Source organism: Phaenicophaeus curvirostris, chromosome 28 (assembly GCF_032191515.1).
Source record: "Phaenicophaeus curvirostris isolate KB17595 chromosome 28, BPBGC_Pcur_1.0, whole genome shotgun sequence".
In the NCBI taxonomy this organism is placed as follows: Eukaryota; Metazoa; Chordata; class Aves; order Cuculiformes; family Cuculidae; genus Phaenicophaeus; species Phaenicophaeus curvirostris.
This window is the reverse complement of record NC_091419.1, coordinates 3,171,893-3,273,778: the sequence shown is the minus strand read 5'-3', so window position 1 is coordinate 3,273,778 and position 101,886 is coordinate 3,171,893. Positions and strand designations below refer to the sequence as shown.

The following is a 101,886-nucleotide window of genomic DNA, read 5'->3' as shown; positions in this document are numbered from 1 at the left end:
CTGTCCCGTGCCTCAGTTTCCCTTGGGGTGGCAGCAGGAGGTGCCTGTGTCCCCTGCGTGATCCCTGGGACTGTGAGGAGATGCCTGGGCCGTATCCTGGCTCTGAGCAAACCGCAGATTCCAGCTCTTCTTGCCTTCATCCCAGAGCTGTGGCGAGAGCCCAGGAGCGCCGGTGCCCACCTCGGCGTCCTCCAACCGCCTGGCCAGGCTCCCCAGAGCCCGTATCAATCTCACAAATGGGGCAGGAATTAAAGTGCCAAGCAAAGGAGCTGATTCAACACGGAGGAAGAGGTGAAGGTAAAAAGTTCAAATACAAAAATAATAGGCTATTAGATGACCTCACTGGCAATGTGTTTTATTTAACGTGCCGGTTGATGTCTTGGCGATGGCAGCGCTTACTGAGGATGCTATAAAAGTCACAGCTGACCTGTCTTCTCAGCCGCCTCCGTGGGTCTGGGAGGTGCTGGGTGTGCCGAGCTCCGGCATGAACTTCCTGGGATGTCTCTGGGATGCTTGGCTCCTCTCCTCCTGTGTGTCCCCATCCTGGAGGTCACCCGTGTGTTGGGACATGCCAGAAAGGGACCAAGCTGTTATTTAGCCTGGAGGAGAACGAGGGGAGACCTCATTGCTCTCTCCAGCTACCTGAAAGGTTGTGGAGAGGAGGGAGCTGGGCTCTTCTCCCAGGTGACAGGGGACAGGATGAGAGGGAATGGCCTCAAGCTCCACCAGGGGAGGTTTAGGCTGATCATTAGGAAAAAGTTTTTCAGGGAAAGGGCCATTGGGCACTGGCAGAGGCTGCCCAGGGATGGGGGTTGAGTCACCTTCCCTGGAAGGGTTTAAGGGACTGGTGGACGAGGTGCTGAGGGACATGGGTTAGTGATTGATGGGAATGGTTGGACTCAATGATCCAGTGGGTCTTTTCCAACCTGGTGATTCTAAGGTGACACCAGCTGCTGGGGAACCACTGTAGTGCTCAAAGGGTTCACTTTGCTGCTTTTTCAGAGCCTGGAGGGTGGAAGGGGGGGACTCTCCGTGTCCCTGCGGGGGATAGGACAAGTGGGAATGCTTCTCTGTGAGGGTGGGGAGGCAGTGGCCCAGGTTGCCCAGAGCAGTGGTGGCTGCCCCATCCCTGGAGGTGTTGAAGACCAGGTTGGATGGGGCTTGGAGCATCTCCAGTGGGAGGTGTCCCTGGTTGGAACTGGGCTTTAAAATCCCTTCCAACCCAAACTATTCTGTGGTTCTATAAAAGGCTCCGTTTCCACTGCTGCTCAGAGATGCTGGGCTGTTACAAATCTCCCCCTTTGCCTCCCCTCGCTGGGCTCTGGCCCCATCTCTGCACTCTCCGCTCGCATCGATCAGCGGAAACAGCCTCTGGCTCCCGTCCTGGTGGTTGGAGCTCTTTGCCAGTGAATCGGTGCCACTGGGCTGGCCGTGTCCTCGGAGCTGTCACGGATGCCGTGCCCTGCTGGGTCCCTGACAGTGCTGCCAGAGCTCATTTCAGCCCCACACAGGGGCAATGAGGTTGGGGGGGGGGGCGCCTCCCTCTGCTCTGCTTTGCTTTCTCAAGCAGGGAGAGAATTTCCGAACCCACCCTCAACCCCAAACCTGCTTTTTGCAAAGAAGGGAGGGGGTTTGTGCAGCCTGGGGCTCGGTGGGGCACGTGGTGGTCATTCCATGTCCCTTTTCCGTAGCTGAGACCGGGCAGCTCATCACATGCAACTCTGCTGGGATCCATCTCATCCTGCAGCATCATCTCCCGTGGAGGGGCAGCCATGGGGTGTCTGCGTGTCCCCCCCTGCCACCGATCCACCCTACGTGGGTCAGAGGTGGCCACGGTCATCGATCCTCCCTTTAAAAAGCTTTTCACCATGGTTGGTCCAGGTCTTCCAGGCAGAGGAAGGCTGAGGGGGAGGATCCATCATACACCGAGGATCTCCTGGCCCGTGCGTGAGGGCAGGAAAGTTCTTAGGGTGGTGACATGGGTGCAGCAAGACCTTCTCTGCAGGGTTTGATGGGGACAGGGACCTCGTGGGAGCATCCTTTGTGCTCCTTCCTGAAGTTGCTCCTCAGCTGCAGCGCTGAGCTCGGGCACGTTGGCCACGCTGCCCCGTGCCTCAGTTTCCCCCAGGGAGGCAGCAGGAGGTGCCTGTGTCCCCGTCATGGTCCCAGACACCCCAAATACCCCACAGAGCAGGGGTATGTGGGGCTCCCAGACATGGGGGTCTCTGTTCCCAGCCCTGAACCTGCAGCGGGGTGAGGTGGGTGACAACGGTGCCACCGCAGGGACCTGCCCCCTCCAACCACCAGGGAGAGAAGGGAACTGGCCAGACTGGGGAGCAGGAGCTGGGAGTGGGTGAGAAACTGGGTCACCACCAGGAAGGACACGGAGCTGTTGGAGCGAGGCCAGAGGAGGCCACGGAGATGATCTGAGGGCTGGAGAACCTCCTGTACGAGGCCAGGCTGAGAGAGTTGGGGTTGTTCAGCCTGGAGAAGTGAGGGCTCCAAGGAGACCTTAGAGCAGCTTCCAGCACTGAAAGGGGCTCCAGGAAAGCTGGGGAGGGGCTCTTGATCAGGGAGTGCAGGGATAGGAAAAGGGGAACGGTTTTGAGCTGAAAGAGGGGAGATTGAGATGAGATTTTAGGGAGAAATGTTTTGCTGTGAGGGTGGGGAGGTCCTGGCCCAGGTTACCCAGGAAAGTTGTGGCTGCTCCATCCCTGGAGGGGTTCAAGGCCAGGTTGGATGGGGCTTGGAGCCCCTGATGCAGTGGGAGGTGTCCCTGCCCATGGCAGGGGTGGAACTGGATGGGCTTTGAGGTCCCTTCTAACTCAAACCAACCCATGACTCTCTGGCCAGCGCTGTCCCCCAGCCCGGGGTGGTTGCGGGGTGACCAGGAGCAGAGGAGGAGGAGGCGGCTGCGGGTGCAGGCAGGAAGGAGACCAGCTGCCCACTGGTTGTGCAGGTTTGGGAAGGGGATGAGTTTTTGCGTTTGGAGGGGGGGTGCTGGGTGCCAAGGGCATCGCTCGCTCCTTCCACTGCCCCCCCCAACAGTTCTGGCCTCAGGGTGTGCGGAGGCAGCTCCATCATCCACCTCCCATTGCACCTTGACGGCTCCATGGTGGCAGCTGAGCCAGGAGCAAAGTTTGGAGCATTGACAGGAGCCTGTGGAGATGCCACTTTGAGGCTGGGGACTGCGTGGGGTTCCTCCTAATCTGAGACACAAGTCCTGTCCTGCAGGGAAACGCTTCTAAATAATAATAATAATAATAATAATAATAATAATAATAATAATAATAATAATAATAATAATAATAATAATTATTATTATTATTATTTTATTTATTATTATTATTTTTTTTCTCCAAAACCCCAGGGCTTTGTAGCCGCTTGGCCACTTGGAAGAGGGCACCTGGAGCTGCTTGGTCCACGAGGGAAGGTAAAAACCAAGCTCAAAGGTTTAACTCTTCCCTGCAAACGTGGGAGGCTGTGCGCAGGCTCCACTGTGGTGGGGCTGCATCACCAGGGGCTTCTGTGCCTGGTGAAGGTGATGCGCCGGGATGGTCACCATGGTGCTTGAAGCAGCATCCTCCCTCCTGGCACTGGGATGTGCGTGGCATCCCATTGCTTGCTTAATTACACTGGGTGGGGGGTGTCAGCTAATTGCAAGAGGCGATTGATCGGTAAAAATGTCATCATCACCAGCCGCGGTTGCCAGGGTGACCTCAGCCGCTCTCCACCAGCGCCATCGCTTCCTGGGTGCCCAAAGCCACCCGTTGGGTGATGCCGAGGTGGGATGTGGAAATCTCTTTCCTTCCTCCGGCTCCAGCCCCCACTGCCCGCAGAAGTGGAACCAGCCACAAAATCTGGGCTCTTGTGGAGGTTGTGGGACTGGGGTTTGGCTTCCTCCATGCCCAAGTGGCCACTGGTCCTTCCTGGTGCTGCCTTTGTCTGAGGGTCTTTGCGGGCTGAAAGTCTCTCTAAGACTTGCCCAGGTGGCCAAGAAGGCCAATGGCATCTTGGCTTGGATCAGACACGGCGTGGCCAGCAGGGCCAGGGAGGTTCTTCTCCCTCTGGACTCGGCACTGGGGAGACCGCTCCTCGAATCCTGTGTTCAGTTCTGGGCCCCTCACCACAAGAAGGATGTTGAGGCTCTGGAGCGAGTCCAGAGAAGAGCAACGAAGCTGGTGAGGGGGCTGGAGAGCAAGAGGAGCGGCTGAGAGAGCTGGGGGTGTTTAGCCTGGAGAAGAGGAGGCTGAGGGGAGACCTCATTGCTCTCTCCAACTCCCTGAAAGGAGGTTGTGGAGAGGAGGGAGCTGGGCTCTTCTCCCAAGTGACAGGGGACAGGACGAGAGGGAATGGCCTCAAGCTCCACCAGGGGAGATTCAGGCTGGATATTAGGAAAAAATTTTTCCCGGAAAGAGTCATTGGGCACTGGAACAGGCTGCCCAGGGAGGGGGACATGGATGTGGGGACATGGAGACATGGATATCTAGGGACACAGGGACTTGAGGATATGGGGACATGGAGACAGGGGTATACAGGGACACAGGGATGTGGAGATACAAGGATAGGGGGACATAGTGATGTGGGGACATGGATATATAGGGACATGGATATATAGGGAAACTGGGGCACAAGGATATGGGGACATGATGTGGCCACATGCTTTATGGACCTCAAGCGAGTTCTTCCTGACTGCGCAGTAAATGCTTTATGGACTGTCGGGCCAGCACTTGGTTAATTGCCTCCGGGTTTCTGTGGTTAATTGCAGGGAGCAATTAATCTAGCGATGGCTAAAGCAGGACCACTGTGATGGAGCCTCGCTGTGGGATGCTTGTGGGATGGGATGGAGGACTGGGAGATCCTGGGCTGGCTCTTGTCTCGTTAGCTGCCATTGCTAACGAGGTGGCCTCTGTCCCAGGGTGGGTTTGGGGTCCCAGCGCTGTTACCTCAGGGCTGCTCAGAGGCAGTGACGTTCGTTTGTGCCTTCAGCCTCCTCTTCCTCGGCTGATTCCTGCTTCCATCTCCCTTGATCTTCAAGGATTGAGCCCTTCCCAGCTGCTGCCAGACCCTGGGTGCTCTCAGGGGCACTGAGCGCTCCCCAGTAAAACCAGTTCAGCCCTGGAACTGCTCAAATCTACCTGCTCTCTGCCTGAGAGAGCTGGGGGTGTTTAGCCTGGAGAAGAGGAGGCTGAGGGGAGACCTCATTGCTCTCTCCAACTCCCTGAAAGGAGGTTGTGGAGAGGAGGGAGCTGGGCTCTTCTCCCAAGGGACAGGGGACAGGACGAGAGGGAATGGCCTCAAGCTCCACCAGGGGAGGCTCAGACTGAACATCAGGAAAAAAAATTTTCAGGTAAAGGGTCATTTGGGCACTGGCAGAGGCTGCCCAGGGAGGGGGTTGAGTCCCCTTCCCTGGAGGGGTTTAAGGGACGGGTGGACGAGGTGCTGAGGGACATGGTTTAGTGATTGATGGGAATGGTTGGACTCGATGATCTGGTGGGTCTTTTCCAACCTGGTGATTCTATGATTCTAAACCCCACCCTGGAGATGCTCATGCCCACCCACCGCCTTGGACCCAGTGTGGGAGCACCTCCTTCTCCCCAGGGATGCCCCCAGCCTTGACTCCGCATCCCCATCCCCTGGCAGATCCCGCGGGAACCGCTCCTGCAGCAGCAGCTCGGGGTTGTTTTGAGCCAAACCTCACCGAGAGGATAAACCAGGGCAGGTTTCGAGCGTGGCGCGGGAGCCTGGGGGTGCCCAGCGAGGGAGCTGTGGCAGCGGGCAGGGCTGGAGGTGCGGTGTGGGCTGTCCCCACGGTTCCTTGCGTGGAGCAGGATGGGTGGCACCAGTCTTGCTCGGTGGCAGGAGCTGGGAGGTCACCTGGAGCTGCGGGCAGGATCGGTGCAGGTACGGGGAGCCAGGGAAGAGAGCATCCCCTCCAACCTCAGAGCAGCAAGAGCTGCCGTCCTCCTCCTCCTGCTTCCTTTGGGGCACCCATGGGTGCTGAGGGGGGACCTGAGTGGGTCTTGGGGGGGGTGGGTGTCATTGCTGATGGGCACTTCAGGGCTTTCCTGGGAGCTGCATTGCTCCCCGAGGACTCTGGGGAGAGGCAGGGAGCACCCCCCAATAGCTGGATTGGATGATGGGCATGGAGGAGCATTTTGGGGCTGGAGGAGCTGCCTTTTCATAGAATCATAGAATCACCAGGTTGGAAAAGACCCATCAGATCATCGAGTCCAACCATTCACCTGGACTCGGAGCAAAACTAGGGCGAGCAGAGGGAAACTTGTGGCTCCGGCACGTCCTTATAGCTGGGGAAAAAAAAAAGCCCTGAGAGGCTTTAATGAGCTGTGATCCACCCATCTAGGGTGCGGGGGTGTTTTCCGGCGTGCCGAGGGCAGGAGGAGGCATGAACCAGCTCCTGCTGCACCCACCCACCCACCCGCTCGTATCCCGTCCTCGGGCTGGCATCACCCATGGGTTGGAATCGATGGGGCTGAGCCTGGGGTGACGGGGGCTCCCTAGGGTGATGGGGGGTCCCCAGGGTCATGGGAGGGTCCCCAGGGTGATGGGAGCTTCCCCAGGGTGATGTGGGATCTCTAGGGTGGTGGTGGGTCCTCAGGGTGATGTGGGATCTCTAGGATGGTGAGAGGGTCCCCAGGGTGATGTGGGATCTTGAGAGTGGTTGGAAGGTCCCTAGGGTGGTGGTGGGTCCCCAGAGGGGTGGTAGGAGAGTCCCCAGGGTGATGTGGGATCCCAAGGGTGATGTGGGGTCCCCAGGGTCGTGGGAGGGTCCCTAGGATGGTGGGAAGGGTCCCCAAGGTGATGTGAGATCTCCAGGGTGGTGGTGGGTCCCCAGGGTGATGTGGGGTCCCTAGGGTGGTGGAGGGTCTTGAGAGTGGTTGGAGGGTCCCTGGGGTGGTGGTGGGTCCTCAGGGTGATGTGGGATCCCAACGGTGATGGGGGGTCCCCAGGGTCGTGGGAGGGTCCCTAGGGTGGTGGTGGGTCCCAGAGGGGTGGTTGGAGGATCCCTAGGGGGGTGGTGGGTCCCTAGGGTGCTGTGGGGTCTCGAGGGTGGTTGGTGGGTCCCCAGGGTGGTGGTGGGTCCCAAAGGTAGTAGGGGGTCCCCAGGGTGATGTGGGGTCTGGAGGATGGTTGGAGGGTCCCTAGGGTTGTGATGGGTCCCCAGAGGGATGGTTGGAGGGTCCCTGGGGTGGTGGTGGGTCCCCAGGGTGATGTGGGGTCCCTAGGGTGGTGGGAGCGTCCCCAAGGTGATGTGGGATCTCCAGGGTGGTGGGAGGGTCCCCAGGGTGATGTGGGATCCCAAGGGTGATGTGGGGTCCCCAGGGTCGTGAGAGGGCCCCTAGGGTGGTGGGAGTGTCCCCAAGGTGATGTGGGATCTCCAGGGTGATGTGGGATCTCTAGGGTGGTGGGAGGGTCCCCAGCGTGATGTGGGGTCCCGAGAGTGGTGGGAGGGTCCCCATGGGGGTGGTGGGTCCCTAGGGGGGTGGCACACAGCTGGGGTCCCACAGAGGTGCTGCGAGCAAGTGAAAACCAGCAGCACAAACAAGGCTGGTTACGGCAATACCCACCAGCTCCAGGCTAGGAACCAGGGATCGAGGTGGCCCCATCCCCATCTTCTTTTAGGTCTAGAATGGAGCAGAAAGGCCTCCAGAACCCCCAGCCGCGGGCGCTGGCTGTGCAGGGTCTGCTGGGAGCTCACGCTAATCCTTGTATTGAGCAAACAACTCCACATTTTTCTGGAGATTTCAGGAACAAAACCACTACAGAAACTCCACGGCGTAAATTCCTGCCTGCTCCGCCAACCCGGGCCAAACCCTTGTGGCGCAGTGCCCGCTCCTCCTTAAACCTCATTTATTTGTGTTCAGCCACGCAAACCTCTGTTCCACCTAAAACTATTGTTTTTTTTGAATGAGAAAGGCTCGCTTTGGGTCTTTACAGCCCTCAGGGACAGGACGGGACATTCCCTGCTGGATGGACCAGGCAGTTCATCCCAGGCATTGAGCTGGAGGAACATTCTGTGTGTTAAAAAATTATTGTGGGTCTAAACGAGGTGTGGAGCAACAGTCAGAGCATCTTGTGTGCATCTTGTGCGCAGCTGGGACTGGCAGGAAGCCCTGGCATCCACGTGCAGCCTCTTCTCACCTGCTCAAAGTGGTGATGAGGAGGCCCTGGCCCAGGTTGCCCAGAGCAGGGGTGGCTGCCCCATCCCTGGAGGGGTTCAAGGCCAGGTTGGATGGGGGGCTTGGAGCCCCTGATCCAGCGGGAGGTGTCCCTACCCATGGCACGGGTGGAACTGGATGGGCTTTGAGGTCCCTTCCAACCCAAACCATTCTGTGATTCGATGAAAGTGCAATTTTGACTTCTAATTATTGTGGCGATTAGTGGAGTTTGTTGAGATGTTTCTTCATAGAATCATAGAATCACCAGGCTGGAAAAGACCCACTGGATCATCGAGTCCAACCATTCCCATCAATCACTAACCCATGTCCCTCAGCACCTCATCCACCCGTCCCTTAAACCCCTCCAGGGAAGGTGACTCAACCCCCTCCCTGGGCAGCCTCTGCCAGGGACCAATGACCCTTTATGTGAAATATTTTTTCCTGATGTCCATCCTGACCCTCCCCTGGTGGAGCTTGAGGCCATTCCCTCTCGTCCTGTCCCCTGTCCCTTGGGAGAAGAGCCCAGCTCCCTCCTCTTGGAACGGAGGTTTTTTGGATACCTCCTTAAACCACTAGCACTTTGAATGAGTTTCCTCCACCCTTTGTTTTCCCTTTCCCACTGCTCCTGGGCTCCTTTCCCATGTTTTGCTTGCCAAGCTCCACAGAGGGTCCCACGTCTGCCAGCTGCAGGTGTTTAATCGGCTGTTCTTTCATCTGGCATCGCCTGGAAGCAGGGGAGCTTAGGAGCAGATCAGCGGGTAATGGGATCGCGACAGGGGACAACGGGGCTCGGAGATGCCAAGTGCAGTGGGGACAGGATATGGAGCCAAGTTCAAGCCTGATCCTGAGCACAAGAGGGACCTTCTGAAAGGGAACCACAGACAAAAGTGAGGTCTGGCTGTTTAGTGTAGAGAAGTGGATGCTGAGGGGAGACCTCATTGCTCTCTGCAGCTCCATAAAAAGAGGTTGGGGCCAGGTGGGTGCTGAGCTCGTCTCCCAAGTAACAGGGGAGTTATGGCTCACCCTGCAAAAGGTAGAACATCAGATATCAAAGGGAGGAAGACATCTTCTGGTGTCTCCACTGTGTGATGTTCACATGGCCACAGAGGACTGCGTGTCAATGTAGGGTTTTACATCTCTGGCATCACAGAATTCTGGAATGGTTTGGGTTGGACGGGACCTCAAAGCCCACCCAGTTCCACCTCCTGCCATGGGCAGGGACACCGCCCACTGGATCAGGGGCTCCAAGCCCCATCCAACCTGGCCTTGAACCCCTCCAGGGATGGGGCAGCCATCACTGCTCTGGGCAACCTGGGCCAGGGCCTCCCCACCCTCACAGCAAAACATTTCTTCCTAAGATCTCATCTCAATCTCCCCTCTTTCAGCTCAAAACCATCCTCCCTCATCCTATCCCTGCACCCCCTGAGCACAAGCCCCTCCCCAGCTTTCCTGGAGCCCCTTTCAGGACTGGAAGCTGCTCTAAGGTCTCCCTGGCACCTTCTCTTCTCCAGGCTGAACAAGCCTGTGCTCATATGGGATATTAAAAAGGTCTCTTTGCTGCTCCAGGTAAGACCTCCATCCGCAGCTGGGCTCAGAAAGCATTTCTTCTGCATGATGTCCTGCCCCGGCGAGGTGGAGGGTCCAGCTTTGGGATGTTGGAGCATCCTGGTGGGATCACGCTGTTGTTGCTCAGTGCTGCAAATATCTTTGGTTGTCCTTGTTCCCAGATCCTGGTGGCTGTGCCATCATGACTGTGCAAGACCCAGCCTCGGGCTTCCTGCATGGAAAGAAGCAGCTGCCAGGTTGGTGTGCAAAAAGTCATTTTTTTTTTAGACAGTATATGAGAAAGTTGGGTGTGGGACAGGGTTGAGAGATGGGGAGGAAGCAGATTTGGGGTGAAATGGTCTGGAAGAACTGGCTGTCATCTGAGTTGAAGGAGTTGGGGAACATGTTTGGATGTCCCTTGCTCGGTGGAATCTGCACTGGGATAGCAAAAATGAAATCAGGAGAGGAACAACCAGCCTCTAGAGTAGGAAAGGCTGTGTTTGGAGGAGTCATCTCCTTCACCTGGCTTCATTATACTCATATCAAAACCTGAGCCCAGATGGTTGGCCTGAGAATCAGAGGAGAAGTGTGTGCAGCAGTCCTGTATCTCTGGAAGCTTCTGGCCTCCTGCTCCCTCTGTCCTCTCTGACCTAGGGGACCTCAAAGAGCCAACTCTATCCCAGCTGCTCTCAAGGTGTAGGTACACTATGGAAAACCCATCTGGCCAGCAGTGGGTCACCATGTGTCTGGTGTCACCATCATCGCTCTCTACAACTACCTGAAAGGAGGTTGGAGTGAGGTGGGAGCTGCTCTTCTCCCAAGTAACAAGGGATAGGATGAGAGGAAACGGCCTCAAGCTGTGCCAGAGGAGGTTTGGATTGGATATTAGGAAAAATTTCTTCATGGAAAGGGCTGTTAAGCATGGGCAGAGGCTGCCCAGGGCAGTGGTAGAGTCTCCATACCTAGAGGAGTTAAAAACACTTTGTAAATGTGTCACTTTGGGACATGGTTTAGTAGGGACGGCGGCGTTGGGCTGACAGTTGGACTGGATGAGTTTAGAGGTCTTTTCCAACCCTAATGATTCTATGATCACTGGTCCTTGTGTCCTTGGAGACCAGAGGCTGATGGCCAGGGCATCCTGATGACAGATGGTGGATATCCACTTGCTTTTCCAGCTTTCACCTGGGAGGTGAGGGCCAACGACCGAAACTACCACATGCGGTTCAAGAAGAAATTTGCTTTCTGTCTGACCAAGAAAAAATATGCGGTGAGTTGGCCCAGGACATCCTGGACATGCTTAGCTGGTGGTGGTTAGGTGTGATAGGACAGGGGTGCTGCAGAGTGGTCTCCAGTAGGATGGAGAATGACCTACGTAATCCTCAATGAAAAGGAAGGTCCCTGCCTGGTGCCCCAAGTGTCCTCCGAAGCTTTCAGACCAGGAGCAGAACTGCATGAAGGGTGTTTTTAAGTCTGAGGGTCAAATCAAAAGGAAGAAAGAAAGAAAGTTTTGACTGAACAAATTCTTTTCTCCCAGCTGGATAATGACCATCTGAGTTGGGTTCAACTGGGCATGCTTTAGATGATCAGAAGCAACATATTTTGTCTGAATTTTAAATCATATTTTTGTTTTAAGTCATAATTTGTTTAGACTTTTGCTCTAAACAAATCTTCTTGACGTGGCACCATTTAGTAGAGATGGTGGTGTTGAGCTGATGGTTGGACTGGATGAGCTTAGAGGTCTTTGCCAACCTTAATGATTCCACGATTCTTTTTCTTTATAGTTTTTATAAATTTTAAAGGCATCTCATGCCACAAAACATTGAGAAGTCCTAAAAACACCAGAAGGTTCTTGGCATTTTGGAAACACATCCTTGGTTTCAGGCGGCTGAAATCCCACTGTGGCTTTGACCTGCCTTTCTTCTGCAGGGCAACACCATTAAGACAGCCAAGTACAACATCTTCACCTTCCTGCCACTGAACCTCTACGAGCAGTTCCACCGAATGGCCAATGTCTACTTTGTCTTTGTCATCCTTTTACAGGTGAGGTGGACAGCAAGGTAAGAGCGAGTGTGTGCGAGACTGCTGAGCAAAAGAGGATGACCTGGTCTAAAATGGTAAATGGTGTCAAAGATGCTGCTTTTTGGTGGTCATCATCATAGAATCACAGAATCGTGGAATAATTGTGGTTGGAAAGCACCTCAAAGTTCATCCAGTTCCACCCCTGCCATGGGCAGGGACACCTCCCACTGGATCAGGGGCTCCAAGCCCCATCCAACCTGGCCTGGAACACCTCCAGGGATGGGCAGCCACAATTTCCCTGGGCAACCTGGGCCAGGGCCTCCCCACCCTCAGAGCAAAACATTTCTTCCTAAGATCTCATATCAATCTCCCCTCTTTCAGCTGAAAACTGTTACCCCTTGTCCTATCCCTGCATTTCCCTGATGAAGAGCCCCTCCCCAGCTTTCCTGCAGCCCCTTTCAGCATTGGAAGCTGCTCTAAGGTCTCCCCAGAGCCTTCTCTTCTCCAGGCTGAACAACCCCAACTCTCTCAGCCTGGCCTTAAACAAGAGGTTCTCCAGCCCTCGGATCATCTCCGTGGCCTCCTCTGGACTCGCTCCAACAGCTCCATGTCCTTCCTGTGCTGAGGACTCCAGAACTGAATGCAGAGCTCCTACCCTCCAAATTCAGTGACCCCCACACATTTCACACATCCAGTTTAAAAAGAGGTGGAAATTCCACAAACTGTTCTCTGTAGACAGAGATGTTGGTTTGATTCTTCTTAGATGGATTCCTGTCATCCTCAGGCACTGGCTGGGGAGGGGAGCTGGGAGCGAGGGGAGATACTCAGTCACCTAAAGTGTCCCAATGTGGGATGAAAGTTGTGTCATTGGTGTAAAATTCTCCTGCTCTAGACCGTCCCTCAGATCTCCACGCTGCCCTGGTACACACTGCTCTTCCCCCTGAGCTGCCTCCTCACCATCCGGGGTCTACGAGACCTGATTGATGACATTGTGAGTATGGGTTGGAGTGAAAGGCTGTGTTAGGTGGGGGCTGGACAGCAGAAATTACCCCTTCGCTGTGGAATCATAGAATCACCAGGTTAGAAAAGACCCACTGGATCATTGAGTCCAACCATTCCCATCAATCACTAACCCATGTCCCTCAGCACCTCATCCACCCGTCCCTTAAACCCCTCCAGGGAAGGGGACTCAACCCCCTCCCTGGGCAGCCTCGGACAGGGACCAATGACCCTTTCCATGACAAATTTTTTCCTAATGTCCAGCCTGGCCCTCCCCTGGTGGAGCTTGAGGCCATTCCCTCTCGTCCTGTCCCCTGTCCCTTGGGAGAAGAGCCCAGCTCCCTCCTCTCCACAACCTCCTTTCAGGGAGTTGGAGAGAGCAATAAACAACTGAAAAGCTTTGGAGCTCATGTTATTCGTTGTTCCTGAGGTACCATCACCTCTACCATGTCCAAAACACTTTGTATTTTCCCTTGGGAAGGATGTTACTGCCTTGTTGCTTTCCTTGAGGTCTAGACCCCTGTCTTAATATCTTAACCAATGGCTGGTTGGTCCCCAGAAGTACCTGGGGGAATTTTGCCTCTTTATTCATCAGGATACGCCTTCTGATTCCTTCAGAAAGAAGATTGTAGCATTAAGAGGGTTGTTTTCCTGTGTTAAGGAAGTCTGGCACGCATCATCCTTTTCTTTTGGCCTCTTTTTTTCTCTCCTCTGTGCAGGGCCGCCACCAAAGTGACAGGAATGTCAACAGCAGACCATGTGAAATCCTGTCTGGGAAGAGGTGAGGAGCTTGGGAAGCTGTATCCTTCCTTTCCAGGCCTGTGTGGAATGATGGATCACCAAGTGCTGAGTATCCTCGAGCACAGCAGCTCAACAGAGTTTTGTTGGGAACGTCCCTGACTCTGCAAACTTCCCATCACCTCCCAAAATCTGCTGCAAGTCCAGTTGTTCCCCTGAAGGAACAATCCTACCCCAGGCACAGACAACAGGTCTATGGTTGGACTCGATGATCCGGTGGGTCTCTTCCAACCTGGTTATTCTATGATTCTATGATTCTAAGGAAGCCCTGATAGGCTGCGATATGTTGGGAGGAGGCCATCCTGGCCACAAAAGTGCCTCTCAGTCTTATTATCTAACCCACAGAGTCATATTCTGGCTAAATAGTTGTCCAGGGAAGGACCAACACTTCCCACCTGTGTCCAGGGGCTGAAAGTCGCTGCCAACCACAGGGAGAGGACATGGGGTTGGAGATCCTTTCATCTGAGGCCAGGCTGAGAGAGTTGGGGTTGCTCAGCCAGGAGAAGAGAAGGTCCCAGGGAGACCTTAGAGCAGCTTCCAGGACTGAAAGGGGCTCCAGGAAAGCTGGGGAGGGGCTCGTGATCAGAGGGTGCAGGGAGAGGATAAGGGGGAGCGGTTGTGAGCTGGAAGAGCTTCAGTCGTGTGGATAGCACCATGGTGGCAGAGGAACCAAAATCCAGAGACTCCGTTCATGCAAGAAGCTGGCACAGATGGAAGCTGGTCCAGAGGACAGAAACAGCCACCGTTGCCATTCCTACGGCTCTGCAAGGATTAAACTTTCCTTCCTGATCCCCCTGCAGCTTCTGCTGGCAGAAATGGCGCGACATCTGCGTTGGGGACATCGTCCGCCTGCAGAAGGAGAGCTTTGTCCCGGTGAGTGGGGCCCCAGAGCCGGCTTCACGCCAAGGGCAGCAGGGGGAGGTTGTGGTGAGCAGGAGCTCATCCAGGTGCTCTCTCCTCCTTTTTGCTCTCCAAGGCCGACATGCTCTTGCTGTGCAGCTCGGAGCCCAACAGCCTGTGCTACGTGGAGACTGCTGACATTGATGGGTGAGGAGCGGGGTAGAAGATGCTATTGCCATGGGGGGAGAGGGGCAGAGACATCCCAGCCAACGGCTGGAGCCTCCAGTCTCGGGGAACCCCCAGCAACTGGGGAGACAGGCACACTGGGAGGGCTGCAAATCCAGCAGCAACCACAGGATGTGGGGGATCCTCCAAAAGCTAAACCTACAGACACCCCAGAAATGGAATTTGAGCCCCAAATGTTGAAAAATGGGGAGACAAACCCACCTTTGAGGCTTCCACAGAGCAGCTGGTGACCTCGGGCATCTCCATCTCAGCTCCTTCCTGCCTCTGCCTGCAGGATGATTTAATAGCCAGGTCGCCGGGACAAAGCTTCCTCCCTGCATGAATGCTCAATGTCGGGCATGACAGGTCCCTACCTCACTTTTCATTGCCATCACGCATGTAATCACCCAACAATTAATGGCCATCTCTGTCCCATGGGTCTGACAGCAGAATTAAAGGATCTGTCACCCTGCAGCCTTGTTTTATTTTTCCCTCCCTGGCTCTTCTTCACAGGGAAACAAACCTGAAGTTCAGACAAGCCCTTCTGGTCACCCACCAGGAGCTGGTGAGTGAGGAGAGCATGGCCAACTTTGACGGTGAGTTTCCTGGACGGCTGAAGATGCAGCTGTCCCACTGTGATGAGATTGATTCAGACTTGGGATGTCTCTGTTCCGTTGGGTACCAAGTCCCATCGGCCTAACCGGAGATTGCCTGTGAGGCTGGAGGGTCGTTCGTGCCAAAAGACCTTGGGTAGATGTTCTTCCCAGCTCCATCAGGGTTGTGCCCCTCAATCCTGCCCTGGATCTTGGTTTTCCCACTGGTATTAAGTGCTTGGCTCCCATATCTGAGCTCAGATCCTGGATTTTTTCCCTTTTAGTCCTCTATAGGATGGAGACTCCCCTCTCAAAGGCTCTGGGGATGAAGGGGGTTGTCTTTGTGCCTTGTCCAGTTGTGTGGCTCCTGGACAGAGCACCCTCCCAGCACTGCAGGGTGGCTGCCCAGCTTAGTCTGACCTTAATTTGAGCCATTTATATCCCAAGTGCATCTGCAGGCGCCCTGGCAAATCTGAATCTCCCCTGAGAAGCCCCCAGCCCCCTTCTTTGGAGGGAGCAAGCATGGTGGTGGTGGTTGGGGAGAAGGACCTCTCGTTTCCTCAAAGGCCATTACCTGAATCGTGCCCTCTGCTCAAGGGAGAGTGACCTGTGAGGAGCCCAACAGCCACTTGCACAGCTTCACCGGGACACTGGAGTGGAGAGGAGAGACTTACTCACTGGATAGCGAAAAGATCTTGCTGCGAGGCTGTAAGATTCGCAACACCGACGTTTGCTACGGCTTGGTCATCTACGCAGGTGAGTGTCCAGGCCCAGAAAGGGCAGAAAATAACCAGGTCCCTGGGGTTTATTTAGATGTCCAAATGTTTCCAGCATTAGCAGGTCCAAGTCTCACCTGATGCAGAGTGGAAAGACCTGCGGCTCTACCCAAGCTCCCAATAGTCTGTTCCAAACTTTGCTGTGTTGGGCTTGCTGGCAAGTAGATGATGTGGTGGCACCAAACATCTTCACTCAGAGAGTGGTGGAGCACTGGAACAGCTCCCAGGGAAGCGGTCACAGCCTGACAATATTCCAGAAGCCTTTGGCCAACACCCTCAGCCACACCGTGTGGATGTTGGGGTGTCCTGTGCAGGGACAGGAGCTGGACTCAATGATCCTGGTGGGTTCTTTCCAACTCAGGACATTCTAGGATTCTATGATGTGCTTATCCCAGGTTGTATTTCAACTGCACCATGTCCCAGATCCCTTTCACCTCCTGCACGGATGGCTCAGTGCAGCCGAGAGCTTGGCCATGAGCAGCTGTGGGTGGAAGGGTGGGATAAGATCTGTTGTGGGCAAGGTCTGGTGCAAGCAGCAGTTCTCTGAGTGTGCAGCCGTGGCTTAATTAATCACTGACAAAGGGCTGCAGTCTCCAGTGGTGGGGAGACGTTGTTCTGGAGGAAACCAGCATCACTTCCCTGCACGTAAACCTTCTGGGGGCCGTGGGCTTGCGTTTTTACTTCTAAAACATTTCTCATCCAGGCTTTGATTCCAAAATTATGAGGAACTGTGGAAAGATCAAGCGGAAGAAAACCAAGCTGGACCGCGTGATGGACCGGCTGGTGATCATAGTGAGTGATGCAAACACCTCTTGCGCTGGCCACCGCTCTCCTGGGGTTGCTTACAAGTCTTCTCATGAGAGGCTACTTGCTCGGGGGGTGCTGAGTGCTTAAGCTTGTAATATTTCGCTCAGAGTATCTGGGTTCCACATCTTACGGGCAAATACAAAGTGATGTTCCTACAAAGTGGCCCTTGGTGGGTCTGGAGCAGCCTTCGTGGTGGTTGTGCTCCTTAAATGAATCTGATGGCTCTCATTCTGGTTTCTGGTGGTTGGGTGTCATCACTTCTCAGGATGGCCACTAGCATTCCTGTGTTTGCTGCTAACTCCAGCAGGAAGGCTGCAGGGCGCCCCTGGCCCAAGGAGGTGGTGACTGAGGTGATTGGGAGGGTGGGATAGCTGCAGTTTGCTCTCTGTGTGTTGTGTTCGTGTCAAGCTGAAACACATGCTGTGATCCTTCATCTCTGGCCAGGATGAGCTCTGAGAAGGAGCTTCAGGCATGAGGAAACCTCTCTGCAGGTTTACAGCTAAGTGAGACAAACAGTTTGGAAAAAGCAATGGTTGGCCCTAGAAAAGGTCTGGTGGGCTCTGTGTGATGGGACATTCTCATCCTGGCTTCCCATCTCAGATCTTCCTGGTGCTGTTGGTCACTTCGTTGTGCCTCGCTGTTGCCTCTGGGTTCTGGGCCAGGACGTTCCAGGAGAAGCACAGCTACCTCTCTGCTCTCTACAAGCACACGACCCCCACCCAGCAGGCCTTCTTCAACTTCTGGGGCTTCACCATCCTCCTGAGCATCATCATACCCATGTCCATGTATATAACGTAAGGACAACAGAGCTTGCGAGGGATCAGTACTCCACTCCCTGCCCTTGGCCATCATCTCACACCTTGGTTTGCAGCCACAAAATGGGGTTGCACACAAGATCCAACTGTGGCACTAAGCAAGTCATTCTCGTATGTTCCCTTAGCCATAGGAAGGTAAGGATGGATGGGTGGTTGATGATGATGTACCTTGAGATCTCAGAGGAAAGCCAGAGAAGAGGTGCAAAGGAATGACACGTCTTCATGTTGGAAATTGTGGACAGGCTGAGGATGATGAAGATGGTGCTTCCCAACTGAGCAGCAGCAGGGCTGGGGAAGAGATGGACATGACCACTGTGCTTTCCAGGACCTGAAGGGGGCTTACAAGAAACCTGGGGAGGGACATTTTCCAAGGGCAGAGAGTGAAGGGGGACGGCTTTAAACTGGAAGGGGAAAGATTTAGATCAGACAGTAGGAAGAAATTCTTCATGATGAGGGTGGGGAGGCCCTGGTCCAGGTTGCCCAGAGCAGTGGTGGCTGCCCCATCCCTGGAGGGGTTCAAGGCCAGGCTGGATGGGGCTTGGAGCCCCTGATCCAGTGGGAGATGTCCCTGTCCGTGGCAGGGGTGGAACTGGATAATCTTCAAGATCCTTTCCAACGCAAACCATTCCATCGTTCTGTGGTTGTGAGCAGGCAATAATGACAATTTGGGCTGGAAGAAGCAGTTTCCGAACTTTTTGGCCCCTCACTTCATCTCCAGATCTAGGAATTTTGTCCTCAAGGGCCAGATTTCCAGTGGGGAGCCCAGTTACCTGGGACCCAGTGGGCTCTCAGTCCAGTGTGACGAGCCTTCTGGAATCCTAGCTGTGAACCATGAAAGCTCCCTTGCTTCCCCAAAGCTCAGAGCAATAGGATCCAGATGGGGAGTTCCCCTCTGCCCTTTCCTCCTGTGTCAGCTCCACAAGTGCCCCTGGGTTGTGAGTAACAACCCACTGTTAAGTCTTCTTCTACTTGACCCCTAGGTTGGAATTCATCTATCTGGTGAACAGCTTTTTTATCAACTGGGATCTGGAAATGTATTACACTGCCAAGGACATTCCAGCAAAAGCCAGAAGCACCAGCCTCAATGACCAGCTTGGCCAGATTGAGTACATCTTCTCAGACAAGACGGGCACCTTGACACAAAACGTCATGACCTTCAAGAAATGCTGCATCAACGGGACCATCTATGGTAACTTTGGATGGAATCACAGAATCATAGAATCACCAGGTTGGAAAAGACCCACCAACCTGGTGATTCTGTGATTCTAGGATGTGAGTTTGTAGGGACTCATGAGTTAGGGAAACCTTGAATTGGTTCCTTCCACTCCTCCTGGCTTGCTAGGAAGCTTGGGGCATGTGGATTGATCTTGGTGGTCCAGCGTGTAGACAGAAGATGTTGTGGGAATTCAGCTTGTTCTCATCTCCGCACTATCAGTGCTCTGCAGGGGCTGCTGTGCCTGTGCTTGCACTTGTCTCATCTTCCCATGGGTTCCTACCTTTCTGGAGATGTATCATGCCCCAAACTCAACTGAGACCAGCTAGGTTTGCCCTGAGAAAAAGGGAGCCTGGGGTTAGGAGTCCAGCAAACACATAGTCCAAGTGAGGTGTATCCCACCTGGAATAATAAACTGATGCTGGCCCAGGTGGCAGGCAGAGGAGCCACAGGGTGATGGGTCAGAGAAACTCATGGATTTCTGTTTTCTATGAAGGTCCTGGTGAATCTCTCCCTTGGTTTCCAAATCTAGGCTCTTTGAGGCTTTCAGGTGACCTGTGGAGGAGGCAAAGGAATGATTGTTCCCCTTACTCTGCTATTTTATGGTGAATGCCTGTAAATGCTCATTGCTGGGGTTTTTTTCATGATTCTGCTTTTTTTCCCCTTAGAAAATGGGGGAAAAAATTGTAAATTCCATCTGCTTCTTATTCCTATTCTCACTTGAGCATTTGGCTGGGTTCTAGGAGCTCCCTCAGTGCCTCGTTAGGGGAAATCAGTGAGCAGGGCAGGGCTTTAGCACAGAGCTCCTTTTCTCCAAGATAAGTATCAGGCACTTGAGACAAATGGACTCAGGAAAAAAAAAAATCTAGCAGAGTTTTTAAGCACAAATATCCCCAATTTTCCCCTGCCTGATGTATCAAGTTGCACCTCTGTGACAGCACCTTCTCCATAATGTCCCCAGGAAACGAGAGTGAACACTAGACTGAAACTTTTGGCATTAAATACGTGTTGACAGTCTGAAGGGTCCAAGAGCCAAGTAACCCAGACACCCTAACGAGCTGACACTGAGCAGATGCTGAAAACCAAACCCTATCCCCTTCTGCCAGGCTTTTGGCCAGCAGACCCAGCAGTTCCTGCAAGACAAACTCCTTGAAGCCTCTGTTGATGATGCTCCCTGTCAGCTCACTATTTCCTGGAGGTGTATAAGGGACGGGTGGACGAGGTGCTGAGGGACATGGTTTAGTGATTGATGGGAATGGTTGGACTCAATGATCCCGTGGATCTCTTCCAACCTGTTGATTCTATGATTCTATTAATGGAGCTGGTTTTGTTTTGGCAGGTACGGGCACGGGGCATGAGAAGAAACGGCCATCGGTGCGTAACTCCCCTCTCCTGCATAAAACAAGGCCAGATGCTGCTCCTCACCGGGGCCAAAGCCGTAGCACTTATGGATTACACCAGAGCAGGCACAGCTTGTTTACAGACATAGAATCATGGAATGGTTTGGGTTAGAAGTTATTTTAAAGCCCATCCAGTTCCAACCCTGCCATGGACAGGGACACCTCCCACTGGATCAGGGGCTCCAAGCCCCATCCAACCTGGCCTTGAACCCCTCCAGGGATGGGGCAGCCACCACTGCTCTGGGCAACCTGGGCCAGGGCCTCCCCACCCTCACACGGAAACATTTCTTCACGAGATCTCATCTCAATCTCCCCTCTTTCATCTAAAAACTATGGGGTCCCATGCTGTAAAACAGCTGTGTGTGTTTCCTTGGGCTGGTGAGTTTTCAGGTCCTCAGCTGCCAGTGAAGGACGGGGGAATTGAGTTTATAAATGCTGTTCTGATTTTTACTTTTTTTTTTTATTCCCAATCTTTTTGTACTCACCCTTTTGGATGTGGTAGAGTCCCCATCCTTGGAGACGTTCAGAAAATGTGCAGATGTGGCACTTCGGGACATGGTTTAGTAGGCTTGGGGATGTTGGGCTAGTGGTTGGACTGGATGATCTTGAAGGTCATAGAATCATAGAATCACCAGGTTGGAAAAGACCCACCGGATCATCAAGTCCATCCATTCCTATCAAACATTAAACCATGTCCCTCAGCACCTCGTCCACCTGTCCCTTAAACCCCTCCAGGGAAGGGGACTCAACCCCCTCCCTGTTCCAGTGCCCAATGACCCTTTCTGTGAAAATTTTTTCCTGATGTTCAGCCTGACGCTCCCCTGGTGGAGCTTGAGCCCATTCCCTCTCGTCCTGTCCCCTGTCCCTTGGGAGAAGAGCCCAGCTCCCTCATCTCCACAACCTCCTTTCAGGGAGTTGGAGAGAGCAATGAGCTCTCCCCTCAGCCTCCTCTTCTCCAGGCTAAACACCCCCAGCTCTCTCAGCTGCTCCTCTTGTTCTCCAGCCCCCTCACCAGCTTCGTTGCTCTTCTCTGGACTCGCTCCAGAGCCTCAACATCCTTCTGGTGGTGAGGGACCCAGAAATGAACACAGAACTCAAGGAGCGGTCTTTTCCAACCTTAATGATTCCATGATTTTATGATTGGTGTAAGCAATGCAGAGCTTGGCTTACAGACAATGATCTGAATCGGACCCTGTGCTGCAGCCCAGCAGCATCCATCCCTGTTGCCAAGCCACGTGCTCAGGTGCCTGCCGTCTGCCTGTGCCTCTTGCAGGGGTCGGGGCTGACCTGGAACCACCACGGGGAGAAGAAGTTGGACTTCTGCGACACGAAGCTGCTGGAAGCCGCCTGGAGGGACAGCGATCCTGTGCTGAGGGAGTTCCTCAGGCTGCTGGCCCTGTGCCACACCGTCATGGTGGAGGAGAAGGGCGGTGGGTTGGCCACAGTGGATGATGTGCTCGGAGCAGGGTTCAGCTGCTGTTCAAGGCCCTGAGTCTCTGACAGCTCTTCCATTGCCCAGCCCGGAGGGAATGATTTGGGCCACTGTCATAGCGTCATGGACTTATACATTTGGGGTTCTTTAAAAACTAATGGTGGATCTGATGAAGGGTCGGGAGGTTCCAAAGGGATCTGAACAGGCTGGACCACTGGGCTGAGACCAATGGGATGAGGGTTAACAAGGCCAAATGCCGGGTCCTGCACTTGGGGCACAACAACCCTTTGCAGCTACAGACTAGGAGAAGTCTGGCTGGAAAGCTGCCTGGAGGAGAAGGACCTGGGGGTGTTGGTTGACAGCGACTGAACATGATCCAGCTGTGGCCCAGGTGGCCAAGAAGGCCAATGGCATCTTGGCTTGGATCAGAAACAGCGTGGCCAGCAGGGCCAGGGAGGTTCTTCTCCCTCTGGACTCGGCACTGGTGAGACCGCTCCTCAAATCCTGGGGTCAGTTCTGGGCCCCTCACCTCAAGAAGGATGTTGAGGCTCTGGAACGAGTCCAGAGAAGAGCAACGAAGCTGGTGAGGGGGCTGGAGAACAAGAGGAGCGGCTGAGAGAGCTGGGGGTGTTTATCCTGGAGAAGAGGAGGCTGAGGGGAGACCTCATCGCTCTCTCCAACTCCCTGAAAGGAGGTTGTGGAGAGGAGGGAGCTGGGCTTTTCTCCCAAGGGACAGGGGACAGGACGAGAGGGAATGGCCTCAAGCTCCAACAGGGGAGGGTCAGGCTGGACATCAGGAAAAAGTTTTTCACGGCAAGGGTCATTGGGCACTGGCAGAGGCTGCCCAGGGAGGGGGTTGAGCCCCCTTCCCTGGAGGGGTTTAAGGGACAGGTGGACAAGGTGCTGAGGGACATGGTTTAGTGTTTGATAGGAATGGTTGGACTTGATGATCTGGTGGGTCTTTTCCATCCTGGTGATTCTATGATTCTTTGATTAATTAATTGGAACAGAAGCACAGGGGAGATAACCCATCCCTGTCTGGGGCAATGAGCAGAAGAGACAACTACAACTGAGTTTCCCTGGCCTGTTGGCTCGGACTTCAAGTTCTCCATAGATAATGTTGGTGCTGGGCTAGAGCAGGGTGTTTCAGGTGTACAAGAGCTGCATGGCCGGGAGTCTCCTTGTCTAACCCCTATTCCTCTTCTGCAGACCAGCTGGTTTATCAGGCAGCTTCGCCGGATGAAGAAGCGCTGGTGTTGGCTGCGAGGAACTTGGGGTACGTCTTTCTGGCCAGGACACAAGACACCATCACCATCAGCGAGTTGGGGATGAAGAGGACGTACAAAGTGCTGGCCATGCTGGACTTCAACAGCGATCGCAAGAGGATGTCTGTCCTGGGTGAGTGGGATAGGGTGTCTCAAGGGCCCTTCCAGGAACACGGCGGGTCCCTTCCGTACTCAACCCTTCGAGAGATGGCACTGGGATGGGTGTGATTTTCACAAGGGCTCCTAAGGTTCGTCCTTGTCATCCTTGCAGTTTTGCTCACCCTGATATCTTGGTGAAGGTAGCTGGGAAGGGCTTGAGCAACCAAGAGGGGTTCAGAGGAGTTGTATGAGGAACAGACAGTCTTTGAGGCCTGATCCTGCCACGTGTTGGTTTGGATCTGGGGAGATGCCTGTGCTTCCTACGACCACAGGCAGACAAGCCCCCGCATCCCCTGTGGTGCCCTCTGCATCACGGCCAAGCGATGGGTGGGAGACATCTCTCTGGCTACCTAACCTGTCCTTCCCCACCCCCCTAGTGCGAGACCCCCAGGGCACGATCCGGCTCTACACCAAGGGGGCAGACACGGTTATCCTGGAGAGACTTCAGAGGCGAGGGCCCATTGAGACCTTCACCGAGATGGCACTGGATGTGAGTCCCACACCAACCTGGGGCACGAAGGGCTGGTCTCTCGATTGTTGGCTTTGGGCTGGGTGTCCTGGAGTCCCTTTCTGCTCTTTGTGGCTTCAGGATTTTGGTCCTCCTTTCTTTCTTCTGCTCTAGGAGCCTCAGCTGCATATGGAACATGGTCTAAGGTGGCATCAAATCCACCTTTGGTGTCTGTATGGACATCCATGGGGGCTGGAGAACAAGACTTATAAGAAGCAGCTGAGAGAGCTGGGGGTGTTTAGCCTGGAGAAGAGGAGGCTGAGGGGAGACCTCATTGCTCTCTCCAACTCCCTGAAAGGAGGTTGTGAAGAGGAGGGAGCTGGGCTCTTCTCCCAAGGGACAGGGGACAGGACGAGAGGGAATGGCCTCAAGCTCCACCAGGGGAGGGTCAGGCTGGACATCAAAAAAAAAAATTACACAGAAAGGGTGATTGGTCCCTGGCAGAGGCTGCCCAGGGAGGGGGTTGAGTCCCCTTCCCTGGAGGGGTTTAAGGGACAGGTGGATGAGGTGCTGAGGGACATGGTTTAGTGATTGATGGGAATGGTTGGACTCAATGACCCGATGGGTCTTTTCCAACCTCATGATTCTATGATTCTATGATTTGCTTGCATTGCAAGGATGCTCATGGGGATGCTGTGGGATGAGGGAGAGAGTCAGTGCCCAGAGGAGACCCTCAGATCCTGGAAGGTCTCTGGCTCTGCCCATCGTGGCTCACAGTCTGGTCCACCATGAGAGTCATCGTGGCTGAGGGAAGGGAGACCTGATGTTTCATCTCCACAGCGCTTTGCAGAGGAGACACTGAGGACTTTGTGCCTGGCCACCAAGGAAGTGAGCGAGGCTGAGTACGGCACATGGAGCAAGAGGCACCACGAGGCCAGCATCCTGCTGCAGGACCGCAGGCAGGAGCTGGACAAGCTGTATGAGGAGATGGAGCAGAACCTGCAGGTGAGATGAGGCCAGGGTTTAGGGAGAACTAGTGGCACTGATCCCACAGTAGGCAGGAAAGTGGGGTTCGTCTGTTGGGATGAGGGGGTGAAGTGTCCAACCCAACACTCATCCCATGGAAGGGAGGGCAGGTGATGTTCCTGCTCAGAGCACATTGTAACTTGCCAGTAGACACTGGATTAGATATCTGTCAGGTCCTGTCTACCCTTGAGCAAGGAGCCTTGGCTGGATCTACAGACAATTCCCACCTCCGTATCTTGCCTTCCCCATGTCATGACACCTGCTCACGTCCTTCCAGCTGCTTGGGGCCACGGCCATTGAGGACAAGTTGCAAGATGGAGTTCCTGAGACCATCCAGCTGCTGAAGCTGGGCAACATCAAAGTGTGGGTGCTGACGGGTGACAAACAAGGTCAGTGGAGGCAACCCCAGACCCCAGCAGCTTCTCCCCTGAACAGGACCAGGGAATCATAGAATTATAGAATCACTAGGTTGGAAAAGACCCACTGGATCATCAAGTCCAACCATTCCCATCAATCACTAAACCATGTCCCTCAGCACCTCGTCCACCCGTCCCTTAAACCCCTCCAGGGAAGGAGACTCAACCCCCTCCCTGGGCAGCCTCTGCCAGCGCCCAATCACCCTTTCCATGAAAATTTTTTTCCTAATGTATGTGCAGTCTGACCCTCCCCTGGTGGAGCTTGAGCCCATTCCCTCTCGTCCTGTCCCCTGTCCCCTGGGAGAAGAGCCCAGCTCCCTCCTCTCCACAACCTCCTTTCAGGGAGTTGGAGAGAGCCATAAGGTCTCCCCTCAGCCTCCTCTTCTCCAGGATAAACACCCCCAGCTCTCTCAGTCGCTCCTCTTGTTCTCCAGCCCCCTCACCAGCTTCATTGCTCTTCTCTGGACTCGCTCCAGAGCCTCAACATCCTTCTTGTGGTGAGGGGCCCAGAACTGAACACAGAAGAGACATAAGACCCTGGGAGTGGGCAACACCAGATTCTGCTCTTCCCTTTAATATAAAACCCCCCACAGATCATGTTTCCCATGGGGAAACTGAGGCAGAGGAAGCCATCTGTGCAATGGCTCAGAGCTGCAGCTGCTGCCCATCAAGGGCTATTGGACCTGGGGGCTGCACTGGGGGTGGTGGGCAGCACAACACGGGCATCAGATGTTGACACCCGTGTCTTGCAGAGACTGCAATTAACATCGGCTACGCGTGCAAGCTGCTCACAGACGACATGCAGATCCTGGAAGAGAAGGAGATCAGGTGAGGAATCATGATCTCCTCGGCATTGTTGTCCCTGCTGAAAACACCCATGGGCATAGGAACCTGGGAAGAGTGGGTAGAGTTCTGTTAGTCTTCCAGAGATACTTCTACTTCCCTGTCCCAGCCTGGATGTCCATGATCCTCATCTGCTGATGCTTTTCCAAGCCTCCCCATCATTTTATGTTCCTGCAAAGTTCTCCTTCTTGGCTGACTTTGACCAGAAAGTGCTTAAGCTGTCTCTCCAGCTTCTGAAGCACAGGGATGGAGATTGACTTTTGATATCAGTGAGCCCTTGGGGCTTCCTCTCTGTCCCCTCCTGTCCCACGACTGGATATCAGCCCCATCTCCCTGCAGCTGGGTTTGAGATGGAGGTCTCAGTCGAAGCCAGGCAGCACATCCAGTGCCCCCAGCTCAGCTCTAACCACCTCTTCCTCACCCAGCGAGATCCTCCAAGCTTACTGCGTGAGTACCGACCACCTCGGTGGCAGCGGGGATGCCCTGTGCAGCGGGTGCCTCTCCCAGCAGCGTCCAGAGGCTTTGCGCCGCAAGAAGAGAGCTCTCATCATCAGCGGGGACGTCCTGGTAAGGTGGCAGTAGGATGGTCTTTTCTGCTCCTTGCCTAAGCTGGCAGATCATTGTTTCTGCCCTGGTGCTGTCAAAGTCCTGGGAGGCAGTAGCACGTGGATGAGGTGATGTTGCTCCTGCCCTCTGGGTTGGAAAAGCACATTTTTGGGCTGGGGAATGAAGAGTGGAGAAGGGGACAACTTTGTGCCAGTCGTTTGGTGTTGGGAGGCTTTGACCACACCTGCCTTGACCAGTCTTTTCATCCAGTCTGGTTGGACTTAGAATCATAGAATCATAGAATCACCAGGTTGGAAGAGACCCATCGGTTCATCGAGTCCAACCATTCCCATCAATCACTAAACCATGTCCCTCAGCACCTCGTCCACCCGTCCCTTAAACCCCTCCAGGGAACTCAACCCCCTCCCTGGGCAGCCTCTGCCAGGGACCAATCACCCTTTCCGTGAAAAATTTTTTCCTAATGTTCAGCCTGAACCTCCCCTGGTGCAGCTTGAGACCATTCCCTCTCGTCCTGTCCCCTGTCACTTGGGACAAGAGCCCAGCTCCCTCCTCTCCACAACCTCCTTTCAGGGAGTTGGAGAGAGCAATGAGGTCTCCCCTCAGCCTCCTCTTCTCCAGGATAAACACCCCCAGCTCTCTCAGCCGCTCCTCTTCTTCTCCAGCCCCCTCACCAGCTTCGTTGCTCTTCTCTGGACTCGCTCCAGAGCCTCAACATCCTTCTTGTGGTGAGGGGCCCAGACTGAACACAATTTTTTTTGTAGCACCTGCAAGAGTTAAGAGGTGAGGTCCCAACTGCATGTGTTCTCCCCTAAGGACAAAATCCTTCGCTCGGGAGAGGTCCTGCAGGAGAAGAAGGGGCAGCTGTGGTGGTGGCTGGTTTCCTACAGGGCTACGGGCTTGCAGGAGCAGAGCAGTCTGGTGGAAAAGGCTTTTGTGGACTTGGCCATGAGCTGCCAGGCAGTGATCTGCTGTAGGGTGACCCCCAAGCAGAAAGCCCTCATCGTGCAGCTGGTGAAGAAGCACAAGAAAGCCATCACGCTGGCCATCGGGGATGGGGCCAATGATGTCAACATGATCAAAAGTGAGGCTCGGGGCAAGGGGGAGTGTGGGTTTTTGGCTCTGGGGAGTGGTGGTGCCCCACCTGCCACCTCCACCACCTCACCCCCTCACCTTTGAGGTGAGGAACTGGGAGGGGAAGCTCCAACCCAGTTCCCCACGTTGGTGTGCTGAGAGGGGACCAAGAGGTGCAGGACTGAGGCCAGATTGGCACAGGAGCAGGGTGGGCCAGTTGCTTTAGCAACGTGGATGGAACTTGGTGAAACTTCAGGCCCCAACCTAGGCTGCTGGCAGAGTCCTCCTTGCCCCTCTCCAGCAGCCCTGACATCGGGCTGTGCCCCTTGCACGCCCAACCATGCCTGGTGTGGCACTCCCACAGCCACCGCATGTGATGGAGGGAGCTTCTCCCCTTTGCCCACCACTCCTGGAGGCAATCCCCTGGGAAACCAAAGCACCTGGCTCCCCAAAATCCTCCCCACCCACATTTCACACCCTCCTGTCCTCTGCAGCTGCCGACATCGGTGTGGGCATCAGCGGTCTGGAGGGCATGCAAGCTGTGCAGTGCAGTGACTACGCCCTGGCGCAGTTCTCCTACCTCCAGCGCCTCCTGCTTATCCACGGACGCTGGGCGTACCTGCGGATCTGCAAGTTCCTCCGCTACTTCTTCTACAAAACCTTTGCTGGCCTCATGGCCCAGGTCTGGTTTGCTTTCCACAGTGGATTCACGGCTCAGGTGAGGGATGTTGCTGTCAGCAGGGGTTACATCCATCCCATGGAGGTTTGCCCACCACTGTTGCATCTCCTGCTGAGGACTCCATGTACGTCTCGTGTTCTGCATGCTGGGCACATGTCCCCACCACTGCCCTGGGGCCCTTTCTTCCTTGCCCTGGTACGGGGCTTTCCAAGTTTTTGGGGATACCTGGCTGAGATGCAACTGGTTGGATTGGGAAAAGCACCCTGGAGAGATCTGGGATGTCCTCGTGAGCTGCAGTTCAGTCTCAGACAGTCACAGGGAAAGATCCCACGTGCATTAAGTTGGTTTCCTCCAAGGTGAGAGCTTTTATCCCAAGGACCATCAGTCTAACTTGACCACCACTGTGTGGCTCCAGTCCCCTATCTCCATCACAACCCCACAGCCTACTGATTGTAACGTGGGGCTGATGCAGAGCCAGGGGCAAGTTCAGGAGGATCTCCCCAGAGTCTGGTTGTGAGTCTCTTGGACTCAACCCTGGTGCCTGGGCTTCTTTTCTGAGTCTTTCCAAAGCAGCATGGAGCTCACATAGAATCGTTTGGTTGGAAAAGACCTTTGAGATCATTGAGTCCAACCATACCTGCCCACTGCTAAACCAGCCCTGAGCATCTCCTCTGACTGTCTTTTGAACCCCTCTCGGGGTGGGGACTCAATGACCTCTGCCAGTGCCCGAGAACCCTTTCAGTAAAGAGATTTTTCCCAATATCCAATTTAAACCTCCCCTGGTGCAACCTGAGGCCATTCCCTTTCATCCCACCCATCGTCACTTGGGAGAAGAGCCTAACACCCACCTCGCTTCAACCTCCTTTCTGGGAGCTGCAGAGGCTGATGAGGTCTCCCTTCAGCCTCCTCTTCTCCGGGCTAAACAGCCCCAGGTCCCTCAGCTAGTCCCAACCCCCCTGGGCTCTAGACCCTTCCCCAGCTCCGTTTCCTTCTCCAGATGTGCTCCAGCCCTTCAATGTCCTTCTTGGAGTGAGGGGCACAAAACTGAACCCAGGACTCAAGGTGCAGCCTCACCAGTGCTGAGTCCGGGAGAGCGTACTCACAGCTGCTTTATTCTCCCTTCTAGCCTCTGTACGAGGGCTGGTTCCTTGCACTCTACAACATTTTCTACACTGCCTACCCCGTGCTGTCCGTGGGCCTCCTGGAGCAGGTATGGGTTTGCTTGGCTGCATCCAGCCCCTGTGCCTGGAATTTCCATCCTTGGTGGGTGTGAATCAGCCTGGCAGTCGTTGTACCCCACCCGCGTGGCTCTTTGTATGGGGACATGGTATCAAGTGGCTCGATGGGTTTCTGTAGGTCACCACGGGTTCCTCTGTTCCCCATCACCCCAGAGCAAGTGGGTGGAGGGACTTGCTGCAGCTCTCCTGAAGAGCGTGTTGGTTGGGGTGGCCCAATCCTTCTCCTCAGTGTGGGTGGGGAGGGTGACGCTCAGACCCCTCCTGGCAGGATGTGAGCGCCAAGAAGAGCCTGGAGTTCCCCGAGCTCTATGTGATCGGGCAGCAAGACGAACTCTTCAACTACCGCGTTTTTGGCGTCACCCTCCTGCATGGGGTCAGCACCTCGCTTGCCAGCTTCTACATCGCACTCTGGGCCTTCGAGGACCGTGTTGGCAGCAAGGTTGTTGGTGACTACGAGTCCTTTGCTGTCACGGTGGCCACATCAGCATTGCTGTCAGTCCTCATGGAGGTGGGTGCTGGTCTGCCCTTCCCCACCCTGGACCTGGGGAAGATATTTAGGGACCACAGCTCAGCCCTAGCTGGGCTCTCTGACATGATCCCCAGCAGCTTTGTGACTGGGGTTGTTCTTCCTTGGGGCAGAGGAGGAATTAGAGATGAGTGGTTGTGTTGAAGAAGGTCCCCACAGCTTCTCTGTGCTCTCCATTTGCCCCTGCAGATCATCCTGGACACCAAGTTCTGGACAGCATTTTCCTTCCTGATGGTCACAGCCAGCCTGCTGCTCTTCTGCCTCTTCTCCTTCCTAACCCAAAGCATTAATGCCTTCAGGATAGCCCCTGCTGTCTTCCGCTTCCCAGGTGAGATGTCCCAGGACACCCCATGGTCCTTCCCTTCCCCAAGCCAGAGAAGCCAAGCCTGGTCTCCGCGCTACGAGCTGTTTCCCACCTTGTAGATCATCTCTTCATTGCCATTTCTTGATTGTGCTGTCTTCATATTTTAACTCCAATTTAGGAGCCATCTCTTTAGATCCCTCAACACCTTTGTGAGTGGGGGCTTCTCCCCAACTGTTGTTCCCTGTGTCCTCTCCACCTTCCCTACATCACCCACCAATTTCTTGCATTGACAGATGCCAGCTGGAATGCCCTGACTGACCCCTACGTCCTGCTTGTGATCCTGCTGTCCTTGGTGGTGAACACCATCCCCTCGCTCACCGTCCGCTTGTACAGCACCATCACGGGTAAAACCACCATCCAGCAGGTGAGGACTTTGGAGGGGCTGGTGGAGGGAGGGGTCTGCCTCCTGCTGGCATCTGTCTGGGGGTGATGGTGATGGGAATGGTGAGGTTCCTCAGGAAAGCCAGTGGTATAAAGAGGTCTGCAGTGCTACAGACTAGGAGAAGTCTGGCTGGAAAGCTGCCTGGAGAAGGACCCGGGGGTGTTGGTTGACAGCAACTGAACATGAGCCAGCAGAGGCCCAGGTGGCCAAGAAGGCCAATGGCATCTTGGCTTGGATCAGAAACGGCGTGGCCAGCAGGTCCAGGGAGGTTCTTCTCCCTCTGGACTCGGCACTGGTGAAACCGCTCCTCAAATCCTGGGGTCAGTTCTGGGCCCCTCACCACAAGAAGGATGTTGAGAGAAGAGCAATGAAGCTGGTGAGGGGGCTGGAGAACAAGAGGAACGTCTGAGAGAGCTGGGGGTGTTTAGCCTGGAGAAGAGGAGGCTGAGGGGAGACCTCATTGCTCTCTCCAACTACCTGAAAGGAGGTTGTGGAGAGGAGGGAGCTGGGCTCTTCTCCCAAGTGACAGGGGACAGGACGAGAGGGAATGGCCTCAAGCTCCAACAGGGGAGGGTCAGGCTGAACATTAGGAAAAAAATTTTCACAGAAAGTGTGATTGGTCCCTGGCAGAGGCTGCCCAGGGAGGGGGTTGAGTCCCCTTCCCTGGAGGGGCTTAAGGGACGGGTGGATGAGGTGCTGAGGGACACGGTTTAGTGTTTGATAGGAATGGTTGGACTCGATGATCCTGTAGGTCTTTTCCAACCTGGTGATTCTACGATTCTATGATTCAGATGAGAGGAGGGGTTGAGATTACATTCCAGAACTTCAATAGCTTTGAAGACCGCCATGAGGCTCCCCATGTCACTCAGGTCATGGTGGAGCTGGGAGCCAAACTGTGCCTCGGTGTGTCCCTGCTTGGGGTGAGGGCTCGCCTGGGTGGTGGCCACAGCCCTAATTTCCCCATCTCCTTGCAGAAGATCCGCCTGAAGGCCAGGAAGGAGCCGGAGCACCCAGTGGAGCTGCGTGCCCACATCCCTCGCAGGTCCTTCCACCGCCGCTCCAGCTATGCCTTCTCCCACCAGGAGGGTTACGCCGGTCTCATCACCCGTGGGACCAGCCTGCGCTCTGGGGGCACCTGCAGCACCACCTCAGCTCTGCTGTGACCAGAGATGCCCCCAGCTTTGTCCTCCCCTCCCTCCCCAGCCCCTCCGTGTAGCTGCCCCGGCCAGCACCAACCCGTCACCATGGTGTGAAGGGGAAGGTGTCATCAAGGCTCAGAACTGGCTGGGTCCCTCCTTTTATGGACATTTTCTTAACCCTCTTTGGATGGGTTTGAGGTTTGGGCAGCCCTGGTGGCTGCAGAAGGGCTGGCCCAGCCTAGAGGGCTCTTGCTCTGGGCACTGAGCCATGGGACACGTCCCACCAGCAGCTCTATCTTCCCCATGAATCATAGAATCATCAGGTTGGAAGAGACCCATCGGATCATCGAGTCCAACCATTCCTATCAAACACTAAACCATGTCCTTCAGTGCCTCGTCCACCCGTGCCTTAAACACCTCCAGGCAAGTTCATGTGTGGGATTTGCAGGAGCCTGTGAAGCTGTGAAACCCACCAAGCTCTGCTCGCTCTGTGACTCCTTAGCTCCCCAGGCCCCTTTCTTCTCCTGAACCTCAGAGCTGGGGCTTCCTCTGCCCGAGGCTGATCCTGCTCCGCGCTGGACCCACCGACAGCAACTTTGCTGCCCCAGGCTCATTATTCCACCTCTGAATTAATAAGGTGTCCTGATGCGAGACCAGTGGTGGGCACAGCCCCTCGTCCCTGCTTGCTCCCTCCTGCATCCTGAAGACCCCTGTCTGGTTCTCCCACAGCTACAAGGAGACCAGGGCAGAGCTGGACGCTGTCTCCGTGAAGGGCTGGATCTGGTGCCTGTGGCTTTCACATGCATCGACCTTGTTTTCTGGAGGAAGACCTAGGGATGATTGATTACCTGCAGGGTTTTCTTCTCCGGTCAAAGCAGCCCAGCTTTTTGCAGCCTCTCCTCGACACTCACCACCTCCACCTCCTTGTCTTTGCCATCCCTGCACGAGGTGCACAGGGTGGTGTCTCTGTGCTGTGTCCCACTCCCTCAGGAGTGATGTCCCCATCTTTGGGGATAGCTTGTGGCTGCAGGATGGTTTCTGCAAAGCCCTGGAGGTGAATTTTTGGGGGAGAGCAAGCCATTGGGGTGCCCTGTATCACCTCTGCCCAGCAGGCATGGGAGCACGTGTCCCACTGTGGAGACATCAGCAGTGCCAGAGAACATCTGGCTGGTGACCAGATCACCCTTTTAATCATTTCTAGTTTTTAATTAAAAGGACTTCAGTGTTTCTCTCTGGTCCTGTAAATCCCTGCTACACCACCAAGCTGAACTGAAAGGTCCTTTGATGTCTGCCACCAGCTCTTTGCCTCCTGCCACCACTTGTGCCATGGCAACGACAAAAACACATGGGTAAAAAGATAAATAATTCAATCAGCCAGGGGGGCTTGGACCTGCTCGCAGCACATGTGACTTGATGAGTTTGTTTAACAAGTGCTTTGGCCTCATCTGCACCGAGTTTATGAGAAGTGTTTTCTTTGGGCTCTGGCCAGAAGCACATTGGATGATGCCAAGAACTGAAAATATCTGAGGCTTCCTCTGGGGAAGCTCTCACCCCAGGTGGAAAGCTGAGTGGAGAAACCTTTCCCAGCTGCCTGGGCACGATCCTCACATCTACTCCTGATGCTCTCAGGCTAGGTCTAGGGACAGGTGGTGGTTCTAACAGGGCTTCCCCGCCCTAGCTGCTCTCCTCCTGCCCGAGCAGCTACTGGGGCAGGGAAGGAACCAACCCACCAGCATCCCCACACGATGTAGAATTGGCTGGGGGGTGGTCACACTCATAGAATCACAGAATCACCAGGTTGGAAAAGACCCACTGGATCATCAAGTCCACCCATTCCTATCAATCACTAAACTCAAAGAGTTGTGGTCAAGGGCTCAGTGTCCAAGTGGAGACACGTTCCTCGGGGATAGGTATTGGGACTGGTGTTCTCTAACATCTTTGTCTCAGACATGGACAGTGGGGTTGGTTGAAGGCACCCTCAGAGTTTGCTGATGACACCAAGCTGTTGATGCACTGGAGGGAAGGGATGCCATCCAGAGGGACCTGGAGAGGTTGAAGAGGTGGAGCTGTGTGAATATCATGGAGTTCAACAAGGCCAAGAGCAAGGTCCTGCACCTGGATCAGGGCAATCCCAAGCACAAATCCAGGCTGGGTGGAGAATGGATTGGGAGCAGCCCTGGAGAGAAGGACTCGGGGCACTCGGGTGAGCTGACAATGTGCGCTCGTAGCCCAAAACCCAACTGTGTCCTGGGCTGCATCCAGAGCAGCCGGACCAGCAGGGAGGGAGGGGATTCTGCCCCTCTGCTCCACTCTGTGAGACCCACCTGGAGCCCTGCGTCCAGTTCTGGAGTCCTGAGCACAGGGAGGACATGGAGCTGTTGGAGCGAGTCCAGAGGAGGCCACAGAAATGATCCAAGGGCTGGAGAACCTCCCATATGAGGCCAGGCTGAGAGAGTTGGGGTTGTTCAGTCTGGAGAAGAGAAGGCTCCAGGGAGACCTTAGAGCAGCTTCCAGCGCTGAAAGGGGCTCCAGCAAAACTGGTGAGGGGCTCTTGATCAGGGAGTGCAGGGACAGGATGAGGGTTTAAATTGGGAAGAGGAAGATTTAGATCAGACAGTAGGAAGAAATTCTTCACAACGAGGGTGGGGAGGCCCTGGCCCAGGCTGCCCAGAGCAGTGGTGGCTGCCCCATCCCTGGAGGGGTTCAAGGCCAGGTTGGATGGGGCTTGGAGCCCCTGATCCAGTGGGAGGTGTCCCTGTCCATGGCAGGGGTGGAACTGGATGGGCTTTGAGGTCCCTTCCAACCCAAACCATTCCATGACACACACACACACATGCCGGGGTGAATGACTAGAAAATAATTTATTGAAGAAACAGAAAGCTGCAGAAATACAACACAGTCATGACCAGTAGAGGATGAACAAGTAGAGATTAATTTTCTTCTCTCTTTTCAAACCTGTTGACAGGCTGGAGTTAAGTTTCCTGGTAAATTCCCCTGCGTGAATCATTGCAAAGAACAAGGACCAAACTCCAGAGCACACAGCACAGTTTGGATAAAGTGCCTGACACATAAGACTCTTTTTTATTCATTTTTTTTTCTTTTTTAAATGTTTGTAAATAGCTTAAACAAATATCGTTGCAAGACACAGAGGAGTAACAATTGCATTTCGCTGTAGAGTAAAACCTATCCCATGAGAGCAACGATGAAGCGGCAGCAAAAAAAGAAAACAAACCAAAACCAAACCAAAAACAGAGACATTCAATTTAATTAGAAGGAAAAAGTAATTTAAGAAGGTGGAGATGCAGCCCTCAGACCGTGCAGGATGAGGGCGAGCATCACCTAGTGCTGTACAGAAAAATAAGTGATGTTTGCTGGAGGTGGCTAGGTGGCAAAGCTGAGGCTGCGGGTTCTTCCTGGCCAGGGTTAATCCTGTCCAACATCTTTTTTTTCCTTTAGAAAGGTAAGGGCAAAAAGAAAAATCACACAAAACCTCAACAAAATCTGAATTTTGTTCTCTGTATTTTTAATTCCTTCTCTTTAAAAAGCCCAAAGAAAGAAAGATGCAAGAGGAACCGGATTCTGCGCAGCAGCACCTGTGGGTCCAGCCCCGTCGTGGCTGCCGGCGCTGCCTCGGCTGCAGGTGCCTCTGAGACAAGGGAAAAGGAGATGATTTTACAGCAGGGACATGGGGTGATGGTGAGAGCGTTGGGCAAGAGTGGTGCCAGCAGCCACCCCAGCCCAGCAGCTTCTTCATGGAGCTGATTTAACTCCAGGGGAGTGGGGTGATGGGGAGGATGTTCAGCAGCCACTCCAGCCCAGAAGCATCTTCATGGAGCTGATTTAACCCCAGGGATGCGGGGTGATAGGGAGGGTGTTCAGCAGCCACCCCAGCCCAGAAGCATCTTCATGGAGCTGATTTAACCCCAGGGATGTGGGGTGATGGGGAGGATGCTCCTTCTGTTCGTCTGGTGGGACACGGATAGCGCTGCCCTGTTGCTGATGGTGGGTTTCAAATTACAAAAGCCATCGGTGGAAAACGTCCACCCAAGGTAGAACTGGAGAGCCTAGAGGACATCATGGGTAATGAAATGACCCAAATCCTTGAACGCTTCCACAGCTGAGGGATGGACACGGTGGACAGGCTGAACCAGTGGGAAATTCTGGGTCTTTTCCTCTTCCTCAACTTCCAACCCTCCGAGGTGACCCACGAGACCCTGGTTTGGCTCCTGCTCCCCACAGCACAGAAAAAAAGCCCTTTGGGGGCAACCCTAGTCAAGAGAAATGTCTTTAGGACAGAGCTCGGATTGTCAATACCTGCAGGGAAAAAAGAATCTTTGGTATGGTGGCAAGTTGCTCCTCAAGGCATTTCGGTTGATGTGGGCCACAGGCGCGGCCAGATCCAGCATGGGGCAGGATGATCCATGTGGTTGATCCAGCAAGGGCTGAAGGACAGGGAAGAGCACTTGGCTCTTGGCTTCTCTAGGGATTTCCACACTACTTGGTTCGTGTCCTGAGATGGAAAACATCTGGTCTCTGTGAGGTCCAAGGATTTGTGACTGTGGGTTGCATCCAAGCCTGGTGAGACCTTCTCGCAGTCGGAAATGAGGTCTTGGCCTCCAAACACCAAAGCTTCTCATGCTGGAAAAGGACTTGGAGGAGAAAATGGGACACTGGGGAGGATGCGGAGGTCCCTGGAGGACAGGAGGGTTAGTTAATAGATGAATGGTGTTGCTGGAATAAACATTGTCTTTTCTTAAAACCCAGGTCCTTGGTCAGTGGGTCCCATGTCTCCAACCACCACTTGGTTCTGAGCATCTCAGTACTGGCCATAAAGAGTGTAAAGGTTGCAGGGAATCCATATTAGACAAGACACAGATGAAAAAAAATCCCTACTTTGCATTTGGAGGCCACTTTGGTGGGGTCTGAAGAAGCTGAGGTGTCTTTCCTCACAGCAGACTGTGCTTTGAGGCCACCTCTAGAGATGGAGGTGTAGGACGGAGTGGGGAAGAGGCAGAAAAGGGCTGAGGAATCAGCATTTTAAGGTTAATGCTCTGGTAATGGCAGGAAAGCAGAAAGAAGTAGACACCACTGCCTCCTCTGGGTCCCCATCACCATCCCGACTTCCAAAGACGTGACTCCTTACTGCTCCTCCCATCTTTAAGGAGAGGAGGGGAAGCAGGGAGAGGAAGGAGCAGGAGATGCAGTCCTGTTCCATGGGGGCTCTCTGGACATAGCTGAAAGCCCCCTGGGCTGTTCAGGGCAAACATTGAGACCTTCCAAAGTCCCCCAAGATCTGCCAGTGGGCTGAGGTCCTCCAGAAGCCCTTCCAGCCAGCTAGACTCTTCTTCTTACCCCTTCAAACAGAGTGGGAGCCTCCGTACAGGGCGAGGGCTGGGCTGGGTGGCATGGGGAAACCTGTCAGGGGCAAATGCTGAGTGCTGGGTGGTGCCTCTGACCCAAACCACGTTCATGGGGAGGAAAAAAAACTCCAAAACAGGTCGCTCCAGTCCATCCCTGAGTCCAGCTGGGCATTGCTGCGGCACCATCTTCACCATCTCTTTCCATGCAGGGCAAGGGCAGAGGTAGATCTGGGAGGTCACCCAAAGGAACGGGGACTTGGGAGCATCATCTGGAGGTGACGGAGGTTTGGTTGGGAGGTTTGGGGTGCCCAGGGCTCCATTTCCCTTGTCTCAGAGCACACGAGGAGCCCTGCAGCTTAGGTCGTGGTGGCTGATTGTCTCTCCTTCTCTCGTCTGCACTTGGAATTTAACACACAGAGCCAAAAACCAAACCCAAAAAAACCCAAACCCAAAGCGTAGCGAGGAACTGGGCACGGTGGGTGGGCGCTGAGGTCCTGTGCCCCACAAACCCTGTTCACTGGGCACAGGACCACACCGTACACCCTTGTCCTTCCCACAGAGGGTCCTGTGAGCACCCTACGGGATTTTCAGGGTGAGGAAAGGAAGAAAAGAGGCGAAGGAAGAACCCCAGGGGATAACAACCACTCTCCGGTGATTGCACGAGTCGGAAAGAGCCATGATCCATGCAGAGAAATCCTCCTCAACCAAAAACTCATGGACAAAAAGAAAAGCAGTTTGTCCCCTCCCGCTCCCACCCTACTGCCCTCCCCGAATAATTATTACATTACTTCAAGAAAGAGTATATTTTTTTCATGCATAAATCAAATTCTCATCTTGTCTTTTTTTTTTTTTGGTTTTTTTTGTCTTTTTTCGTCTTCTTTAAATTACATTTGAACACAGAACACATATAATAAATACTCTCGTACGACATGACTCAGAGAAAAGTAACACATCGGAACGCAAAGGTATCGTCATCGGTATTAGTTTTTCTTTTTTTTTCTCTTTTTTTTTTAAAAGGACTTGTTTAAATATGAAATCTGTAAACTGCAAGGGTCCTTTTTTTTAACTCTTTCTCTCTCTCTCTCTTCTTTATAATCGTGAAACTATCCAGCTTTCATCTCCTTAACATTCAATACGTCTCCCATTGAACGCGTCAAAGAAATAAGAACATGCCGTCTTCTGCAAAATTATAATTTAACAGTATAAAGCTTCAAGTCACAAATTCCAAAAACTAGCTAAGTAATTTTTTTTTTTATCACATAAACTATACATTAAATATTTTGAGGTATTTCAGAGAACATTGTCAAAGGCTTGTAAGGTCTGTGCTGGGTGGAAAAGAAGGCTTTCTCCTGCATAGAGAACGTCTTTGGTATCACAAGCCATGTGGGTATCGGGTAGAAGCAGGATGGTGCGGCCATGGGGTTGGGTGAGAGCTGGTCAAGGCAATCGTGTGGAGGGGTTATGGGAGGACGGGGAGGTGCTAGGGACAGGGAGGTGATGGGGTCAAGGAGGTTCTAACCTGCTCCACCAGGTTGGCCAGTGGGATGCGACCCACAAGGGTCTCAGGGGAGCTGGCCCTGGGTAAGTTTGGTTCAACTCGAAAGAAGCTGCTTCAGCTGGAGCCTGAACCAAGTAGGCATGGTTCAACCCAAGATTTCCCTAAACTAGACATTCTGGAGGTTGCTGTGGAAAAGCATCTTCTCCAACAGGTCCTCCTGTCACCTTTTGGCAAAGCCGAGTGGTGGAGTGGAGCAGACCTGGCTGTACCCATCTCCCCCAGCGAGCCAAAAAAGTCCATTTCGGGACTTGGAAATAGTTCCTGCTGAACGGTCTCACAGCTCCAAGCTGTTCCCTAAAGGAGGGGTTGGAGAAAGCCCAGCGTGAGGGATTCTGCTGCTCCTGCCTTCATCTTTCCAGACAGAAAACCCCTCCCTGCGCTACAGAAAGAGGAAACCGAAGCCAAGGTCTGAGCTGAGCAAGGAAAAAACACCCCGTGATGAAACCCATCTCTTCATCTTAGGGGTTCTACATGGTCCCAGCGCTGGGCTGGCAAAGGACATACATAGAGCAAAGCTCGTGGAGCAACGACTTGCAAGAAGGGAACCGGACACCAGGTTGCAAGAGGGGCTGGATGGGGGGGATCATGCCGGGTTGGGGGACACAGGGACATCTGAACAGGGGGGATTCATGCTGGGAAGCAACCCCTTTCCTGCAGCAGGTGGCAAGGGGGAATGCTTTCTCTTCGATGAGGAGAAGGGTTGGGTTTCTTTCCTTCACCCCAACACCCAAAGACTAGAAGAGTTGCCAGGGTACGTCCCTTTGGAGAGCTGAGGTAACAGGGAGTCTTTAGGATTGAAGCAGAGGAGCAAAGAAATGGCCACACACCTTTGGTACAAGAAAAAGGCACTCATCTACCACGCTGCCATCTACCCGCTCACTCGCCTTCTCCCTCACTCTCTGGGGACTCGACTTGGGGGGGGACCTCGGGGTGGCAAGGGGCTCTCGGTTGGGGGGGGTTCCCCGTCCGAGGGGAGCAGGGAAAGTGGCATTTCCAGCACAGACCAGACAAGGCAACAAAATCTTTGGTATCAGACGTGATTTTCAAATCACAAAAATTGAAAACTCAAGTGAGGTAGCCTTTATTCTCGGGTTCTCACTAGAAATGTCTTTGCATCCTTGAGGGCCTGTGGCATTGACTCTTTTTTTTTTCCTTTTCTTTTCTTTTTTTTTTTCTTTTCTTTTCTTTTTTTTTTCCTTTCTTTTCCTTTTTTTTTTTTTACCCATTTTTTTTGTTTGTTTGTTTCCTGTGTGTTTTTCACTTCCCAAACCAAGGCCCCCTTTCCTGGCTTTTCAGCCCTTGAATACTACTCGATGGGGTTCAGGAATCCACCACCATCATCACCATGTCACGACAAGACAAGAAGAAACTACGTTAGGGGGGTAAAAAAATCAGTGGCGGGAGCGGGATCCTGGGGGTTGGGGGAGGATGAGATTCGCTTTGCCATTTGCTTCTGGGTTGTGGTTGGCAAACTACGCTGCGGCACCTGCCCTATCCCGCTCTCCATCCCTCTCTCCCCAGCAATAAATGGGTTTAACGGGTTTCGTTTGGTGTGACCGTGTCCAGTCTGACACCCTGACCCCTCCACCTACCCCAGGAGCTCTTTGGTTAAAGACGTCCTCTAACCCTGCCGGTGACCACGGCCGGGCAGGGCTTCATGTGCAGGGTTTCTTTTTTTCTCTCTCTCTTTCATTTTATCCTTTCTTTCCGCTTTTTTTTCTTTTTTTCGGGGTGCTTTTTGGTGAACACATCCTTTTGTTTTTTCTCTTTTTTTCTCCTTCTTTTCAACAAGGTGCCTTCCTGTTACACAACAAATCGCTCGCAAAGTAAAGTGAATCGAAGAAACCATAGCGCTAGAACACAGATGGTACTATTTTACCCGCATAAATTCAATAATGTCCCTTTTTTTTGGGTTTTTTTTTTTTTGGTTGATGGTTGCATTTGAAGGATTATTTTTTTCCCCAAGTGGTGGGGGAAGGAGGGGTCCTTGCCTTGCCCTCCATCCCCAAGCCTCTCCCAGCCCTTCCCTGTCCCCGGCGGCACCTCCTGCTCCTTCAGAGGACCCCGCAGGCCGGCAAGGAGCCCACAGGGTGGCTGGGACGAGGGCTGATTGTAAGGGTTTGGCCTCGTGATTGCTTTTTTATATGGCACAAGTCACCATGGAGAGCTCGGAGGAAAACGATCGGTTTGAAGCTAGTACCATCGCTCCAGAAATTCGCGTTTTAAGGCAGGTTGTTAATTGGCACGAAAAAAAAAATAATCTGGCATCTTTTTTGGTAAATTGCCGGTCTTGAGCTTGTTTGGTTGTGGTTTCTGTTGTTAAATCCTTTTTTGGGGGGTTGTTTTTTTCCCTTTTGAACTCACCGGGGAGTTTTTTTCCCCCCTTCTCACACCCAGGGCTGGATTTCACCACCAGATCCCTTGGATTTTTCTTTTCCCACCATACGCCGACGTTGGTTCCCGGGAGGGAATTTTTGGTGTTGTTGGGTTCTTTTTGGTTTTGTAATTTCTTTGGTAACAGAGATGAAGAGCGGGGACGGGAGGGGGGCAATAGAGTGTGTCGAGGGGCAGATGGGGCGAGACACAAAGCCAACAAAGCTGCTTTGTCTGAGTCCATTCCTCAACTGAAAAGTGAACCAGCAATCCAGCGGTGAACGGTGGAGCCAGTCACCAGGCAAGATCCGATCCTTCGCTCCAAGTCTCTCCTCCCATCTCCTTTCAAACAATTCTTATCTTTAAATACCCGATTTCTAGTAGCTAAAATGTGCTTCTTTGACCTGCTTGGGCGCCAGGCGACGCGGTGCAGCCGCAGTCCCCTCCGGCTGTGGGGCTGGGGGATGCTCGGGTGCGCGGAGGCGGGCGGCCACGGTGAGACGTCTCCTGTGCCACGGAGTTTGGGAGGGATCCGGGGATGGGTGCTCTCGTGGGTTGGGGTGGGGTGTGCGCGTGAGGAGGTGTGGGTGATCTTGGGGGTGTCTGGGGTGGGGTGGGTCGGAGGAAGGTGCCTGTGGAGCTACAGGGATGCCCTTGACTGGGTTTGCAAAACCTTCAGGGGAGAGAAAGGCTTGCGCAGACAGGGTCTGGCTGCCTCGGGGAACCCTGTTGCATCTAAGCAGGGGAAAAAGCTTTGGCAGCCACCTGGCAGGAGTCTGAGGTCACCCTCCAGCATCTTCCCTGCTCGTCCCACTTTGAACTGTGAGGGATTTGGCCCCAGTTCAATGGGGTTGTGCTAGAGCCCAATCCCATGACTCCATGCCTTGTGTCTCCCTCACCTTTACTCCTCTACTGTGGGAGCTGTGAGGGTGGTTGTGGCAGAGATCAAGGTTGATGTGGGGGTCAAGGGGTGTCCCTCTCCCCAAAGACCCTGCTGGGGAGGTGAAGACAAGGTTCTGTGGTCTCTGAGGACCAGGGATGCTTCCAAACAGCACCTCAGCCTTTCCCTCCATCCCACGTCATCCCTCACTCCACAGGGCTTTCCTCCAAGCCCTCCAAGGGACAGAGCTGACTTGGTTGCAAACCCTATCCCTGCTCCATGAGCTGGGAGGACATGAAATCAGGATGTGGCATGACGCCTGCATCCAGGGGTGAGAGCCAGCTGAGGGTTTGGGACACTGATGGACCCACGGCATCCAAAAGCACCCACCCCGGGCAGCTCGGGGCATGCGTGTGAGTCTGGGTTGGCTTTGTCATGAGGAGGATGTCCGGGAAGGGGCAGGGAGGGCTGGGGGACATCATGCTTTGGAGAAAGTGCTTGTAGAAGAAGAGGGGACTCCGGGGTTGGTGCCTGGCTCCTCCTGCCAGCGGTTCATACACCGCCTGCGGGCATTCATGAAGAAGTTGCTGACGGTGTTGAGCTCCAAGCCCAGTTGCTGTGAGATGGTCATCTGCATCTCCTTGGATGGGCGCTTGTTCTCCTTGAAGATGGCGATTAGGGTGCGGCGCTGGAGGTCTGTGAAGACCAGCCGCTGCTTCTTGGGCTGCAGGCTCCTGTCTTTCTGCTGCTCTTGCTCTTTGCGTTTGCAAGCTAGATGTTCAAAAGAGAGAACAGGGCCATTAGTTGGTGCTCACCACCCTGGCCTGCTTGCAGGTTGCCTGGCTGCCTCCCTAAAAACAGGCCCTTCCCACCAGTAAACTGCAGGCTTGTTGCCCACCACTCCGCTCCTTACGCTACCTCCCTCCTCTTCCTCCCTGTGCCTCCTGAGCGCTTGCTGAGATGGGACAACAGCCTCTCGTAACATCAGCATGAGAAAAGCCCGGGTGAAGCCCAACACCTCTTCAGATGCCCAGGAAAAGCCCAAGCCTCAGCATCTCCAGCTGACCCTGGGCCTAGACCCTGAGGAAACCCCGTGGCCGACCTTCCTCAGCCTGCTCCATCCCTACATTTTGGGGGTCACCCATCAGCCTCCCTCCCTTGCTGCTCTCTGGAGTGGCCTCCCTTGCCTCCTCATCACCTCTGTGGATCTGCCTGGAGGACTTGGGGAACCAGTGCCTCTGGGCCATCGCATCCAGCTGCCATCTCCAAAACACAGGGAAGAGCCAGGGACAGGGATGTCAGGAAAAGGCTGATCTGCAGCCACCACATCCCACAGCAGACAGCCTGGAAGGATCGTTTGTGGTTCCACCTGCTCTGGGAAGGGGTTTTCCTGCCTCTAGAGGTTGGAGAACAGCCTGAGCCACCTGAAGCTCCAAAAAATTCAATCTTCCCTGCGTGCCTTTGCAACTAGATCTTTTGGTACACGTGTCAGGTTAAGCCAGCGCTGAATCAAAGCCTTCCCTACAGATTTGGATTGGGTCAGGACAGAGGCACTATCACATGGGGAGAGGCTGCTGGGATCCAGGAGAGTCTCCCTAACACCACCCCTTCCATGAGAGGGAGGCAGGAAGGTGAGCATTGGTCTATATATGAATTTTAACTGCAGGAATATCAAGCACGCTCTTTGTGGAAGTGGTAAGAAAAGGTGCAATGACAGAAGAGCTGAGGTTGGTGAAGGTTGCTGGTCCAGTTCCTACTCAAGGCAGGGCTGATTCTGAAGCTGTTGAGGGTGGATCAGGGTCTCTTCTATGTCAGGACTTGGCCACACGTGTGTGGGCACTGCAGGAACATGGGATGCCCATGGGTAGGACATGGATCCATTCCCTCCAAGGCTGACTACACAATGTTTCCTCCTGGAAAGCTCAGAAAAGAGGAAATTGTGGGCTACGGACTTTCTGAGGAAAGCCCCAGTCTTGCCCTAAACAGCAGCAGTTTTCAGCCTTTAGGGTTTCTTGGTTCACATCTTCTAAAGGATTTTGCAGGGAAGGCACAGGTCCTTTGAGATTTTCTGCTGTCAGGAGGTTGCTTGATGGTAGATTTCAACTTGCTTCTCTCAGGCATTTCCAGGAGCATCTTCGACCTGGTGCACAGACCTGGGAGCGGCCAAAAGTCACGGCTGGATGCTGCTGCTGCGGCAGTGGAAAAGCATCTTGGGTCCACGGGACAGGAATTCCCCTTAGATTAACTGCCTGCCTGCTACACAAATGCACCTTCATGGCCAGAGTTGGCATCTATGCAGCCTAGGAGTAACGGGAGGGTATTTAAGTCACTTCTTCCTCCCTAGAGGACAAGCAAGATCTTCCTCTGATCCTTCTTCAGCTGACCTGCACTACGAGTCCTCTTTACACCACCTTGAACTAACCAAGAAGGATGATTTCCACCCCTTCCACCCAGCGCTGGGGAGATCTAGAGCTCAGTGAAGCAGAATGATTATCCAACAGATTTAACCTTGTTTCCCCAGCTGCTGGGCTCCATCCTCGCCCCATCCGCATGCAGGAGGTGGGAGCCATCAGTTCTGCTCCCACTGGGACAGGGGACACAGGAGGCACCAAGCTTGGCTCAACTAACCATATTCAGTCCAAAACCTGGTAAAGACGGTTAATGGAGAGCCTTCCCCTCCCTTTCTCCCCCCACCCACGCAGGTTTGGCTGCAAACCACCATCCTTAGGGACAAAGGGACAGTCTGAGCTCGGGGGACCCTGTCCCAGGGGTACCTTACTCGAACAGCTAGCAGAGAATGGTTTAGTGGAAACCTACCCTATGACCATCAGATGCTTGCAAAAAGAACAAACAAAAAAAAGCCTTTATAGAAATGTTGACGTTTTTTTCCAGACATGAATTAAAAAAAAAAGCAAGACCCACCCCCACCCCCCCCCAGCTCCCCCCAAACCAAACAACACAAAGTTCCCCCCACAGTACGTGCACATTCAGAGTCTTTGCCTTGTCGGACCCCTCACCCGCCACACATCCTCCCAGCACCTCCCAGCATGCTCATAGAATCACAGAATCATTTGGTTGGAAAAGACCTTTGAGATCATTGAGTCCAACCATACCTGTCCACTGCTAAACCAGATCCCTGAGCATGTCCTCTGCTCATCTTTTAAACACCTCCAGCGATGGAAACTCCACAACTGCCCTGGGCAGCCTCTGCCAGTGCCCGAGAACCCTTTCAGGAAAGAGATTTTTCCCAATATCCAGTCTAAACCTCCCCTGGTGCAACTCGAGGCCATTCTCTCTCATCCTATCCCTTGTTACTCCGGAAAAGAGACCAACACCCACCTCGCTCCAACCTCCTTTCATGGAGCTTCAGAGAGTGATGAGGTCTCTCCGCTTCTCCAGGCTAAACAATGCCAGATCCCTCAGCTGCTCTCCATAATGTTTGTTCTCCAGCCCCTTCCCCAGCTCTGTTCCCTCCTCTGGACACGCTCCAGCCCCTCAATGTCCTTCTTGTAGTGAGGGGCCCAAAACCGAACCCAGGACTCAAAGTGTGGCCACACTGGAGTCCAGGGGAAGAAGGTTGACTTTCCTGGTCCTGATGGCCACACTGCTTCTGACCCAAGCTAGGACGTTTCTGATAGAAGCCAAGTGGCACAGGTGGGACCTCAGGGTGATGGTGGGCACCTCGAATGCTCTCTGTGAGCACAGCATTTGCTCTGCATGGGTGGCGCTTACACCATCTTCCATACACACACCAGGTACAAACACATGTAAATCCATCCGTCCCCCACCGACCGGCTGGGTGATGCCCTGACCCACCTGCAACCCTTGCAAAGCCACCGGGATCCAGGTTGTCCTCTTGCTTTTTTGCTTGTTGATACTCATTTCCACTAGCAATGGCTAAGACCCAGATTTTCAGCTCCTCAACCTCACATTCCTATCCCTTATTCAGTTTTTAGGATTAATTATTACAAACCAGTTGCCTATTAATAACCCAAAGCTCCGAGGCAGAGGCTGATCAGCAGGGACTTGCTGGTAAAGCCGCGATCCAGCATTAAAACCAGTATTGCTTAGACCAAGGTGACAACTGCTCTGCACCCCTGGATCCCCCTGTTATTTTTGGCCTGCGGTGCCACCGCTGGCCCCATCCCACATTTCCTGTGCTCGTTTGTTCATTTATTAATTCCCTTTTCTGCTGACGCAGCCCAACACCCCTCTTCCCCGGTTCAATCTAATTACAGCTCCGCACAACAGAGATCGATAGTGACGCTGGTCAGATCTATTTACGGCGGCCATCAGCCCCCCCAACGGAGGATCTTTTTCCTCTTCCCCATTCCCTGGGTGCTGCTTTCCCAGGCAGTCTGGCCGTGGCTGTCCCCGTGTCCCCGCAGGCGGTGGGAGCTGGGGACGGGGTGAGGGGCATGGCTCTGACTCCCACCCAGGTCAGCACAGGGGGTTTTTTTTTGTGCTTCAAAATCCCTTTTATCCAATTCTCAAGCTCCAAACAACTCATCCTTGGCTTAATGATGTTCTTCCATCATGTCCTTCCAGGGAATTCTGGGCCTGGCCACCGTCTGTGGGGATGGGGATGCTCTTTCAGCCCTGCTTCTGGTTTATCTTCCCTGCAAATGCCCAAAGCAGAGGCTTTATTCCCTGCTCCTCCTGGAGTGCAGCAGATCCTGGCAGTGCCAGGAGCAACGGTGGGGGAGATGCGGATGAACTGGGGTCTCCTGTGGCCAACAAGGGGTTGAGCTCACCCACAAGAGAGGTTTTCCTCTCCTCTCTCCATCTCTCCTCAGCTCATTTTGCAACCACTGAGACCTCCACAGCTCAGCCAGGCTTGGCTAAAACCAAGCGCAGGAGTGACAAGGAGGGAATGCCAGAGGCAGTGGGATGGAGTGATTGCATGGAGCCCCTTCCTCTTTGACACCGGGCACACAATCCTAGTGGTATTTCATCCCTAAGGTAGCTGACCTGGTGTTGGAAAAACCCCAGGAGCAAAGGCAAGAGCAACCTGGGGTGAAAAGCAGGAGGAAAGACCTCTAGAAGCAGAGGCATCCCACCTGCTCGCCCTGGAGGATTTCTGCCAAGGGTTTCTGCCTCCCTGGAGACTTATGTCAGAGGGAGCAAGTTTTCCTTGACTTAACCTTGACAACTCAAAGCAAAATATCTCCCAAATCATTTCCAAAGGGACATAATAGAGACAATCAAATGGCTGCTGTTCAGAAGCTGCGATTATGCCTCACAGCATGAACTCCGCGAAGCATTTAACTAATACCTGATGGCTTTGCAGGCTTCCGCAGCCTGCCAGCCACTGGTTTCTCTATTATACCCGCAAACCTCTGTTTTCTCAGCCCCAGCGTGCTCTCCCTCTCCTTTCACTTGCAATACAACCTGTAATTTTCTGCCCACTTTGCTTAAGTGCTGGTGATTTGTTGAAATCACAAAAGACAGCCAGGGGCTTTCAGAGCCAGCATGCTGGCTGTAAGCGAGGTTAGGGAGGGGAAAAAAAAAAAGAAACCCACCAGCTTTTCTTCTTTTCTCCCTCTCAAATCGGCTCCCGGCGTGCAAGGGGATCGAGGAGCATTTAGGGCTCCAAGGGAGGTGGAGGAAGGGATGGAGAGGGGGTACCTGGACGTGGTGGGACAGGTTTCTTCAAACAGGCTCTTTCACTGGCAGGCACTGGATGGGAAATGACCCTGAGCAAAGCTGGCTTCACTCCATGCCTTCCAGATGGGTCTGCTGCCTCAGTTTCCCCCTCTCCTTGAAGGGGCAGAGGGACCCCAATTTCTTTCTCAGAGAAGGTGGGGCTGGGGGGAAGATTGTGCAATGGATGTTGCTGGTTCAGACCCTGCCCTGATATTCTGGAGGGTTTCGCAGCTCTGAGCAAACCGGGACAAGCCCAGCTCCTCCCACAGCACAGCAGTGTCTTATCCTGAGCTGAATTAACCTGGAGGTGGGGCATCTGCCCCACCCCAAAGCTGAAGCATGTCTGGATCAGGAAGCTTCACCTGCAAAACAGAAATCCTTGCTGGGCGGGGATCATAGACTCATGGAATGACTTGGGTTGGAATGGACCTTAAAACCCATCCAGTTCCACCCCCTGCCATAGACAGAGACACTTCCCACTGGATCAGGGGCTCCAAGCCCCATCCAACCTGGCCTTGAACACCTCCAGGGATGGGGCAGTGACAGATGCTCAGTGCTGTGAGAGGTTTGTTTGACATTTCTTTACACTGTAGGCAAAGAGCCCAAAGAGATTTATCACAAATAGGCTTCTCCAGCAGCAGTTCAGGTCTCCTTTAGCTGGGAAGACTCAGTGCTGATGGAACAGATGCATACAGTGCAAGAACAGCTGCTCAAAAACCAAACCCTAATTTTATTTTTGACATTTTTTATCCCTGATACCCTATTAGATTCCAAAACGTAATGAACACGAAGGCAAAGGGATGCAATGTGAACCACACAACCACTGGGGCAGAGCCTGCCTCGTGCTGCCCATCCCTGCAAATGCCACCCTGAATACTGCAACCTTGTGATCTCCCAGATTTCAGCACCAGACGACAGAAAAACAAACCTCCTGGGCTCCAAAACCTGCAGGGATTTTGAGCACTGAGGTCCCACAGTATCCAAGAGCTCTGAACCATGTCGTCATAAAAACTGCCCCACTCTAGAAAGCCACAGGTTCAGCAAACCACGTGTCAAAGGCCATCAAGAGCCCAAGAGATGCAGTTAGGAGCTGTGATGTCTCAGATCTGCAGTCCTGCCAGGTCAGAGCAAAACAGAATCATAGAATCATAGAATCACAAGGTTGGAAAGGACCCACTGGATCACTGAGTCCAACCATTCCCATCAATCACTAAACCATGTCCCTCAGCACCTCATCCACCCGTCCCTTAAACCCCTCCAGGGAAGGAGACTCAACCCCCTCCCTGGGCAGCCTCTGCCAGTGCCCAATAACCCTTCCTGTGAAAAATTCTTTCCTAATGCCAGAGCTCCCGTGTGTCCCTGCACGACACGACCCTGCCTTGGTGGGGCCAGGCTTCCCTGCTGGTGTCCCTGGGAGGTGCCGGAGGATGAGTTCCAAGGCCTGGGAGAGCCCCTAGTAATCGGTATGCAGACAGCGCACCGCAGGGTGAGTCGCTTCCTCGAGTCCAGCGAGTTAAATCTTCCTCTGAATGCTGCAGATGAGGAGATGAAATGAGACAAAGTGCTTGCCCTTGTGTTGCTGAGTGCATTTTCCTCCTCTTGTGAAGAATTTCAGCACCTCGTTCCAGCCAGCAGCTCTGACTGACATGTATGGGGCTGCGAGGCATCACCAGCTGCCCACACCAACATCTCCAACCCATTCATAGAATCACAGAATCACCAGGTTGGAAAAGACCCACTGGATCATTGAGTCCAACCATTCCCATCAATCACTAAACCATGTCCCTCAGCACCTCATGCACCTGTCCCTTAAACCCCTCCAGGGAAGGGGACTCAACCCCCTCCCTGGGCAGCCTCTGACAGGGACCAATGACCCTTTCAGTGAATTTTTTTCCTGATGTTCAGCCTGAACCTCCCCTGTTGGCGCTTGAGGCCATTCCCTCTCGTCCTGTCCCCTGTCCCTTGGGAGAAGAGCCCAGCTCCCTCCTCTCCACAACCTCCTTTCAGGTAGTTGGAGAGAGCAATGAGGTCTCCCCTCAGCCGCCTCTTCTCCAGGCTAAACACCCCCAGCTCTCTCAGCCGTTCCTCCCAACAGCCCAGGCAGCTTTCAGAGCAGTGCAGATTGGCAGGCAGAGGGAAAGGACTGGAAAGGAAATCACAAGTTCTTAGTCCTCTGCTTCAGTGGCAATGGTCCCTGTGGAGTGGGTGGGTTCCCTGGGACTAGCAGAGGCTGGAGGAGGCACCAGACATGCAGCAGAGTGGTGACTCCAGCCCTGTGAGATGCCTCGTTTTGCCTCTCCTGCAATTCTCCATCTTTGTTTTTTCATGGTGTTGCATTTCCAGCACTGAAGCCACGGGCAGGGACACCTCCCACTGGATCAGGGGCTCCCAGCCCCATCCATCCTGGCCTTGAACCCCTCCAGGGATGGGGCAGCCACCACTGCTCTGGGCAGCCTGGGCCAGGGCCTCCCCACCCTCACAGAAAAACATTTCTCCCTAAGATCTTATCTCAATCTCCCCTCTTTCAGCTGAAAAATGTTCCACCTTGTCCTATCCCTGCCCTGTGTGATCAAGAGCCCTTTGCTTGGACCCATCCCTCTATATTTGACTCTTCTCCTTTCCAGGTAAGCAGCTGCTACTGGCCCCACCAGAGACAGCCCTGGGCTGAACCAGCTGTGTCAGACCCCTCTCATAGGCACAGAAAGAAAGATTACGATTACTTAAACACGTGGATTAGTTATTAAAAGGATTTCCTTTCTCCAGAGGTTTGATTTTTCACTCCCATTTGTAAAGGGAGTCCTGGTGTCCTGCTCTCCTCTAACCTGGAGCCTGGTTCAGCCTCCGGCTCTACCAACCCATCTGCTGGCAAAGCCGCTTCCCTTATTGGTCCCATTTCATCACTTTGTAGACCTTTTTTTGGATCAAAATTGTCTGTTTCTTCTTGTCCCAGTGGAGACCAGAGAGAGCTGGGGTTGTTTAGCCTGGAGAAGAGGAGGCTGAGGGGAGACCTCATTGCTCTCTCCAAGTCCCTGAAAGGAGGTTGTGGAGAGGAGGGAGCTGGGCTCTTCTCCCAAGGGACAGGGGACAGGACGAGAGGGAATGGCCTCAAGCTCCACCAGGGGAGGGTCAGGCTGAACATTAGGAAAAAAATTTTCACGGAGAGCATCATTGGGCACTGTCAGAGGCTGCCCAGGGAGGGGGTTGAGTCCCCTTCCCAGGAGCGGTTTAAGGGACGGGTGGACGAGGTGCTGAGGGACATGGGTTAGTGATTGATGAGAATGGTTGAATTCGATGATCCAGTGGGTCTTTTCCAACCTGGTGATTCTATGATTCACTGATTCAGTGCTCACCGCCACTACAGCCCGGGAGTGGAGCAGCTGCCTGGCGTGAGGCAGGGACAGGCAGAGGTGCCCTGGGAGTCCTCCTGGCTGCTCCCTTCTCCTCACTCTTCTCTCCAGTCACTGCCACTTAGTGTGATGAGAGCAAATTGGTGCTAATGAAGTGCTGGAGTCAGGCAGAAGCCAGCAGCGCCGCGAGGGATGGCAGCAGCAGGGGAAGGTCATCGCCTTCTGGGAGAAAGGGAGGATGGGGGAATGACTGGAAACCCTAAAAGCCCTGAAATAAGTTTTCCTTGGAGTCAGCAATGCTTGTTCATGCTCAGCTTTGACACGAGAGCCCCAATGGAAAAATCCAGGGGGGAAATGGGAGTTTGGGGTTCAGTTTGTGGCACAATGTCAGGGAGAAACAAGTGACACTGGACAAGGAGCCTTCCTCTGGGAATCTGGGGCAAGTCCACCTCTATCTTGATGACTCGATGATCCAGTGGGTCTTTTCCAGCCTGGTGATTCTATGATTCTACAATTCTATCTTGCTCCTTCATGCAGGAAAGGAGCAACAAGGAAGGATCTCCCTTTGGCATCAGCATGGGCTAAGTGACCATCACCATCCTGTTGGGCTCCTCCTGCCAAACTCCCACTGCCTTCAGCAGCTCCCAGTGCTGGCTCTCGGAGCAGGGATGATAAACAAATCCAGCAATCAATGAAGTGTATTTCATCAGTTGGTTCTGAGCCACTCTCAGTAGAGAGCTGGCATCCAGAGAGGGCCACAAGGCTTTACCAGCCAAGGACCATTTGCTGGAGAGAAGGGAAAGGCAGCAGGGGTAGGGGGAGAGAAAAACGACAATTTTCTGCATTTCTTGATTAATCTGGTCTCAGGTGGATTTATTGGGTGTGAGATGGGAAGAATCATAGAATCACCAGGTTGGAAAGGACCCACCGGATCATCGAGTCCAACCACTCCCATCAATCACTAAACCATGTCCCTCAGCACCTCATCCACCCGTCCCTTAAACCCCTCCAAGGAAGGTGACTCAACCCCCTCCCTGGGCAGCCTCTGCCAGTGCCCAATAACGCTTTCCATGAAAATTTTTTTCCTAATGTCCAGCCTGACCCTCCCCTGATGGAGCTTGAGGCCATTCCCTCTCGTCCTGTCAAACAAGGGAAGCTCCCTTAGAGTTTGGCTGAGTCAGTTCTCCAGGGATGGGGCAGCCACCACTGCTCTAGACAACCTGGGCCAGGGCCTCCCCACCCTCACAGCAAAACATTTCTTCTTCCTGTTGTTGTCCCCAGACCCTCATGTGTGGTGCCCAGCAAACCAGCAATCAATGCTGGGCACACAGCAGCCACACTGGCCGTCCAGAGGAGGCCATGGAGGTGATCTGAGGGCTGGAGAACCTCCCATAGGACAGGCTGAGAGAGTTGGGGTTGTTCAGCCTGGAGAAGAGAAGGCTCCACGGAGACCTTAGAGCAGCTTCCAGTGCTGAAAAGGGCTCCAGGAAAGCTGGGGAGGGGCTCTTTACGTGGGCATGGAGTGATAGGATAAGGAGGAAAGGCTTTATATTGGAAGGGGGAATATTTAGATGAGACATGAGGAAGAAATTATTCAGGTGAGGGTGGGGCAGCCCTGGCCCAGGCTGCCCAGAGCAGTGGTGGCTGCCCCATCCCTGGAGGGGTGCAAGGCCAGGTTGGATGGGGCTTGGAGCTCCTGATCCAGTGGGAGGTGTCCCTGCCCGTGGCTGGAACTGGATCATCCTTAAGGTCCCTTCCAACTCAAACCATTCTGTGATTCTGTGTTTCTATTAAATACTCTCCCCCCGCCCCGCAGGGAAATGGTTCGTTCCGCCCCCCCTACCCCCCCGCAATGGGCCGGTCCCGCACGCTGGCGCCCCCCCGCGGACGGATTGAGTGCTCGCTCCGCTCTCCTCCCCCTCCCCGCGCTGCCCAATGACGCGTTCACGTCCCCCCCTCTCTCAGCGCGATGGGCCGGTCCAGCCGCGGGGGGCGCGGCAGGATGGAACGTACCATCCGCATCCTGGGGGTGGGACGGAGCCACACAGTCCCGGTAGCCAGGCGAGAGCCTTCGCCTGCCCCATCGATGCCCCATCGATGCCCCATCGCTCCCCCATCTCTGCCCAATCACTGTCCCGTTGCCACTGTATCGTGGCTCCATCATCTCCCCATTGCTGCTGCTACCCCATTGCTGCTCCATCACCACCCAATCCCTGCCCCATCCCTGCTCCATCACTGCTGCTGCCCCTTCCCTGCCCCAAACATGCCCCATTACTGCTCTGCTTCATCACTGCTCCACCCCTGCCCCATCCCTGCTCCATCACTGCCCTATCCCTGTCCTATCAATGCCCCATCCCTGTTCTATTTCTGCTCCATCACCACCCAATCCCTATTCCATCCCTGCTCCATCACTGCTGCTGCCTATTCCCTGCCCCAAACGTGCCCCTTTGCTGCCCTGACCCATCTCTTCTCCATCGCTGCCCCATCCCTGCTCCAATGACATCCCATCGCTGTCCTATTGCTGCCCCATCACCACCCAATCTCTATCCCATCCCTGCTCCATCACTGCTGCTGCCCCTTCCCTGCCCCAAACATGCCTCATTACTGCCCTGCTTCATCGCTGCTCCACCCCTGCCCCATCCCTGCTCCATTGCCATCCCATCCCTTCTCCATCGCTGCCCCATCCTTGCTCCATCCCCACCCCATCCCTGCCTCGTCCCTGCTCCATCCCTACTGTCACCCCTTCCTTCCCCCATCCCTGCCCCATCACTTGTGCATCCCTGCTTCATCGCTGCCCCACAAACAACCTCACAGCCACCCCACAAGCCATCACCCCCTGGTTCCCCCCCTCTAAACACTCCCCCCCAGGACCTGCTGCCCCCCAGGGCAGCTCACACCCTCCTGTCCCCCCACACGTGTGGGGCTGGCGCGGCCGTGGCCGGCACTAAGCCAGTGACTCTTAATACACCACTCCAGCATTATTAGTTCAGCTCCCAAGGTATTTCCCGCAGTAATTGCACTGATCTACCAGGGATTACGTGCTGCCGCTGTAACGATGGATGATGTTTTAATTCAAGCCAGCCACCTCCGGGGAGGGCAGGGCAGAGATTGAGACCCTTGAGCACCAGGAGAGGACGCAGGAGCCTAGCTGGGTGCCCTTGGGATGAAGAGGCTGCCCGGGCACAGGGAGCAGCACCTGGGAGGCTTTTTAGGATGAGGAGCAGCCAGAAATCTGGACCCAGCAAGCTTGAAGTGATTCCCTGGCTGGGAGCTCAGCCAGGAGATGCTCCACAGCAGGTTCCTGGCACTGGGACACCAGCGATCCCGGCTGGCTGCGGTTCAGCATCCCTGAAAGCAGCCAGGGATGCTCCTGAGCGGCTGGGGAGGGCACTTCCCAACTCTCAAATCACTGCTGAGGGAGAACTCAGCGCTGCCCGGTCCTCCCCCTGGTCCTGCTCCCTGCCTCTCTCCAACCCCATCCTGCCAGGAGGGGAAACTCCCACAGGAAAAGAGCTTTTGCTTCTTTGAGGTGTCCAAGGCCAGGTTGGATGGGGCTTGGAGCCCCTGATCCAGTGGGAGGTGTCCCTGCCCATGGCCGGGGTGGAACTGGATGGGCTTTAAGGTCCCTTCCAACCCAAACCATTCCATGATTCTATGATTCTTCCCATCTAAACACGGCAGAGAAACTTCCCCGGCAACGTTACCTTTAAAACTGACCCCCACACAGAGCTGTTCCTTCTGGTAAAGCAGCAATTAATCACGGCAAGTATGAGATGGATTTGTAATCAGCTCTTCCCCCCTCCCCATTTCACAGCCCTGGGTATTTTTCCTGCCTCTCCCCCAGCTGCGGGGCTGGGCCCAGGCCAGCGCAGCCCATTGATCCTGCTCGATCGATTTTATTGAAACTCCCACGAGTGGCTTTAACTGCGTGTTGGATATTGCTGGCACATCAGTTTGATGGCTACGTGACTGGCAGGGAGCTCGTGGGTAGGTTTGCAGGGAGGGGGAGGCAAAGGGGCTGTGGGATCAGAGGGATTAATCCTGATGGAGTTGGGTTATTCCCAAGGTTCTTCCCTGGGTTGGAGCTGCCCGTCCCCAAGGCTTCTCCCCAAAGGTGGGAGAGTGAAAGGTAGCGGCACAGCTCGGGGTGAGGAGTGTTTCTAGGGGTGGTTAAAGGGAATGGTTTCTCTTAGTGAGGTTTATTTGCTGGCAGGGAAAGAGGCTGTGGGGGCTGAGAAGGAGAGGAGGAGGAGGAGGAGATGGGGGAGAAGAAATGAAAGAGGAAAAGAAAGGAAAAGGGAAAGGAAAATGAAAGGAGAAGGTAGAGAAGGGGAATAAAAAATAAAAATTGAAGAGAAAAAAGAAGGAGAAAAAAGAAGGAGAAAAAAGAAGAAGGAGAAAAAAGAAGAAGGAGAAAAAAGAATGAGAAGAAGGAGAAAAAAGAATGAGAAGGAGGAGGAGGAGAGGGAGAAGGAGAAGGAGAAGGAGAAGGAGAAGGAGAAAGGGGAGAAGGAGAAGGAGAAGGAGAAGGAGAAGGAGAGGAAGTAGAAGAAGGAAAAAGAAAGATGAAAGTTAAAAGGAAAAAGGAAAAGTAAAAAGAAAGATAGGAAAAGAAAAAAGGAAAGGAAAGGAAAAAGATAAAGGAAAAAAGACAAAATTAGAAGAAGAAAAAAGAAGAAGAAAAGGAAAAGGGAAAAGAGAAAGAAGGAAAAAGAAAAGGAAAATAGAAAGAAGAAGAAGAAGAAGTGGAAGAAGAAGAAGAAGAAGTGGAAGAAGAAGAAGAAGAGGAGGACAAGATTGAAAAGCGGGATGGAAAGGTGAAAAGCGAGCACTAGAGCACCAGAGTGATGGGTGAGAGGAGCCGGCTGGGATGAAACCATCACCCAGAGCAGTATAAACCCTCCATGAACACCACTAGGAAAGATCTCGAGCGGGAGACTGAGGGCGATATCTGAGCCCCCCCCAGTTCACCAAATGTGAGGTCCCTTTGCCAGGGGAGGGGCTGGAATGAGACCCCCAGGATTGAAGGGCTGTGGCCATCAAGCAGCATCTTCCCATGCGGAGAGCAGGGCTCATCCTCCTCCCCCCCGGACACGTGTTGGTGGGGCAATCACCTCATGATGATGCCAAAAATCAAAGCAAATAATTTTTAATTATCAAAGGAAATTAATAATTTCCCCTGCTGAAGGCAGAGGAATGGCTGGGAATCATTAATTTGGGGCAGAAAATGCTGTTGCAGTTCTGGGGAGAAGCTTTCCAATTTTCTCCAGGAAAAGCAAGTGGGTTTGAAACCAGAATTATTTTGAATAAACGCCTGGATTTGAGTGGTTTCTTTTGCCATTTCACTTTTTCTCTCAACAAAGCATCCGATGGTGCTCACACGCTTCACCGCGCCTTTGGATCACTTTCTTTTCACCCCGTTTCTGACCCAAACAACCTGAAAGCTGTGACGCAGCCGTCTGTGCCAACACCCCCCTTGCCACAACCACGCAACAGAAAGCAAATTAAATGCTTTAAATTAAGTATGGGGCCCATTCATGGGGGTGAGAAGCTTCAGGGGGTCTGGCAGGAGTCCCCATACAGGAGCTGCCCTGGGAATATCAAGGCAGGGATTCACTGCCTTCTGCAGGAGGAATGTCACCAAAATTCTGAAGTTTGACCCCAAAAGGAGAACTAACAGTGGGTATCGGTGCATGGATCCATTCCCAGCAGCCTTGGGTCTCTCTGGGTGACTTCATATGCCACTGTCCTACCTTCCCTCCTCGCCTTCCTCCTCCTCCTCCTCCTTCTCCTCACCTGCCATGAGCTGGGAGGCAAATAGGGAAGGGACCCTCCATCCCTGGGAGGCTTTGGAGGCACAAATCACAGTGACACTGAACCCAGCACTTTTTGAGCATCACATTTGAGCCAAACCGGGCCAGATGCTGAGCAACCACGGAGCAAAACCCAACAGAGATCCAACCTCAGTCCCGAGCTGTAGTTTAGCTGGGGTGATGCCGGGTCCAGGGGAAACAAGGGACCCTCAAAAGATGGGGAAAGAATACAGAGGAGAGACATATCTCAGGAAAAATCACAAGGGATGGGATGCTGCTTGCAGGCACTGGGGTCATCGCTGTGCGCTGCTGCGACAGGCGATGAGCGCCGGGGTCTCCTCTGCTCTGTGATGGGAGCAGCCTTTGCAGCAGAGCAGAGCCGTTGATATCTCTGTCAGCCCCTGATACCATCACCCGTCAGCAGCTCCCGATCCGTTCGCAATTTTATCCCTAATGGAGAGAGTTTGCTCGTTACCTGCTCTTTATCAGAGGAGGGGAATGGAGCTCCTGCAAAGCGCAGAGCAGAAATGCTCCCACAAAGGGGCATCATTCAGCTTCCAGCTTCAAGGTTTGCCCTTTTATGTGACATCACTGCCTTCCTTGGCTTTAATAACCTTGTGTTGGTGTCGTCGTACCCTTTGTAAAAGCCCTGCCATCTGCACTCATATGTGGGGAAACTGAGGCACAGAGGGATCTGTGGGTGTTCAGCCTGTCAAACCATGGCTAAGTCCCGGCTCACATCCCTTCACTCACGTGGTGGAACTTGGTGTGGGGATGGGAAAAAAGGTGCTGGGACACTTCTTGGTGGCCAGATCCAGCCTTGTCGTGGCTCTCAGCTTTGCCAGGCTGTGTCCTCTCTGTGCCAGGTATGGAGAGGGTCCTTGAGGAGACCTTCGCAGCCCTTTGAAGATCGCTTCAGTACGAGGCATTTCCCCTGATTTTGGGTTTTTATAGGGTCCCTGGTAGCCAAACACCATGTATCAGGGTCCCTGCAGAGCCAAGCCACACATTGAGCCCCCCAGCACACCCCAAGCTCTCAATATTTATGTCTCCCTGGATTCATCCAACAGCAGGACAACTCAATTTTCCTCCAACCTGGGTGGAAGACCAGTAGCCTCCTCCCACTGCTGCCTCCTCCTTCTCCTGAGCCCTGGGCTCAGCAGAGCTGGGTTGGTTACTGCTACCCGTGCCATCGGCAGCAGCGGAAGCTGCAATTTCTTTTTCCTTCATATTTTTATTGTCAAGATGTCGGTGTTTTCCACACTGCTCTGCAAGCAAGGAGACAACAGCCAGTCTGAGCCAGTGCCTTCCTACAACCAGCCCCTGCTCTCCCTTCAGCAGGCTCCCATGTAGGGATTTTCTGGCTCCTTCTCCAAGGCTTTGGGAGCAGAAAAAGAAGAGGGACAATCACAGAGACACAGAACCGAGACAGGACAGAGGGTCTGGGCCTCCCAGCTGAGATATTGTCCAACACAAGCCAGTGGTGGTGGCATCTGCCATCCCCCAGCATCATGACCAGGCAGTAAATTCCACCCTCAGCTCCCCAAAACTCAGCTCATGGCAACACCAAGTCCTCCTGCACTCAGAAATGATGCCGGAGGAAATCAGGGCATGGCTTGGTTGCAGCAACAAGGTCCTGTGACGCAGAACTCAGAGGCAAAACCCCAGAGATGGGAAGGTGAAGGAAGAGACCATCACCAATTCCTAATAAAGGGGTAAAAAAAAGGCACCTACAGTGTGATGGGATTGGGGAATATGAGTATCCTTGCTGCAGCCCTGCCTGTCTCAGCCCTCCACCTCTGCCGGCATCCCACCCATTGCAGGTGTGTGTGCATGTGTGTTTCATAGAACCATAGAATCACCAGGTTGGAAGAGACCCACAGGATCATCGAGTCCAACCATTCCCATCAATCACTAAACCATGTCCCTTAGCACCTCATTCACCCGTCCCTTAAACACCTCCAGGGAAGGTAACTCAACCTCCTCCCTGGGCAGCCTCTGCCAGTGCCCAATGACCCTTTCCATGAAAAGCTTTTTCCTGATGTCCAGCCTGAACCTCCCCTGGTGGAGCTTGAGGCCATTCCCTCTCGTCCTGTCCCCTGTCACTTGGGAGAAGAGCCCAGCTCCCTCCTCTCCACAACCTCCTTTCAGGGAGTTGGAGAGAGCAATGAGGTCTCCCCTCAGCCTCCTCTTCTCCAGGCTAAACACCCCCAGCTCTCTCAGCCGCTCCTCTTGTTCTCCAGCCCCTTCACCAGCTTCGTTGCTCTTCTCTGGACTCGCTCCAGAGCCTCAACATCCTTCTGGTGGTGAGGGTTTGTGTATCATAGAATCATAGAATGTAGGTATATATGGGTGCACATGGATGTATAGGGATGTATGTGGATGCATGTGGGTATATGTAGGTGTACGTGGATGTACATGGGTGTACATGTGTGTAAACGTGTGTTCGTAGATATAAATGGGTGTAAATGAGTGTACATGGGTTTATGTGTGTGTATGTGACTGTATGTGAGTGTACGTGGGTGTAAATGGGTGCACGTAGATATACATGAGTATAAATGAGTCTACGTGGGTTTATGTGTGTTCATGTGGGTGTACATGGGTGTAAATGAGTATATGTTGGTGTAAATGAGTATATGTTGGTGTAAATGAGTATACATGGGTGCATATGGGTACATGTGACTGTATATGGGTGCATTTGTGTATATGTGGGTTTACATGGGTGTAAAATGAGAGTAGATGGATGTATGTGGGTGTGCACGGCTGTATGTGGGTGTACATGGGTGCAATGAGTGTAGGTGGGTGTACGTGGGTGTAAATGAGTGTAGGTGGCTGTAGGTGGTTGTGCACGGCTGCATGTGGGTGTTCATGGGTGTAAATGAGTGTAGGTGGGTGTACGTCGGTGTCTGCGGCTGCACACGGTTACACCCCTGTGCATGTTTACATGGGTGTACACGGGTGCACCTCCCCTCACCCTGCAACACCTCCAGCCCCACTTTTCCTCCGGCAAAGCCTTCTCTGTGCCTTAACTCCACCTGCCGAGAACATCTTGAACCCCACTGCACTCCCTTTAAAACAATCTCTGGACCTCCTGGCCTCACGCTGCAGAAACCCCCAGAACTTCGAGCCACGGTGCGCATCTCTAGTGGAATAAATATCTGCTAAGATAGAGCTACTAAGGTCGTTCTTCAAGCCCTAACCCTGCCATGCAAATGTGTCTTGATTTTAATACTGGGTCTTTATTTTTCAAATGCCCTGGTCCCTCCTTCCAGCACCAGAGAATCCCCATTTCTTTTTGTTTCGCTGTTTTTCAGCAACCACGAATGTTTTAAAGCTCCATCTTCCCTTTTGCCTGTCCGCTCCTGCCTTGGTTTCAATCTTGCTGGAGATGCTCTACATCATTCGAGGTATTAAAGGGATATTTTGAATTTCCCTTTAATCAGCAAAATCTTGCCACTCAATGGCCACGGTCCTGCACGAAGCCAGGAATAAATGCACTCAGCTGCCTAAACCTTCTGCCAGCTCCTTCCTGCTCCGGCACAGCTCCCACTGCATCCACGTTTGGCTGTGGGGGAGAAAAATTTGGGCTCCAACTTCTCTTTTAGGCCAGTTTTCCAAGTCAGAGTCTGTCCCCAGCCCCTCTGCAGCACTGTTGATGCTGTGCAGGAGCAGGGCAATGGCCAAGAGATCATCCTGTCTTGATCAGACACGTCCTGACCTGGTGGGACGCGTCCTGAGTTGATTGAAGCCTCAACTCGATGCTGAGGCACAGGATCTGTCCCTGCCAATGGCAGGAGCGTCGGAACTGGATGATCTTCAAGGTTCTTTCCAACCCAACCCATTCTATGATTTTGTTCTATGATTTGTGCATCCCAGCTCTGAAAAGGGAGCTGGGGTAGAGCCGCGCGGGCGCATGGATGTGGGGTGAGGGCAACTCAAAACTATCTAATGCCTCCGTCTCTACTCAGGGTTCCTCTCCAAGAAACCCCAGAGAGCGAGGGAGCGAGGTGGAAAACTCTTCCCCCAGAGCCAACAAGGTGCTGGGGCAGGAGGGGAGGGATCCGGCTCCCACAGCCGCTGGGGAGGCATCAATTCCCATGGGAAACTCAGCCCATCTGAAACCAGTAGCATCCCAATCTCCATCGCGAGCCGTGAACCAGGGGGACAGGTTGGGTCCCTGAGTCCTCCCCGAGCTGCAAAGCCCCCAGCCCTTTTGCACCAAGCTCTGGGGAGGGGGTTATTTTAATTTTTTCTCTTATTTTTTGGTTGGCGTTGCCACCACTGGGCCTGCACCGGCTTCGCACCAGGAGCGCCGCGTGACGGAGAAGCTTCCACAGGGGTTTTCTGGTCTCTCTGCACCCAGGTGACGTGCCCAGAGTCGAGTGGGATGTGCCCAGGGCAAGAAAACAGGCGCACAGGCCCTGCTTCTGCTCTCCTCCTGCCTTCACTCTTCCTCCCACCCCTCCATGCACACGGTTTATCCCTCTATTTGCTCCCCAGCACCCCGGAATCTGCGATGGGTGTGGGGGCAGAGCCTCTCAGCCGCCCGCTCGCAGAGACATGAGCTCCCCAACCCCGCGACTGCATCTGCGCCGAATGAGAAAATATTGGATTTGTTTTCTGGAGGAGGAAAAAAAAAATCCAATATTCTGTCTGCGATCCCAGACTCCACGCCTGGTTATGGCAGGAAAATGCTGTAAATCTCCTCATTTCCCCACCAGCCAGGGAAGAAAAACCGATTTTCTTTTAATATTCATATTCATAGAAGGGAAGGGGGGGTGGAGCTGGATGGTCTTTAAGGCCCTTTCCAACCCAAATCATTCTACGATTCTATTTTTTTTTTCTCTCCTGGTTTAAGCCTCATCGCATCGCTCCGCAATCTCTTTGTTGACCAGGGTTTAAACCTGCTCTCCCAGCTCTCCCGACCCCAGGAACTCGTCTCGCACACCCTTCCCAGCAGCTCCCAGTCAGCGGCAATGAGATTTTAATAGATGTATTTTCAAATTAGTTCTGGGCCTTTCAAGACTTATCAGTTAAATGAGGTTTTTCAAATTGATTCAAAGGTCACTCGGAGAGTTTTCTCTTCTCTGTTATCTCTCCCTTATGGTTTCAGTGGCGACTGACAGGATGGAGGGAGGGAAAAAAAAATATAAATGTCCTGTTCCCCTTATATTTTATGCTCAGAAAAATAGAGAAACCAACAAAACCCACCCTAGAAAAAAAAAAAGGCTCTGAGTTGGGCATCGGGTGTAGGTTCTGCTTGGAGATTTGGGGGGCAGGCGACTAGTGAAGCCTCGAAGGGGGGTTCTGGGGTGCAGGAGCCCACGGACACGGGTGGGGACATGAGTGGGGACACGGGTGGGTGGTCCCCGAGCTCCCACCCCACAACAAGGGGAGGTTATTTCCTCCTGGAGTTGGGGAGGTGGTGGTGGAGGGGGGGGGGAACCCCCTGATTTAATGTTTAACCCAGGAGAGGTTTATTGGCCCCTTCTGACGGGCAGATTAGGAGCAAACAGAAAAACAGGAGCGGGCGGAGCGAGGCAGCTGATAAGGGGGAGAGGTGCGGGGTGCAATGAGGGTGCGGGGTGCAGGGTGGGTGTGGGGTGCAGGGTGCGCAAAAGCCACCCCCGAGGAGCCAGCAGAGCCGGCAGCTGCTCCTCCACATCGCTGGAGAAAGTTCCCTATTATTAACGTGCTAAAAAATCTGAAATAAAATCAAAATAATCATAATAATTTAAGAAAAAAATAAGATATTCAATGAATATTTTTTTTTCCCTAGCGGGGAGATTGTTTTCTCTCCTTTCTGCCTTGTTTTCTGCGCTGAGTAGGATGCGCTGAGCGCCGCCAGTCCCAAAATCTCGTTTTCTCACCCCATTTTCCGCGCTAAAAGAATCCGGTTCCCCGCGGGCCCCGCGTCCGAACGCATCGAAAGCAACGGAACCGGGAGCGATTTGCTCCACTCCGGAGCCAAAATCGTTTGGAAGAGGCTGGGATTGAAAAAAAAACTCGTGAAAACAAAAAAAATACGGTTTTTCCATTCTTACGCGGTGCAATCGTGTCCCTGATTTGGGTAATTAGGGGCCATAGTTCGCGGTATTAATTAGCGGCGTTAATTATCAGCGTTGACAAACCTCTCGGATGTTTGTTTGGGGTGTGTTTGGTTTTATTTTTTTAAATAACGAGAGTTCACGCTGCAGGGGAGGTGAAGCCGTGGGGAGGAGAGGGAAGGGGAAAAAAGGAAAGGAAGAAAAAGGAAAGGGAGAAAAGGGAAAAGATGAAAAGGGAAAAGAAAAATAAATTAAAGAAAGAAAAGGAAACAAGAAAAACAGAAAAAGAAAAGCGGAAAAAGAAAAAGTAAAAAGCTAATGAAAAAAGGAAAATAAAAAGAAATGAGAGGGAAAGGAAAGGAAAGGAAAGGAAAGGAAGGGAAAGGAAAGGAAAGGAAAGGAAAGGAAAGGAAAGGAAAGGAAAGGAAAGGAAAGGAAAGGAAAGGAAAGGAAAGGAAAGGAAAGGAAAGGAAAGGAAAGGAAAGGAAAGGAAAGGAAAGGAAAGGAAAGGAAAGGAAAGGAAAGGAAAGGAAAGGAAAGGAAAGGAAAGGAAAGGAAAGGAAAGGGATTCAAAACGAAAACAAAAAAGACAATAAAAAGGAGAACGAAATTCGGAGCAGGGAGGCTGAGTGAAGAAAAAGAAAACAAAGATATGAGAGGGAAAAGAAAAAGAAAATGTTAGAGAAGAAGGAAAATCGGTTCTCTCCCTGCTCTGAGCTGCGGGAGAAGCTTTAGGGGGTAAAGGGCCGATCCCGGGAGCCGCGGAGTTTGAGTTGAGGACGAACGAACGCGTCGCGACAGGGACACAGCGATGCTGTCACCAGAATCACGAGTGGATCTCCCAGTCCTGAGCGTGGGAATAAATGTGTGAAGGGGAGGGGGGCTCCACCGACGGGAGGGTCCCACAAACACGCATCCACGTCCTCAGGAGCATGATCCCACGGGAATTCATGCTTTTTAGCCCCTGGGACACGGAGGATGGAGGCAGGTGGGGTTGTCACGGGTGGGGGCGACACCTGAAAGTGCCCCGGGGGGAAGCTCCTCACCGCTTATGGATTTGTGGGGGGGGTCACGGGTGGGGGGTTTCTCCACTCAGGGACCCCCAAAGGTGCCACAGTGCGAGGTTCTCACCTCTCATGGGTTTGTGGGGGGGTCATGAGTGGGGGTTTCTCATTCAGGGATCCCCAAAGGTGCCACAATACGAGCTTCTCACCGCTCATGGACTTGTGGGGGGGTCATGGGTGGGGGTTTCTCCATTCAGGGACCCCCAAAGGTGCCACAGTGCGAGCTCCTCACCGCTCATGGATTTATGGGGGGGGGTCACGGGTGGGGATTTCTCATTCGGGGACCCCCAAAGGGGCCACACTGCTAGCTCCTCACCACCCAGAAACTTTGAAGGGGGGGGTCATGAAGTTTTTAAAGCTGCATCTGGAGTTGGGGGGGGGGGGGGTTGGGGGGGGTGACAGGGGGTCACGGAGATGGATGGCCCGGAGGGATGGGATGGGCACCGCCAGCTGTTGCCCAGATGTTTCCCCGTGGGACCCCTTTATTTTGCGGAGCTTGGGGCTGGGGGGGTGGAATCGTGCCCCCCCCCCCCCCTCCCCGGGCTGAGACGCTGCCTGGGGGCCCGACTGAATAATTAATGGTTCATCTGCGGGGGAACTGGAGTGGAAAGAGGAGAAAAACGGGAATTGCCATTTATAGGGGGCCCGGCGTGTTTATCGATCCGCGATTTACTGACTCGGACTAATCCATCAGATGGACTCCAGCAGCGCGGGGGCCGGGACCGGGACCGGGACCAGGACTGAGAATAAGAGGAATAAATAGAACCAGCACCAGGAATAAGAATAGGAATAAATAGGAACAGCACCAGAAATAAGAATAGGAATAAAGAGGGATAGAATAGGTATAGGACCAGAAATAGAAATAAAAATAGGGATAGGAGCAGGACCAGGACCAAGGCTAGAAATAGGAATAAGAATAGAAATAGGAATAAGAATAGAAGTAAGAATAGGAATTGGAATAAAGAGGAATAGGAATCAGAATGGGAATAGGACCAGGACTAGGACTAGAAATAGAAATAAGACTAGGAATAGGAGCAGGACAAGGACCAGGACCAGGACCAAGGCTAGAAATAGGAGTAAGAATAGAAATAAGAATAGGAATTGGAATAAAGGGGAATAGGAATCAGAATCGGGATAGGACCAGGACTAGAAACAGGAATAAGATTAGGAATAAGAGCAGGAGCAGGACCAAGGCTAGAAATAGGAATAAGAATAGGAATAAAAAGGACTAAGAATCGGAATAGGACCAGGACTAAGAGCAGGAACAAGGCTAGGAATAGGAATAAGAATAGGAATAAAAGCAGTCCTAGTCCCGGCCGCACTTTTTTGCTTGCACTGAGAGAGGAAAGAGTCGACGGTTGCCCAGGCAGGGAGAGGACTAGTCCCTTCTTGCAGTGGGTGCTCAGCCCCCCAGGCACCTCCAGCCCCTCAAAAACCTCCAGCCTCCGAGCCCGGGGCGGCCTGAGAGGAGATCCCCCTCCCTTCTAACCCCGTTTCTGGGGGCGGCGGGGCCAGGGCTGAGCCCGAGGGACTGAAACTTGCCCCACGCCCGGGTCCGGGGTGAGGCGGGGGGAACACGAAACGAAAGCGGATCCCGTGGGAACGGGAACGGGGCTGGGAACCGGGAACAAAGCGGCCAGGCAGGGGAGGCTCCCCCGTTCCCCACCTCGGAGCTCAAGGCAGGCGATTTCACAGCCAGGTGGTTGGTTTGGTTTTTTGGTTTTGGGGTTTTCTTTTTTGGGTTTTTTTTTGTTTGTTTGGTTGGGTTTTTTTTCCCTGTTTTCGCAGATAGCGAAGACCTAAACCCTGTCCCTAGGAAATACGGTGGGTTCGCGTGTGTAATTCCCGTAAATAACGTCTTCAAGGCACCCCTGGAGCTGGAGAAAACTCGGTGCTGGGGAATAAAACCATTTGGGGGGAGAATAAAGAACAAATTGGGAGAGAATAAAAGAAAAACAACAAAAAAAAAACAAATTGGGGGAGAATAAAAAAACCAAATCGGAGGAGAATAAAAAAAAAAACAAATTGGAGGAGAATAAAAAGACAAATTGGGGGAGGATAAAAACCAAATTGGGAGAGGATAAAACCAATATTGAGGGAGAATAAAACCAATATTGGGGGAGAATATAAAACCACTATTGGGGGAGAATATAAAACCACTATTGGGGAGAATAAAAACAATATTGGGGGAGAATAAAAAACACAAATTGGAGGAGAATAAAAAACAAATTGGAGGAGAATAAAAAAACAAATTGGAAGAGAATAAAAAAACAAATTGGAAGAGAATAAAAGACAAACTGGGGCGCATAAGCCTCGCGGGATGCTGCTCAGGAGCGGAGCGGTGGCAGCGGGGCCGGAGCTGTGGGAAGGGACCCCTCGAGCCTCCCCCAGCCTCATCTTTACCATCCCCATCCCGGTTATCATTTCAGCTTTTGGCGAGGGGGAAACCAGCCTTCCTCTGCTCAATTAGCCCCAGCAACGGGGGCATTAAAGGGCCGATCGCGGCAGTGTTTAAATCTTTATTTACCAGAACCTTGTAAAGCCAGGGACAATTTGCATTCTATTAACTGCTTTTCAATAGGGCATCGACTGGAACTAAAAGATGCCACTACCCTGCCCTAATTAAAGAGCAACTGAATTACACTAAATACATATGAACGCCGCTCTCCTCCATAAATAACGCCGGGCTCCCCGGTCGTGCCGAGAGCCCGGAAAAAAAATCGGATTTCTTACAAATAAAACAACGTACAAGCCGTTGATTTTCACCCCGCAGCCGCTCCCGCGGAGCCCAGCGCGGAGAAGCCGCGGAAAGAAGGGCTGGAAGCCCAGCCCTGTGTTCGCAGCTCTGGGGACGCGGAGCTGCGGCAAAAAACCAGAGTTTTTCCAGCAAATCCCGAGGGCTGAGGCCGCGGGGAAGCGCGCTGCGCTCCGCACCCGCGGAGCTGCGGGAAGCAGGGGGTCCCCAGCCAAACCGGGGAGCACCGGGGGGGGGGGGTTCCCCGCTTCTCCTGGAGGGCGGTGGGTGCCCCGAGGGAGCGGAGCTGCCGTTCCCGGGGGGGAGCGATGGGGCAGCGGTGGGTGGGGGGGGGGAGACACGGAGAGGGACGCGGCTCCGGTACCGAGCGGCGGGGCCGAAAGCACCGAGGGGGCTCCGGGAGAGGCTGCTGCTCAGCCCGCACCCACGGGAGGCGGAGGGGGAGCCGCTCCCGGCTCTCCGGGGTCCGTCCCGGGGACAAGGAGCCGGGAGAGGGATCCTCTCCGGGGCTGGAGGCAACCGAGGAGGCGACAGGGAAGCGGGGGACGCTGCTCCCGGGGCTCCGGTGGCCGTCTCGGGGACAAGGAACCGGTTCAGCGAGCGGGACCGAGCGTGGAATCATCGCCGGGGCTGGAGGGAGCCGAACGGGGCACGGGGAGCGTAGGGGGAGCTGCCACCGGGGCTCCGAGCTCCATCCCGGGGACAAGGAATCATCCCCGGGGCTGGAAGGAGCCGAACGGGGCATGGAGAGCGGGGGAGGAGCTGCCGCCGGAGCTCCGAGCTCCATCCCGGGGACAAGGAACCATCCCCGGGGATGAAGGCAGCCGAGGGGGCGGCGGGGAGCGTGGGAGGAGCTGCTACCGGGGCTCTGGGCTCCATCCCGGGGACCAGGCATCATCCCCGGGGCTGCAGGGAGCAGCTGCCGGCTCCCTCGGACCCGGGATCCCGCATTTCCCGCAGGGAGGAGCAGGCCGGCAGGAGAGGAGGAGGAAGAATTCGCTTTCAGCACGATTCGCCTTCGCTATCATTCACCTGTAACACAATTTCCTTCCCTTTTCTTCTCAAAGCCTTTCGCGTCTCTTCGCAAGACGAAGCCTCGAATCGGCCCCGTCGCCCCCGGTCCAGCCCTGTCCCCATCCCGGGCCCCCTCCCCACGAACCAGGGACCCCCCCCGCGTGTCCGTGGTCCCCCCCCAGGTGTGCGGGGTGGGTGCCTCGTCCTTACCTGCCAGCCTGAGCGCCGACATCCTTTGAAATTCGGGCTCTTGCAACCATTTCCACATCCTCCTGAAAGTCTCGCGGCCGGATTTGAGCTTACTCCAGGGCTTGGGGTTCCTCAGCAGGTCCGAGAGGGTCCCCTGCGAGCGGCACAAGATCCTCTGCGCGAAGATGGCTTGCGGGATGCTGTAACGCTTCAGCTCGGCCGTGATCCTCTGAGCCACCTCCTTGGTGTTGATCTCCTCCACCTGCCCGGAGCCCCCGGGCTGGGAGCCGCTTCCCGGGGCCTGGCGATCCCGTTCCCCGAGGAGGGATGCTCCGGGCTGGGGGTGCGGGGGGCCGTGGGGGTGCATCCCGTTGAGAGGGGGCATCATCGCCGAGCTGGGAGCCGCTAGCCCCCGGGCGAGGTGTTCCTCGCCCCGGGAGAGCATCGCGGCGTGCGAGTCGAAGCCGTTGGGCGAGAGCATCTTCTCGTTGGGCAAGTGGCCCCCGGGCCCGTAGGGGGCCAGGGGCTGCTGGGCGTTGTGCAGGCTGCCCAGCGGCGAGAGGGGCTGCCCCATCGCCCCCACGTCCTTGGGGTAGTGGCTGTAGAGGTTGCCCATGGAAGCCAAGCTCCGGTCGTCGCGCATGAGGGTGAAGCTGCCGCTCACGTTGCCGGCCAAGCGCTGGTGCGGGTGGTGGTGATGGTGGTGATGGTGATGGTGGTGCGGGTGGTGGAACTTGTCGGAGACGGTGGAGATGGGCGGCAGGTGCTGCAGGGGGGTCAGCGTGGTGTAGGTGCTGCTGAGGCTCATGCCGGAGGAGGGGGATTCGCAGGGCATGCTCATAGCCGGGTGCAGCGGGGCCGCCAGGCTGTGTTCTCCTCGGTAATCGCCCCCTTCGAGGATGGAGGCCATCCCGGACACCATAGCCGGCCGGCCGTGCGGGACCAGGTTGCGGTGCGAGCCCTGCCTGCCGTGCGCGGGGCTCAGCAGCTCCGCGGGCTGCGAGTGCGGGACGCCGGCCAAGCCGCCCAGGTTCTCCATCGCCAGCTCCATCCTGGTGGCCACCGGGCTCTGCTGCTGCCTCGCCCCGCTCGCTCGCTCGCTCGCTCCTTCCTCCCCCACCCCCCCCCCGCCTCCTCCTCCTCCTCCTCCTCCTCCTCCTCCTCCACCGCTCCCCTCTCCCCTTATTTTCTTTTTTTTTCTATTTTTTTTTTCCTCTTCTCCTCCCCTGGATTAATTCAGACTCCGCTCTGAGGAGAGAGAGAGAGAGAGAGAGAGAAGGGGGGGGGTCAGCCCAGCATGATGCTCCGCGCCGGGGTGCGGGGCGGCTGCGGTTCGGCTCGCGGCTCCCGGCAGCCTCGCTCTGGGCCGCGTCGTGACGTCAGCAAAGCCCCACCCCCCCCTTTCACCCCCCTTTTCCACCCCCCTCTCGAATCGAGCTGCACCGCCCCCCCCCCCTTCACCCCCCCCTCCTCTCCATCATCATCATCATCATCTCCCCCCGGGGCGAATCGCATCCACAGCAGAGGTGACACCCCCTCCCCCAAGACAAGGTGTCCCCCCTCCACCCTTAACCATCCCCCCGGCACCGGGGTGAAGACCCCGTACCAGGTGTCCCCCCTGCAAAGCAGCCATAGCCCCCCCCAAACCCAGGTGACCACCCCCCTGCACCTGGATGACCCCTCCCCAGACCAGATGAGCCCCCGCCTGCACCTGGATGATCCCCCCCGCACAAGGTGTCCCCCCCTGCAAAGCAGCCATAGCCCCCCCAGCCCAGGTGACCCCATCTCTGCACCTGGATGACACCCTCCCCCCCAAAGTGACCCCCCCCTGCACAAGGTATCCACCCCGGAAAAGCAGTTATAGCCCCCCTCCAAGCCCAGGTGACCACCCCCCTGCACCTGGATGACCCCCCAGACCAGATGAGCCCCCCCTGCACCTGGATGACCCCCCCCGCACAAAGTGTCCCCCCCTGCAAAGCAGCCACAGCCCCCCCAGCCCAGGTGACCCCCACTCTGCACCTGGATGACGCCCCCCGCACAAGGTGTGCCCCCTGCAAAGCAGCCACAGCCCTCCCCACCTAGCCCAGGTGACCACCCCTGCACCTGGATGACCCCCCCGCACCTGGATGACCCCCCCACCCCAAAGTAACCCCCCCCCGTACAAGGTGTCTCCCCCTGCAAAGCAGCCAGAGACCCCCCCGTCCAGCCCAGGTAACCCCCCCCCCCCACACCTGGATGACCCCCTCCCCCCAAGTGCTCCCCCCCCCCCCGCAATGGAGCCATAACCCCTCCTCTCCAGGGATGCTCCCCCTGCAAAGGAGCCGTAGCCCCCCCAGTAGCACCCCAGCACATCTGGCAGAGGTGCCCCCCCTCCCTCGCACATCTGTCTGCCCCGCCCCCCGTGCACACAGCTGGCTGACCCCACCCCTGGATGCTCCTGTCCCCTCCCCTGGGTCCCACCCCCAGGGCCTCTCTGTCCCCAGCCCCCTTCAACCGCACTTGGAAAAGGGAAAATGGAAAAGGGGAAAGGGAGAGGGGAAAGGGAAATGGGAAACAGGGAAGGGGAAATGGAAAGGGGAAAGGGGAAAGGGAAAGGGAAAGGGAAAGGGAAAGGGAGGGAAAGGGAAAGGGAAAGGGAAAGGGAAAGGGAAAGGGAAAGGGAAAGGGAAAGGGAAAAGGGAAAAGGGAAAGGGAAAAGGGAAAGGGAAAATGGAAAAGGGAAAGGGGAAGGGGAAATGGGAAAGGGAAACAGGGAAGGGGAAAGGGAAACAGGGCAGGGGAAAGGGAAAATGGAAGGGGAAAGGGAAAATGGAAGGGGAAATGGAAAGAGGAAAGAGGAAAAGGGAAAGGGAAACAGGGAAGGGGAAGGGAAAATGGAAGGGGAAATGAAAATGGAAAAGGGGAAGAGGAAATGGAAGGGGCAAATGGGAAGAGGAAATGGGAAAGGAAAAATGGAAAGGGAGAATGGAAGGGAAAAAGGAGAGGGAAAGGGGAAAGCAAAGTGGAATGGGAAAGGGAAAGGGAAAATGGAAAAGGGGAAGGGGAAAGAGAAACAGGGAAGGGGAAAGAGAAACAGGGAAGGGGAAAGGGAAAATGGAAGGGGAAAATGGAAAGAGGAAATGGGAAAGGAAAAATGGAAAGGGAAAATGGAGAGGGAAGGAGAAACTGGAAATGGAAACTGGAAAGGGAAAAGCAAAATGGAATGGCAAAGGAGAAAAGGAAAGGGAAAAAGGGAAAGGGAGGGGAGGGAAGGGCCGAAGAGAAGACAAGAGCCCGGCTGAGGCCACCGGATCGGCTGGCACTCGGTGTCTCATCCCAGACATTCCATCCCATTCACCCCATCCCATCTGCTCCATCCTATCCATCCTATCTATCCCATTCCAACTACTCCATCCTATTCGTACTACTTGTTCCATCTCATCTGTTCTGTCCCACCTATCCCATCCCAGCCATTCCATTCCATCTGTCCCACATGCTCCATCTCAACCCATATATCCTATACATCCCATCCCATGCCATCCCATCTATCCTCTACATCCCATTCCGTCCTACTCCACCCCATCTGTTCGATCCCATCCCACATATTCTATACATCCCATTCCATCCCATCTGTTCCATCCCATCTTGTATATCCTATACATCCCATCCCATCCCATCCCATCCCATCCCATCTCATCTCTCTCATCCCAACCATTCCATCCCTTTCACCCTGTCCATCCCATCTGTTCCATCCCACATATCCTATACATCTCATCCCAGCCATTCCATCCCCTTCTGTCCCATCTGTTCCATCCCATCTACCCCATCCCAACCGTTCCATCCCAGTCATCCTATCCATCCCATCTGTTCTATCCCATCTATACTACATTACCCACTCCAACCATTCCATCCCATTCATCCCACCTATTCCATGACATGTCATCGATCACACCCAAAATATTCCATCCCATTCTTCCCGTTCATCCTATCTATTCCATCCAACCCCATTCCTGTTCATCCCATTCTAATTATCCCATCCCAACTATCCTATCCCACCTTAACTATCCCATCCCATCCCATCCCATCCCATCCCATCCCGTCCCGTCCCGTCCCGTCCCGTCCCGTCCCGTCCCATCCCTTCCCTTCCCTTCCCGTCCCATCCCATCCCATCCCATCCCATCCCATCCCATCCTGTCTCTGGGAAGTGGCTGAAGTGCTCAATTCAATAAAGCCCCTCAAATTCCTGGGATGTGGATGCAGAGGATGATCCCTGGGGGAGTGGGGGTCCCTCCCTCAGCTGCTTTTCTGCCCCTGTCCCCTTACACCGCCCTCCAGCCCGGAGTAAGGTCCTGGCTGGGATATGGGAGGAATCCGGCCCCATCTCCCATCTCTCACTCCCGGTGCATCCCTGTCGGGAGCGGGACCCCCAAACCGGGAGGGAGCCGCGTCCCGGGCGAGAGGGGGGGTCCCCGGGATCCGGGTAGGGGTGGAGGGGGGGGACTGCCAGGCAGGGAATGGGACACGAAGCCGGGAGGGGGTGGGAGTGGGGGAGGTCGGAGATGGACAGGGATGGGCAGGGGTCTCGGAGATGCGGAGGGATTGGCAGGGGGCTTGGAGATGGTGAGGGGGCTTGGAGATGGGGAGGGGGTTTGGAAATGGGCAGGGGGTCTCGGAGCCGGGCAGGGGGTCTCAGAGCCAGGCAGGGATGGGGAGGGGGCTTGGAGATGTGCAGGGGGGTCTCAGAGCCAGGCAGGGATGGGGAGGGGTCTTGGAGACGGGCAGGGGGGTCTCAGAGCCAGGCAGGGATGGGGAGGGGGTCTCCATGCCGGGCAGGGGTGAACAGGAGGCTCGGACGGGCAAGGATGGGGGAGGGGGGGGGGCGCGGAGACGGGGGCAACAACGCTCAAGGGTGGTGGGAGGGTCGCAGTCGGACAGGGATGGGCAGGGAAAACCGGGAGTTGGGAAAGGGTGGGCAAGGAGCTCCCAGGAGCTGGGAAAGGATGGACAGGGGCACCTGGAGCGGGGCAGGGATGGGGGGCAGTGGGGGGGGGGGGGCGCTGGATCTAGGCAAGGATGGGCGAGGGGGTACCAGGATATGGGAAAGGATGGAGACGAGGGTACCAGGATCTGGGAAAGGGGGTACCAGGAGCTGGAAAAGGTTGGGAAGAGGCACCTGGAGCTGGGAGGGGATGGCTGGATCAGGGCAAGGGTGGGCAAGGGGGGTACCAGGAGCTGGGAAAGGATGGGCACGGGGGTGCCAGGATCTGAGAAAGGATGGAGAGGAGGGTACCAGGATCTGGGAAAGGGGGTACCAGGAGCTGGGAAAGGTTGGGAAGGGGCACCTGGAGCTGGGAGGGGATGGCTGGATCAGGGCAAGGATGGGCAAGGGGGTACCAGGATCTGGGAAAGGATGGAGAGGAGGGTACCAGGATCTGGGAAAGGGGGCACCAGGATCTGGGAAAGGGGGTACCAGGATCTAGGAAAGGATGGGCGGGGGGGTACCAGGATCTGGGAAAGGAGGGAGAGGAGGGTACAAGGATCTGGGAAAGGATGGGCACGAGGGTACCAGCATATAGGAAAGGATGGAGAGGAGGGTACCAGGATCTGGGAAAGGGGGTACCAGGATCTGGGAAATGATGGGCAGGGGCTCCTGGCCTCTGGCTGAGCTGAAGGATGCTGGGGTTGGTTGAGGGGTGGGCAACGAGGAGGAGGTTGGGAACCACCCAGGGCTGGAGCAGCCGCGTCTGGAAAGGTTTCATTGAGTGTAATAATGGCGATAGAGCATCGATCGGCTCATCGACCGCCCATCGATAGATCCATCCCCGCAGCTGCCCAGCGCTCCCACCGTCCCGCACAGCCTCCCCGGGGCTGGGACCACCGCCCCCCCTCCTCCTCCTTCCTCGCCCCCCGCACCAGCACCCCCAGGTTTGCAGCTCCGGGGGCCCCCGGGGCAGGCGCTGGACTCTGCCCTGCGCCGAGCAAACAGCAAAAAAAAAAAAAAAAGAGACTTTTTAGTAATTAGTGCGACATAATTGAGTAATGCGGTAGCCCCCTCCCCGCCCCCCGGCCCTTCCCCGATCGATGCAATATGATTAGGAGAGAAGCACCGAGAGATGCGGGGCTGGGGGAGTTGGGGGGCAGAGCGGGGGGGTCCCGGGTTGTGGGGGGGGAACACGGTGCGGTTTGCGGCTCCTCCGCAGCCCCGGCCTCGGGGAAGCCGCTCGGGGCGCCCAGAGGCGCCGGTGATGGGCTGGGGAGAGGCCCGGGCTCCATTCGCCAGCTGGATGCTATTGATTCCCCTTCCTTCCCTTCCCTTCCCTTTTTTTTTTTTTTTCCTCCGCTCCTTGAGCTCCCTATTTCCTTGCCATCCCTCTGCTCCTCGGCAGCTCCGAGCAGGCACCCTGGGGGCGCAGAGCGGTAAGTGAGGGGGGGGTGGGGAGTGCGGGCACAGGGCAGCCCCCCCCTGCACCCCCTCCAACCCTCCCCGCACCCCCAGACCCTCCCCGCACCCCCTTTTCCCCCCCAGAGGCACCGACGGCTCCATTTAGACGGGACGAGCGAGGACGCAGAAACCCCTCCGTCCCCCCCCCAAAAAAAAACTCAGGAGGGAAGTTGTGCCCAGGGAAGGTTGTGTTGGAGGCAGAATTCCCCCTGCTGCCCGCTCCCGGCCTCCCGGGGCCACTCGAATCGGTTTAATTTTAATTTTTATTTATTTGCTCCCCCTTCCTCCCACTTGGGAACAGCTCGAAACCCAAACGCCACGGCCAGAAACGCACCTAGAGGAGTGAGAAGAGCACCTGCAGGCTGGTATTTCTTGCAACCGACCACCAGGTACAAGAAAGGGGATAAAAACCATTTTATTTTAGCGGGCAGGGAAGGAGAAGGAGGTGGCGACGTGGCTCCCGCCCCTCCAGCACCTCAAGTTCCTTAAAGTTCTTTAAAGGCTTCCAAATCCCAGCACCATCGCCTGGCAGGTGAATTATTTGGTGCCTCTAGATTCCTCGCAACCCCTTTCATTTCGGTTCCAAATCTTCCCCAGCCCAGCCCTGGGATGTCTCGATTTTTACAACAATCAAGCGGGAGGCAAAGAGCGTGGCAATTTCTGCTAATCGATTTTCCATACAATGGGCCCCAGATGATGTTTTAAAATGTGAGAAACTAAAATGTGTTGGTTTAAATAAGACTTTTGCAATCAATAGCTTTTTTTTTTTTAAAAAAAAAAGAGACTTTGATACCGGTTCAAACGCTTTCACTTCCAAACCAAAACAAGGCAAGGGGAGGAAAAAAAAAAAAAGCCACCCTGGAGAAGTTCCACTTGGATTTGGGGTTATTCAAGCGGGATTTGGGGTTATTCAAGCGGGATTTGGGGTTCAGCGCTCCCAGGGGGGCGGGGTGGGGGCAGCCCCGCATCCCCCCCTCCTCCCTTTGATGCTTCTCCTGAGTTTTCGGGTCCCAGTTGCCTTTCCTCGATTTCCCCGCGGCTCCCAGGGCGTCGTGGCGCTTTGAGCAGGAAAAAAAAACAAACTTCGACCCTTTCCCCACTCACCTTTTCCTCTGCTAAAATTCCCCTCGCCGCTCTGCACCCTCGGCAGCTTGATTTTTATTTTAACACAATTTTAGGCGCAAGATCAGGCCCTTTCCCCGCCGCTCCCAGCTTCTTTTCCTTTCCTTTTTGAGGGATATAATAATATATATATTTTTATTTTTATTTTTATTTTTTTTTTAGATTTTTTTTTCATTTCCCCCGGGTGAAACGAATCCCACCTCTCTGCAGAATCGGTCCCAAAGGTGTTTAGGGACAGGGAGAAACTGGGAAACCCGTCGGGATTTGTTAACCATCCCCCCCGCCCCCCCAATCCCAGCCCGTCTCTCGCATCCTTCTTTCCCCCAGGATCCTTGGATGGGGCTGGGAGTGGGGAAACCGGGCAGCAACGAGGGGAAATCAGTCGAGGAGGGGTTGAAACGGGGGTAGAGGGAGAACCAGAGTTTCCAAAGCCTTCCGGGAGACTTTTCTCGTTGATCCCGAAACTTCGAGCCGCCCCGAAACTCGGTGTCGGGGGGCGCCGGGGCCGCGGCGGCGGCGAGAGGGGCTGGGGGTGGAATTCCATCTGATTTTATCCCCGGGGAGCAATTTGAGGATGATTAGATGCTCTTTTCGATGTCAACCCCGCAGGTTTTCCCCCGAACGAAGCGGCCCCGCATCCCCCCGCATCTCGGGGTCCAGCCCGGGGGCTCCGCATCCCCCAGCATCTCGGGGTCCAGCCGGACCACCCCACCGCCCCCAGCTCCGGGAACCCCCCCGGCAGCTTCCAGGAGCCTTTTTCCTCCACAATTTGTTTTCTAAACTTCCCACCGGGGCAGCCCTGAACTTTACACCCTAGTAGAAGCAGGGCGGGCGCAGCCCCGCAGAGGCTTTCGGGGCAAAACGGATGAAAAATCGCTGAGATTTCACCCGGCTCCGAGGTGGAATCTTATTTTTGCATTTCCCTATTTTTTTTCCCTTCCTTCCTGTCCCTTTTCCCCCTTTCCCTGCTCGGGCCCGGCCACCCCCGAGCCCAAACTGGGGTGCGGGTGTGTTTATAAACCCCGATAGGACCCATGCAACGAGTTTGTGGGTGCTCTGCCTGGCGGGGACACGAAAAATCTTCCTAAATTCCCCTCGCCCTTCATCTCTCTCCCATTTTTTAAATCCCTGTGCATTTCCAAGACCATCAACCCCGACTCCCCGCGTACCCCAAGGGCTCCTGGGGGGCTTGAGGGGGGTGGGAGCTCAGCCTGGTTGAGGGGGGGCTGGGGGAGAGGAGCAGGAGCTTTGGGAAATTTCGAGGAAATTTCGGTGCTGCAGCTCGTTTCTGTATCGCAGCGAGCACCGAAAGCACATGAGTTATTTTATACATCATATATGTGAGAATATATACAGAAAAAGAGCGAGTTTGTTTTATATATCCGATATATATATAATATATATATTAATTCTCTTTCTCTGTATTTCCCGCAGGTATTTCCCTGGTGCCGCAGGGCTCCTTCTCCCGGGTAGGAAACCATCTCTGCTTTTTCCAAAGGATCTCGATTTTGGAGAGTTTTCTCCCCAAAGGGCAGAGGGAAGGTACTGCCGGGCTCCCCTTTCCCCCCTCCTCCCACTCACCCTGCGCTCTGAGCGGCCCCGGGAGGGGGTGCGGGGTAAGGGGGGACTGCTGCCCCCCCCCCCCCATCCCCGCGGCTCAGACACCGCAACAGGTAACCCCGAGGTGCGGGGAGGCGGCGCCCCGCCCCCCCCCCCCGAGGTAAAACCCAGGGAGGGTAGAGGCAGGCAGGGGTGGGAATGGGCTTGGATGGGGATGAGGATGAGGATAGGGATGAAGCAGGGGTGGGGATGAGGTAGGGACAAAGATGAAGCAGAGATTGGGATGAGGCAGGGATGAGGATGAGGAAGAAGCAGGGACAGGAGCGATGATAAAGCAGGGATGGGGATGAAGTAGAGACAAGGACGATGCAGGGACGGGGATCAGGAAGAAGCAGGAATGGGGATGAGGCAGGGACAAGGACAAGGATAAGGCAGGGATGGGGATGAAGTAGGGACAGGGATGAAGTAGGGACAAGGATGAAGCAGAGATTGGGACAAGGCAGGGATGAGGATGAAGTAAGGAGAAGGACGAAGTAGAAATGGGGTTGAGGTAATGCAGGAAATGAGGCAGGAATGGGGATGAAGTAGAGACAAAGATGAGGATGAGGAAGAAGCAGGAATGAGGATGAAGCAGGGACAGGGATGAGGATAAGGCAGGGATGGGGATGATGTAGGGACAAGGATGAAGTAGAAAAGGGGCTGAGGTAATATAGGAAATGAGGCAGGGATGGGGATGAAGTAGAGACAGGGACGAGGATAAAGCAGGGATGGGGATGAAGTAGGGACAAGGACGAAGCAGAAATGGGGGTGAGGTAATGTGGGAAATGAGGCAGAAACAGGGACGAGTTGGGGACTGCGATGGGGACAAGACAGGGATGAGGAAGAGGCAGGAGCAACGATTAGGCAAGGACAAGGATGAGGCAGGGTGAGGGAAAATGTGAAATGAGACAGGGACAAGGACAAGTGAAAATGGGAAATGAGGCAGAAACAGGGATGAGGCAGCATGGGAACGAGGCAGGAGTGGAGAGAGGTGAGGATGCAGATTGGGACGAGGCAGGGATGGGGTTGAAGGGAAATGAGGCAGAAACAGACAAGGCAGGGACAGGGATGAGACAGGCAGGGATGGGGACAAGGCAGGGAAGGGGGTAAGTAAAGATAGGAAATGAGGCAAAAATTGCAAGGAAGCAGGTGTGGAGACTGGCAGGGACAGGGATGAGGATGAGACGGAGATGGGGATGAGGCAGGAATGGGGGTGAGGGAAAATAATAAATGAAGCAGGGAAGGGGACAAGGAAGGGAAAGGGTAAAACAGGAACGGAGGCAGGAATAGGGGACAAGACAGGGATCTGCAGACCCCAACCCAGACCACGCAATCCACCCTGGGCTCAGTGGGGGTGGCCAGGAGGCTAGGGTGCCCAGGCCTGTCTCTCGTCCACTTGGATTGCTTGTGTCACGGTGCCCTTGTCACTGGAACAATCCGAAGCAGCCCATTCCCACCCAGGGCTGTTACGCACTCAGACACAGACACACAGAGCGTGCCGAGCGGCCACAGCCGATATCAATCACGCAGACCTCTCCAAGGGAATCCTGCATCCGCTGCCCCCAAACCAACACCCCAACCCCAAATCCCAAACCCCAAATCCCAAACCCCACCGCTATCCAGGGCTCAAAGCCACCCCCACAGCAGATGCCACCCTGGCTGGGGCGTGAGGCACTGTCACCCCTTTCCCCACGTCCTCCTCTCCCCCGCAGCAGTAATTGCTGCTGTATTTATCCAAACTAGGAGGGGGTGGCAGAGAAAGACTTCAAAGAGTAATTTTCCGGGAATTCTCCTTGGTGTAATTGTCTTGATAATAAATCCAGACGCTTAGCCTGTGTATGAATTGCTTTTTACCATTTTCATTTATTATTGAACACAGTGGGGAGAAGGGGAAATGCAACAGGGCTCTTTCTTGTGAGCGAGAAGGGGCGAAGGGGCTGAGGAGACAGTTTCTCTGCAGATCCGGGAAACCTGGATGCGTTCATCATCTTGCTCTCTGGGGTTTTCTTTTCTTCCCTTAATACTCAGCACGTTTCCCCACTCCTCACTTTTTTTTGGGGGTGGGCATTGAAAAGTAATTAAATAACCTGTTAGCTAACACGTTAAATTAAGATCCACTCTTAGATTTAATGATGTCTCCGGAAGAATTGACAGAAATGTAAAGACAGACTGTCGATAGATTCCTTCCCTTGGTTCCACTGTATAAATGTGATTAAAACAAATCTCAAAGAAGGGTGTCCCAACACGGTGCCCACACAGGGATGGAGCCATCGGGGCACCCGTGGGGCTCTGGAGACAAACATCTCCTGAAGTGGGTGTTGAGGGGGGAGATGGAGGACAGAACAATGCTGCCGCTCCCTGGGGTGGCTCGTAGAGGACTGGGGCTCAGAAACCACCCCGAGACATGATTCAGGTTGGAGCAAGACCAAAAGCATCACTTGGCTGATGTCCCCAGCCTGTGCACGGCAGCTGCTGGCCAGCTGTGCTCCTCCATCCCCAGCCCTTGGAGTGGTCCAGGGCAGCCTCGTGCTCCGTGGATGGATGCAAAGCTGAGCCTTCGCTTCGTCCTGGCTCCAGCAATACAAACAGTCACTGATACGGTGAGCGTACACCCATCGCTTTCTTCTTAAGCTCTCAGGTAAAGGTTACCTTAGCATCCAGGCTGAAAAAAATCAATGGCTGATACAGCATGAGACTCAGAAAGACAACATACATCTATCACTTAGGGATTCGATGGGCTTAGAATAGTCTTGTCAACAAATGATTGTTTAAACAGAATATCTCAACTGTTTATGGCACCCTTAATCCATACATCTAAGCGCGACTGTAACGTGTCCTGAGCGTGGATTGCTCTGTAGAAACCTCTGTTGTTAGGTCCGGAGCGGCAGAACACTTAAGCATGTGCTTAAGTCTCTTAGACTTCAAATTAATCATGTACTTAAGTGTTTTGCTTGACTAGGGCCAGCTGAAGAGCAGGGAAATACGTGTCATTATGTTAATGGATGAAGTTTTTGTTTCCTGCCCTTCGTTTACGTCCTGCATAAAGAGCTAAATGCACACGTGTGCTCCGGAGACTGAGGCTTCTGGGTGATGTATCCAGCTGCTGCACAAACAGACCCAGCGTCACCCAGTTGTGGAGGTGATTTCAAAGCTTTTCCTTCTCCCCTGGGCACCGGAGCTGTTGACGCGGCATTTCAGGGAGGGTTTGGGCCAGCGGAGATGGTGGTGGTGGGGGACCCCAAGGGCTGGAGTTCAGTGACGCCAAGGGAGAGAGGAGCAAGCAGAGAGGGCTGCAAAAAAGACACAGAAGAGAAGAAAGAACAAACAGAGGCTGAAAAAGAGTCGCAGGCTCAGCGCAACAGCAAGGAAAAAGAGGTGCCAGCTCCAACCCACCTGGAGACCTTCAGGGGAGACCTCAGCACAGAAAAGGCTGGCAAAGCCCCTCACCACAAGAAGGATGTTGAGGCTCTGGAGTGAGTCCAGAGAAGAGCAACGAAGCTGGTGAGGGGGCTGGAGAACAAGAGGAGCGGCTGAGAGAGCTGGGGGTGTTTATCCTGGAGAAGAGGAGGCTGAGGGGAGACCTCATTGCTCTCTACAACTCCCTGAAAGGAGGTTGTAGAGAGAAGGGAGCTGGGCTCTTTTCCCAAGGGACAGGGGACAGGATGAGAGGGAATGGCCTCAAGCTCCACCAGGGGAGGGTCAGGCTGGACATTAGGAATAATTTTTTCATGGAAAGGGTCATTGGTCCCTGGCAGAGGCTGCCCAGGGAGGGGTTTGAGTCCCCTTCCCTGGAGGTGTTTAAGGGACGGGTGGATGAGGTGCTGAGGGACGTGGTTTAGTGATTGATGGGAATGGTTGGACTCGATGATCCGATAGGGTCTTTTCCAACCTGGTGATTCTATGGAAGCAGCTCCAGAGCTGGGGAGACACTCAGGGCACCTTGCAAGGTGCTGCGTGAAACCCGGCATCGCCCTGACCCTACACAGGTGCCTTGACCAAGACCTGGGGAGCAAAACCTTATTATCCCCCTCTTGTGTCTGTCTGTCGGTCGGGCTGGCTCTGCAGCCTCTGGCTCTGGTCTCAGCACTTGTGTTAATTGTAGAGCAAATGTGTGTGTGTTGGGAAGGGGGAGCTTCTGGTTCCTCCCTCAAATAACTGCAGCTTCGAGGTGACTTTAGAAAGAGGTTTTCAGGTGTTTGGGGGCTTGCAAGGGGGCAGGGGCTTCTGCAAGCACAGGACCTTGCAAGGAGACAAGGAGGCAGGAGTTTCTGCAAAGACAGGACGTGCAGAATGAAAAATGCAGTGAGAAAGAAGACAGAGTGAAAGAAATAATGGAACATTAAAGCATGCATCAATATTTCTCCTCAAAATGTAGAATACATTTTATTTTCTGAAAAATTAATAACCTCGCTTTGTCAATGGACTCTCTCCCCCTCCCCACCTCCCTTTTTCTCCCCTTCTCTTCCTCACTCTCTTCATCTGCAGATGTTCAATAGAAAACAAGCAGAGAATAAAATAATAAAAAAAAAAGCCAGTTAATTCTCAGCAATTCCAGACTTGAGCTTTTTAACGGCCTCTCAGGGTTCACCTCCTAGCCACGCGATCTCTGCAGAGAAGGGGAACCCTCCCGGCCAGCTGCTGTCTGCCTCCTGGCTCTGCTTCAGCCGTGCATCTTCAGACAGCGCAACGCCCGGCGTGCTGCGTCCAGGAAAATCGAAATGCATGGCCCGAGTTCCTCAGCAGGCTGCTCCTGCCCATTGTCAGGACAGCCTGGAGGGGGTCACGGAGAGAGATGGGGTAATTCAAGACCAGGCTGGATGAGGCTTTGAGCAACCTGCCGCAGTGGGAGGTGTCCCTGCCCATGGAAGCGGGGCTGGAACGGGATGGGCTTTAAGGTCCCTTCTGACCCAAACCATTCCATGATTCTATGAATTGTCAAAAGGATCTGGGGACTTGGCCTGTGTGCTCCAGCAAGATAGCCAGCACCAGGGTACATAGAATCATAGAATCACCAGGTTGGAAGAGACCCACCGGATCATCGAGTCCAACCATTCCCATCAATCACTAAACCATGTCCCTCAGCACCTCATCCACCCGTCCCTTAAACACCTCCAGGGAAGGGGACTCAACCCCCTCCCTGGGCAGCCTCTGCCAGGGACCAATGACCTTTTCTGTGAATTTTTTTTTCCTGATGTCCACCCTGAACCTCCCCTGGTGGAGCTTGAGGCCATTCCCTCTCGTCCTGTCCCCTGTCCCTTGGGAGAAGAGCCCAGCTCCCTCCTCTCCACAACCTCCTTTCAGGGAGTTGGAGAGAGCAATGAGGTCTCCCCTCAGCCTCCTCTTCTCCAGGCTAAACACCCCCAGCTCTCTCAGCCGCTCCTCTTCTTCTCCAGCCCCCTCATCAGCTTTGTCACTCAAAAAAACCACATGCAATGCTGAAGCTGATGTTTGTGTTTAATCCCCATGTTAAAGCCAAGCAGCTGGTTAGCTTATGCAATCCCTGAGCAGTCTTGCTGGAGGGGACTGAGGTAAGTCTTTCCCGAGATGCCATGTCCCTCTTTTCCTGCCAAAGCAAGCTCCAACCCACATGCCCAAGCCCAGGGAGACCCTCACCATCCTCCATGAAACCTGAAAGCAGCAGCTGAGAAGAAGTGACAGGGGACAGGACGAGAGGGAATGGCCTCAAGCTCCGCCAGGGGAGGTTCAGGCTGGACATTAGGAAAAAATCTTTCACGGAAAGGGTGATTGGTCCCTGGCAGAGGCTGCCCAGGGAGGGGGTTCAGTCACCTTCCCTGGAGGGGTTTAAGGGACGGATGGACGAGGTGCTGAGGGACATGGGTTAGTGATTGATGGGAATGGTTGGACTCTATGATCCAGTGGGTCCTTTCCAATCTGGTGATTCTATGATTTATGATTCTTATTGGATCTTCCTTAGGGCTCCCTGAGCAGCCGGTGGAGATGCCGGCAAGAATCCATATTCACCAGCATATCAGCACGTGCCTGACTGCGGTTGGTTATGAAACGCTCTCCATGCTGGCATCCTAAGGCTGGAGAAGGCTGGGGCAGGGACAGGACACCATGAGGACATCATGATGGGCTCTAGATGGGGGTCCAACCCACTCCCCAACTCTCTGGAATCCAGCAGCTCTTGAAGGCAGAGAGACCCAGAGAGCTAGAAGGTGACTGGGAGAGCAGAGGAGCATCTTCCCTGCCGGGTGCTGTGGCTCAGGATCAAACCTGAAGGTTTCTGTGGTGGTGAAGACCAGGAATATTTTCCCCGAGATGCTGCTCAGCTCTTGGGGCCAGCGGAGAGCTTGTCCGATATTGAGCAGGCACGTCGATGTTGCAAGCTTTAAGTGAAAGCAAAAATCAGTTAATGGTCTTCCTGAGCTGTCCTTTTGGCGTGGGGAGTCCTCGCAGATCCTAGGGCAAGGATTTGTGAGGGGTTGCTGCATTGCTTAGTAAAGCGATCATTCAGAAGCCATTAAGGTGGGTATAAAACAGACTATCCGACAAATCCCGGTGGGAAGAGCGAAAGCACTGCCCCGATTTGAGGAAGCAGTGCTATTCATCAGAGCCTGTAAGTACCCACTTAATTCCCCTTGGGAATTTGGAGAAGAGTTTTGGGACCTGACAGGAGAGGGGTTCCTCCTTCAGCGAGAATTTATGTGAATTTTAATTTCTTCAATTAGGAAAAAAAGCAAGAAATGGAAATTAAAAAAAAGATTCAAAACTGTTACAGACCTCGTCACTCAAAGCGAGGGGTTTTGACAAGCTTCAAAGTTGGAGATAAATTTAAGCTTGGGCTGTTTTTCAAATTTCCTTTTAGTGTAAGTGAATCAGGATTTGAAATAAAAAAATAAATCCACATGGGGCTGGAAGAGGAAAATTCTTCTTTTGGAAGATGCTGAAGGGGGACAACCTGGTGACTCCCACTCTTTTCGTGAATGAAACATTTGAAAAGGAAGATTTAATGAAGCAGCTGGCTCCTTTGGGAAAAGGATCCATTTTGATGAGGTGACATTTTTCTGCTTTTCAAAGCTTTTTGAGTATCCTTGATCTCTGCTCTGTAGGGAAGAGCTTCGGATGCTGCCAGCAACAGAGCCCTACACTGATAGAGCTCTCAAGCCGTTGTCCCTCTCCTCCGAGGTTTGTGCCCTGCCTTCCTCCGGGTGGAAAATCTATGTAGGACAAGAAAATTCCAAAAGGCAATTGCAAAGGAGGGGGAGGATCATAGAATTGTTAAGGTAGGAAAAGACCTCTAAGCTCATCAAGTCAAACACCACCATCCCTACCAAACCAAGTCCCAAAGTACCATGTCTACATGGGTTTTGAACCCCTCCAGGGATGGAGACTCCCCCACTGCCCTGGGCAGCCTCTACTAGGGCTTCACCGCTCTCTCAGTGAAGAACTTTTTCCCAATATCCAATCTGAAGGACTCGGCTCCTTTCATCACCTTGTGGCAGGATGAAATCCAGCTCTACCAGAATGCTTGTGTGTAAAGACTGAGTGGGAGCTCATAACTGCACCTGCCTGGGGCTGAGTTATGTTCAGCTCTTCCAGCTGTGATAAAATGACTGGGATTGTTAATTTACATTAAGATAATAGTATATCTTTAAAGATAGTAATACATCTTTAATATAGGATAATTATATATATGTCCTGAGATGCTTCTTCCTTTGGCTGAAGGATGCAAGGTCAGATGAGGGTCCATCGACCTTCACAGAGTATCTAGAGGGGCAGATCAAAGACCTACCTACCCTGGTTTCTCGTCTCCATTGCTGAGCTGTAGTTTATCCAGATGTGGTGCAGGTGTTCCTTGACTTACATTTCCATCGGGAATGGGTTGGTGAGCTTCTCCACTGCAGGCTGACCCTGAACTGCTAGGATAAACAGCCCCAGAGTTGTGTGTTGAGCCCCAAAAATTGAGCAAAGAGGTGATCCAGCTAATGTCTGACCCAGTGATAATATGGAAAGAGCATTGGGGGGACACTGAGGTTAACTGGAGTCAAACAGGCTTTGCCAAGGTCTGTCTCCCCTGGGCAAGAATAGTTTTCATGGTTTCTATCTGCGAAACATCTTTGAATGAAAATCACCTCTTGTGGTTGCTAATGAAAGCGGTTGGCTTTGATAACCCTGTTGAAGTGTGGCTTTTCCTGGCTTTTGAGCCAGGATCTGCACTTCTGGGAATGAGACCACTTCATAGAGGTGTCTACAAGGGGAAGTGACCACTTGTGAGCACTTGTGGTTCAGTGTTAACCCCTCTGTCCTTTGGCTGTGTGAAGATAATTGCAGAATAAACATTGTAAAGCTCTTGTACAAAGACTTTGGTGTTGAGATACAGCATCATCTGGGGACCACAGTAGCAGGCGTCATTAGAAGGCACACACAAACACATGGGATCCATGGATCTACTGTGTTTGAGAGCAGGATCAATAGCTGTAGAGTAAATACAGCACCTGGGGAACAACCACCCCACCCCTGATCTTCATCTGATGGGAGAGAAGCAAAGCCTGGGCACCACTTGTAGGATGTAGGATTCTCGGCACTGGTGAGACCGCTCCTTGAATCCTGGGGTCAGTTCTGGGCCCCTCACCACAAGAAGGATGTTGAGGCTCTGGAGTGAGTCCAGAGAAGAGCAACAAAGCTGGGGAAGGGGCTGGAGAACAAGAGGAGCCGCTGAGAGAGCTGGGGGTGTTTAGCCTGGAGAAGAGGAGGCTGAGGGGAGACCTCATTGCTCTCTCCAACTCCCTGAAAGGAGCTTGTGGAGAGGAGGGAGCTGGGCTCTTGTCCCAGGGGACAGGGGACAGGACGAGAGGGAATGGCCTCAAGCTCCACCAGGGGAGGTTCAGGCTGGACATTAGGAAAAGTTTTTTCATGGAAAGGGTCATTGGTCCCTGTCAGAGGCTGCCCAGGGAGGGGGTTGAGTCCCCTTCCCTGGAGGTGTTTAAGGGATGGGTGGATGAGGTGCTGAGGGACATGGTTTAGTGATTGATGGGAATGGTTGGACTCAATGATCCAGTGGGTCTTTTCCAACCTTGTGATTCTGATTCCATGATTCTATGAGCTGTTGGAGGCTGCAAAAATGATGCCATTGTGGAGGCCACGGGAAAGAGAGCTTGTAGGCTTTTATGGCAGGGAGATTCACCTAATGAATGACTCTTTGGAGAGGAGGGATGGGCTTTGTCTACACACAAAATTAGAAGCCAAAATAGGTCTTGTGTAGACACTCTTAAATCATTTTAAAGCAGGTTGCTATTGGTTTGTATAATTCGATTCCTTTACCAAAGCGAAGCGAAATCGATGCAAATGGGGTTTACATTGATTCCAGTACATCCGCACAAAGGTTTTGCCCCAGTTTAATGAAATCAGTTTTAAAACACACCTTTAGCTAAACTGGCATAATTTTGTGTCCGGCCAAGGTGAGAGAGAGAGAGGGAGAAGGGAAAGTGGCAGTGTGATTTACCCTAAAAAGAGACAAGGGGAGAAGTGTTTATGGAGTACATGAGCAGGCAGCAAAGCCCCAGTTCGAGCAGGCTGCAGTGGCACAAAGTGATAAGGAATGGGTCAATATAGTTTTCTCAAAGATTTTTTTTTAAAGAAAGGTTAAATGTGAGGTGATATCGATTTCCCTTTTCTCCCATCCCTCCTCTCACCACCCCCCAACCCCTTTCCCTCCTCCCTGCCCTTTCCCCACCTCCTCGCAGCCCGGAGCCATCCTTGGAGGAGAAATTGCAGCCCAAAGTGGCCAAGTGACCAGGGAGGACCACGGCACCGGCCACAGCGCTGACCAATAGCTGCCCAAAGGAGCCCCTGTTGCTTAGCAACCCGCTGCAGAGAGAGAGGCAGAGAGCGCAAAAAGATGGATTTTCAGATTGCAGCAGCCAAGCAGATCAATTCTGCAACATGGGCTACAGTGGCCAAGCGGAATCTCTCTTGCTCCCAGCAGGTATTGATCCAGCCATGCTATAGGCATTGAATGAGCTCTAATAAGTCCTGAGTAAACAGGAACAAGGACTTAAGTGATAGCCCAGCAGTCAAACATCAACTCCCTTTGTCTTCTTCTTCCTCTTCCCCTTCTTCTTCTTCTTCCTCTTCCTCTTCTTATTTTTCTTCTTCCTCTCCTTCTTCTTCCCCTTTTTTCTCTTCCTCTTCTTCTCCTTCTTCTTAATTGCTGAAGGGTTTGCAAGAAAAGGACAATAAAGTTCATTGATAGAAAAAAAGAGTCAGAATATCACTATGTTCACAGCCTGAGAAGGTTTGGAGAAGAAAAGTGCCTGCCTCAAAAATCCAGGTTGGCTTTGCAGTGTGGTGACCCATGGACACAAAGTGGTGAGCGTGGCTTCCAGTTGGGCATGTCTGAAGTTCAACAAGCTCCTTAGGGCTGGGAGCAGCAAAATTCCTCCTTGTAAACTCCAGGGCAGGCAGCAAAGCTGGGTCTGAATGCTGTAGAACCTGAGGGACATGTCCAGCATGCTCGGGGAGACTAGAGGAGAAAACTAGACCCTGGTCCCATGGCAGGAGGGTTGGAATGGGATGATCTTTAAGGTCTCTTTCAACATTCTATGATTCTGTGATTATGAGAGTGGCCTTGATTGAGACAGGGAGATTCCAGGGCTGAGAGCAGAACCAGACAAGGAGGGGTCGGGACTGATCCAGGCCACTGATGCCAAAGAAAGAGACGCAGGTTAGGATTTGGAGGGACATAACCAAGCTTGAACGACCTGCTTTTGTGGGAAGTCCGTGGCTGAGCCCAAGGAAGAGCCCAAATAAGCTCAGTTGATGAAGACTTACCTTGATGGGTCTTGGACACTCGGCTGGGCCAGTCTTGTGCAAAAGCCTCTAGTTCTTGGTGTTTTCCAGCTGCCCTCTACTCGGGGACTGCAGGTACCAGCCCATTGCCGTCCAAGAGCCTGAAAAATGAACACTCCATGGCCATATCCAAACCCTCTGCATTGTCCCTGTCCTCCCTCCACCTCTCTGTGTGTGGCTGCTTCACTGCCCACTCCACCTCATGCCTCCTCCATCGCCTCTTCCTCACCTCCTTCCCCAACTTTCACCTCCCAGAAGGAGCCTTGTGGGCTCAGGACTCCCTGCCTCTTGCTCTCTGCGTCTCAGCTTCACCTGTTCTCTCCTAAATACCCAAAACGACCTAAATTTCTACCTCCCCCTCTGCGCAAGGTGAAGCCTCCAGCCACCTTTGTGCCCCAACTGAGGATCTTGCTACGATCGGCGCAGCTAAATTGCCAGCAGGAAGGACGAGGCTCCCATCCGAAGAGCTGGATGCTGCTTTCCATTGCATCGCTGGCAATTCCCAAGTGACACCAATTAAATAACTGGAGCTGCTCCAGATTTATGCCTGTGTAACCGAGATCACAGGCCAGGTCTGCCTCCAGCGATTACAGGACCCGAGGAGACGCGAGTTCTTTGCTTGCACTCTGAGATCCCTCAGCCCACATTTCAGCAGCCTTTTGTCATAACAGGGCTGATAATTAAATGATCTGATAACGGACGTGGCTGGGTCCCGCGCTCCCTGCCGCAGTTTAACACCAGTTAAATCAAGTGAGTCCTTCAATCCTTAACGTGATCCACAGCGAGAGGGAGCAAAAGGGAGACATGCACCTCCTTGCCAATGCACCCGCACGCGTGTGTGCGTGTTTGTGACCACGCACACGTGTGTCTCGCTCGTTGCAGAGCTGGGAAGGAAAGGGACAAGCCCTGGACCATCCCTAAAGATGTTTGCCTTTTTTCCAAGCAGAAAGAAGACACAGCCTCTTCTTCTGAAGGTTTCTGCATTTCAAAGTAATATCAGAAGGGCTTGAAGCTTAATCTTCGTTACCCAGGAGGCTGGAGGAATCAGGCAAAAGGAGAAAAAAAAAATCGAATCGATATGGCAGTATGAATTTATTCCCAGAGGGGTCCGAGGCACCAACATTTTCTCTCCCCTCCTTTAAAGAGATAGCACCACCCCAATGCAAAACCCCCTTGTGTTCGGTCCAGGAGTTACGCTGCGGCAGTGTCTGTAGCGACACGAGGGATAAAAATCACCAGAGGTAAAATGGTATCACCCAGAGGGCTGGAAGGAGAATGCCCGACTGAAGAAAATGACTTCTTTTATTTGTCGATGGCTTCTTGCATCCCTTGGCTCCACGCAATGCTGGCGGCTGGGGATGCAGAGGAAAAGGCAGGGAGGATGCAGAGAGGAGGTGTTGGGATGCTGAGCAGGTGACAGGGCTGCTGAGCTTGGAGATGTGGGAGGACCAAAACAAAGTAATAGAATCATAAGATGTCCTGAGTTGGAAGGGACCCACAAGGATCATCAAGTCCAACTCCCGACCCTGCACAGAACAACCCTGAAGTACCAAAAATACCCGCAATCCCTATGGTACCAGGATTCATCTAAGCGGGTGCCCGGTAGGTGAGCCTCAGCTCCCTTTGTTGGGGATCAATAATTGTAGAAGGGACTCATTCTGACCACAGATCCAGGCGGAAGCCAGCAGGGTGAACTGTTCTGGGGAGATCCTGGACAAGTTTAGCATTAAACCCTTCTCACTGAGGTGCCCACCATGGGGAGGAGCCTGCAGGGACCCCCACCAGGTTTAGCCCACCAGAGCCATCTCCTCAGGCTTGTGACCCAGCCCCAGACATGCAGGGAGAGGTGAAGAATAATGCAACAGTTCATTTGCACACCAAAACCTTTGCTTCATCATCCACCCACAAGAGCGTGAAGCCTCCAGTGTCCCATGGGATGAGTGTCTCTTCTGCAGGCAGAAGCAAAGATGGGTTGCGAGCACGGCTGGGGGTGGAGAGCAGAGAGGTCCCAGCTCTTCCCTTGCTCCTCTGCTGCAGGTTATTGCCCTTCAGCACCAGCACGGGGAGATGTCGCCAGTCCAACTCTGTGGTCCCTGTTGTTGGCTGCTTTGCTGTGAGCTTCTCCTCCTTGAGCTCTGGCTTTGGCCAAAGGCTCCAGGAGAGGAGTAGCATGGAAAAAACGAAGACACATGGTGAAACTTGCCTTCCTATCCTGGAAAAAGCTACTTCTGCAGCCACAGAGGAGGGATGCACAATGCTAGAGCTGAGCCAACATCTCAGGGGACAGGGGACAGGACAAGAGGGAATGGCCTCAAGCTCCGCCAGGGGAGGTTTAGGCTGGACATTAGGAAAAAATTTTTCACGGCAAGGGTCATTAGGCACTGGAACAGGCTACCCAGGGAGGGGGTGGAGTCACCTCCCCTGGAGGGGTTTAGGGGACGGGTGGATGAGGTGCTGAGGGACATGGGTTAGTGATTGATGGGAATGGTTGGACTCGATGATCTGGTGGGTCTTTCCCAACCTGGTGATTCTATGATTGTCCCTGTTCATACTGGGAGAGAAAACATCTCATTTTTCACTTGGGCCACCCCAAAGCTCAGGCTTTTCCCACATGAGCCACGCTTCGAGAAGCCTCAAGGACTGATTAAAGCCCTCCTAGGATTGCATCACCATCATCTTAAATCCACCAGAGCACCAAACTGGGCCCAGGGAGCTGTGGACTGGGGTAGAGTTTGGTTGGACTTGATGATTCAAGAGGGCTTTTCCAACGTGGTCATGCTATGATTTAAAATTTACTGAGGTTTGGGAAGTCCAATAGGGCCACCAGGCATGGTGGCCCTTGGAGCAGGGGTTGCACCGGGCTGGGACGCTGAGAAAACTGCGCGGGGAGGTATTTATGGCTTCTTGCCGCAGAGCTATCAGCTTCCCACCACAATGCGCCCAATCGTTTGGAATTTAAAACAAAATGTAAAACAAGGAATAATGGTAACAAAAAAGGCTTAATTAATTGAAGTAAATTGCATCACAATAGTGATTTCTCAGTAACGTGGCTAAGTGCCCCATTATTCTGATTTCACTCAGTATTCATGGATACTAAATAAATCACGGGCCCTCCACTTACTGCCCGCTGCGGAGGGGCAGGGGGATGGGGGTCCTGCCATCTCCTCTGTCTATACGTCGATAACCCCAGCACTTCCCGAGTGTCCGGCTTAAATGGTAGGCAGAAAAATTACCGTCAAAAGAAATTAATTGTCCAGCACTTTTTTCTGCGTAGGTTTGGATTTTTTTTTCTTTTCTTTTAACCTTTGGAAAAATTTCCCCTAGAGATTCACTAGGAAGCTTTTTTTTTCCTGCTTGTTTCCCCTCAGCGCTGCCCTGGTCTGTTTATCAATATCCTATTAATACCAGTTTATTTGAAATCATTTATTTTCCCACTGCTTGAGCAGCCTGGCTGCCCCTAGAAGGTATCTGTTGGGTTCAGCTCAGCTCCGGGGCTGGTGCCTCCCTGGGCATCACTGGGGAGTGCTTTGTTGGAAGGGATGGATGATCTGGCACCCTGTGCCCAAGACCATGGGGACAATATTCCAGAAGCATTTGGCCAACAACCTTAGTCACAGGATGTGAATGTTGGGGTGTCCTTTGTCAAGTTGAACTCGATAATCCTTGCGGGTCCCTTCCAACTCAGGACATTCTGTGATTCTAGGTCAAGCCACCCCAGCAAGACACAGCACTGGGGGTTAACGCCAGCACAAGTCTAGAAGCAGCGTCTTGCTGGGTAGGAAGAGAACGTGGGGCATCTAGGGTGAGTCCATGAAGTTGGGGAAGAATCATAGAATCAAAGAACCATAGAATCACCATGTTGGGAAAAACTTTTTCCTAATGTCCAGCCTAAATCTTCCCTGGTGGAGCTTGAGGCCATTCCCTCTCGTCCTGTCCCCTGTCCCTTGGGAGAAGAGCCCAGCTCCCTCCTCTCCACAACCTCCTTTCAGGGAGTTGGAGAGAGCAATGAGGTCTCCCCTCAGCCTCCTCTTCTCCAGGCTAAACACCCCCAGCTCTCTCAGCCGCTCCTCTTCTTCTCCAGCCCCCTCACCACCCCCTCACCAGCTTTGTTTAGAGGGGAGTTCAGAGGGGAAGACGTGTGAGGAGCAACTGAAGTAACTTGATCTATTTAACCTGGAGAAGAGGAGGTTGAGCGGAGACCTCATCGCACTCTGCATCTTCCTCACAAGAGGAGGAGAAGAAGCAGGCACTGAGCTCTTCTTTCTGGACAGGAAGATGGCAGGAAGATGCTAAGTGAGGGTTAGGTTGGATATGAGGAAAGTTTCTCCCCACAGAGGGTGGTGGAGCACTGGAACAGCTCCCAGGGAAGCAGTCACAGCACCAAGCCTGACGATATTCCAGAAGCCTTTGGCCAGCGCCCTCAGCCACATGGTGTGGATGTTGGGGTGTCCTGTGCAGGGACAGGAGCTGGACTCGATGATCCTGGTGGGTCCCTTCCAGCTCAGGACATTCTGTGATTTTTTGACAGCCTATAAAGCAGCTTGAGGAGCACTCATGGGAGCTCGGCAAGCATTTGCTCCTGACTTTGCTCTTTTCATCTATCTCCATGTTTTATCCAGGGTTGATACTGCTTTGGGAGGAGATTGGAGCCCTGCTGAGCCAGCCTGGAGAAGCTTGGAACTGACAAACCACTGTTTCAGGTGGTTAGATCGTAGAATCACCAGGTTGGAAGAGACCCATCGGATCATCGAGTCCAACCATAAAGAAAAAGCTACAGTCACAGAGGATCCAAGCTGGAAGAATGGCTCTAAAGCTTAGGTGAGGTAGAGGATGCTGGCCTGCAGCCCTGCAGGCACATCCCTTCGATACCTGGGAGTATCCAGCATCCCAGCATCCCCAGCGTGGACCCTGTTGGGGCACCAACAGCTGCTTTGTTCTCCTGCCTTCTCTAATCAGGCTGGGCTGGGAAGCACTGCTGGATGTACCAAGCGTGTGCAGCCCAGAGGCACCTCCTTCAAGAGTCTAATGATGGAAAAATACCTATTAGGTTCTCCAGCTCCATCCTTCCTCCCCGTTGGAGCAAGGCTTGGTACAGCCAGCATCGATTTCGATAGCAGGTCAATGGAAATCAGCAGCAGGGAGGCACGGGGGTGTGGGCAGACCCTGCGACAAAGAGGTTTCATCAGCCAGCAGCTCAGCAGGATCCCACGCTGGGATCCACTCTTGGGATCTCGTCAGCGTCCCCAGCTGCTGTGTGGTGCCCTTGGATCCCCAGTGGCTGCATCCCCTCGCTGCATGGAAAAGGGGATGTTTCACAGGGAGCGCTGGGGTGTCAGCACTCAGGCACAGCGGGAGAGGGGTCGTTGGCTTTTCCTCTGTCCTCTTCTCGAAAGCAACTTCTCCTCTCTCCTCCCAAGCATCCTCTGAGCTCCTATTCCCAAACCCAACCCAGGGCCAGCCCAGCTGTCTCACCACTGTGCAATTCCCATGGAGGGGCTGCTGCTGCAAGGGGCCCAGGAATTAATTAATCAATCACAATCAAGATCCCAGGGTGTAATCATAATTAATGTTCGGCCCTGATTGATCATGTCACGGATTTGCGGTGTTCACGTGGGCCGGGATGATAAAACTGACTGTTCAATGGTACTTTTGGAGATCCTTTCCCCTTCTCAGCCCTCACCAGGGCTGCCCCCTCTCCTGCAGGAGGGACAGAGGGGTCCCCCAGGAGACTCAAGGAGATATCTGGGGAGAGGGACAGCACGGTGGGGCCCAGGGGGGATGGCTCTGCTGGAAGCAGGCAGTCACGAGATGTTTGAGCACAGGGTGGGTGACAGCCGTGTTCTGGGTGGGCACCCTCACCACGATTTGAGGCATCAGGATGACACCCATCTGGTGGGTGGCGCCACTGGGTGATACAGGTGGAACTGGGAGGGTCAGTGACCCCATCTCCAACTCAGCACTGGTGAGACCGCTCCTCAAACCCTGGGTTCAGTTCTGGGCCCCTCACCACAAGAAGGATGTTGAGGCTCTGGAGCGAGTCCAGAGAAGAGCAACGAAGCTGGTGAGGGGGCTGGAGAAGAAGAGGAGCGGCTGAGAGAGCTGGGGGTGTTTATCCTGGAGAAGAGGAGGCTGAGGGGAGACCTCATTGCTCTCTGCAACTCCCTGAAAGGAGGTTGTGGAGAGGAGGGAGCTGGGCTCTTCTCCCAAGTGACAGGGGACAGGATGAGAGGGAATGGGCTCAAGATCCACCAGGGGAGGGTCAGGCTGGACATTAGGAAAAAATTTTTCATGGAAAGGGTGATTGGTCCCTGTCCGAGGCTGCCCAGGGAGGGGGTTGAGTCACCATCCCTGGAGGGGTTTAAGGGGCGGGTGGACGAGGTGCTGAGGGACATGGGTTAGTGATTGATGGGAATGGTTGGACTCGATGAACCGATGGGTCTTTTCCAACCTGGTGATTCTATGATTCTGTAATTCTTGTTCCCAGGAAGATCTCCCAGCTGTGTAGGTCCGTGTCCAGCCAAAATCACTGGAGCTGGCAGACACTGGCTGGGAGCCCTCAGAATGTCACACAGTGTAACTAGGCTTGGATCAATCCATCAATGCGCAGCGGTGGTTAAATAGTGCTGTGCTCACCTCCCTCCAATTAAACTATCATTTCTGATAGATCCCTTTGTGCCTCCGTCTCCCCACTGGGCCACTTCGGCTGAGGGCAATAGCGATGGCTCCGAGGGGGCTTCCTTCTCCTGCCGCAGTTGGATGGACGCTGGCCTTGGGCACAGATGCAGAGTTTTCTTCAGGGCTCACGCCACGGGGACCGGCTGGAGCTTGAGAAAGGATGAGCCCCAAGGGACCACCTACATCCCCAGGTGCAGAGGAGGTGGGAAGCAGACAGCTGAGCTGCTGGTGTGTTTCTCCTGCATCTCATGGGTGCTCTGCCTGCTGATCCTTGCCCATGGCTTTGGCAGCGGGAGCAGCCCCGCTCCCTGAGCTGCTGGATGCTCTTTGCTGCTGCGTGTCTCTTGCAGGAAGGGCTGGAGGACCTGGAATAAGGAAGGGATGGAGGATCTGGGATAAGGAAGGGATGGAGGATCTGGGATAAGGAAGGGGTGGAGGACCTGGGAGAAGGAAGGGATGGAGGACCTGGGAAAAGGAAGGGATGGAGGACCTGGGAGAAGGAAGGGATGGAGGACCTGGGAGAAGGAAGGGAAGGAGCACCTCGGAGAAGGAAGGGATGGAGGACCTCAGAGAAGGAAGGGATGGAGGACCTGGGAGAAGGAGGGATGGAGGACCTGGGAGAAAGAAGGCAAGAAGGACCTGGTAGAAGGAAAGCATGGGGGACCTGGGAGCAGTAGAAATGGAGGAACTGGGAGCAGGAGGGATGGAGGACCTGGGAGCAGGAGGGATGGAGGACTTGGAAGCTGGAGAGATGGAGGACCTGGGAGCAGGATGGAGGAATGGAGGACCCCCTTTGCAGGTTGGGGCTGCTTCCTCAGCACCCTCCCAAATCAGCTGAGGAGATGCAGCAACTGGGCCTCAGGTTGGTTGTCAGTCCAGTCCCTCCAGTCCCACCAGGGATTCGGGGGTGGGTCAGCCCCACCTGAGCCCCCACAGAAAGCACAGAGCCCCCTGCTGCTGCAAAGATCTTTGCCCTTAGCCTTGCGCTGGTGGAGCTTCTCATCAGGCTGCCAACATATTTCCTCTTTTCTCCCCTCAGAGGGGACACTTTGGGGGTGTTTGGCTGGGGGGGATGTCTCACAAGGGACCATCTCGTGGGGTTCAGGATGTTGGGGAGCGCCCTGGGAGCACAGCGGCAGCAGGGCCTGGCGGGAACCCGCGAAGCCGAGCCGGGTATTGATTTCGCATCGATCCCATGCAACCACATTCTGCAGCGGCTGCTGTCCTACATTTCAATCCCACACCTTTGCCTCTGACTTTAATGGGCTTCATCACAGCCCAAAGCTTTATTTAACCAAAAGGGGAGGCAGCCAGCAGGCAGCCGCCAGAAATCAGAGCAGCCCGGCCCCCAGGGTCTGCCCAGGCGCATCCTCTAGACCCTTTCCAGCTGTAGGGAGCAGTGGAAATTCTCCCCAGGGTATTTTGGGGGATGCAGATGCACCCGCAGCCCTCAAACCCAATGAGAGGGTGTTGCGGTTGTTGGTGACGGCACCCAGCTCCCCATCAGCTCTTCCACCTTGAGGTCCCTCTCCATCCCATCCTTGCAATACCTGCACAACTCTGTCTTCCAAACAAAGGGCTTCGACTGCTGCCAGAAGGGCAAGATGAAGCTCCACCTTAACGGGAATCTGCATAATTGTGTGTGTTCATGTGTGAGCACCGCACAGCCACCCGCCCAGCCCCAGATGTGAGGTTACAGACACCGTGCACGCACCCACAACGACTGGAAGATGAATATGGAGGAGCTGGATCCGGCTGAGGATGCCTGGGCGTTCCTCGAGCATCCATCACGGCAGCAGCCAGCCCCAGCGTCCCTGTCCAGCCAGGCCATAAGCCATCCTGATTTATTCTCCACAACCCTCCCTCCCAATTTTATTTTTAAGCCTCTCTAAGCCATGGCCCTGCTCTCAGGGTGAAAGAAGACGCGATTGTCCTTTTATTTTTAACGCTCTGCCTCTGCACACGTTGCTGATGCCCCCAGCTGCCTGTGCATGGCAAGGGGAGCCCTTCAGTCACAAATTGATGTTCTGGCAACCTAAAATATTTGGGGCAGCTCCTGGGGGCAGCCCAGGGGACGGGCAGCAGGCAGAGAGGGAAACACATACAAGCGACGGAGATGGGGTCACCCCTGGGAGAGTGGATGGAGAGGGCAGGTGCTTTGGTATGGTCATGCTCCACAAAAAACCCTGTTGGATAGAAATCCCAAGATGAGAGGAGGACCCAGGGGCAAGAAGGGATAGGTGGCCCTCGAGGTCTGCTCAGGTGTGTGGTTCTGGTAGAGATAGCGCAGTGTCCTTACCCTCCCTCCTCCTTCCTTTCCAGGTTTCACTGAACCTTACAGATGGAAGACTTTGATATTCCACTTCTGGCTCATCGCTTCCCCCAGGACTATTCCAGCAATCCAAAAAATGTCTCCCCAAAGGCTGCCAACAGCTCAAGGAACTACAGCTGGGAGCAGGGAGGGATGGGGATTTGGAAACAGGAAGGGATGGAGAAGCTAAGGGATGGGTGGACGAGGTGCCGAGGGACATGGTTTAGTGTTTGACAGGAATGGTTGGACTTGATGATCAGGTGGGTCTTTTCCAACCTGGTGATTCTATGATTCTATGAGCTGGGGGCAGGAAGGGATGGGGGTCTGGAAGCAGGAGAACTGGAGGACTTGGGAGCAGGAAGAGATGGAAGACCTGGTTGCAGGAAGGGATACAGGACCTGGGAGAAGGAAGGGACGGAGGGCATGTAAGCAGGAGTGACAAAGGGCTTAGGCACTGGAAACACCTCAGGTGTTCCCTTCAGCAAAGAGATCACAGCCCAGCTCCACTAGCTCCTTTCAGCTTTCATACCAAGAAGCCTTTTAGTGCCAACTTCTATGAGAGAAACTTGAAGCCAATGCCACCCTCTTCCAAAGAGCCCTCACTGCTGTCCCACCCTCCATCTGTTCCAAGGCAGCTCGGAGGGGCTGGGTGGACCTCGCTGCGGAGCCGGCTCAGCATCTCCCAGCCCACGTGCCTGCTCACTCCCCGGGGCAGAATATGGATGCTGTGTTTAGTTTTGATTTATGCCAAGCTGAAAAAGAAATACATTTTCTTCAATTATTAATCAGCGAGGTGTGAGAGGGGGACACAAGCTGGAAATTAACTCTGTGACCTTTGGAGGTGGGTTTTTACCTCACTGCCTTCCTCCACACTTGAGCCCAATGTGCTTTACCACTTCTTTCAAAAGAAACTGAGCTGCTCCTTTGAACAACCTCACAGCAGATGTCTCTAAGGCTGCTGAGGGTGGTTGGGTGATGGGGACACGCCTCATTCCAGGGTATCATAGAATTATAGAATAGTTTGGGTTGGAAGGGACCTTAAAGATCATCTAGTTCCAACCCCCTTGTCGGCAAGGACATCCCACTAGATCAGGCTGTCCAAGCCCCATCCAACCTGGCCTTGAGCACCTCCAGGGATGGGGCTGCTGCAACTTCCCTGGGCAACCTGTTCCAGGGCCTCACCACTCTCATGGTGAAGAAATTCTTCCTTATGTCAAGCCTAAATCTGCCCCTCTCAAGTTTATACCCATTCTCCCTCGTTCTACCACTACAAACCTTTCTGAACCGTCCCTCCCAAGCATTCCTGAAGCCCCTTTCAGGTACTGGAAGCTGCTCTAAGGTTTCCTCAGAGCCTTCTTTTCTCCAGGCTGAACAACCACAACTCCCTCAGCCTGTCCTTGCACGGCAGGTGCTCCAGCCCTCGGATCATCTTTGTAGCCTCCTCTGGACCCGTTCCAACAACTCCATCTCCTTCATATGTTGAGGATTCCAGAATTGGTCATAGTACTCCAGATGAAGTCTCAAGGAGTATTTGGACACCTATGCCTGAGCCCAAGGAGTCTCTCAGACACCAACCCACCTTCCCTGTTCTGCTCCATCTTACCACACCCTTCTGGATGCCCCTGGGTATCTGACTGCTTCTTGATCCTGCCATGCACAGGTTCTTGGGCAGGATAAGGACGTGGCAACCCCACATCTGCTCCTGTAGTGGTTGGACTCAATGATCCAGTGGGTCTTTTCCAGCCTGGAGATTCTATGATTCTATGGAGACACATGGGACCTCCAGGGAAAAGGAATGAGTGCCCCACAGCTGCCCACCCTCACTTGGGTGTCCTCAGTGGGTTCCAAGGCAAGATGAAGACCACACCTGTCTCTTCCTCCTTTGGATCTTGGCTTCTGCTCTTGGCTTTGGATGAATGTCCTGTTTTAAGCATCTGAAGAGGCTTTGGCAACACAGCTGAGGAGGGGCTCTTGATCAGAGAGTGCAGGGACAGGGCAATAGGGAACGGTTTTAAGCTGAAAGAGGGGAGATTGAGATGAGATCTTAGGCAGAAATGTTTTGCTGTGAGGGTGAGGAGGCCCTGGCCCAGGTTGCCCAGAGCAGGGGTGGCTGCCCCATCCCTGGAGGTGTTCAAGGCCAGGTTGGATGGGGCTTGGAGCCCCTGATGCAGTGGGAGGTGTCCCTGCCCATGGCAGGGTGTGGAACTGGATGAGTGGTGGTATGTCCCTTCCAACCCAAACCATTCTATGACAGGAGAAAGGAGGATTTGGGGTCTGCTCTTCCACTCTCCTGCCTCAAAATCACCTCCTGAGTCAATGTATGAGGCTGGAGCTCAGCCTGCCTCTCACAGCAGGCAAGATGGCCCCGAAGCCAGCAGGAGAACGCAAAGTTGGCCTTGGGAAGTTGGAACATCTCTGGCGCAGGCGTGCTCTCCCCTCCCTGCCCCCTCTTCTGCCTCTCCCTCCCTTCCCGAAAGCAGCACTGCGGCAGCGCACACCAGCAAACTGATCAAGGCGAAAGGACTGATCAATAGGCGTATTGAGCACTTTTCAAGGTACGGTGATTTTTGCGGATTCAGTGCTAACCTCACGCCAGAGCCCCCAGCTACCTCCTCTCCCCCAGCACCATCACCCCAACACCAGCTGCACTGCCCACTCCCCGCACACGTCCCAACCACCCCCTCCAGGCTGCCAGGAGCACCCAGTCTGCGTCTAGGAGGAATCAGAGACTTTGAAGGCTTGAGTCACTGGTGACACTTTCAGCTGGAGGAAGAGGGAAGAGTTAGCATCTCCCAGGGGTATTTCTCCATGGTGGGTTCATACTGCAGTCTTTGGGACCACCTTGCCCTGAGACAATTCCTGGGGTTCAGGGACCCTTAGGGAGGTGCATCCGAGCTGTGAGATTCCCAGAAATGGGGATGGACCAGCTGGGGTCATTGTGAGGATGGGAAGAGGACAACCTGTGGAGCTCATCATGGAGCTGAACCAAAGGTAATGGTAGGAGGTGGGAAAACCCTCCAGCAGCCCAACCTTGCCTGCGGTGCTTGGATGGAAAGGAGAGGATGAGTGAGGACCTATCCTGCTCTCGGCAGCACTGCAGGTGATCCAGCCTGTAGGAACCTCTGGAGGTCCTCAACCCTGACTGCAGCTCCCAGGAGAAACCCAAGGGACGTGCCCCTGGCTCTGCTGGGCTTGCAGAGGGCTGGATCAAGCTTGTGCTGAGGTTCTGATGGCAAAGAATCGTTGCCTTTAGCCTCCTCAAGCTTGCTGACAGCCCGCGAGGGGAGGGATGGGGAAGGCAGATAGCGCAGAGCAGCTGATAAGGCGCTCGAAAAGATAACACAGAAATTAAACAGAACTTCATGTTAAGAGCTGCTGCTTTAAACATGTCCCAACCCCTTCGCTGCTGAGGGGTGGATATATATTACACCTTGTAAGGTAAAAATAGCACATTTAACGGAGCTGGGAAAAACGTCAATTGTATTTTGTTGGAATTGCAGAGACCTCATTTCCACGTTCCCCATGAAATGCTTCGGTGTTGGAACCGATATGAAAGCCCCATGGGTTGATTTTTGATTTGCAGGAGGTACTTTAAGCAAGAAACACAGCAGAAACCAAACAAAATCTGAATGTTGTTCTGCACCCCTAGGTTTGACCTTTATCACTCCCACACAGCTCAAGTTTTCAGATTTTTGTCACCTAGAACAAAAAAAAAAGCTGTATTTTAACCTTGTTTAATTTTCAATAGAAATTCACCATTTAAATAGAATTCTGCTCCAAAAGCGAGGGTGTTTGGAAATGGCCAAGAGCAAGGTCCTGCCCTTGGGTTGGGGAAATTCAAAGCACAAACACAGGCTGAGTGGAAAATGGATTGGGAGCAGCCCTGGAGAGAAGGACTCGGGGTGCTGGGGGAGGAGAAGCTCAACAGGAGCCAACAATGTACGCTCACAGCCCAGAAACCAACCGTGTCCTGGGCTGCGTCCAGAGCAGCGGGGCCAGCAGAGAGGGGATCCTGCCCCTCTGCTCTGCTCTGGGAGACCCACCTGGAGCCCTGTGACCAGTTCTGGAGTCCTGAGCACAGGGAAGACATGGAGCTGTTGGAGCGAGTCCAGAGGAGGCCACGGAGATGATCCAAGGGCTGGAGAACCTCCTGTATGAGGACAGGCTGAGAGAGTTGGGGTTGTTCAGCCTGGAGAAGAGAAGGCTTCATGGAGACCTTAGAGCAGCTTCCAGGGCTGAAAGGGGCTCCAGGAAAGCTGGGGAGGGGCTATGATCAGGGAGTGCAGGGAGAGAATGATGGGGGAATGCTTTTGACCTGAAAGAAGGGAGATTGAGATGAGATCTCAGGAAGAAATGTTTTGCTGTGAGGGTGGGGAGGCCCTGGCCCAGGTTGCCCAGAGCAGTGGTGGCTGCCCCATCCCTGGAGGGGTTCAAGGCCAGGCTGGATGGGGCTTGGAACAACCTGATGCAGTGGGAGGTGTCCCTGCCCATGGCAGGGGATGGGACTGGATGGGTTTTGAGGTCCCTTCCAATCCAAACCATTCCACGATTCTAAGAATGGTGCAGGGGTGAGAGACCAGTAAGGGCTGCTTCCCAGTGCCCGAGGATGTGTGCTGCTCTGGGAGGTGCAAACACATTCAGAGGGGAAAGGACAGATCCTTTGCCTCTGTCATGCAGTCTTTGACTTAGGAGAAGGAAAATATCTGTATCCGGAGAGGAGGGAAATGTCTTTGTTCACTTGAACCTGGAGCGAAGGATGTGTCCTGGCCCCTGTCCCAGTGCCACTCCAGGAGGATGGTGCTGGTATGGATTTTTGAGGGAGGAGAGCAGTGGGGAGGACGAGGGATGCTACCTAATGCCATTTCATTTCACTTAGCAGCAGTCCGCTCACACGGTCTCCAATACGCCCATCCGTCACGCTCCTCGTTAGGGAAAATCCATTTTAAAAATCTCTAATTTTTATTTTAAAGTCTAATAGAGCTCGGTGGTAATTTTCACTTTAAATAACGATTACACACTTTGAAGTACAAGGTGTGCCTGGGCTCCAGACCGAGTTCCCCGCCAGCGGTGAGGAGAGGTCCCTGGCAGCTCTCTACCCTCTTGGCAGGGCCCCAGCGATGGTGCTCGGTGCTCTG

General features: G+C 53.9%; 2 protein-coding genes across 2 annotated transcripts; one reads left to right on the top strand and one right to left on the bottom strand.

The window, feature by feature from the left end:
* The first annotated feature begins 3,554 nt into the window (after window positions 1–3,554).
* ATP8B3 (ATPase phospholipid transporting 8B3) lies at window positions 3,555–31,879 on the top strand. The gene is given in 29 exon segments (XM_069877757.1): window positions 3,555–3,603; window positions 5,644–5,904; window positions 9,908–9,982; window positions 10,901–10,992; window positions 11,652–11,765; window positions 12,637–12,735; window positions 13,463–13,524; window positions 14,342–14,414; window positions 14,518–14,588; window positions 15,120–15,202; window positions 15,797–15,955; window positions 16,679–16,767; window positions 17,383–17,576; window positions 18,578–18,786; window positions 20,150–20,184; window positions 21,484–21,640; window positions 22,852–23,040; window positions 23,444–23,556; window positions 24,355–24,519; window positions 24,818–24,929; window positions 25,709–25,784; window positions 26,225–26,366; window positions 27,180–27,447; window positions 27,932–28,155; window positions 29,243–29,326; window positions 29,623–29,862; window positions 30,070–30,208; window positions 30,478–30,608; window positions 31,601–31,879. Coding segments are annotated over 29 exon segments (3,984 nt in total).
* A 9,909-nt stretch (window positions 31,880–41,788) lies between these two features.
* Window positions 41,789–68,870, bottom strand: ONECUT3 (one cut homeobox 3). Its single transcript, XM_069878142.1, has 2 exons — window positions 67,833–68,870; window positions 41,789–42,707 (listed from the first exon to the last, which is right to left on the bottom strand). The coding sequence occupies exons 1-2, from the start codon at window positions 68,860–68,862 to the stop codon at window positions 42,415–42,417; spliced, it is 1,323 nt and encodes a 440-aa protein (XP_069734243.1). The 5' UTR covers window positions 68,863–68,870; the 3' UTR covers window positions 41,789–42,414.
* Between the last annotated feature and the right edge of the window lie 33,016 nt (window positions 68,871–101,886).

Excerpts from the sequence above, each read along its gene's own strand:
- ONECUT3 (XM_069878142.1), bottom strand. The coding sequence starts at position 68,862 with ATGGAGCTGGCGATGGAGAACCTGGGCGGCTTGGCCGGCGTCCCGCAC. Across the intron at positions 42,708-67,832 it reads GTCGGCGCTCAGGCTGGCAG|CTTGCAAACGCAAAGAGCAA; the intron begins GTAAGGACGAGG and ends TTGAACATCTAG.